At 41.9% G+C, this 135,812-nt stretch overlaps 1 protein-coding gene across 7 annotated transcripts; it reads left to right on the plus strand.

The window, feature by feature from the left end:
* Nucleotides 1–30,107: 30,107 nt before the first annotated feature.
* On the plus strand, nucleotides 30,108–120,235 carry LOC135324459 (guanine nucleotide exchange factor subunit RIC1-like). Of its 7 annotated transcripts, none has more exons than XM_064500901.1 (26): nucleotides 30,108–30,893; nucleotides 37,721–37,828; nucleotides 42,837–42,913; nucleotides 74,576–74,683; nucleotides 86,004–86,146; nucleotides 86,375–86,511; nucleotides 88,153–88,244; nucleotides 89,540–89,628; nucleotides 90,634–90,778; nucleotides 91,274–91,322; nucleotides 92,409–92,561; nucleotides 92,918–93,121; nucleotides 95,526–95,564; nucleotides 95,845–95,955; nucleotides 97,270–97,359; nucleotides 97,937–98,097; nucleotides 99,134–99,272; nucleotides 108,214–108,330; nucleotides 110,735–111,463; nucleotides 111,790–111,948; nucleotides 112,069–112,202; nucleotides 114,423–114,703; nucleotides 115,358–115,516; nucleotides 117,484–117,661; nucleotides 117,828–118,016; nucleotides 118,399–120,235. In XM_064500901.1, the coding sequence occupies exons 1-26, from the start codon at nucleotides 30,753–30,755 to the stop codon at nucleotides 118,682–118,684; spliced, it is 4,218 nt and encodes a 1,405-aa protein (XP_064356971.1). In that variant the 5' UTR covers nucleotides 30,108–30,752; the 3' UTR covers nucleotides 118,685–120,235. The 7 variants fall into 7 exon arrangements, with proteins under 7 accessions (XP_064356971.1, XP_064356972.1, XP_064356975.1 ...); XM_064500902.1 differs by having other exon boundaries at nucleotides 86,378–86,511; XM_064500905.1 differs by lacking the exon at nucleotides 117,828–118,016.
* Nucleotides 120,236–135,812: the final 15,577 nt, after the last annotated feature.

A 135,812-nucleotide genomic window follows, 5' to 3' on the forward strand; every position in this document is an offset into this window, starting at 1 on the left:
CATGGGTGCCCATTGACCTGTAGCAGGCCACCCGGGAATGCAGCTCCCCACCTCCCCCTTGTCCTTTTGCCCCCAAAGAGGCATCTCCACGCTGGTATCCTGCCAACTATGCCAAATGTGACCGCAAGGCGGGAAAGGGAGTATCGGATACCGGTGTAGAGAGACACTCAATGTTCGTGAGTGGTTAAATGGAGTAGAGTTAATGAAGGACTTAAAATCCAACCTGTGCAGGGAGTCCCGGGAACTACGCAGAGGGGCCGCTGATGGGAGGCTGCTGGATGCATGGGTCAGACGCTCAGGTGGGACTCACCTCGTTGTATCCTAAGGGCCCCTTTTATCTGCTAGAGCTATTTCCTTATCTCAACTGTGTTAAGCTTGAGTAGCTACAGGCTGTGAAGCAGCTAGACATTGTTGACAAAACAGGATATGCATGTCTGGCCTTGATGGGTTTTAGTCAGCGTGTAGAGAGCACACTCTGAGGCTGCTATCATGTACTCTGCCAGTCACCTGACTCCTCACCAGATCTTCCGCAGGTGTTCTCACTACAGTGTGTAACTACTATTTTTTTTCCCCCTCTCTTCAGCAGGAGAGAGCATCCAAAGCAAATTTCTTCCCTTGCAGGGTACAAGCATGGGACTTAGGTCCTTAAAAGTACTTAGATGTTGCCATCCTCCTCTCAGGAGTCCATCAGAAACCCTCTCTTGGAGTTAATGCCTAAGTTCTGATTTCCTGCACATAAAAATAGGTATGGGTCTTGTACATGGGTATGTCTATGAAATGAGTATATGCTCCTGAGAGTACATACCCATGAATAACCCACATGCTACTTGTTTTGGGCACTCTCTCTGGCTCAAGTCCCTACTTTGAAAAAGGTAGAATGCATTTTGAACCTGAGTTTACTGCAACCCAGGTCATTCTCAAATGGGGAACACAGAGAGTGTGTACTCATCAGTCTCACTGGATCTCTTTTGTGCAAGCTGCATTTAGATTAAGCATCATCTGAGCACACTTTGGTGACATTGGTATTTCTCTACCTTGTTTGAGAAGCCTTATTTGGAACTCAGTTTGAGCTCTCAATAGCTTATTACTTATGCAGTGGCATAATAATGTAGGCATTCTCATGCATGCCCACCAGCAGAAACTTGGGTACCTTGGCACTTAGGTACCCACAGGGTTAGGCAGCAATTTACTGGTGCTTTTAAGAACATCAGAGGTGGCTAAAAAGTGGATTCGGGTCCCTAACCCCATTAAGGAGTCTGGTCTGTATTTTTCAGTTAAACAGATCTTTCATTCTGAGGATCTCATTTGCATTTTCCTATCCTTCTTAGTAGCATATCCTTTTCTAATTGCTCAAGCCTTTTCCTGCCTGGCAAACGCATTAGACAGGCTTGCTTTCTCAGCTTTATCTTGTGTTGCCTTCTAGACACTTTCTGTTGGGGCCTTGAATAGAGGCATCAGAACTTTGAGGAGAAAACAATAGCTTGAATCAAAATCTGTTGAGAAGAGTCTAAGCCCTAGAATCCACAATGATCTAAAGGCATAAATGTGTATTATGCCCCAGGACAATATTGTTACTTAATTATCATCTTAATGTTGAAATACAGTTACACTGTCAAAGACAAAACAGTTAAAATAGGATCCTCATTCCAGATATGATTACATCAATTAACAAGTTTGAAATGTACCACGGTTGCATAATTTCTTATGTAAATGCTAGACTTACCCTTAGAAAGCAGTTGAATGCAATCTTTGCATATTTCTATAGCTGTTTGGGGACCCTAAGAAAAAGATACAATATACAGTTCTAGATCCTTCTGTACTCACACAAAGCTTCCATTAAAGATGTTTTGAATTTTGTTTGAGGGCAATTTGAATAATGATGGTACTATTTGATCCTGCTATTTCTCTGACTTAATATTCACTTAAGAAGTGAAGTAAGTGTATGAATTGACATTAGTCAATGTTTTGTAATTCACACTCCCACACAACACTCTTAAAAGACAAGTCAGCAAACAGGGATTTTTTTTTTTGTTCTGAGTAAACATTGCATTTTCAGATATAAAGTAGGAAAAAAATCAAGCAAGCAGATTTTGTTTGTAGGCTGGCAGTTTTTATAACTGTTTTACAAAGATGCTATCCTATAAATGTATATTAAAAAATTAATTACCACTTGAATTCTATTCACAATTTAAAACTTCACAAACACTGTTTTTAGTATTGTACAACCAGGTATTATAAAATGGGATATATTTGCACTGTGTTAAAATTATGCAGATTGGTGTGGGGAGAGCTGAGCTCCGTTTATTTCACTCAATGTAGATAGAAAGCTCTCTCCTGTCCCTTCCGGGCTTATAAGAACAACAGTCCCTAGTCAATTTACTGTAATGACCGGGTATTTATGTGTATTTACAAAGTGACAGGAAGTAATAAAGTATATATTTTACCATAACCAGTGGCAAACATTCAAAATAAATAAATACATGCCACTTTCCTAGACCTGAACAAGGAACTTGTTGCCTGACCTACCATAGTTCCAGATACAACTTGGCATGTCTTTAGTTAAAGTGGAATTCAGCACCCTGTGTCCAGTTCTTTGTACTGAGTGACTAAAGTATATTCTACAGCGTGAGTTAGAAAATATACAGCTATTTATATTGACCTATTATTTTATCATTTTAGGTTCTTTCTACAACATGGAAAAGACTTTGCTTTTGTATATATTTGTGTTCCACTGGCATTTCCTAAATGGTAAGAAGCTGAATGGCTTGAGTAGGTTAACTCCTAAGTTAGGTTTCTCTTAAAGTTTTAGTGTTTTTCTGTTGTTTTTTATTTATTTTTTTAATAAAAGGTCTTTGCATTCTTTTAAATTTATTATTAGGTATGTGTGCTTAAAAAGGGCTGAATTGAAAGCCCTGTCAGTGCTTCAGCTTATCCCCTAAGCCACATGGACAACGTTTAAGACAAGATGCCATTTTTGCACTATGTATATACAAGTTTTATTGGCCATGCCAAACCAAGGAATTCTATTTCATATTCTTGAGCAACAATACTGGCATCCTACATAAAAACTATTGGCAGTTATATAAACAGAACGATCTCACAATGAGTAGCAAGAATCACAGAATGGTTGAGGTTGGAAGGGACCTCTGGAGATCATCTAGTCCACCCCCCCTGCTTAAGCAGGGTCACCTAGAGCACGTTTCCAAGGATTGCATCCAGATGGCTTTTGCATATCTCCAAGGAAGGGGACGCCACAACCTCTCTGGACAACCTGTTCCAGTGCTCTGTTACCCTCACTGTAAAGATGTTTTTTTCCCCATATTCAGATGGAACTTCCTGTGTTTCAGTTTGTGCCCGTTGCCTCTTTTCCTGTCGCTGGGCACCACTGAAGAGAGTCTGGCCCCATCTTCTTGACACCCTCCCTTAAGATATTTGTATACATTGATAAGATCCTCCCCCTCAGTCTTCTCTTCCCCAGGCTAAACAGGCCCAGCTCTCTCAGCCTTTCCTCATAGGAGAGATGCTCCAGTCCCCTAATCATCTTCGTAGCCCTACGCTGGACTCTCTCCAGTAGTTCCATGTCTCTCTTGTACTGGGGAGCCCAGAATTGGACACAGTACTCCAGATGTGGCCTCACCAGGGCTGAGTAGAGGGGAAGGATCACCTCCCTTGACCTGCTGGCAACACTCTGCCTAATGCACCCCAGGATGCCATTGGCCTTCTTGGCCACAAGGGCACATTGCTGGTCCATTTTCGACTTGTTGTCCACCAGGACTCCCAGGTCCTTCTCCGCAGAGCTGCTTTACAGCAGGTCAGCCCCCAGACTGTACTGGTGCATGGGGTTATTCCTCCCTAGGTGAAGGCCTTTGTTGAACTCCACATGAGGTTCCCCTCTGCCCATCTCTCCGGCCTGTCGAGGTCCCTCTGAATGGCAGCACAGCCCTCCGGTGTATCAGCCACTCCTCCCAGTTTTGCATCATCAGCAAACTTGCTGAGGGTGCACTCTGTCCCTTCAGCCAGGCCACTGATGAATAAGTTGAACAATACTGGACCCAGGATTGACCCCTGGGGGACACCGCTAGCTACAGGCCTCCAGCTAGACTTTGCGCCACTGAGCACAACCCTCTGAGCTCTGCCATTCATCCAGTTCTCAGTCCTCCTCACTGTCCACTCATCTAGCCCGCACTTCCTGAGCTTGTCCATGAGGATGTTATGGGAGACAGTGTCGAAAGCCTTCCTGAAGTCAAGGTAGACAACATCCACTGCTCTCCCCTCATCTATCCAGCCAGTCATTCCATCATAGAAGGCTATCAGGTTGGTTAAGCATGATTTCCCTTTGGTGAATCTATGCTGACTACTCCTGATCACCTTATTGTCCTCCACATGCTTAGAGATGACAGCCAGGATGAGCTGTTCCATCACCTTCCCAGGGACCGAGGTGAGGCTGACTGGCCTGTAGTTCCCTGGGTCCTCCTTCTTGCCCTTTTTGAAGACGGGAGTGACACTGGCTTTCTTCCAGTCCTCAGGCACCTCTACATAACCCAAGGAATGGTGACTACAGGAGGGAAAGAATGGGAGTTAACATGCCAGTCAGAAAGATACCCAAAAGCTGAGGGGATATGGCAAAATGGATGATATCAGGATTTGACTGATCAGGCAAACTCAAGTTATGAAACTGGAAATGACCAGATTTCATTCAAATTGAGTCAGCCATGATTTGGGTTTTTTTCTATCTAATCTAGAAAAAGGCCAAAAAGAAATAAGGCGTAGAACAGGCATAGCCTAGTGGTTTTAATTTTAGACATAACTGAAAACAGTTTATAACAAAATGTTAAATGTTACTATTAGTGTATATTTTCACTATATTAATGTTTTCATCATATATGTGTGAATGGAGCTAGTTGTTCAAGGATAGGCATTTCACATGTTTTAAAGTTATGTGAAAACTGAGCATGAACCTGTGAACAAAAAATGTTCTATTATTTACCTGAAAAGAAAGTATAGCTTGGAGCCTAGAAATGAAACCCTCCCTTATATATCTAATATATTACCAAAAAATATTTAGGTGATCATAATTGGCAAATTATTGGCTTTTTAAATTTATCAAATTGTCTAAAGTTTCTCATAACATCTGGATCGAAGAGGGTGCATGAATGTACAAGAACAGTGCAGGCACCAACTCTGGTGGAATGAGGCAGCAGCAGAAATAAAATGTTTTAGGCTGTGGTATAACTTTCAGAGGCAGTGTTATTAGACATTTTAATCAGTCACCACCCCCACTTCTCCTTACCCCCCAACTGCTCATTCCATCTCTGACTTGCCTCTATGATATGCCGATACAAGCTTTGAACCAGATTGGAGAATTGATCTGGCTAAAAATAACCTCTCTCTTTTTTTGTCAGACTGTTAGATCAATTCCCTGGTCCAATTCACCATGCAGCTTTATAAATGCCTGTGCTGGCACACTGTAGGGGCTGCCTTGAGGGTGAAAACAGTCAGCTGGAAGGGGGAAAAGCTTGTTTAAAACAGCATTGGAACTATGCCTATAACCTGCTAATTGTCTCCTTTCAAAGAGTAGTGGTCTTTATAAGAATGTGAGATCAATTTAAATAAGAAATGCCTCTGGGATCCAAAGAGGCCTCATATGCTTTGTGTGTAGAACTTTACCATCCCAAAGGGACTCTCCATTCTCTTTCTCAAGCAATCTTTTTCTGGAATGCCTACAGAGGGAAGCCGAGCTGGAGCTAACGCTTTGTTCATTGATACTAGGCAGGACTTGTGACAGAAAACAAAGGTACTGTCTGTCATCCAGAATGCTGGAAGCAAAGATAAATATGAATATGTTTTATCTTTTTTCCCTTCACTAACTTAGTGAGATGTGGTGGTTTGAAGTGCACCATCAGCACGTGACCTTGGATAGAGTCTAGAATGTCTAAAATCCACATAGCAAAAATTATAAGATCGAAAAGAAAGCAAAAGGGAGAAGCTTAAATATCATTTAGCAATGTCTAAGGCAGGTTGAAAAAGTGCAATGTGGGGAGGTGCTACCTGGGTAAGGAGCAAAAAAAAAAAAATCTATATCTATATCTATATCTATCTCAATATCTCCATGGCTAACTAAGTTTATATTCTTTTCTTTTGATTGGGCACTCTTCAAACTTCCCTTATTATGAATATAATGGGTCTTATGGCAGTGAAAACTGTTCAGTCTTTTAAAACTAACCTTTAGCTTTGCAAAATGTTTTTCAGTATTATACAACAATCAAATAAGGTCACACTGTATTGTATTACAATTAATGTATTACATTATATTGCAATACTATAGGTTATAATGACAAAAATCTGATATTTTGAATTATTAATTATAATTTTATGCTTTTATTTTGGTCCAGATCCATGAGCTGGTTAGAAAAACAAGAACACTTGTGACTTTTTATTGTGGTTGATGTTTCTGTTATACTAGAAAATTTGAGTTACAGCCATTATTAACTGGCGACTGTCACTTGATTTCCCCTTCTGTAAGGATGAGGCGGGGGCACTGCCTGGACTCCCGGCAGGGACGGATACACAAACGCAAGGCATACGATGGTCGATACGGAGCATTTATTACCTCTGCATCTGAGCGGGGGTTCCCCTGCGTTTTCCCAGTCGAGGTAATAATGGAGCGGGGGATCCCTGGCACCGCTGAGCATCGGTCCAGGGTGAGGAACACTGGGGGGGGGCACTAGGTGAAGTTTTTATGTACTATACACATGCGCAGTAGGCATGTTGAGCTCATTGTTATTCTCGATTCCAAGCCCAGGTGCAGCGCCACCCTGGCACAGGCTCAACCACGTGACTATGGGTCAACATGCCCTGTTGATGCTCCTTTTCCCACGGAACGGTCTGGCTAGCTTCCATCGTCTATCTCCTCGACATTCTTCCACATTTTCCCATACACCTTCTAATGCTTTATTTTTTCCCCCATTTTTTTTCCTTAAAGATTCAGCAGATGATGATACGGACTAACAGCAGATGCTTGGTTGGAGTAATTATGATTGTGACTGCTCTTTGGATCAGTGTTTCTATTTATGCTCTGTATAAAAAAAGGTATTCAAGTGATTTATTTTAGCATATCTCAGTTGTCACCATTCTGTTATGTTAATTCATCTTCACAAATGTAGAATCAGATGATAAAAATTTACTTCAGATCCTTCATCCTGAAACCACCAATCTCTACCGCATCCTTTCTTTTTTCTTTTTCTGACTTTATCTCATATGCTAGCTATTAAGTTAGTACAGTGAAATAGGTTATCAGCCCCTTACAGGCCACTTGTCAGTGCATCTCCATTGATCTGCTTATAGGTGATGATGCAAAGTAGTAAGACTAGTCCTTTTTCCATATAAAGGTCAAAGAACACCTTATCCACCCAACATAAATGCAAGCTTCCAGTTCCTTGTCCTCCCTTGTGATTTGGGACCTGAATGCCATGAGCAGACATGGTATTTAGGGTTTTTTGCCACAATCTCTGACAGATTTCACTGAACTGTGAGCCCGTGTTTTTTAAAAATGACCTATCTGTTAGTTCTTTATTCTGGCTAAAATACCATAAAAATGCATATGAACACATCTCCAAGGTTTTGAGATTCAGTTGTGAAAGATTTTATCACAGGAGGTTCTCACTATAACTCAATGCCACTAGTTTGTTTCATTTCCTTGTTATATTTGAGTTTCTTCAGTTCACTTGACTGACTGAAAGTGGCCTCATACTATGTTAAAGAGCTAAAGCCTTGGCAATAATGTATTTTTATTTACTAGCTGACCAAAAAATAATTGTGGGAGAATAATTGTTTTGGGTGCCCTAACATGAAATAATATTTTTGTTTCCCCCAATTTTTTTTTAAAAAGTTTGAAATGTGTTATTCAACTGAAAATAAAATGCTATGTCATTTTCTGTTGCTCTTTCTGAGGGGGAAGTTGGGATTGTTTTTATTTATTATTTATTTTCAGGGGAGTGTTTTACTCTTCAACTTAAGAAATAGGCAAATTAGGACTCAAAACATCCATATGTTTCATTTTGAAAAAATCAAAAGGAAAGTGTTTTTACTGAACATTCTTTTTTTGGTCAAAACTGTTTCTCCAATTTGGAACACATTTCTGTATATTTTCAGCTAATCCACAGCCACTCCCCCCCCCCCCCAAATAATTTTCCTGATTTTTTTTGCCAAGCTGTATGCAGAGGACCTACCCAAAAAGTACAAAAGGCCTCAAAGCTGACAATCTATTTTTAGCATTACAACATGATAAACTCACACTACTCTGTAAAATATTACCAGAAATAGCCAATGAAGCTGAACAAGGTCATGAACTAAAGGCTCATCAGGAAATTCTCAAATTTTGTAGCGGATCTAAATATGTAGTTGGCATGAACTTCAAATGGAAATAGTACAAGGGCTATGTTGTAAGAAAGATCTTTTCAAGTGGCATCTCATAAGCCTGTACAGCAAGAGAGGTGTACTATTTCAGGCTATGTAGCAGAACTGGTTTTTGTCCCTGTCCCCCCACCCCGGCCAAGAACTAGAAACAACAATGTTTCTTGGCTGGAAATCAAATGGAAAAGGTTTCATCAGCAAAGTCTATCTTAAAATTTCATGTTCTTCTTCCATGAGATTCAAGATAGGACTACACATGGATGCTCAGTCCATTTCTTCATAATTTACTTTCCTGCATGGATGCTATGGAGACAGGTCCTGGGAGAAGTGTTTGTAATCTTTTTAACAAGCTTGCAGGTGATGTTAGGCTTCAGCGGCTGCATCTAACCCTACTTGATTAAGAATATACTTGTCATAAGAGTGTGGTAGGAACAGGAGCAGAACATGAAAGTGGAAGGAGGGACAGGAGAAATCCTTGGCTTCTCAGAAGATTCCCTTCTGGGTATTCTAGAGGAAGGCCAAAAGTTTCCTAGGCTACTTGAGTAATATTTATTTATGTAAGTACCCTGTTGTAGAGGCCCTAAATACTTTCACCAAAGGCATTAATTTATGCGGTAAACAGATATTTCATAGAATATACAAGTTGATTCAAAGGCTAAACTTGTAGTGACACTGTGTTTCCTAGCAAACCTGATAGATGATTTAAAGCTCTTCCTATGCCATACAAGGTAACAAAAGTTCTGCAACTAATCTGGTTTTAAATATACATTATCCAAGCAATGCCAAAAAACAACTTATTGGAAAGTTACACTGTTAAATCATACTCCAAACTTACTTCCCACCAAAACCACTTCAATAAGTTAATTAACTATGCAATTACTGTTGTGTAGGTGCTGATTATTCTAGGGTTCAAAGATCAAAACCTTTGGATGTGCTAACCTAATTCCACAGAATCAAAAAACTCCACCCTTTCCCATTGATAAAGTAATTTATGATGCCTATAAACAATTTTGCTAATAGAGAAGGAGAGAAAAAAACTTTAGAAAAGTGCCAAGAAGAGCAGGGTCTGAATACACTAACCAGTTGCATACAGCAAGGTCAGCTAACATCTATATTCTGGTTTATATGCTGCAAATTTAATCCCCAGTTTATCTTGGGGTTAATTGTTCATGCGCCCATACTATTAGAAGCCCAGCTTCCAATTTTAAATGTCTTTAGGTATCTAAAAGCCTACCTTATTCTAGTCTTGTTCTAAATTTACACAAAATCTTCTATGTATTACGTGTTAGATACAAATCATTCATACCACATTTTTCATTACAATGTCAAATGAAGGCTTCACTTGTGGATATGAAGAAATTTGGGGCAAATACCACCCCCACCCCAAACCGCCACAGCCTACAATTACCATTTTGTAGCCTGCAAACTGTGGAAAACAAGTTGGCTATCTCAACGACTGGGTGGAGTTGTTTTTTTTTTCTCTTAAAGGAGAAAACATCCTCAGCATAAGTCATTGCACACAGTCTCTGCGTTGACGGATCTTAAATCACTCCCTTGCCTAGATACAGAACAGAAGCAAGTAACAGAGCAGCATAGGGAAGCCTCTACTACTATAGAGGGGCCTTAAACACCATTGTGATGGATATCAAGGGATATTTGAAGGAATTTGTTTTTCGTTTTTCAGGACCTTTTCAAAAAAAAAAAATCATACCTGCCGCAGCTTATAAAATTACAAATTTGTATTTATACACTGTCACTTTTAAGCATATCACACGCAGAGATGGGAACAACGAACATCAAATTTTGTCATTTTACCGTACATATATTTTTCATGATGTTTTAATTTTTTTAAATCAAATACAGTGGTAGAATTAGACTAAATTAATTGAGGCAAGATGGCAAGACTATGTGTTTGTGTTCACTTGAGAAGAGAATCCCCAAATGTGGGCTTGTAGCCAATACTGGTACTGTTCCAAGTCTGCTCTGAACTGGAACAAAGATTTTTAAGAGATGGAACGGAGTTGCAGATTATTCTGGCACAATTTAAAAGCCAATTACTATTTTTTTTCTGTTTTTACTCTAACAAATTAAGCAGGATAGTTTAGCTTTTCATTGAGCCATTACTCTAAGAATAGACTAGCTAGCGCTAGCCAAACTTTCACAGAACCAAAAACATTTTCCTTCAATAGAGCAAGTTTCAATCCATAACATTCCTAACATATTACTATTTGACCAAAAAAAAAAAAAAAGAAAAGAAAAAAAAGAAAAAACAAGCAACTCCAGGAGAAATGTGAAAAATCTACTTTTTTTCTACGGAAAAATATTTAGAATTGATGGCACAATACTCTTAGGAGCATTAATTTTATTTTACCATATTAATTTGATCTTAGATTTTACATGTGTGATGCTAAACAGGTCAATTCCTTAATGTTTACCGTGTCTACTTTGCAGTATGTTTGGAGCATGAGGAAATGGAGTTAGAAATTTTAAAAGAATTTCCTATTCAACCATCTTAAATTTAATATAACCTAAATTTCATTAAAACTGTGCCTTTAGATGTTGGGAGAACAAACTTAAGAAGGTATTTGTGGGCTTCAGTGGCAAACTCGAAGCCCAGATAATCTTGAAAGCCCAGTACTTCCATTAAAACAATGAAATTCAGAATGGGAAGATCATTACAATAGATCAATATGAAAAGGACGAAGTCATGCCTAAGGAGCATTTTTTAAACAAGAAATCAACTTTTCTAGAATCTAATTCTGCCCATTTTTAAACAAATGACAGCATCTTTTTTCTTGCCAAGATTACCTTCCAAAAACTAGTTACTTTACATGACTAAAAGATATAGAAAAAGAGGCAGATTCTTGCACAAACATGACTATATTTTAGCCTCAATCTGTACTTAAAAATTTTCCTTTCACAGGTATGTTGATTAGGTTGGGAGGGATGAGGGTAACTCATAGCTCTAAACAACATACTATAAACAGAGATACCCTAATGCATATACAATTGCAATCAGCAAAATTGTTCCATTCTCTTCCCACTTTCTCCCTTTCATCTTAATTCTTTTGAAACACTGGTTTAAGCTACACCAGCAAAAAAACCCTCTTTTGCGGGTATAAACTGACTACACTAAACTGACTACGCTAGGACAGTTCTACTAACGATCTGAAATGCAGGCAAGCCCTCTGAAATCACTCCTAGATCTTCTGTCAAGATGGCTCAACAACTCTGTAATAACAATCCCAAACTGGCGGACTTGTACTTTTCTCAACCAATACCCATATGGATGGAAAAATCACTACTTATTCCTGCCCCCCCACTTCTCCAAACAAAGGCTAAACCATTACTTGGGCATTTCAATTATCCGGCAACTTCCAAAGCAGTATCTTGGGCTACTTCATTTTTTTTCTGATGACAGGAAGTCAGATATAAAATGACTTTGCTAAAATACAGTTTGAAAAATGCTGCTCAGGTCTCAGAAGAGGTATGTCAACACGAATATACCAAAGCTATACCACATAATTTTTAGGAATATAGACAAACTAATTGCTACAGTAAATCCCACTGCATTCCAGGGCTCTTGAGGCATTTTTAGAGGCCAAAAGATGTATTATAGCCGTAAAACACACACAATCTTCCACGCAACTGAGCAAGAAGTCATTCGGAAATCACTTAATGCTTGCCAATCAGTGTTTTTCCTACAGATACTGATAACAGAATTAATTACAAAAAGCCCAGGTTTTCATGAACGTTCAAAACATTTTTTGTGTTGATAGTGTAATATTTATGCTTTAAAGAAAAAGTTCCCCTCTTACAGGATATCATAGGTTATCCAATGCACATCAGAGGTGTTTAGCGGGGGGGCGCCATCATCACTCTGTTTTAATTTGTGACTATAAAAATACTTCATTTTAAGTTGACTAGCCTTACTATAATAGTGCAAGTACATAATTTTGCTTTATTTACATGACAACAAATTCTACCTAACATGATGCCATCTACTGCATTTCATACATAAAACATTCAAATAAGATTATAACACAACTTTGAAGAGCTAATCTTGGTATTCCTAGAACAAAGGCTGGGATCTGTGATAAATTTGGTAGTAGCTGCACTTAACGACCTGTTAGTATTAGGTTTTCCTTTTCTGAAACAAGGCCCATCAGACCTTTAAGTGCCATTTTTCAGATATGTGAAAAAACTGTAGCTTCTAGCCAATGAGAAATAAGAGTGTTCACCCATTCCAGCTTCTGTTGGCTGTTCCCTGATTGAGCTGTTTTCTGATCAGGAAAGGCCTCCACCTTTTGTTGTCAACTGACTCTTGACTAGTGAATGTCAAGTACTGCTGCTGCATAGCAGCTATATAACTGGTAATCAGGAATACAGCTAACAGAGACTTGGGCAGTTAATGGAGCAGGGGGCACAGAAACTCTGCTTGAGATAGTGTGGAACTGCTTGGGACTTTACAACAATGGTGCTGAGGTGCCACAGGGCTCCAGCACTGGCTGGAGCAAGTACCCCTGGCACGTCAGAGAGCTTGACCTAGACAGAGCCTTGGAGGGAGGATGCAGCTGCCCAGGTCTGGGGCTGCAGGGAGTGCCTGGGGCTGGGGGTGACAGTGGCCTCACCTGTGGGAGGTGTGCTCTGGCTGAGGCACTGAGTCAGCAAGTGAAGGAGCTAAGGGAGGAGGGGAGCAGGCTGGGTAGCATGGGGGACGATGAGCAGGAGACGGACAGGGTTTTCACAGAGACTCTGTAGAGGCAAGAGCCTGAGCCACATGATGCAAGGAAGGAGGGACAGCCAGAGGTTCCGCTTTTGAACGAGTGGTAGATGGAGACTCCCAAGATGGGGGAGGCTGGAAGCTTGTGACTTCTGGCAGCAGGAGAAAGGCTCCCTCTCTGCCTGCAGATCTGAATTTACAGAATTAGTACAGTGCTCTGCTAGCTAAGAAAAGGGAACAAGCTCCATTAAGGGAGGCTTCTGTCAGGAGGCAGCAAGAGTGGCTGCTCTGCAAGGAAATAGGAGCTGGGAGCTGAGGACAGCAAGGCAGGCAGGGGCAGTGCCCTCACCAACAGGGCACAGTCCCACGGTACCCAAACAAGAAGAGCAGAGCAGGTCCAGTGACAGTAACCAGGGTCAGCCACAGTCCAGTGATGGCCAGGCAAGTCTGTAGTAATGAGGCAGGTCTGAAGTAAAGCCAGGAAGTCAAATCAGCAGGTTAGGGCCAGGATCAGCAAGGTACATGGCCAGGTGCAACAATGCTTAGGCAAGGCCCAAGGGCGAGGGCCTGAGCTTAAATGCAGCCCCCGAGTGAAGGGGGGGGGGGGTCCGGTCTGATCCCAGGTTACATGGTTGCGCCATATCAGAGCTGCCCTTGAGAACAGACAGTCAAACCCCTAGGAGGAGGGGGAAGAAGTTGCAGAGGAAGATGATTATAGGCTGGTCAAGGCTCTGTGCTGCAATTCTGGTCAAAGTGGCACTACCCCGCCTGACACAAACTCTGTCATCTCCAGTGCTATAATGTGGAATTGAGACTCTTCCCCTCAAAGGGAGATGCTTTTTTCTTCTCATTGGTGAAAAAGTTTGAAAGCTTTGATGTTTTATTTATTAGTTCAGGGGGACTTTTGTTTGTTTTTTCTTTCTGGGTTCTCAGTCTTCTTCCATATTGTTGTAACTCAGGCAAAACTACAATGAAGTTAAGGAAATTATCCTGGTATAAAAAGCTCTTGGATCCACGCCTCTATGTATCTGAATACATATGGATGCATTTATTTAAATAACTACATTACTGCTTTCTCATATTTATGCACTTTCAAGGACATTTTTTTATTTTAAAATATCTGCAAATAAAAGCACTTTAGGGCTATGACCCCAATGAATTTTACAGCTAGTTCTTGAATAGCCCACTTTACAGACTATTTTTTTTTTTTTTTCTGAGCTCTGAATTCCCTGCAGAGACTCTGGCTTTCCAGCTTATGAAGAAAGTTTTCAAAACTTTGGCCCACGGAAAAGATAAGTATGAAACAAAACAGAATGCCATGCATATAGGACATTTTCTGTCCTTACTGCAGATCTACCTGCAGCTAAGCCTGAAAGATACTTTGTAACCCTCTTGATAACCATGGTTTGGGAATAATCGAATACTACTGACTGGCTGCCTAATCTCTTACTCTGAAGTTCTTTTGGTGATATAGGTGTCACTACTTGATTACTGCTGGTCACTCTTCTGGATCCACCATTTGGAGACAATGCAACTTTTTGGACCTTCAGGAAGAACAGCTCTTGATTTGAACTGCCTTTTTATTCAGGTCCCCACATTGGAAATAGAAGAAAGGGAACCTTCCCACTTCTGTGACATTAAATATATGCTCATGTGATTACTTAACAGATGCTTGAGAAACGTTTTTCTCAATTCCATTTCTTAAGCTAGTGATTGGCTACATTTTGCTAGTTCATACCTTCCCGCATTATAAATATGAAGATTAAAAGTATTTATTACAATGCTATTCACAAGTTTTTAAAATAAAATGTGATTGAGTATCTCCAACGACTGAGATCCCACAACCTCTCTGGGCTCCTGTTCCACTGTTTGACCACCTCCATAGTGATTTTTTTTTCCTAATATCTAATCAGAATTTTCCTTGTTCCAACTTGTGCTCATTGCCTCTTGTCCTTCCACTGTGCACCTCTGAGAAGAGTCTGGCTCCATCTTCTCTACACCCTCCCATTAGGTAGTTTCAGACAGCACTAAGGTCTCCCCGAGCCTTCTCTTCTTAAGGCTGAACAAACCCAGTTCTCTCGGCCTCTCCTCGTGCATCATGTGCTCCAGCCCCCTAATCATCTTGGTGGCTTTCTGTGAGAATGAGAACTGCTGAGGAGAGATGGGATCCACCTGACAAGGTGGGGCAAGAGCATCTTTGCCAACAGGCTGGACGACCCGGAGGCTGTCAGGAAGAACTTCTTAACACAGATGGTAGATAGGCCAACCAGGGGTAATGCTCTCCTGGATCTGCTACTTAGGAACAAGGGAGAAGTGGTCAGGGATGTGATAGTCAATGGCAACCTTGCCTGTACCAACCATGAAATAGTGGACTTGAAGATCCTGAGGGGAGCGAGGAAGGCAAGCAGCAGAGTACAGATACTGGACTTCAGGAGAGCAGACTTGGTTTATTCAAGGAACTGGTAGGTGGGATCCCATAGGAGGCAGTTCTGAAGGGCAAAGGAGCTCAGGAAAGCTGGCAGGTCTTTAAGAACAACTTCCTCCAAGCACAAGAACAGTTTGTCCCAATACTCCGAAAACCAGTAGATTTATCAGGAGACCGGCTTGGCTAAACAGGGAATTCCTGACTGAGCTCCAATGCAAAAAGAATGTATACAGGAGAGGGAAGTGAGGACAGGATACAAAAGACAAATATAGAAACACTGCCTGGGCAAGTAGGGATGGTGTTAGGAAAGCCAAAGCTCAACTGGAATTGACACTTGCAAGGGGTGTCAAGGGTAACAAGAAGAGCTTCTACTGCAATGTTAATAATAAAAGAATAAACAAGGAAAATGAAGGACCACTGCTAGTGACAGCGGACACAGATAAGGCTGAGGTACTCAATGCCTTCTTTGCCTCAGTCTTCACCAACAAGATCTCCCAGGCCTCTCTGCTTAGAAACAAGGTTCAAGGAGAAGAGGAACTACCAGTAGTGGAGGAGGATTCAGTCAGGCAGCTCTTGAGAAATCTCAACCCGTACAAGTCCACGGGATCAAGTGGGATGCATCTGAAGGTGCTAGGAGACCTGGATGATGTTATTATGAGGCTGCTTTCTATCATCTTTGAAAGTTTGTAGAGACTGGGGGAGGTTCCCAATGTCTGGAGAAAGGCAGATGTTACACCCGTCTTCAAAAAGGGCAAGAAGGACAATCTGGGGAGCAGCAGGTGGGTCAGCCTCCCTTCTCTCCCTGGGAAAATCATGGACCAAGTCCTCTTGGAAGCCATTTCTGGGCACATAAAGGAGAAGGTGATTGGGAAGAGACAACATGGATTTATCAAGGCTAAATCATGCTTGACCAACCTGATTGCATTCTATGATGAAATGACTAGGTACGTGGATGAGGGGAGAGCAATAGATGTCATCTACCTTGACCTCAGCAAGGCTTTTGACACAATCTCCCACAGCACCCTTCGGTGCAAGTTAAGATGTTACGGTCTGGATGGGTGAAGAACTGGCTGGATCATCAGGCTCAAAGGGTAGTGGTTAATGGTTCCTACTCTACCTGGAAGCCGGTTACAAGTGGAGTTCCTCAGGGGTCTATCCTGAGACTTATCCTATTCAGTATATAACTATACTATAGACTAACTATATAGTTTTCATCAGGACCCGCTCAAACTCCCTACTGGTTGTTCCTGCTTATGACACTGTTAGTGCTGATTGGAGCATGCTTTGACCAGGGGCAGGTGCTGCATGCTGATTTGTTCCAAGCTTTGTGCATGCATACTGTTGGGGTCGCCTAATATTGTAACCATGTAGCCCTGTAATACAGTATTGCCATTGCTAGTAACAGGCCATAAGCTTTGTACTGAGCTTGCAAGGCCTCGGAACTGAGGCTTGTCAGGCCTGCGCTGTCTGAAGTTTTCTTGACCTGCCTGCAGCTTTGTTTTACTTGGTTTAGCTGTGACAGCAATTTCTAATTGACTGGGTGTCTATGGCTCATTTGTTCTACTTTTGTTTATCTTTGTGTGGTACAACCATAGTTTTATATAAATAGCAGTGACAAGCAGTTGTTCTATGTGGAATGAGATATTTATGACACTAACACAATGACATAGTGCAGAGAAATACAGGCCTGGTACGATAGCAGAGGCCTTGAGAAGGGGAGACACAGGATGCGGCATAGAGGAGGACAGGCATGGGATGATGATAAGAGATGGGGCACAGGCTTGGCATTGGAGACCCCCGTGGCTATAAAAACTCACTAATGGTCAGTTAACAAAAATGCAGACCTGAAGCTGGACAAAACCGGCTTTAGGGGCAACAAAGAGAACAAAGAAATAGCATCTAACACACGTGAAGGGCACCATATATAGTAAACTTGGCTGTAACCTGGAGCTGCAGACTAATGAAGAAAGAGAAAGGTGTAAAAGCGTGTTAGCAAACATATAAAAATGACCCTAAGTGGGAACACCCCCACCGCCAACATCAGAGCGAAACCACCGACTTTAGGACCCAGAAGAGCAGTGGAAGGGGGAGCATAACACCTGGAAAAGGGGTAGAGACTAAGAAGTGTGTGTTACGCTTTTAATTGTATTACTACTATTATTGCTACTTTTTCTGTGTATAAGTACTCTAAATGCATTATATTTTCCTTTTCTGTAATAATTAGATCTAGACTTATGAAGATTCTTGAATTAGACTGTTAAGATTTCCATTATACTAACAATAAATTCTTGGCTTTACGTATTCACAATTCAACAAGGATGCATGCCAAGTCCTGCACCTTGCCCTGCTCCAGTCTGGGAACTGACTAGCTAGTTAACAGCTCTGCTGAAAAGGACCTGGGGGTCCTGGTGGACAGCAAACTAAGCACGAGTCAGCAGTGCATCCTGGCAGCAATGAAGGCTAACAGCATCCTGGGACATATTAACAGGAGTGTACCCAGTAGACTGAGGGAAATGGTTATTCCTCTTTACTCAGCACTCATTAGACCACACCTAGAATACTGTGTCCAGTTTTGGGCCCCCCATACTAAAAAGACGTTAATAAACTGGAGCAAGCAATGGAGGGCCACCAAGATAGTTGGGGAGCTGGAGCACGTACCCTATGAGGAGAGGCTGAGAGAGCTGGGCTTGTTCAGCCTGAAACAGAAGGCTTTGGGGGGACCTAATAGCAGCCTTCCAATACCTATGAGAAGATTATCAAGAAAACAGAACCAGGCTCCTAACTGAGGTGCATGGTGGGAGAGACAACAGTCATGAATCAAAACAGGGGAGGTTCCCACAGGATATAAGGATGAAATTTTCACCATGAGGATAGTAAAGTAATGGAACAGGAGCCCAGAGATTGTGGAATCTCTGTCCTTGGAGGTTTTCAAGACCAGACTGGATAAAGCCCTGGGAAACCTGGTCTGAATTAAGTGTAAACCCTGCTTTGAGCAGGAAAGGTTGGATTCGAGACCTCCTGAGGTCCCTTCTAACCTGAATGATTCTATGCACTGTTGCAGAGCTATGACCTTATCGGGATTATGGAGACATTATGGGATAGCTCACATAACTGGAGTGCTGCCATGGATGGATACAGGCTCTTCAGGAAAGACAGGTTGGGAGGGTGAGGAGGAGGGGTTGCGCTCCATGCAGAAGAAGGGCTCGATTGCACAAAGCCTTACCTTGGAGCAGGTGATGAGTCAGTCAAGAGCTTATGTGTAAGGATCAGAGGACAGACCAACACATGTGATATCATGCTAGGTGTCTGCTACAAACTGCCTGATCAAGAAGAGGAAGTAGACAAAGCCTTCTTTGGACAGCTGGAGGGAGCCTCACAATTGCAGGCTGTGGCACTCATGGGGGACTTCAAACACCCCGACACCTGCTGGAAGGGCAATGGGGCTGGGCACAAGCAATCCACGAAATTTCTGGAGTGTGTTGAAGACACGTTCTCGAGGCAGGTGATCAATGAGCTGACTAGGGGAGATGTTCTGTTGGACCTGTTACTCACAAACAAGGAAGACCTGGTTGGGGATGTGAAGGTCAATGGCAGCCTTGGCTGCAGTGACCATGAGAAGGTGGAGTTTAAGATCCTGAGAGAAGTGAGCAAGAGAAATAGTAGAGTCACAACCCTGGACTTCAGGAGAGCAGGTTTCGGTTTGTTCAAGGATCTGCTTGGCAGGCTCTCATGGGAGACTGCCCTGGAGGGCAAAGGGGCTGAAGAGAGTTGGTTGACCTTCAAGGACAACCTCCTCAAAGCGCAAGAACAGTCTGCTCTGGCACGGAGGAAGTCGAGCAAGTGTGGCAGAAGGCCAGCATGGATGAAGAGGGAACTTCTGACTCAAACCCAAAAAGGAGGCACGCAGAAGGTGGAAGCGGGGACAGGCTATCCAGGAAGAATATAGAAACATTGCCCAAGCATGCATGGATGGACTTAGGAAAGCCAAAGCTCAGCTGGAACTGGAACTAGCAAGGGACACGAAGGGCAACAAGAAGGGCTTCTATAGGTACATTGGCAGCAAAAGGAAGGCTAGGGAAAACAGGGGTGTTAGGGCTGCAGACAAATGACTAGGCCACTGACTAGGTCCTGGCCCGAGGTTCAGCTAACTGAACAGGATGTGGAAAACTACTGGATGTGACATGAGAAATTGCTGGATGTGACAGATAACAGAGGGAGAATCTGACAAAAGTTACAGGCAGTGTCGTGAAGGAAGGCTGGATTGCACAGACAGTTAAGGGGGAGTGATGCGAGAAAAGGCCAGACTTCACAGACACCTGATGGGGAGCACTGGGGACCTTTTGGGGAGTGGAACCTTGCAAGGTCAGCAGTGCCCAGGTAACCATATCAGTAATAGCATATAAGGCCAAGAGCGCCTAGGGAATGGTATTGGAAATACCAAATTTGGATACAGATGTAGCAAAACTGGGACTTGTGGGGAAAAAGTAATTAGGGGTGGGTTGTTTATTTGGGAGGGGACAGGGGCGGAGAAAGGGAGGGACAAGGGCAGCAAAAAGAATGGTCAAGAAAGAAACAGGAAAAGCAATAATAAGGTATGCAAATCATGTGGCTGGGGCTGTCTAGGGGTACCAGTCAGGCAGCCCTATGCTTCATCACTGTAGCCTAGATCAGGCCAATAAAGTAAACCCTTTGTTCTGACCATACCATACGTGCCACACCTGCTTTTGCAGTCAGGTGGACTTGGGGGGGGGGGGGTGCTATCCCCAGCTAACACTAACAAAGAAACACCCAGGCAGACAGATTGAGCATCTTGGTATCACCGTGTCAGTGCCCCTTCCAGGCCTGACAGCATTGGCATCCTTCTAACCAGTTTCTAACAGTGGGCCTGCTGTTCAATAGGGCAAGGGACCTAGTGACAGAGGACTTGAAAAAGGCCTTTTTGGGCCTCAGTTTTCTCTGGTAAGGTCTGCCCTCAGGCCTCCCTGAACCTGGTGTCCGAGTCTGAGAGAATGACACATTACCCACTGTAGAAGAAGATACAGTTATGGAGCACTAAAGCCAATTTGACATGCACAAGTGCATGGGACCTGATGGGATGCATCTGAGGGTGTTGAAGGAGCCAGCTGATGTCATTGCGAGGCCACTGTCTACCATCTTTGAAATGTCATGGCAATTGGAGGAAGTGCCTGATGACTGGAAAAGGGCAAACATCACACCCATCTTCAAGAAGGGCAAGGAGGAGGATCTGGGAAACTACAGGCTGGTCAGCCTCACCTCAGTCCCTGGGAAGGCGATGGAGCAAATCCTCCTGGAAGCCATGTCCAGGCACATGAAGGACAAGAAGGTGATTGGGAGCAGCCAACATGAATTTACCAAGAGCAAATCATGTCTGGCCAACCTCGTTGCTTTCAATGACAAGGTGACTGGTGCTGTGGACAAGGGGAAGGCAGTGGATGTTGTCTACCTTGACTTTAAGCAAGGCCTTTGATATACTTTCCCACAGTCTCCTTATCACCAAATTGGTGAGGTATGGGCTGGATAAGTGGACGATAAGGTGGGTGGAAAATTGGCTGGAATGTCAGGCTCAGATCAGCAGTACAAATTCCAGCTGGAGAGCAGTTATTAGTGGCGTCCCTCAGGGGTGGATACTTGGGGCAATACTGTTTGACATCTTCATTAATGACCTGGATGATGGGACAAAGTGCACTCTCAGCATGTCTGTGGACGATACCAAATTGGGGGGGGGGGGGGGAGCACTCAATATGCTGGAGGGCAGGACTGCTATTCAGAGGGACCTGGAAAGGCTGGAGAAATGGGCCAACAGGAACCTCATGAAGTTCGACAAGGACAAATGCCGTGTCTTGCATCTGGGATGGCATAACCCTGTGCACCATGGGGTACATGCTGGGGGCCACCTGGATAGAAAGCCAGCTTGGCAGAAAAGGACCTGAGGGGCGTCCTGGTGGACAACAAGTTGAACGTGAGGCAGCAGTGTGCCTTTGCAGCAAAGGCGGCCAACCGCATCCTGGGCTGTATTAGTAAGACCGTAGCCAGCAGTTACAGGGAAGTGTTCCTTCCCCACTATTTGGCACTTGTGAGACCCCATATGGAGTAGTGTCCAGTTTTGGACTCCCCAGTACAAGAAAGACATGGACGTACTGGAGCGAGTCCAGCGGAGGGCCACCAAGATGGTCAGGAGGCTGGAGCACATGACATATGAGGAGAGGCTGAGAGAGGTGGATTTATTCAGCCTTCAGGCAAGAAGGCTCAGGGAGACCTTATTACTCTCTGCAACTACCTGATTGGAGGATAAAGAGAAGACGGAGCCAGACTCTTCTCAAAGGGGCTCAGTGATAGGAGAAGAGGCAACGGACACAAGCTGGAACAAGGGAAATTCCGACTAGACATAAGGAAAAAATTTTTCACTGTGAGAGTGGCTCATTGGGCATAAACGGCAGGGTTTTGGTAGCAGGGGGCTGCAGGGGTGACCTGTGCGGGAGGAGGTCATGAACCACCCTGTACCAGTCACAGCTGGTTCCAGACGGCTCTCTAACAGATAAAAACAACCCACCGTACGCCTAAACTCCACTCGCTCAGAAGAGCATGTGGTGCCTCTGCTAAAACATATTTAAGAAAGGGCGGTAGCCGCCAGGGAGGAGACACAGGAGAAGACATGTGAGGGCACACGTGAGGACACACAAAAGGAAAGACGTGAGGAGACATGAAAAGGAGACACAGGAGGTACACCCCTGAAGGGACTGCGGCCAGTGGAGGAACCCACGCCGGAGCAGTGGAAGAAAAGAGTATGGGGCAGGGAGCAGCAAAGAGAGACCGCTTGCATACTGACCCCAACCTCTTGTGCCACCCGTCGCCTCACATGCAGCGAAACCAAGGGGAGTGGAGACTAGGAAGGGGGGAGGAGAATTATTGGACTGACTTGAGCCCAGGGAAGTGGGGGGGGGGGAGGGGGGGGGAGGAAAAGCATTTCCCTAACTGTTCATTTAATTGTTTATGTCTTCTTTGTTTCTCAATACCCGAATCAGTAATTAAAATTTATGTTAATCGGCAATAAATTAAATTAGGTGAAATTCCCCGAGTCGACTGTTTTGCCCACGACAGGTGGTCAAACACTGGAACAGGGGCCCAGAGAAGTTGTGGGATCTCCATCCTCGGAGATACTCACACCTCAGCTGGACAAGGCCCGGAGCAGCAAGCTGATCTAGTTGGATGGACCTGCTCTGAGTAAGGGGTTGGCCTAGAGATCTCCAGAGGTCCCTTCTAACCTACGTGATTCTGTGATTCTCCCAGGCAAATTTAATCTAAACAATGGCTACAGATTCTGCCTGTATAAACACTCCCTTTGAAGTCTCAATTTAAAGTCTTTAGCCTGTCCTCTGAATGCTTTGGCTTTTAATAAAATTTGGCAAAATTACCATCGCAAATATTTCTGATATGTTTCACTTGTTAAAATGTGTTCAGCTATTCCTCTCCTACCCCCCCCCTTTTTTTTAAAGGAAGTCAGTAAGACTGGGTGCCCTTCTGAAGTGCCTGTACACTAATGCACACAGCATAGAGAACAAACAGGAGGAATTAGCGGTCCATGTGCAGCTGCAGGACTACAATCTTAATGGGATTACCGAGACGTGGTGGGATAGCTCACACGAATGGAGTGCTGCTGTGGATGGATACAGGCTGGGAAGGCAAGAAGGGGGAGTTGCCCTTTATGCAAAACAGCATCTGGAATGCATGGAGCTTTGCCAAGGGATGGCTGATGAGCCAGTTGAGAGTTTAGGGGGTTAGGATTAGAGGGCAGACCAACATGGTTGATGTTGTTGTGGGTGTCTGCTACAGACAGCCTGATCAGGAAGAAGTAGATGAGGCCTTCTTCATGCTTAACGAACCTGATAACCTTCTACGATGAGATGACCGGCTTGGTGGATGAGGGGAGAGCAGTGGATGCTGTTTATCTCTACTTTAAGGCTTTTGACACTGTCTCCCATACCATCCTCATAGACAAGCTTGTGAAGTATGGACCAGATAAATGGACAGTGAGGTGGATTGAAAACTGCCTGAACTGCTGGGCTCAGAGGGTTGTGATCAGCAGCATGAAGTCTAGCTGGAGGCCAGTCACTAGTGGTGTCCCCCAGGGGTCGATCCCGGGGCCAAAACTGTTTAGCCTCTTCAGTAATGACCTGGATGATGGGACAGAGTGCGCACGCCCTCAGCAAGTTTGCAGATGATACAAAACTGGGAGGAGTGGCTGATAGACCAGATGGGTGTGCTGCCCTTCAGAGGGACCTCGACAGGCTGGAGAAATGGGCAGAGAGGGAAAGGGAAAAGCCAAATCCTGCCCCTGGGGAGAAATAACCCCGGGCACCAGTACAGGCTGGGGGGGCTGACTGGCTGGAAAGCAGCTTTGCAGAGAAGGACCTGGGGGTCCTGGTGGACAACAAGTTGAACGTGAGCCAGCAATGCACCCTTGTGGCAAAGGCGGCCAACAGCATCCTGGGCTGCATTAGGAAGGGTGTCGCCAGCAGGTCAAGGGAGGTGATCCTTCCTCTGCTCAGCACTGGTGAGACCCCATGTGGAGTCCTGTGTCGAGTTCTGGGCTCCCCAGTCTAAGAAAAATGTGGACATACTGAAGCGAGTCCAGCGAAGGGCCACGGCGATTGGAGCTTCTGACCTAGGAGGAGAGGCTGCGAGAGCTGGGATTGTTGACCCCGGAGAAGAGAAGGCTTAGGGGGGAGGGGGGGACACAGAGGAAATCTTATCAATGTGTATGAATACCTGGTGGGAAGGTGTAAAGAAGACAGAACCAGACTCTTCTCAGTGGCATCCAGTGAATGGACAAGAGGCAATGGGCACAAATTGAAATACAAGAAATTCCACTTAAACATAAGAACTTCTTACTGTGAGGGTGATCAAACACTGGAACAGGTTGCCCAGAGAGGTTGTGAAGTTCTCATACTTTGAGATATTCAAAACCCAACCGGACAGAGTCCTGAGCAACCTGCTCTAGTTGACCCTGCTTTGAGCAGGGGGGTTGCCACTGCCACTCTTACCCCTCACCATTTGATCCCGCTCCTTCTTGCCTCTTAATGTATCAATAAAAGCATTTGGGCAACCATGGAAACAAGATTGGGAAACTGGATTTGGCTTAAAAACAACCCAGCAAAAAATATGTTTCAGACAAACTGGTTCCTTGATCCAACTCATCGTGTGGCTGCCAGCACCAAACAGGAGGTTTAAGCCCATTCTTCTGTCAACAAATTGCTTGTGGAACCATGCCCTGTGTTTGAGGTTATCTCATCCACAAAACACAAATTCAATTGCCATCTCTATGTGGACAACTCACAGATCTTCCTTTCTTTCCTAAACCTTTCTCCATCACCTAAGACACCCCCCCCTATGGAGCTCTGTGTAATTAAAATAATCTATTAGTCTCTTAGATTGCATGTTGCTTGTGAAAGGACCAATTCTGTGTAAAGCTTCTAGCATGGTGGAGTACTGGCTCATGTCTAGACCTCCTAGGCACTGTAAAATACAAGTACAGAGTAATATGAAACTCCCTTTCAAGTAGATTTTGGTATGAACTAGAGAACATGCCTAATCTGAGCACTATACCCTTTATATTTGCCTATTTAAAATATTCGTTATTACTCTGTATGCATCTGGTTTTGGTGGACTTACGGGGATCCCTGTAGCATCTAACTGAATATTTGTAACAAGGCCCTCAAGCATTCATCCTTTCAGTGTTCATAATCTAAGCGGAGAATTTTGCTTAAAAGGGATGAGTGTTTTTTATCATACAGTGTTACTTCAGCGTGCTGTACCCTCTGGGTTTTCATCCACTCCTCCCCCCCCCCCCCCCCCAGTTTTGGGTTGTTGTACCTTTAAAGGGAGGGTTGTACATGCCCGAAATGCACAGCATATATGTGCTTTCTGTCTTAACTAGATTTGCTCGGTGACATCCCATCAGGGAGCCTTCCTGCCCACGGTCACAGAAAGATGGTGGGAAAATTGATCTTCTCCAGGGTTGCCTCACGGAACTGTGCTCAGGTTCAGGCATAACAGAACAGGTGCTGACCACGGAGAGGAAAGGCTCTCTTACCCGCCGGGGGTGGGCAAAGCCTGAGCACGACCTATGTATGCACAACTCCTCTCCTTCCCTTCTCTCCCTTAGCAGCAATAGGAGTAAAGGAGAAAGTTCTTGTGCACCTGCGCGCCACTTCCCTCCCCACAGACGTGTACCCCTACAGCTCTTTCTCTCCCCATCCCCCAGCTCTGGCGCACACATACTTTCACCTGGATCATTAACAGGAAGATTTTAGAGAAGGGGGAAGGAAGTTATAGCCCCCTCCAACGTCACTTCCGTGTTATCCTGCCGAGGGCACCAATCAGTGCTCCCTCCTCTGCTCCCTTTTCCTCCACCTTTCCCCCTCCTCCTTCTCCTTTGTCTTACTGTGGAGCTGCTGTCGTGTTTGTGTGTTTTTGCGGTTGTGATGTTGGGGGAGGGGGGAGATATGGCAGTGGTGGCGATGACGAAGACTGGAGCGCGAGGCAGCTGGAGGAGAAAGGAGCTGCAAGTGTCGCATAAATATTTATTATTTTTTTCCAATAGGCTTGCAATTTCTTTCCAACTTGTTTAAAGATTCTTCTAACTCAATAAAAAATGGTGGGAGGAGAGGAATCTGTAAGAGACTTTCTCCCCAATAATTCCTAATAAAATTAGTGTTTTTTGACAAGCTCAGTTCAATAAATGTTGTTGATAGTATGGAGCTAAAGAATCTAATCTGTGTACAACAAAACAGCTAGATCAACTTCTCCTCTGAATTGACTTCAACTCATAGGAATGATACTTCATATATCCATCAAATTTTAAAACACACTTTACAAGAACACTTTTATTGTTAATTTTGCTGAAGACTTGAGTACACGTAATTTTCTATATTATAGAGACACAAAAAAAGTATAAAGTTTAAGATACTTACTTGGGATACACAGGCTCATAAATATATTTTTCTCTTGATGACAGGATATCAAAAAATAAGATGTATCCATTTACAGTCTGAAAGAGAAACACTGGTAAGAGATACAACACCTAATCAATCTGTATGTGCAAAATCTATGAAAATCTGTTGTGATTGCTAGGCAAGTCTCAAACATAGTGAACACCAACACAGATGCTCATACCCATTTCAGCTATATTAAATTTGAAATTAATTCTTGATAAAATCCATACAATTCCCTTAAAAGCCACTATACAGACCAGTCAGTAAGAAGAAAACATGAAGAACATTACTGAGAGATGAATTCAGCATGAAGGGATTGGGCTCTGATTTTTATAGGTTCAAATACTTGAGATGGAAAACTGCCTGAGATTTTTCAGAAACACAAGCACTTAATTCCCACTAAAATGCAGAATTAATGTATGAAGGCATCTAGTAGAATGTAGTAGGCACTCAGAGCAAGATGTACGGGTATTTGGATGCCTAGGGACACTAAAGAGTACATAGGAGCTAAGTATGGCCTCTCAATGTCAGGCATCCAGGTAGGTTGGTTGGTTGTTTTGGCTTGTTTGTTTTGGTTTAAATCCTCTCATCACCCAGTACCTTCAGATAGCACAATATCTTTAAACATCTTGCTGTGTCTGAAAAACTTGGTAGTATAATTCAAGTGGAAGTCATCTTCTGTTATTTTGGAAGAGTGACTTCAAATTATAACACTATTTAGCTAACAAATGTAAAACATTTAGTCATCAGATCCTCTAGTCAAGACTAGAAGCTGATCCACTGCTTGCATAAATACAGGAGATGCAAATGACCAGTAAGGTTAGTTGTCCAACCATTAGGTGGTATGATATATATATATTTTTAACCATAAATTTATCATTTAGACAAATAAGCAAATGCATTCCAGCTAAACAGTGTTTTTTCCTAATCATTTTACTATGGGATGGGCATGTACCCAACATAATATGACCGAAAACAAGAAGCCATGAAATGAAAGGTTTCAAGGACTCTTTGCAGGGCTGGGTTGGTTCCTCCCCCCCTCCTTTCAATAATCAAGAGAAATACTCATTAGCTTAGTCCATCGGTGTACAGGAGGTTTTTCACTCAAACATTTTGCTTTGTAACAAATGAAATTTGTGTTTCAACTTCAAACAAAGACCAGGTACATGCTTAAGAAAAATGCAGTTGTTCTCATTCTGCAAAGCAAATATCTTTTCTTGTTCAAGAACAAAATAGGTACCATAGTGCTGATCTTGAGACAGGCTGAAAATAAGTGGAAGCTTTTCCCTATGAAGCAAAATAATTTTGAGATATTATATAGTTTAAATATACACGCACACACGCACTTATTTCTAACATCTATACAGGTTCTTTCCATTACTTATCCATCATAAGCATTTAACTCATAGGTTGTCTTATGCTGGAAGGAAAAGTAAAACAACACTGCAAAGCTTCTTTATACTGATGTTAAGATACAAAAGGCCTTCCTGAATTCCATCCAAAGTGCAAGCTGCTATTGTTACAAGTTTCACTTTTGATTAGAGCCTTAAATACCACAAGTAGTTGCTTGAATTATAAAAGCATTCTACCATAAGCTTGCTGCATGTTGATCCCCCCCCCAGTTAGTTTCCTACATTATAAGAGATGAGACTGTTTTGCAGTGAAACTTACTAAGTAACCATCACTATAATTCCCTGATCACTCTTATCAAAATGGACTGTCGTATTGACCTGAAAGGTATATCTGCCTACAGACCAAAGAGTAAACATTCAGTGCAATGCAAGGGAGAAATCATATAGATGAAGTATATGTTATGAAGTTTAATAAGGTTACATTTCATTTGTGGGAATGGGCCCAGAAGAGTAGACTATATTAGAAGACTGCCTGCAGCAGGGGAAGGACTAAAATGCCTTGCACACTTTTCTAGACTGAAGTGTCTTAATCTAGTTCACAAGTTTAATTATCAGAATTAGCAATCATAAGTGTAAATGCTAATCTAGACAAGAAACAAAATGTTTGTAGGATATCCTGAGTCAGCCTAAGTCAAGTCTGAAGTAACACTGGAAGAGTTAAAAATGCTAAAAATAAAGCAGCAACAGGATGTGAGAAGAAACTGCCACGTATCAGGAGAAAGGAAAGAGACCAGTTTAAAATATTGGCTAGGATTGGACTCTACAGACATCAACAAAAAGAAAATATGAAACGAAGACAGTCCAAAGCAAAAGATCACTTTAGAAATGCTCTAACAGTTTAGCAAGAGAAGACACTACTGCTAAAAGAAGCTAGCACTGCTAGGGGATGAATGCGATAACTACTGAAGCTTGTTTAACTGGGTAGCTTTTAAAGCAACTTGAGATTGTTTTTAAGAAGCTTTGTGTGCCAGATCAAAGTTTGCTTTCGTTATGTGTGTTTAAAAATAAAAATGACTATTATTCAGATCATAAACTGCAGAGAGAGTTCTTTTCATGGAGAAGTTTCTAAATGCTCCAACATTGAGAAAGCAATAAGAGAACACTGTAGATGGCAGTTCTACTAATGACTTGACATTAAGTCCAGACTATTCTCCTCAACTCACTTAATAAAATTGCAGTTAATTAGCCAAATGGTACATTTGCTTATTGTATATCTGCTTGCTCACCTTTTTAAACATGAAGTACACCATGGATTTATTACTACAAACTGCAACAAGCATGGAACTCTGGGGCACAGATAATGACAGATGAGAAATTGCAAGCCACCTATTTTATCTTTCAAATTAATATATTTAGTTATTGCACAGGACTTCAGCAGTTAACTTAAATAGCCTATGCTACCTGTGACATTGATTTTCTTTTATTTGTGCATCTGCTATTGCTTCATGATTTACTAGTTTTCTCCTTGCTGGAAAAGGTTACAAAGAAGGAAGAAAATATTTTCTCAAGTAATTTTTTTCTCTTATGGAGTCAACAAGTTTATCCCCTAGAACAAAAATTCACTAAACTTTTTACTTGAAGATAAAATTATCACTTTGCATTGGCAGGACTATCTTCCTTATTAAGCTCCTGAAGCGGCCTTTTCTTTCTTTCTATCCCTCCCTCCCTTCAATAAAAGAATTAACGTTCACACATCTGGCCTCAGTGGTGGACTCATTATCTGATTCAAGTAAAAATTGATCTTCTCCAGGGTTGCCTCACGGAACTGTGCTCAGGTTCAGGCATAACAGAACAGGTGCTGACCACGGAGAGGAAAGGCTCTCTTACCCGCCGGGGGTGGGCAAAGCCTGAGCACGACCTATGTATGCACAACTCCTCTCCTTCCCTTCTCTCCCTTAGCAGCAATAGGAGTAAAGGAGAAAGTTCTTGTGCACCTGCGCGCCACTTCCCTCCCCACAGACGTGTACCCCTACAGCTCTTTCTCTCCCCATCCCCTAGCTCTGGCGCACACATACTTTCACCTGGATCATTAACAGGAAGATTTTAGAGAAGGGGGAAGGAAGTTATAGCCCCCTCCAACGTCACTTCCGTGTTATCCTGCCGAGGGCACCAATCAGTGCTCCCTCCTCTGCTCCCTTTTCCTCCACCTTTCCCCCTCCTCCTTCTCCTTTGTCTTACTGTGGAGCTGCTGTCGTGTTTGTGTGTTTTTGCGGTTGTGATGTTGGGGGAGGGGGGAGATATGGCAGTGGTGGCTTCGGTGGCGATGACGAAGACTGGAGCGTGAGGCAGCTGGAGGAAAAAGGAGCTGCAAGTGTCGCAGCTCTGGCAAGCTCTCTTGGAGCAGTGACTGGACGCTTCCCCTCCTACTCTCCAGACTGTCCATCCTCGATGGCTGCGTGCTCTGCTTCCCTCTGCGAGGGCTCCGGTTAGGCTGAGCAGCCATTGGGGAGAAGGACCCATGGTCTTTGGCCACAGCTCCGATTGCAGGCGGCGGATTAAGAAGAATTGGTTCTTCTCACCAGGGCTGGTGCGAAGCAGCAGTGCTGAGCCGAGGGGTCCCCTCCCTGCGCTCGGGCAAGCCGGCAGGTGTCTCTGCTCGTGGTTATGCTTGTTCTGCCCCGAGTCGGTGGTCAGAGTCCTCCGTCCAGAGATCATCGGCTGCAGAATCAAGCGTTCCTGCTACTCTTCCTAGGTTGATGCCCCCGCTGCCCCCTGCCTAGGCTTGAGTGCGCTGAGAGCCCGTTCCCCAGGAAGAGAAGTCTCTAGCCATGTATTTTCTCAGTGGCTGGCCCAAGAGGCTGTCATGTCCTTTGGAATCCGTGGAGCAACCCCTTCACATCCAGGCAGATCCCCAAAAGGCTTTCTTCATGGTGTTATTCCCATCTCAGCTCAGCATCTGGTACAGCAGAGTGAGTATCCTACTGTCAGCCTTCAAACTCTAGCCTCCTGGCTAAAGCTCGCCTTGCTTCAACCCTTCTTCTTTAAAATATATTTATTCATTCCTGACCCAGAAAGGGTTGTAAAGACCTAGGACTAAATCTTATCAAATACTCTAATACTTGGGAATCTTTCTTGTGAATTGGATCTATTAAGTGAAGCTGTTTATTTTTTTTATATATTTGCATGATAGTATTCAGCTCTCAGTCTCCTTGGAGTGAGCACCTGTTACTACTGAAAATGAGACTTTTAAACAACTTTTTCCACTTTGACTTGAACTAGTACATCAGCATATTATAAAGGATGTTTGATAATAATCCTTCTCTTGCAAGCATATGTCACATATCTTATGGTTGCATGTTTTGTGCTCAGTGTTTTTTGCACCTAAAATTTAGAATCCAAGGGTCTAGCCAAACCGAAGTGGTTAGGTACCAAATCTTCAGTCAAGTGCATATTTGTCGTTACTTTCAAGACTCAGGCTTTATTCAAGCGTAATTGTATAACACACAAATTCCCAAGCCTCTTTTAGTTGTGAACCCATTTAACTGATCTGCAGCCCTGGGCATAAGAATTAACGTGGAATGAAATTGAATTTGTCAGGCTCTTGCTTTTGAAATTGCTGCTCTAGCAGCATCCGACATAGTAATATTTATATAACTTGTATAAATACCTTGCACTAAATGGAAACTTAACCTTTTCCCTTTGATTGACTTAGTTTAGTAACAAAAAAATGTTGCTTGTCATTTTTTTTTTGACGCAATCTTCAGAAACAACTGTGGTATTGGGTTGAACTTCTGGTACTGGCTTTATCTAAATACTATCTAAACTAGGCCCTAAATCTGTCTTTAAATAACTCTGTATTCAGTTATTTTATAGTATACATCTCAAATTACAGGAGAGAAGCAAAGAGAGCAATCTTAGATGATATTCAGAGGTACCAAATGGCAGTCATAGCCTTAAAATCTTGTTTTAAGTTATGCTGAAACGTCATCACTTTACATTGGTATGCTGTGCTTTGCACAGCGATCCATTAGTTGTGGAGTTCCTGTGGGCCCCCCCCCTCCCCATGTTTAATTATGGCATATTGCTCTCAGGCTCTATGTTGTATGAACATCATCACAGGGCCTCTGATCTTCTTTAAGTTCATGTGTGCTTAAATATACTGTGTAGACATAACCTCATATTTTATAGAATCATAGAATAATCTAGGCTGGAAGGGACCTCTGGAGGTAATCTAGTCCAATCCCCTATTCAAAGCAGGTCTCACAAGTGCCAAATAGAGGGGAATACTCTGCCTCTGGAATACTGTATCCAGTTTTGGGCTTCCCAGTACAAGTCGGACACTGACATACTGGAGCTGGTTCAGTGGAGGGCCACCAAGATGGTCAGGAGACTGGAGCACATGACATATGAGAGGCTGAAAAAATGAGTTTCTTCAGTCTTAAGAAGAGAAGGCTTGGGGGATCTTATTGCTGTTTTTCTATGCCTGATGGAGAGTGCGGAGAAGACAAAGTCAGACTCTTCTCGGAGGCATGTAGCAAAAGGATGAGGGGCAACAGAAGTTGCAGCAAGGGAAATTCTGATTAGGTATAAGGAAACACGTTTTCAGCAAGGGTGGTCAAACACTGGAAGAGGTTGCTCAGAGAGGTTGTGGAGTCTCCGTCCTTGGAGTTATTCAAACCTCTAGCTGGACAAGACCCTGAGCAGCAACCTGATCTAGTTAACCCTGCATTGTGCAGGGGGTTGGACTAGAGAGTGCCAGAGGTTCCTTTTGGCCTATATAGTTCTATGATTCTACAACTGTTTCCCTCAACCTCCAGGCTACACTCTTGCTAATAAGGCCCAGTGTGTGGTTGGCCTGCTTTGCTGCAAGGACGCATTGCTGGCTCATGTTCAACTTGTTGCCCACCAGGACCCCCAGGTCCTTTTCTGCAAAGCTGCTTTCTTGCCCCCCAACCTGTATTGGTGCATGGGGTTGTTCCATCTGGACTGTGATGGACTTTGCACTTGCATTTGTTGAATTTCATGAGGTTCCTGTTAGTCCATTTCTCCAGCCTGTCCAGGTCCCTCTGAATAGCAGCCCTGCCCTCCAGCATGTCGACTGCTCCCCCCAATTTGGTGTTGTCCACAAACTTGTACATTCTGTCCCATCATCCAAGTCGTTAATGAAGTCATTAAGTAGTATTGACCCTAGTATTGATCCCTGAGGCATGCCACTGGTAACTGGCTGCCTGTTGGACTTCATATTGATGATTACAACCTTTTGAGCCCAGCAGTCCAGTCAATTTTCCACCCACCTTATTGTACACTTAACCAAATTGATGAGACATGGGCTGGCTATAAGAATCCTATGGGATGCTGTGTCAAAGGCCTTGCTACAGTCAAGGTAAACAACATCCACTGCCCTTCCACAGAGACAGTCATCTCATTGCAGAAAGCTATCAGGTTGGTCATGCATGATTTGCCCTTGGTAAAGCCATGTTGGTTGTTCCTAATCACCTTCTTGTCCTTCATGTGCCTGGACATGGCTTCCAGGAGGATTTGCTCCCTAACCTTCCCAGGGACTGAGGTGAGGCTGACTGGCCTGTAGTTCCCCAGATCCCCCTCTTTGTCCTTCTTGAAGATAGGAGTAACACTTGCTTTCTTCCAGTCCTCAGGAACCTCCCCTGATCACCATGACTTTTCAAAGATGATAGAGCACGGCCTTGCAATGACATCGGCCAGTTCCTTCAGCATCCTCGGATGTGTCCCATCAGGTCCCATGAGCTTATGTATGTCTAATTGGCTTAAGCAATCCCTAACTTGATTTTTCTCTACTGTGGGTGCTGCTTCACTCTCACAGACTCTGCTGGTAGGCTCAGGGACCTGGGAAGCCTGAGCGCAAACCTTACCAGTAAAAACTGAAGTAAAAAGGGAAATGCCAAGTCCTGTACCTGGGGAGGAATGACTCCATGCACCAGTACAGGATGAGGGCCAGCCAGCTGGAAAGCAGCTTTGCAGAGAAAGACCTGGGGGTCCCGGTGGGCAACAAGTTGAATGTGAACCAGCAGTGCGCCCTCGTGGCGAAGAAGGCCAACAGCATCCTGGGCTGCATTAGGAAAAACGTCACCAGCAGGTTGAGGGAGGTGATTCTTCCCCTCTACTCAGCACTGGTGAGACCACATCTTGAGCACTATGTCCAGTTCTGGGCTCCCCAGTACAAGAGATGGACATACTGGAGTGAGTCCAGTGAAGGGCCATGAAGATGATTAAGAGATTGGAGCATTTGACCCGTGAGAAGAGACTGTGAGAGCTGGGATTGTTTAGCCTAGAGAAGAGAAGGCTCAGGGGGATCTTTTCAATGTGTCTAAATACTTGATGGGAGGGTATAAAGAAGATGTAGCCAACGCTCCTCTGATGCACAGTGACAGGACAGCAGGAAGAAACGGAAGCAGCATGGGGAACAAACAGGAGGAATTAGAGATCTTTGTGCAGTTGCAGGGCTATGCTCTCATTGGAATCACACACGTGTGGTGGGATAGCTCACAGAACTAGAGTGCTGCAATGGATGCAATGGGTACAGGCTCTTTAGGAAGGACAGGCCGGGAAGACGAGGAGGGGGGAGTTGCCCTTTATGTGAGAGAGCAGCTGGAATGTGTGAAGCTCTGCCTGGGGACTGCCAATGAGCTGTTTGGCGGTTTATGGGTTAGGGTTAGAGGGCAGCCCAACATGGGCGATGTTGTGGTGGGGATCTACTACAGACCACCTGATCAGGAAGAAGTAGATGAGGCCTTCTTCAGACAACTGGAAGAAGCCTCACGTTTGTAGGCCCTGGTCCTTGTGGGGGACTTGAAACACCCTGATATCTGCTGGAAGGACAACACAGCAGGGCACGAGCAATCCAGGAGGTTCCTGGAGTGCATTGATGATCCCTGCCTGACACAGATGAATGGGGGGTCATGAGAGCTGTTTGATTTTCAAGGATCACCTCCTCCAAGCTCAAGAACGGTCCCTCTTGATGTGCCGGAAGTCAAGCAAGAGTGGCAGGAAGCCTGCATGGATGCACAAGGAGCTCCTACCTAAACTCAAACATAAAAAGGAAGCCCACAAGAAGTGGGAGCAGGGACAGGTGACCTGGAAGGAATATAGAGAAACTGTCCAAGTGTGCAGGGATGGGGCTAGGAAAGCCAAAGCCCATCTGGAGCTGAATCTGGCAAGGGATGTGAAGGGCAACAGGAAGGCCTTCTTATAGGTATATCAGCAGCAAAAGGAAGACTAGGAAAAACGTGGGCCTGCTGCTGAATGGGACAGGAGATCTGGTGACAGGGGGCACAGAAGAAGCCGAAGTACTGAATACCGTCTTCACTGTGGTTTTTACTGGTAAGATTTTCCCTCAGGAATCCCAGGCCACTGAGACCAGAGGGGAAGTCTGGAGCAATGGAGACTTACCCTTGGTGGAGGAGGATCAGGTTAAGGAGAATTTAAACAAACTGGGCATACGCAAGTCCATGGGACCTCATGGGATGCATCCACAAGTGCTGAGGGAGCTGGCTGATGTTATCGCCAGGCCACTCTCAATTATCTTTGAAAGGTCAAACACTGGACCAGGTTGCCCAGAGAGGTTGTGGAGGCTCCATCCTCAGAGATGGTCAAAACCTGACTGGACGTGGTCCTGGGCAACCTGCTCTGAGCAGGTGGGGTTGGACTAGACGATCTCCAGAGGTCCCTCGGAACCTCAACTGTTTTATAATTCTATGATCTTAAACTTCAAAGAAAAAGTCACATGTTGGACAAAATTGTTATGACGGCTTGTACTCTTTAACAATAACTCCTTTAGACTTGTCCTAAAATTGCAAGGCACCAAATGAAATTGACTTGCAAAACAGTTCAATTATAACTCACTGCTACTGTATGCAAAAGTTTCTTCCAAATTCTCAGCCATAATAGCAGGTTTCGCATGAAGGAGTATCGCAAGGACTTCATAGTATAAACATTGCCTGTATGTTCTGTAAAAGTATTGATAAATAACTGCTACAGAGCACAGTAATGAGGTACTATGAAAGTGTTTGCCTGCTATTAAAACGCTTAAAGCACAAGGACAGAAAGTTGGTCTCAATCATTAGTGCAGATTACAGAGACTGAAGTAAATCTATATTTAGCAAGACACTCCCCCCCCCCCCATATATCAAAGGTAATTAAGGTAGGTTTAAGCCAAGAAATAAAAAAGATGATTGTTCTTCTGAAGTATGCATCAAAATGACTCTTTTAAGTCATTAGTTATCTATTTAGTATTAGATGACTTGATTTGCAAATAGCTGCAATAGAAGAAATTGGATTGAAAAAGCTAGTGTAGATAGTTCTTAGGTTAAAGATTAGCTTGCTTGTTATAAATTTCAGTGTAACCATTTAACTCTATTCTTGGTAACCCAGTCCTTTGTGGATGTAAAATTTAAATAGAGAACTCTTTATAGAATGCTAAGATAGCGAAGTCAAACTCTGAATTTACCAGAGCTAAGACCACCTATGCAACATTAATTCAGCTCCTTTTTCATATGTATTATGGAAGTCTGATTGCATAGTTGCATATTATTTTTCTTTTAAAATAATTTGTTTGTAACCCCTAGTGGGTGGGGTATGGTCTTGCTGTTTTTTTGTTTGTTTGTTTTGTTTGTTTGTTTTTTTAACTAATTCTACAATGTGGTGGTAATGGACACTCACATAGTGAAAGGAATGATTGCTACTCAGCTTTTTGGTTCCCTTTGAGGCTCCAAACAGGAGTGTGATCTTTTTGGTACAGAATTCTCTGCTCCAACTCTAAAGATAAATTGGCATTGGAACAGTTGAGGAGAACTATTATGATTAGGGACAGTCTCTTTTACAAGAAGAGAAGAGCTTGGCTTGTTTAACTTAATTGAAGGTTGAGGAAATACAGTTGCCATCTAACTAATATACACACACATTCCCCCTCCTTCCCCAGGGGCAGGGAGAGAATACATGTTTAAGCTAAAAGCCATCATTAGCTCAAGAACAAGTTATTACAAACTGGTCTTGAATACATGTAGGCTGGTAATTAGAAGAATGTTCCTAATCACTGGAGCAGTGAGGAATAACTTTCCACTAGGTTTTGCTATTGCAACTCCCAACTGCTTTCATGAAAGGGATTTTGTGACTTGGTGCTTATGATGGCAGTCTCTGGGCTTGATGATCCAAGAGCTCTCCTCTATTTCTAGGAGGAGAGGTGCTAGTTGATGCATCTCATAAGATCATATCTGGAATCTTTTCCTCAAAGCATAGAGGTTTTGTGGTTGCTTAATTTCTGACTACCTTTTCTTGAATAGGTACAAAGCAGATTTCTTTATTCTCACTTTCTACATTGTCCCAACAACTTAGTAGAAACAAAACAAAGATTGAACTAATTCCTCAGTATAGAAGATTTCATCCTGTTTTGACAGTACTTTCTATTATAAGAGCTTGTTTGAAATGTTTTGCTTATCTTGAGTAACAGTCACCCTGTCTAATCTGCAACTACTTGTATGCTCTATAATGACTTCATATTGGGTGACTGAAGTATTTTATTTAAATGACCTTTTTTTTAAAAGATGCATGTTGACAGTGCCACAAGTGTTATGCATAATCTCTCTTTAAAAGCACTGTGTAATTCATTGTCAAATATACACTAACAATTTCTTGAACCTGTATTTTTAAAGGGAAAATTATACTCTTGTTAAATTAACAATCTTTTGCTGTTGTATCACAAGGTAATAAAAATTCCATTCCTTTTAGACATGTCATGTAATTATCATTGTTATTCTTTCCCCAGCCCAGTGTATTAATTGTAAGCTACAAGGAACCATCAAAATCAACTTCCCAGTTCGGACCTTATAAAGGAGCAGAATGGAGGCCTGATAGTACCATGATAGCTGTTTCGGTAAGTAGGGAATTTTTTCATATTGTGATGTTAAACTAATGTGGAGAGGATTTTGTTTATCATTAACTTGCATAGAAAGACCTGCTGGCAAGATGTAACCAGTATTTACCTCATCTATATATAGCGCCCAGTTCTTTAGATAACTTAAGTAATTTTCATCAAGAAAGCTTCTAATTTTTTTCTCCAAAGAATTACAATTCTTTATTTATATTAAAATAATGTTCAGAAGCATAAGTCAGGGTCCAGCATCTCATTGCTTCAATAGTCTCATCACAAATTAAATATGATTCTTTCTGTAGGGAATTTAAAGACAAGTCGTGACAGATGACTACAATAGATGAGGAGGAGATAAGTGACATGAACGTATCTAGCTTGATAAATAGTTAAGGTTTGCAAGTGTTCCAGAAAAGGTGAGTCTTAAGAGGATAAAAAAGTGGCTTTATTGAGGTGTGAGGAGTTTTTGTGAGAGTGGCATGAAAATCAGCAGTGAAGATTTGGAAATAAAAAAATTAATTGCTATGCATTGTGAACATAGAAGTAAAGGCAGTGATTAATGTCATAGGTGATGCATAGCAATTACATTTACTTTTGTTAAGGGTTTTAAAGGAAAAGATGAAAGCTCAAATATTATTTGAGGGAGGTAAATCTTTGGGATGATGTTCAGTGGCCAATGTTGTGCTCACAGCAGTGAACTGAACTATTTCAGCATCAACATTTAAAAAATGGACATGAAGAACTTGACAGCCACGACAAAGGTGGGAGAAGAGTTTTTAGGAGTCAGTATGTGAGATGATGCCCTCGGTGACTTTTGCAATGTTCAAGGGCTAAATCTTAATTAATGTATGTTTCTCTCTCTAGCCCTTTTAATCAAGGTTGGCGTGTGTAAACTTATCTCATGAGAAGGTGCAGCAGGATGAAAGAATGAAATCATGTAAATTTCCCCCTCAAAAGTTGGGCCTGTGGAATTACAAATAGGATAATAGCTGCTGTATTTATTGGTACGGTTTCTTTCTTTCTTGCTATAAGCAATCATTTGTACCTGAAATGGTGCCTATAGTCCCTTGTAATTTTTAACCAGGCAGGCACTGTTATCTTAGTGGAAAATGCCTCAGGTGATTTTTTGAGTAGTTCGTCTCTATTATTGCCTTTATATGTAAATCAATTAAACTTCCTGTGATTCAGTTTTCTTTTGTGTAATATAGGGATAGATTCTACTCAATAGTTGGTTCATAATGTTTAACGTGCTTAAAAAGATCTGATAAAATCACTGTAGTAAAGCATTTTTATTAGTATCAGATTATATCTTCAGTTCACAGATGCTACTGCTTATTAGCAAAGGCAAAAAGGGAGCTGCTTTGCAAGATTTATCATGAATAACCAAAGGATTTTTTCAATTTCATAATACATCACATAATATAACAAGTAAACTGTCTAAGCACATTTTAATTACATTCTTATAAACTAGTTCAGAAGAGACTGAGATTATCATATTGAATTATTTAAGATATTACATCTTTTCTGTGATGTTGGGATCCATTTGCCCGAGAGACCTTATGGTTCAGTTGAGAGTCAGACTGGCTTTAATTTCCTTTCAGCTAAGTTATCATACTTTGACATATTTCTCTAGCTAAATGCTTACTGTTCTTTCTGACAAACGATGGAAATCTAAACCCTCGTGTCTTAGAATTCAGGAAACTTCAATTCTGCAAGCTAAAGTGACTTGTATTCATAATGGTCAAGACAACTGTTGAAACCCTGAGTGTCATGAGGTTCCTAATACTCTTCATGTTTCTTATATGTACATAACATCTCCTACATGTAGCTGTATATTCAAACATGTTTGTTATGTTAGTTTGAACACCCCCTTTCACTTGTTTTTGAAATATCTTTTTAAATAAGCATTTGGAATGTTTGAAGTTTTACTTGAATCAGATAATGAGTCCACCACTGAGGCCAGATGTGTGAACGTTAATTCTTTTATTGAAGGGAGGGAGGGATAGAAAGAAAGAAAAGGCCGCTTCAGGAGCTTAATAAGGAAGATAGTCCTGCCAATGCAAAGTGATAATTTTATCTTCAAGTAAAAAGTTTAGTGAATTTTTGTTCTAGGGGATAAACTTGTTGACTCCATAAGAGAAAAAAATTACTTGAGAAAATATTTTCTTCCTTCTTTGTAACCTTTTCCAGCAAGGAGAAAACTAGTAAATCATGAAGCAATAGCAGATGCACAAATAAAAGAAAATCAATGTCACAGGTAGCATAGGCTATTTAAGTTAACTGCTGAAGTCCTGTGCAATAACTAAATATATTAATTTGAAAGATAAAATAGGTGGCTTGCAATTTCTCATCTGTCATTATCTGTGCCCCAGAGTTCCATGCTTGTTGCAGTTTGTAGTAATAAATCCATGGTGTACTTCATGTTTAAAAAGGTGAGCAAGCAGATATACAATAAGCAAATGTACCATTTGGCTAATTAACTGCAATTTTATTAAGTGAGTTGAGGAGAATAGTCTGGACTTAATGTCAAGTCATTAGTAGAACTGCCATCTACAGTGTTCTCTTATTGCTTTCTCAATGTTGGAGCATTTAGAAACTTCTCCATGAAAAGAACTCTCTCTGCAGTTTATGATCTGAATAATAGTCATTTTTATTTTTAAACACACATAACGAAAGCAAACTTTGATCTGGCACACAAAGCTTCTTAAAAACAATCTCAAGTTGCTTTAAAAGCTACCCAGTTAAACAAGCTTCAGTAGTTATCGCATTCATCCCCTAGCAGTGCTAGCTTCTTTTAGCAGTAGTGTCTTCTCTTGCTAAACTGTTAGAGCATTTCTAAAGTGATCTTTTGCTTTGGACTGTCTTCGTTTCATATTTTCTTTTTGTTGATGTCTGTAGAGTCCAATCCTAGCCAATATTTTAAACTGGTCTCTTTCCTTTCTCCTGATACGTGGCAGTTTCTTCTCACATCCTGTTGCTGCTTTATTTTTAGCATTTTTAACTCTTCCAGTGTTACTTCAGACTTGACTTAGGCTGACTCAGGATATCCTACAAACATTTTGTTTCTTGTCTAGATTAGCATTTACACTTATGATTGCTAATTCTGATAATTAAACTTGTGAACTAGATTAAGACACTTCAGTCTAGAAAAGTGTGCAAGGCATTTTAGTCCTTCCCCTGCTGCAGGCAGTCTTCTAATATAGTCTACTCTTCTGGGCCCATTCCCACAAATGAAATGTAACCTTATTAAACTTCATAACATATACTTCATCTATATGATTTCTCCCTTGCATTGCACTGAATGTTTACTCTTTGGTCTGTAGGCAGATATACCTTTCAGGTCAATACGACAGTCCATTTTGATAAGAGTGATCAGGGAATTATAGTGATGGTTACTTAGTAAGTTTCACTGCAAAACAGTCTCATCTCTTATAATGTAGGAAACTAACTGGGGGGGGGATCAACATGCAGCAAGCTTATGGTAGAATGCTTTTATAATTCAAGCAACTACTTGTGGTATTTAAGGCTCTAATCAAAAGTGAAACTTGTAACAATAGCAGCTTGCACTTTGGATGGAATTCAGGAAGGCCTTTTGTATCTTAACATCAGTATAAAGAAGCTTTGCAGTGTTGTTTTACTTTTCCTTCCAGCATAAGACAACCTATGAGTTAAATGCTTATGATGGATAAGTAATGGAAAGAACCTGTATAGATGTTAGAAATAAGTGCGTGTGTGCGTGTATATTTAAACTATATAATATCTCAAAATTATTTTGCTTCATAGGGAAAAGCTTCCACTTATTTTCAGCCTGTCTCAAGATCAGCACTATGGTACCTATTTTGTTCTTGAACAAGAAAAGATATTTGCTTTGCAGAATGAGAACAACTGCATTTTTCTTAAGCATGTACCTGGTCTTTGTTTGAAGTTGAAACACAAATTTCATTTGTTACAAAGCAAAATGTTTGAGTGAAAAACCTCCTGTACACCGATGGACTAAGCTAATGAGTATTTCTCTTGATTATTGAAAGGAGGGGGGGAGGAACCAACCCAGCCCTGCAAAGAGTCCTTGAAACCTTTCATTTCATGGCTTCTTGTTTTCGGTCATATTATGTTGGGTACATGCCCATCCCATAGTAAAATGATTAGGAAAAAACACTGTTTAGCTGGAATGCATTTGCTTATTTGTCTAAATGATAAATTTATGGTTAAAAATATATATATATCATACCACCTAATGGTTGGACAACTAACCTTACTGGTCATTTGCATCTCCTGTATTTATGCAAGCAGTGGATCAGCTTCTAGTCTTGACTAGAGGATCTGATGACTAAATGTTTTACATTTGTTAGCTAAATAGTGTTATAATTTGAAGTCACTCTTCCAAAATAACAGAAGATGACTTCCACTTGAATTATACTACCAAGTTTTTCAGACACAGCAAGATGTTTAAAGATATTGTGCTATCTGAAGGTACTGGGTGATGAGAGGATTTAAACCAAAACAAACAAGCCAAAACAACCAACCAACCTACCTGGATGCCTGACATTGAGAGGCCATACTTAGCTCCTATGTACTCTTTAGTGTCCCTAGGCATCCAAATACCCGTACATCTTGCTCTGAGTGCCTACTACATTCTACTAGATGCCTTCATACATTAATTCTGCATTTTAGTGGGAATTAAGTGCTTGTGTTTCTGAAAAATCTCAGGCAGTTTTCCATCTCAAGTATTTGAACCTATAAAAATCAGAGCCCAATCCCTTCATGCTGAATTCATCTCTCAGTAATGTTCTTCATGTTTTCTTCTTACTGACTGGTCTGTATAGTGGCTTTTAAGGGAATTGTATGGATTTTATCAAGAATTAATTTCAAATTTAATATAGCTGAAATGGGTATGAGCATCTGTGTTGGTGTTCACTATGTTTGAGACTTGCCTAGCAATCACAACAGATTTTCATAGATTTTGCACATACAGATTGATTAGGTGTTGTATCTCTTACCAGTGTTTCTCTTTCAGACTGTAAATGGATACATCTTATTTTTTGATATCCTGTCATCAAGAGAAAAATATATTTATGAGCCTGTGTATCCCAAGTAAGTATCTTAAACTTTATACTTTTTTTGTGTCTCTATAATATAGAAAATTACGTGTACTCAAGTCTTCAGCAAAATTAACAATAAAAGTGTTCTTGTAAAGTGTGTTTTAAAATTTGATGGATATATGAAGTATCATTCCTATGAGTTGAAGTCAATTCAGAGGAGAAGTTGATCTAGCTGTTTTGTTGTACACAGATTAGATTCTTTAGCTCCATACTATCAACAACATTTATTGAACTGAGCTTGTCAAAAAACACTAATTTTATTAGGAATTATTGGGGAGAAAGTCTCTTACAGATTCCTCTCCTCCCACCATTTTTTATTGAGTTAGAAGAATCTTTAAACAAGTTGGAAAGAAATTGCAAGCCTATTGGAAAAAAATAATAAATATTTATGCGACACTTGCAGCTCCTTTCTCCTCCAGCTGCCTCGCGCTCCAGTCTTCGTCATCGCCACCACTGCCATATCTCCCCCCTCCCCCAACATCACAACCGCAAAAACACACAAACACGACAGCAGCTCCACAGTAAGACAAAGGAGAAGGAGGAGGGGGAAAGGTGGAGGAAAAGGGAGCAGAGGAGGGAGCACTGATTGGTGCCCTCGGCAGGATAACACGGAAGTGACGTTGGAGGGGGCTATAACTTCCTTCCCCCTTCTCTAAAATCTTCCTGTTAATGATCCAGGTGAAAGTATGTGTGCGCCAGAGCTGGGGGATGGGGAGAGAAAGAGCTGTAGGGGTACACGTCTGTGGGGAGGGAAGTGGCGCGCAGGTGCACAAGAACTTTCTCCTTTACTCCTATTGCTGCTAAGGGAGAGAAGGGAAGGAGAGGAGTTGTGCATACATAGGTCGTGCTCAGGCTTTGCCCACCCCCGGCGGGTAAGAGAGCCTTTCCTCTCCGTGGTCAGCACCTGTTCTGTTATGCCTGAACCTGAGCACAGTTCCGTGAGGCAACCCTGGAGAAGATCAATTTTCCCACCATCTTTCTGTGACCGTGGGCAGGAAGGCTCCCTGATGGGATGTCACCGAGCAAATCTAGTTAAGACAGAAAGCACATATATGCTGTGCATTTCGGGCATGTACAACCCTCCCTTTAAAGGTACAACAACCCAAAACTGGGGGGGGGGGGGGGGGAGGAGTGGATGAAAACCCAGAGGGTACAGCACGCTGAAGTAACACTGTATGATAAAAAACACTCATCCCTTTTAAGCAAAATTCTCCGCTTAGATTATGAACACTGAAAGGATGAATGCTTGAGGGCCTTGTTACAAATATTCAGTTAGATGCTACAGGGATCCCCGTAAGTCCACCAAAACCAGATGCATACAGAGTAATAACGAATATTTTAAATAGGCAAATATAAAGGGTATAGTGCTCAGATTAGGCATGTTCTCTAGTTCATACCAAAATCTACTTGAAAGGGAGTTTCATATTACTCTGTACTTGTATTTTACAGTGCCTAGGAGGTCTAGACATGAGCCAGTACTCCACCATGCTAGAAGCTTTACACAGAATTGGTCCTTTCACAAGCAACATGCAATCTAAGAGACTAATAGATTATTTTAATTACACAGAGCTCCATAGGGGGGGGTGTCTTAGGTGATGGAGAAAGGTTTAGGAAAGAAAGGAAGATCTGTGAGTTGTCCACATAGAGATGGCAATTGAATTTGTGTTTTGTGGATGAGATAACCTCAAACACAGGGCATGGTTCCACAAGCAATTTGTTGACAGAAGAATGGGCTTAAACCTCCTGTTTGGTGCTGGCAGCCACACGATGAGTTGGATCAAGGAACCAGTTTGTCTGAAACATATTTTTTGCTGGGTTGTTTTTAAGCCAAATCCAGTTTCCCAATCTTGTTTCCATGGTTGCCCAAATGCTTTTATTGATACATTAAGAGGCAAGAAGGAGCGGGATCAAATGGTGAGGGGTAAGAGTGGCAGTGGCAACCCCCCTGCTCAAAGCAGGGTCAACTAGAGCAGGTTGCTCAGGACTCTGTCCGGTTGGGTTTTGAATATCTCAAAGTATGAGAACTTCACAACCTCTCTGGGCAACCTGTTCCAGTGTTTGATCACCCTCACAGTAAGAAGTTCTTATGTTTAAGTGGAATTTCTTGTATTTCAATTTGTGCCCATTGCCTCTTGTCCATTCACTGGATGCCACTGAGAAGAGTCTGGTTCTGTCTTCTTTACACCTTCCCACCAGGTATTCATACACATTGATAAGATTTCCTCTGTGTCCCCCCCTCCCCCCTAAGCCTTCTCTTCTCCGGGGTCAACAATCCCAGCTCTCGCAGCCTCTCCTCCTAGGTCAGAAGCTCCAATCGCCGTGGCCCTTCGCTGGACTCGCTTCAGTATGTCCACATTTTTCTTAGACTGGGGAGCCCAGAACTCGACACAGGACTCCACATGGGGTCTCACCAGTGCTGAGCAGAGGAAGGATCACCTCCCTTGACCTGCTGGCGACACCCTTCCTAATGCAGCCCAGGATGCTGTTGGCCGCCTTTGCCACAAGGGTGCATTGCTGGCTCACGTTCAACTTGTTGTCCACCAGGACCCCCAGGTCCTTCTCTGCAAAGCTGCTTTCCAGCCAGTCAGCCCCCCCAGCCTGTACTGGTGCCCGGGGTTATTTCTCCCCAGGGGCAGGATTTGGCTTTTCCCTTTCCCTCTCTGCCCATTTCTCCAGCCTGTCGAGGTCCCTCTGAAGGGCAGCACACCCATCTGGTCTATCAGCCACTCCTCCCAGTTTTGTATCATCTGCAAACTTGCTGAGGGCGTGCGCACTCTGTCCCATCATCCAGGTCATTACTGAAGAGGCTAAACAGTTTTGGCCCCGGGATCGACCCCTGGGGGACACCACTAGTGACTGGCCTCCAGCTAGACTTCATGCTGCTGATCACAACCCTCTGAGCCCAGCAGTTCAGGCAGTTTTCAATCCACCTCACTGTCCATTTATCTGGTCCATACTTCACAAGCTTGTCTATGAGGATGGTATGGGAGACAGTGTCAAAAGCCTTAAAGTAGAGATAAACAGCATCCACTGCTCTCCCCTCATCCACCAAGCCGGTCATCTCATCGTAGAAGGTTATCAGGTTCGTTAAGCATGAAGAAGGCCTCATCTACTTCTTCCTGATCAGGCTGTCTGTAGCAGACACCCACAACAACATCAACCATGTTGGTCTGCCCTCTAATCCTAACCCCCTAAACTCTCAACTGGCTCATCAGCCATCCCTTGGCAAAGCTCCATGCATTCCAGATGCTGTTTTGCATAAAGGGCAACTCCCCCTTCTTGCCTTCCCAGCCTGTATCCATCCACAGCAGCACTCCATTCGTGTGAGCTATCCCACCACGTCTCGGTAATCCCATTAAGATTGTAGTCCTGCAGCTGCACATGGACCGCTAATTCCTCCTGTTTGTTCTCTATGCTGTGTGCATTAGTGTACAGGCACTTCAGAAGGGCACCCAGTCTTACTGACTTCCTTTAAAAAAAAGGGGGGGGGGTAGGAGAGGAATAGCTGAACACATTTTAACAAGTGAAACATATCAGAAATATTTGCGATGGTAATTTTGCCAAATTTTATTAAAAGCCAAAGCATTCAGAGGACAGGCTAAAGACTTTAAATTGAGACTTCAAAGGGAGTGTTTATACAGGCAGAATCTGTAGCCATTGTTTAGATTAAATTTGCCTGGGAGAATCACAGAATCACGTAGGTTAGAAGGGACCTCTGGAGATCTCTAGGCCAACCCCTTACTCAGAGCAGGTCCATCCAACTAGATCAGCTTGCTGCTCCGGGCCTTGTCCAGCTGAGGTGTGAGTATCTCCGAGGATGGAGATCCCACAACTTCTCTGGGCCCCTGTTCCAGTGTTTGACCACCTGTCGTGGGCAAAACAGTCGACTCGGGGAATTTCACCTAATTTAATTTATTGCCGATTAACATAAATTTTAATTACTGATTCGGGTATTGAGAAACAAAGAAGACATAAACAATTAAATGAACAGTTAGGGAAATGCTTTTCCTCCCCCCCCCTCCCCCCCCCCCACTTCCCTGGGCTCAAGTCAGTCCAATAATTCTCCTCCTCCCTTCCTAGTCTCCACTCCCCTTGGTTTCGCTGCATGTGAGGCGACGGGTGGCACAAGAGGTTGGGGTCAGTATGCAAGCGGTCTCTCTTTGCTGCTCCCTGCCCCATACTCTTTTCTTCCGCTGCTCCGGCGTGGGTTCCTCCACTGGCCGCAGTCCCTTCAGGGGTGTACCTCCTGTGTCTCCTTTTCATGTCTCCTCACGTCTTTCCTTTTGTGTGTCCTCACGTGTGCCCTCACATGTCTTCTCCTGTGTCTCCTCCCTGGCGGCTACCGCCCTTTCTTAAATATGTTTTAGCAGAGGCACCACATGCTCTTCTGAGCGAGTGGAGTTTAGGCGTACGGTGGGTTGTTTTTATCTGTTAGAGAGCCGTCTGGAACCAGCTGTGACTGGTACAGGGTGGTTCATGACCTCCTCCCGCACAGGTCACCCCTGCAGCCCCCTGCTACCAAAACCCTGCCGTTTATGCCCAATGAGCCACTCTCACAGTGAAAAATTTTTTCCTTATGTCTAGTCGGAATTTCCCTTGTTCCAGCTTGTGTCCGTTGCCTCTTCTCCTATCACTGAGCCCCTTTGAGAAGAGTCTGGCTCCGTCTTCTCTTTATCCTCCAATCAGGTAGTTGCAGAGAGTAATAAGGTCTCCCTGAGCCTTCTTGCCTGAAGGCTGAATAAATCCACCTCTCTCAGCCTCTCCTCATATGTCATGTGCTCCAGCCTCCTGACCATCTTGGTGGCCCTCCGCTGGACTCGCTCCAGTACGTCCATGTCTTTCTTGTACTGGGGAGTCCAAAACTGGACACTACTCCATATGGGGTCTCACAAGTGCCAAATAGTGGGGAAGGAACACTTCCCTGTAACCGCTGGCTACGGTCTTACTAATACAGCCCAGGATGCGGTTGGCCGCCTTTGCTGCAAAGGCACACTGCTGCCTCACGTTCAACTTGTTGTCCACCAGGACGCCCCCCAGGTCCTTTTCTGCCAAGCTGGCTTTCTATCCAGGTGGCCCCCAGCATGTACCCCATGGTGCACAGGGTTATGCCATCCCAGATGCAAGACACGGCATTTGTCCTTGTCGAACTTCATGAGGTTCCTGTTGGCCCATTTCTCCAGCCTTTCCAGGTCCCTCTGAATAGCAGTCCTGCCCTCCAGCATATTGAGTGCTCCCCCCCCCCCCCAATTTGGTATCGTCCACAGACATGCTGAGAGTGCACTTTGTCCCATCATCCAGGTCATTAATGAAGATGTCAAACAGTATTGCCCCAAGTATCCACCCCTGAGGGACGCCACTAATAACTGCTCTCCAGCTGGAATTTGTACTGCTGATCTGAGCCTGACATTCCAGCCAATTTTCCACCCACCTTATCGTCCACTTATCCAGCCCATACCTCACCAATTTGGTGATAAGGAGACTGTGGGAAAGTATATCAAAGGCCTTGCTTAAAGTCAAGGTAGACAACATCCACTGCCTTCCCCTTGTCCACAGCACCAGTCACCTTGTCATTGAAAGCAACGAGGTTGGCCAGACATGATTTGCTCTTGGTAAATTCATGTTGGCTGCTCCCAATCACCTTCTTGTCCTTCATGTGCCTGGACATGGCTTCCAGGAGGATTTGCTCCATCGCCTTCCCAGGGACTGAGGTGAGGCTGACCAGCCTGTAGTTTCCCAGATCCTCCTCCTTGCCCTTCTTGAAGATGGGTGTGATGTTTGCCCTTTTCCAGTCATCAGGCACTTCCTCCAATTGCCATGACATTTCAAAGATGGTAGACAGTGGCCTCGCAATGACATCAGCTGGCTCCTTCAACACCCTCAGATGCATCCCATCAGGTCCCATGCACTTGTGCATGTCAAATTGGCTTTAGTGCTCCATAACTGTATCTTCTTCTACAGTGGGTAATGTGTCATTCTCTCAGACTCGGACACCAGGTTCAGGGAGGCCTGAGGGCAGACCTTACCAGAGAAAACTGAGGCCCAAAAAGGCCTTTTTCAAGTCCTCTGTCACTAGGTCCCTTGCCCTATTGAACAGCAGGCCCACTGTTAGAAACTGGTTAGAAGGATGCCAATGCTGTCAGGCCTGGAAGGGGCACTGACACGGTGATACCAAGATGCTCAATCTGTCTGCCTGGGTGTTTCTTTGTTAGTGTTAGCTGGGGATAGCACCCCCCCCCCCCCAAGTCCACCTGACTGCAAAAGCAGGTGTGGCACGTATGGTATGGTCAGAACAAAGGGTTTACTTTATTGGCCTGATCTAGGCTACAGTGATGAAGCATAGGGCTGCCTGACTGGTACCCCTAGACAGCCCCAGCCACATGATTTGCATACCTTATTATTGCTTTTCCTGTTTCTTTCTTGACCATTCTTTTTGCTGCCCTTGTCCCTCCCTTTCTCCGCCCCTGTCCCCTCCCAAATAAACAACCCACCCCTAATTACTTTTTCCCCACAAGTCCCAGTTTTGCTACATCTGTATCCAAATTTGGTATTTCCAATACCATTCCCTAGGCGCTCTTGGCCTTATATGCTATTACTGATATGGTTACCTGGGCACTGCTGACCTTGCAAGGTTCCACTCCCCAAAAGGTCCCCAGTGCTCCCCATCAGGTGTCTGTGAAGTCTGGCCTTTTCTCGCATCACTCCCCCTTAACTGTCTGTGCAATCCAGCCTTCCTTCACGACACTGCCTGTAACTTTTGTCAGATTCTCCCTCTGTTATCTGTCACATCCAGCAATTTCTCATGTCACATCCAGTAGTTTTCCACATCCTGTTCAGTTAGCTGAACCTCGGGCCAGGACCTAGTCAGTGGCCTAGTCATTTGTCTGCAGCCCTAACACCCCTGTTTTCCCTAGCCTTCCTTTTGCTGCCAATGTACCTATAGAAGCCCTTCTTGTTGCCCTTCGTGTCCCTTGCTAGTTCCAGTTCCAGCTGAGCTTTGGCTTTCCTAAGTCCATCCATGCATGCTTGGGCAATGTTTCTATATTCTTCCTGGATAGCCTGTCCCCGCTTCCACCTTCTGCGTGCCTCCTTTTTGGGTTTGAGTCAGAAGTTCCCTCTTCATCCATGCTGGCCTTCTGCCACACTTGCTCGACTTCCTCCGTGCCAGAGCAGACTGTTCTTGCGCTTTGAGGAGGTTGTCCTTGAAGGTCAACCAACTCTCTTCAGCCCCTTTGCCCTCCAGGGCAGTCTCCCATGAGAGCCTGCCAAGCAGATCCTTGAACAAACCGAAACCTGCTCTCCTGAAGTCCAGGGTTGTGACTCTACTATTTCTCTTGCTCACTTCTCTCAGGATCTTAAACTCCACCTTCTCATGGTCACTGCAGCCAAGGCTGCCATTGACCTTCACATCCCCAACCAGGTCTTCCTTGTTTGTGAGTAACAGGTCCAACAGAACATCTCCCCTAGTCAGCTCATTGATCACCTGCCTCGAGAACGTGTCTTCAACACACTCCAGAAATTTCGTGGATTGCTTGTGCCCAGCCCCATTGCCCTTCCAGCAGGTGTCGGGGTGTTTGAAGTCCCCCATGAGTGCCACAGCCTGCAATTGTGAGGCTCCCTCCAGCTGTCCAAAGAAGGCTTTGTCTACTTCCTCTTCTTGATCAGGCAGTTTGTAGCAGACACCTAGCATGATATCACATGTGTTGGTCTGTCCTCTGATCCTTACACATAAGCTCTTGACTGACTCATCACCTGCTCCAAGGTAAGGCTTTGTGCAATCGAGCCCTTCTTCTGCATGGAGCGCAACCCCTCCTCCTCACCCTCCCAACCTGTCTTTCCTGAAGAGCCTGTATCCATCCATGGCAGCACTCCAGTTATGTGAGCTATCCCATAATGTCTCCATAATCCCGATAAGGTCATAGCTCTGCAACAGTGCATAGAATCATTCAGGTTAGAAGGGACCTCAGGAGGTCTCGAATCCAACCTTTCCTGCTCAAAGCAGGGTTTACACTTAATTCAGACCAGGTTTCCCAGGGCTTTATCCAGTCTGGTCTTGAAAACCTCCAAGGACAGAGATTCCACAATCTCTGGGCTCCTGTTCCATTACTTTACTATCCTCATGGTGAAAATTTCATCCTTATATCCTGTGGGAACCTCCCCTGTTTTGATTCATGACTGTTGTCTCTCCCACCATGCACCTCAGTTAGGAGCCTGGTTCTGTTTTCTTGATAATCTTCTCATAGGTATTGGAAGGCTGCTATTAGGTCCCCCCAAAGCCTTCTGTTTCAGGCTGAACAAGCCCAGCTCTCTCAGCCTCTCCTCATAGGGTACGTGCTCCAGCTCCCCAACTATCTTGGTGGCCCTCCATTGCTTGCTCCAGTTTATTAACGTCTTTTTAGTATGGGGGGCCCAAAACTGGACACAGTATTCTAGGTGTGGTCTAATGAGTGCTGAGTAAAGAGGAATAACCATTTCCCTCAGTCTACTGGGTACACTCCTGTTAATATGTCCCAGGATGCTGTTAGCCTTCATTGCTGCCAGGATGCACTGCTGACTCGTGCTTAGTTTGCTGTCCACCAGGACCCCCAGGTCCTTTTCAGCAGAGCTGTTAACTAGCTAGTCAGTTCCCAGACTGGAGCAGGGCAAGGTGCAGGACTTGGCATGCATCCTTGTTGAATTGTGAATACGTAAAGCCAAGAATTTATTGTTAGTATAATGGAAATCTTAACAGTCTAATTCAAGAATCTTCATAAGTCTAGATCTAATTATTACAGAAAAGGAAAATATAATGCATTTAGAGTACTTATACACAGAAAAAGTAGCAATAATAGTAGTAATACAATTAAAAGCGTAACACACACTTCTTAGTCTCTACCCCTTTTCCAGGTGTTATGCTCCCCCTTCCACTGCTCTTCTGGGTCCTAAAGTCGGTGGTTTCGCTCTGATGTTGGCGGTGGGGGTGTTCCCACTTAGGGTCATTTTTATATGTTTGCTAACACGCTTTTACACCTTTCTCTTTCTTCATTAGTCTGCAGCTCCAGGTTACAGCCAAGTTTACTATATATGGTGCCCTTCACGTGTGTTAGATGCTATTTCTTTGTTCTCTTTGTTGCCCCTAAAGCCGGTTTTGTCCAGCTTCAGGTCTGCATTTTTGTTAACTGACCATTAGTGAGTTTTTATAGCCACGGGGGTCTCCAATGCCAAGCCTGTGCCCCATCTCTTATCATCATCCCATGCCTGTCCTCCTCTATGCCGCATCCTGTGTCTCCCCTTCTCAAGGCCTCTGCTATCGTACCAGGCCTGTATTTCTCTGCACTATGTCATTGTGTTAGTGTCATAAATATCTCATTCCACATAGAACAACTGCTTGTCACTGCTATTTATATAAAACTATGGTTGTACCACACAAAGATAAACAAAAGTAGAACAAATGAGCCATAGACACCCAGTCAATTAGAAATTGCTGTCACAGCTAAACCAAGTAAAACAAAGCTGCAGGCAGGTCAAGAAAACTTCAGACAGCGCAGGCCTGACAAGCCTCAGTTCCGAGGCCTTGCAAGCTCAGTACAAAGCTTATGGCCTGTTACTAGCAATGGCAATACTGTATTACAGGGCTACATGGTTACAATATTAGGCGACCCCAACAGTATGCATGCACAAAGCTTGGAACAAATCAGCATGCAGCACCTGCCCCTGGTCAAAGCATGCTCCAATCAGCACTAACAGTGTCATAAGCAGGAACAACCAGTAGGGAGTTTGAGCGGGTCCTGATGAAAACTATATAGTTAGTCTATAGTATAGTTATATACTGAATAGGATAAGTCTCAGGATAGACCCCTGAGGAACTCCACTTGTAACCGGCTTCCAGGTAGAGTAGGAACCATTAACCACTACCCTTTGAGCCTGATGATCCAGCCAGTTCTTCACCCATCCAGACCGTAACATCTTAACTTGCACCGAAGGGTGCTGTGGGAGATTGTGTCAAAAGCCTTGCTGAGGTCAAGGTAGATGACATCTATTGCTCTCCCCTCATCCACGTACCTAGTCATTTCATCATAGAATGCAATCAGGTTGGTCAAGCATGATTTAGCCTTGATAAATCCATGTTGTCTCTTCCCAATCACCTTCTCCTTTATGTGCCCAGAAATGGCTTCCAAGAGGACTTGGTCCATGATTTTCCCAGGGAGAGAAGGGAGGCTGACCCACCTGCTGCTCCCCAGATTGTCCTTCTTGCCCTTTTTGAAGACGGGTGTAACATCTGCCTTTCTCCAGACATTGGGAACCTCCCCCAGTCTCTACAAACTTTCAAAGATGATAGAAAGCAGCCTCATAATAACATCATCCAGGTCTCCTAGCACCTTCAGATGCATCCCACTTGATCCCGTGGACTTGTACGGGTTGAGATTTCTCAAGAGCTGCCTGACTGAATCCTCCTCCACTACTGGTAGTTCCTCTTCTCCTTGAACCTTGTTTCTAAGCAGAGAGGCCTGGGAGATCTTGTTGGTGAAGACTGAGGCAAAGAAGGCATTGAGTACCTCAGCCTTATCTGTGTCCGCTGTCACTAGCAGTGGTCCTTCATTTTCCTTGTTTATTCTTTTATTATTAACATTGCAGTAGAAGCTCTTCTTGTTACCCTTGACACCCCTTGCAAGTGTCAATTCCAGTTGAGCTTTGGCTTTCCTAACACCATCCCTACTTGCCCAGGCAGTGTTTCTATATTTGTCTTTTGTATCCTGTCCTCACTTCCCTCTCCTGTATACATTCTTTTTGCATTGGAGCTCAGTCAGGAATTCCCTGTTTAGCCAAGCCGGTCTCCTGATAAATCTACTGGTTTTCGGAGTATTGGGACAAACTGTTCTTGTGCTTGGAGGAAGTTGTTCTTAAAGACCTGCCAGCTTTCCTGAGCTCCTTTGCCCTTCAGAACTGCCTCCTATGGGATCCCACCTACCAGTTCCTTGAATAAACCAAGTCTGCTCTCCTGAAGTCCAGTATCTGTACTCTGCTGCTTGCCTTCCTCGCTCCCCTCAGGATCTTCAAGTCCACTATTTCATGGTTGGTACAGGCAAGGTTGCCATTGACTATCACATCCCTGACCACTTCTCCCTTGTTCCTAAGTAGCAGATCCAGGAGAGCATTACCCCTGGTTGGCCTATCTACCATCTGTGTTAAGAAGTTCTTCCTGACAGCCTCCGGGTCGTCCAGCCTGTTGGCAAAGATGCTCTTGCCCCACCTTGTCAGGTGGATCCCATCTCTCCTCAGCAGTTCTCATTCTCACAGAAAGCCACCAAGATGATTAGGGGGCTGGAGCACATGATGCACGAGGAGAGGCCGAGAGAACTGGGTTTGTTCAGCCTTAAGAAGAGAAGGCTCGGGGAGACCTTAGTGCTGTCTGAAACTACCTAATGGGAGGGTGTAGAGAAGATGGAGCCAGACTCTTCTCAGAGGTGCACAGTGGAAGGACAAGAGGCAATGAGCACAAGTTGGAACAAGGAAAATTCTGATTAGATATTAGGAAAAAAAAATCACTATGGAGGTGGTCAAACAGTGGAACAGGAGCCCAGAGAGGTTGTGGGATCTCAGTCGTTGGAGATACTCAATCACATTTTATTTTAAAAACTTGTGAATAGCATTGTAATAAATACTTTTAATCTTCATATTTATAATGCGGGAAGGTATGAACTAGCAAAATGTAGCCAATCACTAGCTTAAGAAATGGAATTGAGAAAAACGTTTCTCAAGCATCTGTTAAGTAATCACATGAGCATATATTTAATGTCACAGAAGTGGGAAGGTTCCCTTTCTTCTATTTCCAATGTGGGGACCTGAATAAAAAGGCAGTTCAAATCAAGAGCTGTTCTTCCTGAAGGTCCAAAAAGTTGCATTGTCTCCAAATGGTGGATCCAGAAGAGTGACCAGCAGTAATCAAGTAGTGACACCTATATCACCAAAAGAACTTCAGAGTAAGAGATTAGGCAGCCAGTCAGTAGTATTCGATTATTCCCAAACCATGGTTATCAAGAGGGTTACAAAGTATCTTTCAGGCTTAGCTGCAGGTAGATCTGCAGTAAGGACAGAAAATGTCCTATATGCATGGCATTCTGTTTTGTTTCATACTTATCTTTTCCGTGGGCCAAAGTTTTGAAAACTTTCTTCATAAGCTGGAAAGCCAGAGTCTCTGCAGGGAATTCAGAGCTCAGAAAAAAAAAAAAAAAATAGTCTGTAAAGTGGGCTATTCAAGAACTAGCTGTAAAATTCATTGGGGTCATAGCCCTAAAGTGCTTTTATTTGCAGATATTTTAAAATAAAAAAATGTCCTTGAAAGTGCATAAATATGAGAAAGCAGTAATGTAGTTATTTAAATAAATGCATCCATATGTATTCAGATACATAGAGGCGTGGATCCAAGAGCTTTTTATACCAGGATAATTTCCTTAACTTCATTGTAGTTTCGCCTGAGTTACAACAATATGGAAGAAGACTGAGAACCCAGAAAGAAAAAACAAACAAAAGTCCCCCTGAACTAATAAATAAAACATCAAAGCTTTCAAACTTTTTCACCAATGAGAAGAAAAAAGCATCTCCCTTTGAGGGGAAGAGTCTCAATTCCACATTATAGCACTGGAGATGACAGAGTTTGTGTCAGGCGGGGTAGTGCCACTTTGACCAGAATTGCAGCACAGAGCCTTGACCAGCCTATAATCATCTTCCTCTGCAACTTCTTCCCCCTCCTCCTAGGGGTTTGACTGTCTGTTCTCAAGGGCAGCTCTGATATGGCGCAACCATGTAACCTGGGATCAGACCGGACCCCCCCCCCCTTCACTCGGGGGCTGCATTTAAGCTCAGGCCCTCGCCCTTGGGCCTTGCCTAAGCATTGTTGCACCTGGCCATGTACCTTGCTGATCCTGGCCCTAACCTGCTGATTTGACTTCCTGGCTTTACTTCAGACCTGCCTCATTACTACAGACTTGCCTGGCCATCACTGGACTGTGGCTGACCCTGGTTACTGTCACTGGACCTGCTCTGCTCTTCTTGTTTGGGTACCGTGGGACTGTGCCCTGTTGGTGAGGGCACTGCCCCTGCCTGCCTTGCTGTCCTCAGCTCCCAGCTCCTATTTCCTTGCAGAGCAGCCACTCTTGCTGCCTCCTGACAGAAGCCTCCCTTAATGGAGCTTGTTCCCTTTTCTTAGCTAGCAGAGCACTGTACTAATTCTGTAAATTCAGATCTGCAGGCAGAGAGGGAGCCTTTCTCCTGCTGCCAGAAGTCACAAGCTTCCAGCCTCCCCCATCTTGGGAGTCTCCATCTACCACTCGTTCAAAAGCGGAACCTCTGGCTGTCCCTCCTTCCTTGCATCATGTGGCTCAGGCTCTTGCCTCTACAGAGTCTCTGTGAAAACCCTGTCCGTCTCCTGCTCATCGTCCCCCATGCTACCCAGCCTGCTCCCCTCCTCCCTTAGCTCCTTCACTTGCTGACTCAGTGCCTCAGCCAGAGCACACCTCCCACAGGTGAGGCCACTGTCACCCCCAGCCCCAGGCACTCCCTGCAGCCCCAGACCTGGGCAGCTGCATCCTCCCTCCAAGGCTCTGTCTAGGTCAAGCTCTCTGACGTGCCAGGGGTACTTGCTCCAGCCAGTGCTGGAGCCCTGTGGCACCTCAGCACCATTGTTGTAAAGTCCCAAGCAGTTCCACACTATCTCAAGCAGAGTTTCTGTGCCCCCTGCTCCATTAACTGCCCAAGTCTCTGTTAGCTGTATTCCTGATTACCAGTTATATAGCTGCTATGCAGCAGCAGTACTTGACATTCACTAGTCAAGAGTCAGTTGACAACAAAAGGTGGAGGCCTTTCCTGATCAGAAAACAGCTCAATCAGGGAACAGCCAACAGAAGCTGGAATGGGTGAACACTCTTATTTCTCATTGGCTAGAAGCTACAGTTTTTTCACATATCTGAAAAATGGCACTTAAAGGTCTGATGGGCCTTGTTTCAGAAAAGGAAAACCTAATACTAACAGGTCGTTAAGTGCAGCTACTACCAAATTTATCACAGATCCCAGCCTTTGTTCTAGGAATACCAAGATTAGCTCTTCAAAGTTGTGTTATAATCTTATTTGAATGTTTTATGTATGAAATGCAGTAGATGGCATCATGTTAGGTAGAATTTGTTGTCATGTAAATAAAGCAAAATTATGTACTTGCACTATTATAGTAAGGCTAGTCAACTTAAAATGAAGTATTTTTATAGTCACAAATTAAAACAGAGTGATGATGGCGCCCCCCCGCTAAACACCTCTGATGTGCATTGGATAACCTATGATATCCTGTAAGAGGGGAACTTTTTCTTTAAAGCATAAATATTACACTATCAACACAAAAAATGTTTTGAACGTTCATGAAAACCTGGGCTTTTTGTAATTAATTCTGTTATCAGTATCTGTAGGAAAAACACTGATTGGCAAGCATTAAGTGATTTCCGAATGACTTCTTGCTCAGTTGCGTGGAAGATTGTGTGTGTTTTACGGCTATAATACATCTTTTGGCCTCTAAAAATGCCTCAAGAGCCCTGGAATGCAGTGGGATTTACTGTAGCAATTAGTTTGTCTATATTCCTAAAAATTATGTGGTATAGCTTTGGTATATTCGTGTTGACATACCTCTTCTGAGACCTGAGCAGCATTTTTCAAACTGTATTTTAGCAAAGTCATTTTATATCTGACTTCCTGTCATCAGAAAAAAAATGAAGTAGCCCAAGATACTGCTTTGGAAGTTGCCGGATAATTGAAATGCCCAAGTAATGGTTTAGCCTTTGTTTGGAGAAGTGGGGGGGCAGGAATAAGTAGTGATTTTTCCATCCATATGGGTATTGGTTGAGAAAAGTACAAGTCCGCCAGTTTGGGATTGTTATTACAGAGTTGTTGAGCCATCTTGACAGAAGATCTAGGAGTGATTTCAGAGGGCTTGCCTGCATTTCAGATCGTTAGTAGAACTGTCCTAGCGTAGTCAGTTTAGTGTAGTCAGTTTATACCCGCAAAAGAGGGTTTTTTTGCTGGTGTAGCTTAAACCAGTGTTTCAAAAGAATTAAGATGAAAGGGAGAAAGTGGGAAGAGAATGGAACAATTTTGCTGATTGCAATTGTATATGCATTAGGGTATCTCTGTTTATAGTATGTTGTTTAGAGCTATGAGTTACCCTCATCCCTCCCAACCTAATCAACATACCTGTGAAAGGAAAATTTTTAAGTACAGATTGAGGCTAAAATATAGTCATGTTTGTGCAAGAATCTGCCTCTTTTTCTATATCTTTTAGTCATGTAAAGTAACTAGTTTTTGGAAGGTAATCTTGGCAAGAAAAAAGATGCTGTCATTTGTTTAAAAATGGGCAGAATTAGATTCTAGAAAAGTTGATTTCTTGTTTAAAAAATGCTCCTTAGGCATGACTTCGTCCTTTTCATATTGATCTATTGTAATGATCTTCCCATTCTGAATTTCATTGTTTTAATGGAAGTACTGGGCTTTCAAGATTATCTGGGCTTCGAGTTTGCCACTGAAGCCCACAAATACCTTCTTAAGTTTGTTCTCCCAACATCTAAAGGCACAGTTTTAATGAAATTTAGGTTATATTAAATTTAAGATGGTTGAATAGGAAATTCTTTTAAAATTTCTAACTCCATTTCCTCATGCTCCAAACATACTGCAAAGTAGACACGGTAAACATTAAGGAATTGACCTGTTTAGCATCACACATGTAAAATCTAAGATCAAATTAATATGGTAAAATAAAATTAATGCTCCTAAGAGTATTGTGCCATCAATTCTAAATATTTTTCCGTAGAAAAAAAGTAGATTTTTCACATTTCTCCTGGAGTTGCTTGTTTTTTCTTTTTTTTCTTTTCTTTTTTTTTTTTTTTGGTCAAATAGTAATATGTTAGGAATGTTATGGATTGAAACTTGCTCTATTGAAGGAAAATGTTTTTGGTTCTGTGAAAGTTTGGCTAGCGCTAGCTAGTCTATTCTTAGAGTAATGGCTCAATGAAAAGCTAAACTATCCTGCTTAATTTGTTAGAGTAAAAACAGAAAAAAAATAGTAATTGGCTTTTAAATTGTGCCAGAATAATCTGCAACTCCGTTCCATCTCTTAAAAATCTTTGTTCCAGTTCAGAGCAGACTTGGAACAGTACCAGTATTGGCTACAAGCCCACATTTGGGGATTCTCTTCTCAAGTGAACACAAACACATAGTCTTGCCATCTTGCCTCAATTAATTTAGTCTAATTCTACCACTGTATTTGATTTAAAAAAATTAAAACATCATGAAAAATATATGTACGGTAAAATGACAAAATTTGATGTTCGTTGTTCCCATCTCTGCGTGTGATATGCTTAAAAGTGACAGTGTATAAATACAAATTTGTAATTTTATAAGCTGCGGCAGGTATGATTTTTTTTTTTTGAAAAGGTCCTGAAAAACGAAAAACAAATTCCTTCAAATATCCCTTGATATCCATCACAATGGTGTTTAAGGCCCCTCTATAGTAGTAGAGGCTTCCCTATGCTGCTCTGTTACTTGCTTCTGTTCTGTATCTAGGCAAGGGAGTGATTTAAGATCCGTCAACGCAGAGACTGTGTGCAATGACTTATGCTGAGGATGTTTTCTCCTTTAAGAGAAAAAAAAAACAACTCCACCCAGTCGTTGAGATAGCCAACTTGTTTTCCACAGTTTGCAGGCTACAAAATGGTAATTGTAGGCTGTGGCGGTTTGGGGTGGGGGTGGTATTTGCCCCAAATTTCTTCATATCCACAAGTGAAGCCTTCATTTGACATTGTAATGAAAAATGTGGTATGAATGATTTGTATCTAACACGTAATACATAGAAGATTTTGTGTAAATTTAGAACAAGACTAGAATAAGGTAGGCTTTTAGATACCTAAAGACATTTAAAATTGGAAGCTGGGCTTCTAATAGTATGGGCGCATGAACAATTAACCCCAAGATAAACTGGGGATTAAATTTGCAGCATATAAACCAGAATATAGATGTTAGCTGACCTTGCTGTATGCAACTGGTTAGTGTATTCAGACCCTGCTCTTCTTGGCACTTTTCTAAAGTTTTTTTCTCTCCTTCTCTATTAGCAAAATTGTTTATAGGCATCATAAATTACTTTATCAATGGGAAAGGGTGGAGTTTTTTGATTCTGTGGAATTAGGTTAGCACATCCAAAGGTTTTGATCTTTGAACCCTAGAATAATCAGCACCTACACAACAGTAATTGCATAGTTAATTAACTTATTGAAGTGGTTTTGGTGGGAAGTAAGTTTGGAGTATGATTTAACAGTGTAACTTTCCAATAAGTTGTTTTTTGGCATTGCTTGGATAATGTATATTTAAAACCAGATTAGTTGCAGAACTTTTGTTACCTTGTATGGCATAGGAAGAGCTTTAAATCATCTATCAGGTTTGCTAGGAAACACAGTGTCACTACAAGTTTAGCCTTTGAATCAACTTGTATATTCTATGAAATATCTGTTTACCGCATAAATTAATGCCTTTGGTGAAAGTATTTAGGGCCTCTACAACAGGGTACTTACATAAATAAATATTACTCAAGTAGCCTAGGAAACTTTTGGCCTTCCTCTAGAATACCCAGAAGGGAATCTTCTGAGAAGCCAAGGATTTCTCCTGTCCCTCCTTCCACTTTCATGTTCTGCTCCTGTTCCTACCACACTCTTATGACAAGTATATTCTTAATCAAGTAGGGTTAGATGCAGCCGCTGAAGCCTAACATCACCTGCAAGCTTGTTAAAAAGATTACAAACACTTCTCCCAGGACCTGTCTCCATAGCATCCATGCAGGAAAGTAAATTATGAAGAAATGGACTGAGCATCCATGTGTAGTCCTATCTTGAATCTCATGGAAGAAGAACATGAAATTTTAAGATAGACTTTGCTGATGAAACCTTTTCCATTTGATTTCCAGCCAAGAAACATTGTTGTTTCTAGTTCTTGGCCGGGGTGGGGGGACAGGGACAAAAACCAGTTCTGCTACATAGCCTGAAATAGTACACCTCTCTTGCTGTACAGGCTTATGAGATGCCACTTGAAAAGATCTTTCTTACAACATAGCCCTTGTACTATTTCCATTTGAAGTTCATGCCAACTACATATTTAGATCCGCTACAAAATTTGAGAATTTCCTGATGAGCCTTTAGTTCATGACCTTGTTCAGCTTCATTGGCTATTTCTGGTAATATTTTACAGAGTAGTGTGAGTTTATCATGTTGTAATGCTAAAAATAGATTGTCAGCTTTGAGGCCTTTTGTACTTTTTGGGTAGGTCCTCTGCATACAGCTTGGCAAAAAAAATCAGGAAAATTATTTGGGGGGGGGGGAGTGGCTGTGGATTAGCTGAAAATATACAGAAATGTGTTCCAAATTGGAGAAACAGTTTTGACCAAAAAAAGAATGTTCAGTAAAAACACTTTCCTTTTGATTTTTTCAAAATGAAACATATGGATGTTTTGAGTCCTAATTTGCCTATTTCTTAAGTTGAAGAGTAAAACACTCCCCTGAAAATAAATAATAAATAAAAACAATCCCAACTTCCCCCTCAGAAAGAGCAACAGAAAATGACATAGCATTTTATTTTCAGTTGAATAACACATTTCAAACTTTTTAAAAAAAAATTGGGGGAAACAAAAATATTATTTCATGTTAGGGCACCCAAAACAATTATTCTCCCACAATTATTTTTTGGTCAGCTAGTAAATAAAAATACATTATTGCCAAGGCTTTAGCTCTTTAACATAGTATGAGGCCACTTTCAGTCAGTCAAGTGAACTGAAGAAACTCAAATATAACAAGGAAATGAAACAAACTAGTGGCATTGAGTTATAGTGAGAACCTCCTGTGATAAAATCTTTCACAACTGAATCTCAAAACCTTGGAGATGTGTTCATATGCATTTTTATGGTATTTTAGCCAGAATAAAGAACTAACAGATAGGTCATTTTTAAAAAACACGGGCTCACAGTTCAGTGAAATCTGTCAGAGATTGTGGCAAAAAACCCTAAATACCATGTCTGCTCATGGCATTCAGGTCCCAAATCACAAGGGAGGACAAGGAACTGGAAGCTTGCATTTATGTTGGGTGGATAAGGTGTTCTTTGACCTTTATATGGAAAAAGGACTAGTCTTACTACTTTGCATCATCACCTATAAGCAGATCAATGGAGATGCACTGACAAGTGGCCTGTAAGGGGCTGATAACCTATTTCACTGTACTAACTTAATAGCTAGCATATGAGATAAAGTCAGAAAAAGAAAAAAGAAAGGATGCGGTAGAGATTGGTGGTTTCAGGATGAAGGATCTGAAGTAAATTTTTATCATCTGATTCTACATTTGTGAAGATGAATTAACATAACAGAATGGTGACAACTGAGATATGCTAAAATAAATCACTTGAATACCTTTTTTTATACAGAGCATAAATAGAAACACTGATCCAAAGAGCAGTCACAATCATAATTACTCCAACCAAGCATCTGCTGTTAGTCCGTATCATCATCTGCTGAATCTTTAAGGAAAAAAAATGGGGGAAAAAATAAAGCATTAGAAGGTGTATGGGAAAATGTGGAAGAATGTCGAGGAGATAGACGATGGAAGCTAGCCAGACCGTTCCGTGGGAAAAGGAGCATCAACAGGGCATGTTGACCCATAGTCACGTGGTTGAGCCTGTGCCAGGGTGGCGCTGCACCTGGGCTTGGAATCGAGAATAACAATGAGCTCAACATGCCTACTGCGCATGTGTATAGTACATAAAAACTTCACCTAGTGCCCCCCCCCAGTGTTCCTCACCCTGGACCGATGCTCAGCGGTGCCAGGGATCCCCCGCTCCATTATTACCTCGACTGGGAAAACGCAGGGGAACCCCCGCTCAGATGCAGAGGTAATAAATGCTCCGTATCGACCATCGTATGCCTTGCGTTTGTGTATCCGTCCCTGCCGGGAGTCCAGGCAGTGCCCCCGCCTCATCCTTACAGAAGGGGAAATCAAGTGACAGTCGCCAGTTAATAATGGCTGTAACTCAAATTTTCTAGTATAACAGAAACATCAACCACAATAAAAAGTCACAAGTGTTCTTGTTTTTCTAACCAGCTCATGGATCTGGACCAAAATAAAAGCATAAAATTATAATTAATAATTCAAAATATCAGATTTTTGTCATTATAACCTATAGTATTGCAATATAATGTAATACATTAATTGTAATACAATACAGTGTGACCTTATTTGATTGTTGTATAATACTGAAAAACATTTTGCAAAGCTAAAGGTTAGTTTTAAAAGACTGAACAGTTTTCACTGCCATAAGACCCATTATATTCATAATAAGGGAAGTTTGAAGAGTGCCCAATCAAAAGAAAAGAATATAAACTTAGTTAGCCATGGAGATATTGAGATAGATATAGATATAGATATAGATTTTTTTTTTTTTGCTCCTTACCCAGGTAGCACCTCCCCACATTGCACTTTTTCAACCTGCCTTAGACATTGCTAAATGATATTTAAGCTTCTCCCTTTTGCTTTCTTTTCGATCTTATAATTTTTGCTATGTGGATTTTAGACATTCTAGACTCTATCCAAGGTCACGTGCTGATGGTGCACTTCAAACCACCACATCTCACTAAGTTAGTGAAGGGAAAAAAGATAAAACATATTCATATTTATCTTTGCTTCCAGCATTCTGGATGACAGACAGTACCTTTGTTTTCTGTCACAAGTCCTGCCTAGTATCAATGAACAAAGCGTTAGCTCCAGCTCGGCTTCCCTCTGTAGGCATTCCAGGAAAAGATTGCTTGAGAAAGAGAATGGAGAGTCCCTTTGGGATGGTAAAGTTCTACACACAAAGCATATGAGGCCTCTTTGGATCCCAGAGGCATTTCTTATTTAAATTGATCTCACATTCTTATAAAGACCACTACTCTTTGAAAGGAGACAATTAGCAGGTTATAGGCATAGTTCCAATGCTGTTTTAAACAAGCTTTTCCCCCTTCCAGCTGACTGTTTTCACCCTCAAGGCAGCCCCTACAGTGTGCCAGCACAGGCATTTATAAAGCTGCATGGTGAATTGGACCAGGGAATTGATCTAACAGTCTGACAAAAAAAGAGAGAGGTTATTTTTAGCCAGATCAATTCTCCAATCTGGTTCAAAGCTTGTATCGGCATATCATAGAGGCAAGTCAGAGATGGAATGAGCAGTTGGGGGGTAAGGAGAAGTGGGGGTGGTGACTGATTAAAATGTCTAATAACACTGCCTCTGAAAGTTATACCACAGCCTAAAACATTTTATTTCTGCTGCTGCCTCATTCCACCAGAGTTGGTGCCTGCACTGTTCTTGTACATTCATGCACCCTCTTCGATCCAGATGTTATGAGAAACTTTAGACAATTTGATAAATTTAAAAAGCCAATAATTTGCCAATTATGATCACCTAAATATTTTTTGGTAATATATTAGATATATAAGGGAGGGTTTCATTTCTAGGCTCCAAGCTATACTTTCTTTTCAGGTAAATAATAGAACATTTTTTGTTCACAGGTTCATGCTCAGTTTTCACATAACTTTAAAACATGTGAAATGCCTATCCTTGAACAACTAGCTCCATTCACACATATATGATGAAAACATTAATATAGTGAAAATATACACTAATAGTAACATTTAACATTTTGTTATAAACTGTTTTCAGTTATGTCTAAAATTAAAACCACTAGGCTATGCCTGTTCTACGCCTTATTTCTTTTTGGCCTTTTTCTAGATTAGATAGAAAAAAACCCAAATCATGGCTGACTCAATTTGGATGAAATCTGGTCATTTCCAGTTTCATAACTTGAGTTTGCCTGATCAGTCAAATCCTGATATCATCCATTTTGCCATATCCCCTCAGCTTTTGGGTATCTTTCTGACTGGCATGTTAACTCCCATTCTTTCCCTCCTGTAGTCACCATTCCTTGGGTTATGTAGAGGTGCCTGAGGACTGGAAGAAAGCCAGTGTCACTCCCGTCTTCAAAAAGGGCAAGAAGGAGGACCCAGGGAACTACAGGCCAGTCAGCCTCACCTCGGTCCCTGGGAAGGTGATGGAACAGCTCATCCTGGCTGTCATCTCTAAGCATGTGGAGGACAATAAGGTGATCAGGAGTAGTCAGCATAGATTCACCAAAGGGAAATCATGCTTAACCAACCTGATAGCCTTCTATGATGGAATGACTGGCTGGATAGATGAGGGGAGAGCAGTGGATGTTGTCTACCTTGACTTCAGGAAGGCTTTCGACACTGTCTCCCATAACATCCTCATGGACAAGCTCAGGAAGTGCGGGCTAGATGAGTGGACAGTGAGGAGGACTGAGAACTGGATGAATGGCAGAGCTCAGAGGGTTGTGCTCAGTGGCGCAAAGTCTAGCTGGAGGCCTGTAGCTAGCGGTGTCCCCCAGGGGTCAATCCTGGGTCCAGTATTGTTCAACTTATTCATCAGTGGCCTGGCTGAAGGGACAGAGTGCACCCTCAGCAAGTTTGCTGATGATGCAAAACTGGGAGGAGTGGCTGATACACCGGAGGGCTGTGCTGCCATTCAGAGGGACCTCGACAGGCCGGAGAGATGGGCAGAGGGGAACCTCATGTGGAGTTCAACAAAGGCCTTCACCTAGGGAGGAATAACCCCATGCACCAGTACAGTCTGGGGGCTGACCTGCTGTAAAGCAGCTCTGCGGAGAAGGACCTGGGAGTCCTGGTGGACAACAAGTCGAAAATGGACCAGCAATGTGCCCTTGTGGCCAAGAAGGCCAATGGCATCCTGGGGTGCATTAGGCAGAGTGTTGCCAGCAGGTCAAGGGAGGTGATCCTTCCCCTCTACTCAGCCCTGGTGAGGCCACATCTGGAGTACTGTGTCCAATTCTGGGCTCCCCAGTACAAGAGAGACATGGAACTACTGGAGAGAGTCCAGCGTAGGGCTACGAAGATGATTAGGGGACTGGAGCATCTCTCCTATGAGGAAAGGCTGAGAGAGCTGGGCCTGTTTAGCCTGGGGAAGAGAAGACTGAGGGGGAGGATCTTATCAATGTATACAAATATCTTAAGGGAGGGTGTCAAGAAGATGGGGCCAGACTCTCTTCAGTGGTGCCCAGCGACAGGAAAAGAGGCAACGGGCACAAACTGAAACACAGGAAGTTCCATCTGAATATGGGGAAAAAAACGTCTTTACAGTGAGGGTAACAGAGCACTGGAACAGGTTGCCCAGAGAGGTTGTGGCGTCCCCTTCCTTGGAGATATGCAAAAGCCATCTGGATGCAATCCTTGGAAACGTGCTCTAGGTGACCCTGCTTAAGCAGGGGGGGTGGACTAGATGATCTCCAGAGGTCCCTTCCAACCTCAACCATTCTGTGATTCTTGCTACTCATTGTGAGATCGTTCTGTTTATATAACTGCCAATAGTTTTTATGTAGGATGCCAGTATTGTTGCTCAAGAATATGAAATAGAATTCCTTGGTTTGGCATGGCCAATAAAACTTGTATATACATAGTGCAAAAATGGCATCTTGTCTTAAACGTTGTCCATGTGGCTTAGGGGATAAGCTGAAGCACTGACAGGGCTTTCAATTCAGCCCTTTTTAAGCACACATACCTAATAATAAATTTAAAAGAATGCAAAGACCTTTTATTAAAAAAATAAATAAAAAACAACAGAAAAACACTAAAACTTTAAGAGAAACCTAACTTAGGAGTTAACCTACTCAAGCCATTCAGCTTCTTACCATTTAGGAAATGCCAGTGGAACACAAATATATACAAAAGCAAAGTCTTTTCCATGTTGTAGAAAGAACCTAAAATGATAAAATAATAGGTCAATATAAATAGCTGTATATTTTCTAACTCACGCTGTAGAATATACTTTAGTCACTCAGTACAAAGAACTGGACACAGGGTGCTGAATTCCACTTTAACTAAAGACATGCCAAGTTGTATCTGGAACTATGGTAGGTCAGGCAACAAGTTCCTTGTTCAGGTCTAGGAAAGTGGCATGTATTTATTTATTTTGAATGTTTGCCACTGGTTATGGTAAAATATATACTTTATTACTTCCTGTCACTTTGTAAATACACATAAATACCCGGTCATTACAGTAAATTGACTAGGGACTGTTGTTCTTATAAGCCCGGAAGGGACAGGAGAGAGCTTTCTATCTACATTGAGTGAAATAAACGGAGCTCAGCTCTCCCCACACCAATCTGCATAATTTTAACACAGTGCAAATATATCCCATTTTATAATACCTGGTTGTACAATACTAAAAACAGTGTTTGTGAAGTTTTAAATTGTGAATAGAATTCAAGTGGTAATTAATTTTTTAATATACATTTATAGGATAGCATCTTTGTAAAACAGTTATAAAAACTGCCAGCCTACAAACAAAATCTGCTTGCTTGATTTTTTTCCTACTTTATATCTGAAAATGCAATGTTTACTCAGAACAAAAAAAAAAATCCCTGTTTGCTGACTTGTCTTTTAAGAGTGTTGTGTGGGAGTGTGAATTACAAAACATTGACTAATGTCAATTCATACACTTACTTCACTTCTTAAGTGAATATTAAGTCAGAGAAATAGCAGGATCAAATAGTACCATCATTATTCAAATTGCCCTCAAACAAAATTCAAAACATCTTTAATGGAAGCTTTGTGTGAGTACAGAAGGATCTAGAACTGTATATTGTATCTTTTTCTTAGGGTCCCCAAACAGCTATAGAAATATGCAAAGATTGCATTCAACTGCTTTCTAAGGGTAAGTCTAGCATTTACATAAGAAATTATGCAACCGTGGTACATTTCAAACTTGTTAATTGATGTAATCATATCTGGAATGAGGATCCTATTTTAACTGTTTTGTCTTTGACAGTGTAACTGTATTTCAACATTAAGATGATAATTAAGTAACAATATTGTCCTGGGGCATAATACACATTTATGCCTTTAGATCATTGTGGATTCTAGGGCTTAGACTCTTCTCAACAGATTTTGATTCAAGCTATTGTTTTCTCCTCAAAGTTCTGATGCCTCTATTCAAGGCCCCAACAGAAAGTGTCTAGAAGGCAACACAAGATAAAGCTGAGAAAGCAAGCCTGTCTAATGCGTTTGCCAGGCAGGAAAAGGCTTGAGCAATTAGAAAAGGATATGCTACTAAGAAGGATAGGAAAATGCAAATGAGATCCTCAGAATGAAAGATCTGTTTAACTGAAAAATACAGACCAGACTCCTTAATGGGGTTAGGGACCCGAATCCACTTTTTAGCCACCTCTGATGTTCTTAAAAGCACCAGTAAATTGCTGCCTAACCCTGTGGGTACCTAAGTGCCAAGGTACCCAAGTTTCTGCTGGTGGGCATGCATGAGAATGCCTACATTATTATGCCACTGCATAAGTAATAAGCTATTGAGAGCTCAAACTGAGTTCCAAATAAGGCTTCTCAAACAAGGTAGAGAAATACCAATGTCACCAAAGTGTGCTCAGATGATGCTTAATCTAAATGCAGCTTGCACAAAAGAGATCCAGTGAGACTGATGAGTACACACTCTCTGTGTTCCCCATTTGAGAATGACCTGGGTTGCAGTAAACTCAGGTTCAAAATGCATTCTACCTTTTTCAAAGTAGGGACTTGAGCCAGAGAGAGTGCCCAAAACAAGTAGCATGTGGGTTATTCATGGGTATGTACTCTCAGGAGCATATACTCATTTCATAGACATACCCATGTACAAGACCCATACCTATTTTTATGTGCAGGAAATCAGAACTTAGGCATTAACTCCAAGAGAGGGTTTCTGATGGACTCCTGAGAGGAGGATGGCAACATCTAAGTACTTTTAAGGACCTAAGTCCCATGCTTGTACCCTGCAAGGGAAGAAATTTGCTTTGGATGCTCTCTCCTGCTGAAGAGAGGGGGAAAAAAAATAGTAGTTACACACTGTAGTGAGAACACCTGCGGAAGATCTGGTGAGGAGTCAGGTGACTGGCAGAGTACATGATAGCAGCCTCAGAGTGTGCTCTCTACACGCTGACTAAAACCCATCAAGGCCAGACATGCATATCCTGTTTTGTCAACAATGTCTAGCTGCTTCACAGCCTGTAGCTACTCAAGCTTAACACAGTTGAGATAAGGAAATAGCTCTAGCAGATAAAAGGGGCCCTTAGGATACAACGAGGTGAGTCCCACCTGAGCGTCTGACCCATGCATCCAGCAGCCTCCCATCAGCGGCCCCTCTGCGTAGTTCCCGGGACTCCCTGCACAGGTTGGATTTTAAGTCCTTCATTAACTCTACTCCATTTAACCACTCACGAACATTGAGTGTCTCTCTACACCGGTATCCGATACTCCCTTTCCCGCCTTGCGGTCACATTTGGCATAGTTGGCAGGATACCAGCGTGGAGATGCCTCTTTGGGGGCAAAAGGACAAGGGGGAGGTGGGGAGCTGCATTCCCGGGTGGCCTGCTACAGGTCAATGGGCACCCATGGCTCGCAAGCTGGCGGGGTGGGTCACCCCCGCAGCATGGCCAGAGCTAGAAAGTGAGCCAGGGGGGTCCCCAGAGAGGCTAGTGGAGCTGGTTTCCAAGCTCTGGCTGGAAAAAGCAGGGCTGGCAGTGTGAAAGGCAGCAGGGGATCTGGGGTGGATCTTACTGACTGCGCTCTGCGCCCTAGACGAGGCGTTGCTGAGGCAGCGCCAGCTAAATGGGCAGTTGGAAAGTGATCTCAAAGCAACTAAGGAGGCTCGCCAGCTGACCCAAGGGGTTGCAATTGCAACTGCAGATCAAGCCGAGAAGCTGGAGCACCGATGTGCCATTTTGGCTGCCTGTATTGCAAATTGCCGGCAGTGACAAGAAGAAAGGCAAGATGTAAGCATAAATTTTTGACTCTGTTTTTGCCTGTTTAGAGAAACAAACTCTTCTCTTAGAGTGAAAACCCTAATGACTGTATTTATGTAGGAAGAATGGGATAAGAAATTTAGAGAGAGTATGAAGTTTCTAATGTGTATGATGCACATTATATGCCTCATCTTAATAGAAAAGGTGCCATGTGTTGGTGGCTGCATATTGATGTATTATTTAAAGTATTTTATGCATGTTATGCTGAAGGGTGCTCCAGGGACCTGTTTATAAATGTCTTAGGCATTAACAAATTGAAAGAAAGGGTGAGATGCTCTTTCTGCTTCTGCTGGAATTAACCTCCTTTCTAAATATTTCTTAACTGCTTATCCTAGCAGTAAGTCTGGTAATGACACTTCTGAGTAAGTTTTATCTTTGCTAAATGATACATTATGATCCAAGTATTTAAATGGTGGAAGACTTAAAAATGTTTAGTCATCCACTTGAACCACAGACTAATCAGTACCATATTGCTAGACCACTCAGCATGCTTGCATACTGCTTCCTTCCTGCAAAAAAGGCCCACCCCAACAACAAAAAGCAAAAAACCCTCCTTTTCTCCTTCCCCCCCCCCCCCCCCACCAGGGAAGGCTAACTGAATGTGTTTTGCTCAGTGCCACCCCTTTTGATTACAGTTAAGAATACTTATGTTTTAAAGACATGTGGTTCTCCATTTTTTCATCCTTCTGTTTTGCATCCTACTTTGACCTAAGTTCTTTCTTTTAACAGAATCAAATAATTCATTTGATCTTTTTCTTATATGGGGAAGAATCAGTTCTGTAATTAATGCAACAAATTATGACAATGCTGGCAACTTAACTCACTTATAGACCCTTTCACTTTGAGGAAATAGGGTCAAAACTAAACAGCAAGAAAGGGTCAAGGTGGGAAAGCTTAGAGGATCAGAGTTTTGGAGAGGAGGGCAGCACTTAAGACGGAATTATATTTACCATTCCTCTTTGTTCTCATTTAAAAGATGATGCATGTGATTCAGTTATTTAAGCTTTCAAAATCTGGAAGGCTTTTCTAGTAAATAACCATATAGTACTTTGTTTATTGTGAATAGGCATGTCATCTATGATGCATGCAATAGGGAATTTATAAAACATCTGAACCCTTTCCCATAAAAAGCTTGTATTTTACAACATTAAAAGAGTGTCTTCCTCAGGTTTTTTTTTTTTTGCATCCCACATGTAATGGGATTTTTTCCTCAATTCTAAGTGTAAAGAGTTATTCCAACTTTTAATTATGTTAATGGATAAGAACAAAAATCTTTAAAATCAATTAAGTTATCTTAAAGTTGAGTTTTGCTGCTGACAGGCCTTCAATTATATAAGGTAGTTAAGGCTTAAAATCAGAAAGTAAAGTACAAACAAAGGCTCTTTGAATCTTTGACTTATATAATCCCCCTCCCAGCACAAAGTCACTCACTTCATGAAAGTATTTATACATGTATATAGCAATGCAAATATAATTGAAAAAAAAATATTTGTTTCAGATGCATATTTTTTCTGTCATTGTGGGATGTAGTCATTCCTCTCAGTTGCTGTGCATAATTGAGTTACTTAAAATTTGAATAGAAATGTAGATGATCACTGCTGACACATGAGCAAACATTCTTTCCTGCTTTTGTGGGCAGTACACCTTGGCTTAAGGTTCAAAGCAACTTAATTAATAAAACTGACTGACAAAAATGCATACCACTCATGAACACAGTAAACTTTTTGATTGCACCTCCTGTAGTAAATTTTTTTGAATAGGTGAATTTGATATAGAGTAACTAAGAAATGAATCAAACCAAACATATGAAAATAATACTTTTTTAATACTTTTGAATTTCAATCATGACAATAATACCTCTGTGAAAAAGATACCCCACAATTTAATTAGCTGAAATTAGCATATACAGTTGAAAATGATTCTTATGATCCTATTTTATCAAAAGTATTTAAAAAAAACCTGTCCCCAGAAATGAAGATTTGCTGTTCCTCTTTCAATAAGTAGCATTGCCTTTTAATCTGTACTGTTCCTGTTCTGCCCTTACAGTTTATGTTCTGCAGAAACATTGCATTTATACTTGGTGACAGATAATGGCATTGAAACTGTCACAGGACAACCAACTATCTTTACAGTCCCAGACCATGAGAGTTTCATGTGGCATGAGGGAGGGGAGGAAGAGATTTACTGCATGACTCCACAACTTATTTTCAAGATCTAAATTTACTACACAAGTTGCAACAGTACAAAGCAACAATTCTTATCCACAGAAACTTAGTTCAACTAGAATACTTATTTTCCAATGCTAATTGATGTTACCCACGCATTGCCTGAGCAGCCAATGTACACTCAATCCCAGGGAAGTAACTGCGGGAGGGCATCCGCATCCGCATCCGCATCCCCATCCCCATCCCCATCCCCATCCCCATCCCCATCCCCATCCCCATCCCCATCCCCATCCCCATCCCCATCCCCAAGTTGGCAGACCCACTGTCACCCACAAAGAGCAAAAGACAGCCTCCGGGGCCAACCTATTTATACCCTTCAGGGGAAGGGGGAGGGGGAGTTGCTAGGCCAGTTGCAGTTCTCTTCCGCGCAGTCGCAGTCCCTAGCTCCTGGCTGTTGCAGGGTTCAACTTGCCTCTGTCCTTGTTATGACAATCGCAACCACAGTCATGGGGTGGGGGTGGCCGAACACCCCCAAGGGCAGGCTAGCTGCCTTAAGCACTCTTCAGCACTGCAGAAAGGAGTTTGAGTGACTGCAAATGACTGCTTTACTCTTGCAGGGGTGGTCCCAAGGAGAGATCCCATAGCTTGGGTAAGAAGGAGTTAATTCCAGTCCCCAATGATTAACACTGCCCCAGCAGTGAAAGCAGGTGTTATCTCTCATGGTCCTGAGGAGGAGGAGATAGTCCAGACCACCCTAATTAACACTGCCCCAGCAGTGAGAGGAGGCTTTGTTTCCCAGGGTCCTGGTGCCCAAGCAGGCCTTATCTCAAAGCCTTGACATCCTCCCTTTGGGAGTGTGAAGCACAGGAATGCAGACTGCTTGTAACTGGCACCAGATTGGGGGGGTGGGGGGGAAGCTGGGAGCATCCCCCCACAGAAACCTTGTAACTTTTGAAGGAATTAATCTTTTATGGCATTTCTTTTGGTTCTGTAGGAAGTCTTTGGCTTGAAAAGGTGCCAGGACCAATCGGGTGGTTTTGGCTTCATTGACTTAAATTGTAAAGGAGACTGCATTTCTTTAACAAAAAACAAACAAAGAAATAAACAAATCCTAGTGTTAACTAGCCAGTCTTTTTTAATTTCAGGTCTTCTGTCACTCCCTGACAGCTAGCCTCCAGAAAGAGCTATCCTTTTCCCAACTCCCTAGTCAGCTGTATTTTGTAGTTTTCTTTTGAAGTGCAAATTAAACATTTTAATCAGGTGTACAATCTGTGAGTAATGCATTACTTATCTTTATAGTAGTTGTTCTAATTTTTCCTAAAATCCTTCATAGCCACCATGGTTTTGTTCTGGAAAGATCTTATTAGTTCCTTCTGCTAAATCTAACATATCAAAGGTCATTTTGATTTTTGGTCTTAACTATGTCTTAAGCAGTTGCATTGGCTGCTCTGCTGTAAAAACAAAGAAATGTTTTGGCAGTTAGAGTCCAGATAAAAATGACTTTGTGTATGTTGTTTCCCAGTAGTGAGGTTAGGCTTAGCTTTTAACTCAAATTGTCTGTCAAATTGTCTGCTTTTGCTTTGTTTATTAATATATTGTTGTATTCAGCACCAGATTATGTGATTTTGCAATGCTGGTGATCATAGGTCCCTTTTCTACAAAAGTATTGTCATTAACCAAAATAATGACACCTCTAGTTGCCAAGGAACCTAGGGAATATTTTAATGATGCTGTACTGAAGTTTAAAATAATTGCATTTTATAAAGATATGTGAAATTTCAAATGAGAAAAAGTTAAATTGGAAGCTTGCTGCATCTTAAAGATGCTAAATGTGATGGTCTGTTTAGAGGAAGAGGATCTGTGATCAGTTCTGTTTTTTTTACTAATTCTTGTTTTATTCTTATTTTGCTATGGGAAATCTATTCTTTTACTACTTTTATGAATTACTGTAATGCACACCTATCTCTTGGGATATGTGGTGCATAATTAATAGTATAAACATTGATCCTACAAAAAGCACTGAAGAAACATAATCATCTTTCTACCTAAAATATCTATAATGTGGTTCAGCAAAGAATGGAGAGGCTCTGTGTTTCGTTATCTGCTTGAGAAATGGAATATTCACATTTTTAAGATTGTCTAAGTATGTGTTGAACTTGTAATTAATGGAACCGTTCATATACTATTTCATTGAATATGCTTTTCATTACTTTAGCATACATATCCTAAAATAAAAATATTGCAAAACACACTGACAGTTATTATAATGCTGTTCATTATCTTATTTTGCTTACATGTTTTTTATAAGCATATATGATATGCGTATACATATATATATGTTATAGTTTTAGGATCATATGACTAAACCTGTTATGAATGTACTAAAATTGTATTCCAGATGGTTAGTTTTACTTGTGGCAATTTTTAGGTGAATGTCTGGTGTACGTACAAAACAAAACTGAGTAAGAAATGTGAATCTGAATAACTGTTATGTCTTTGAGGCACAGCTTGTTTCAATTTAATATTTGACTTTTCTTATAGAGAAAGCTCACATGTGAAGAGGACCCTGCATTATAAGGAAGAACAATGTGTTCCTTCATTAAATATACAAATGAAGAAAGTGCTGGACTTACAAGCATCTATATCAAGGTATGATCAGTGATCATATGAAGAATTTTTCTCTATTACAGCTTGTTGTTAAAACAAAAAGGAAAGGGAAAAACTAAATAAAAAAAATTCTAGTAAGTCTTAGAAGGTAAAAATGTAAATTGTTATTTAGGAATTTGGATATGGGAAGCAGACACTTAATCCTTTAGATTGGAGACTTGAGATGTAACTGATCAAGATGGTTGTGATGTTTATTGATTAAGCAACACCTTTAAGAAACTAATAATACTTTAATAAACATACTACTGTTGTTAGCATTATTAATTCACAATTATATCACTGCAAGTAATACAGTTACAATTCTATTGCTTTTTATTAATATTAGTATTGATACACAATTATATTACTATAAAGAAATCTTATCAATCACACACATGAGCACTATTAAGTTGCAATTCTATTGCCTTTCCTCCTGCACTTAGTATTAAGGTAAAAGTGTATCCCTCCTTACAAGTTTATCCCTTCTTACTCCACCCTCCCACACCAAGTGTTTCAGACATGGACCTGATGGAGACTCTGGCGGGTTGTCCAAGGGAGTTCCCTTCAGTGTCCTGGGGGCTTGGGTCTGCAGGTCAGCTCCACCGCCATCTGTAGGTGTCCATGCTCCTACCAGCGCAAGATCCCCCAGTTCTTTCTTTTCCACCTTATTTTATGCCTTATTCCCCATTTTTTTTTCTTTTCCTGAACCCACCTTTTCACCACCCCTGCACCTCCTTTTCTCCACCCAAACTCCTCCCAAATAAACAACCCACCCTGTAAGGGTGAGGCAGGGGCACCGCCTGGACTCCTGGCAGGGACGGATACACAAACACAAGGCATACGATGGTCGATACGGAGCATTTATTACCTCTGCGTCTGAACGGGGGTTCCCCAGCGTTTTCCCGATCGAGGCAATAATGGAGCGGGGGATCCCTGGCACCGCTGAGCGTCAGTCCAGGGTGAGGAACCCCGGGGGGGGGCACTAGATGAAGTTTTTATGTACTATACACATGCACAGTAAGCATGTTGAGCTCATTGTTATTCTCAATTCAAAGCCCAGGTGCAGCGCCACCCTGGCACAGGCTCAACTATGTGACTATGGGTCAACATGCCCTGTTGATGCTCCTTTTCCCACGGAACGGTCTGGCTAGCTTCCATCGCCTATCTCCTCAACATTCTTCCGCACTTTCCCATACACTCCACCCCCGCGGTGGAAAGCTAGTTACAGGCCATCCCAATCCTCAGAAGGGCATGGGGTATGATGGCAAGGGAGTTTACAAAGTAATGAAATCAAAACATAACATAATACAAAGCAAGAGATAGACAAGAGTCCTCCTTGTATGAGGTGGCTGATATTCTCAAGAGATGCCGATTCATCGGAGATGTTGAAACAGCACATCTTGGTGAAGTCATGATGTCTGTGGTTATCTCGCAGTAGGAGGCAGTTGATCCCTAGGTGGTTTTGCAGTGTTCCTTGCTACACTGCTCCCAACTCCCTATTTGAAGAGGCAATGGCTCTAGATGTCCAATTTAAGCTTTGAGCCAAAGCACAGGTAACATGCTCTAGCTGTTTACAATTATGTGCCACCACCCCCGGGATCCCAGCTAGGCTCAACAATAGGCCTAGAGCTTCTGCATGAGAAAATAAACTTATATGGCAGTTACAAGCAGCGTCTTAGGATATGCTACAGGGTCCTCCGCCGCTCTGTCATAAAGGGAGGAATGCTTAAAGTAGCACAACCGACAATGCGTAGGCCACCTGTGGTGTTGGCCAGCACATATGTATATGCTGTAGGGCCACACAGAAGGAACCACCCTAATGGTAGGATAAGGTGAGCAGATGCATAGGTAATATCCATAGTGTCATTACAAATTAACTGCATATCAGTTACATTCTGCAGAACAGAGGCAGCATTTACAAAGCGAAAGCAAGTATCTGCTTTAGATATGTTAGCTATATGAAAAGACTAAGCCCAAGGTGTCAGCTTTTGGGAAACTACTCAAATCATATACAAAAAATTGATATTTCTGTTACTCCCATGAATTTATAACTCCGCAATACCACGAGTGGAGCCAGTACACCTATGTAACATGTAGTTAAGACATCATCCACTGATCGTCCTCCTGCAATACAGAAAGCAGAGAGGTTAGCTGATCTTTGTGCGAGCCAAATCCATGTATTTACATGGGAAGCTGGATGGTCTTGTAGATCAAGGGCATCTGTTGTGGTCACAAGAGGCAACATTCCAACAGCAACTTCCAGATGCTGGCGTGATAACCTGTTGATGGGAAGATAGAAAGGCATGGTATCGCCATCAGGAAGGACTAGAGCAGTGGCTCCTGGACCATCTGCTAAAACAGTGCCAGGCTGTTTTTTCTTTTGAGGCGTCAGTATCCACACGCTGGCTAAAGAGTGCACTGAGGGTGTTTGCTGAACTTGAGGCACTCCGGCACTGTGGGTCAGAATTCCTCGCAGTATTGGTGCTCCCTGTGAGACATTCACTGGCGTGGATGTGGATACCTGGAAAGATCAATCTTGAGAAGAGGTCAATAAGAGTGGGGCTATTTTAACAGGTATCAAAGGTGTAATCAGCCATACACACTGTGAAGGGCAGTCCAGTCTTAAATGTAAGCTTATAACTCTTCGTTCAGTAATCATAAGTTGCTCACATGTATAGAATTCTACCTGCCCAGAGGCGAGTATGTGGGGGGGCAATCCCCCCCTTCCATTACAGATATCCGAGCAGGGATTGCTAGGGTCGGTTTGGCTTGTACTTGCTCAGGAGATAACCTCCCAAAAGGAGGGGCCTCTTGGACAGGCAATGGCTCTATTGGGGGAGCGAGGGGCGGGGGCAGCCCCTCTGGCTCAGACAATGGAGGCATTTGCTCAAAACGTACTTCCCCTAACAAGGTTGCACGTGGGGTATAAAGGCCCGCCAGAACCCCAAAAGGCCCCAAAAAGCTTGTAGTTGTTTTACAGCAGGGGCAACAGGGTATTGCTGAATAGTATTGTGCACTTTCTCAGGGATAGCTTTTGTCTGCTGCCTCCAGACTATCCCTAAGAATTGCACACTGATGTCCGGCCCCTATACCTTCTCAGGGTTTACAGCACTATGCAACACTGTAACCTCTGCTCCTGTATCTACTAAAGCAAGCACAGCTACTTCCCCTCTCGAGCACCACCTAATTTGCAGGGGTACATGTGGGCGTCGGTCCCCCGGATGATACGCTGCAACCCACGCTTGGATTTTGGGGGACCCGCCTCCCCTTCATTGTTTCTTAGCAGGCAGCTTCCAGGGAGCACTGGGTGCAGGTGGGGTGGTAGGCTGTGTCTGATATTGCTGATTAGCAGGTAACTGCTGCTTAAAGAAGTCAGCAGTAGAAAGACCATTTATCTCATCATGTAATACCCCTGCCTGCAGCAAATCAGTCCACATCTGTCACCTCATTAGCTTTCCACTCAATTTAGTAGTCCCTGCCAATCTTCTCACCTTGGAATTCCGAACTGTTCTCACTTGCTTAGTATCCGGTTGACCAACAAGTGCAAAATTCCTTATATTGTTTACCAAAGCCCCCACTGTAGCGGCTAACTCACCAGTGGACGGGTAAGCACCCACCACAGCAGCACACAACCATTGATACAGCGAAGGAGCAACTACAGGGTTACCGGAGCTATCTTGCGCAGATGTAAGCTGGGAGAGATAATACTGCACTTGAGTGTCTGTGGACAACAGGCGCATTAAATTCGGCTCCTCTCTTAACAACGTTAATGATCCAGCCCCATTATCCCAGGCTCTCACCATCCACACTAGTAATAACTCCCCCGGTTGCTGCTGGAATGTGGTCAAAAACTCACATAACTCCTTTGGTGTATAAGTCCTTGTCTGCTCTACAGTATCCCTATCTATCTGTCTCTCCCCCCGCATCTGAATAAGCGGCCGCACCTGAGCGTTAGCAGGTTCTTGCTCGATATCAAACTCAATTTCTGAGTCAGATGAGGTACTCCAAATATTGCCATCCCACTCCTCTGGGTACCAGGAGGGTCGAGTTATAATCGCCTGCACCTGAGAAACAGTAGTGGGCACCTTCCCATAACACCCACAGTGCCTATTAGCCATCCGCAAAGCTAATCACTCTACCCTATGGGTTAATTCCTGACTGTTTTCAGTTTGGGTCATAATCAACTCCTGTGCTACCGCCCTCGCATCACGTAAATCTCCACTCTCCTTCTCCAGATCCTTTACTCGTTGCTGCAAAGACAATACCTTGTTATCTAAGGCTCGAATGCCTGTCAACAGTGCCCACCCTAATCGTCCGGCCAGCTTCCGAGCTGCTTCTGATGCGGCACGGAAGGGCATAACCTGTAAAGCGGATTCAACCGCCTTTGGGGTAACATTTTCCCCCTGTGCCAACTCTGGCCAGTCCTCGGGGACTGCCAGTGTGGCAAGCAATGCAGCTACTGGCCCCCATGGCTCAGTCTGGGGCCATCCTGGCAGCCGCAGGCGAGCAGTCCCTTCTTGACTCTCGCCCTCCCCCTTCGCTCTCCTCGGCCACGGCATTGTCATTTGTGTATCCTGCCGACTACGCCAAGTGTAAGGGTGAGGCGGGGGCACTGCCTGGACTCCCGGCAGGGACGGATACACAAAGACAAGGCATACGATGGTCGATACGGAGCATTTATTACCTCTGCGTCTGAACAGGGGTTCCCCAGCGTTTTCCCGATCGAGGCAATAATGGAGCGGGAGAGCCCTGGCACCGCTGAGCGTCGGTCCAGGGTGAGGAACACCAGGGGCAGGGGCACTAGATGAAGGTTTTATGTACTATATACATGCGCAGTAGGCATGTTGAGCTCATTGCTATTCTCGACTCAAAGCCCAGGTGCAGCACCACCCTGGCACAGGCTCAAGCACGTGACTATGGGTCAACATGCCCTGTTGATGCTCCTTTTCCCATGGAACAGTCTGGCTAGCTTCCATCGTCTATCTCCTCAACATTCTTCCACACTTTCCCATACACGCCCCTAATTACTTTTTCCTCATTGGTCCCAATTCTGTTACATTCATACCTAAATTCAATGTTTCCAATACTGTTACCTAGGCAATTTTGGCCCAATATGATATTACTGATACAGTTATCTAGATAAGGGTGGCCTTGCATTCCAAGACTCCCTTCTGACCCTACAGTTCATGCTGGTTATATTTCATTTACATGATATGCTTTTTGGACAGAATTATCTTACTTTAGCCTTGAATCCCCTACCTAATTAAGCACAAGCACATTTTATGCACAGACAGCTTGCATACCAGAGAAAAAAATATAACCCATTTTTTGCTCACACTGTTTCTCTGCCCTTGAATAGTTTTCATCACACTCCTGGTTCCCATCAGAGGCCTTAGCTAGTTTTGAGGCCTAGTGTTCCAGCAGAACCTCTTGCTCACAGCTACACTCCTACTAGTACGGCCCAGGATGCTGGTGGCCTCCTTGGCTGCAAGGCCACAGTGCTGTCACACATACAACTTGTTATCCACCAGGACCCCCAGGTCCTTTACTGTAGAGCTGCTTCCTAGACAGTCAGCCCCCAGCCTGTGCTGGTGCATGGAGTTATTCCATCCCAGATGCAAGACCGTGCACATACTTTTGTTGAATATCATGAGGTTACGGTCAGTCCATTTCTCCAGTCTGTCCAGGTCCCTCTGAATAGAAGTCCTGCCCTCCATCGTATTGACATGCCCCCTCCCCTGGCAGTTTGTTGTCATCTGCAAACTTGCTGAGAGTGCATTCCATGTTTAATGAAGACATTAAACAGTATTGGTCCCAGTAGTGGTCCCTGAGAGACACCACTAGTTCCTGGCCAACAGCTAGACTTTGTACCACTGATCACAACTCTTTGAGCCCAGCAGCCCTGCCAATTTTCCACCCACCTTATCATCCACCTATCTAGCCCATATCTCACCAATGTGGTGATGATGAGACTATGGGAATCTATATCAAAGACCTTGCTAAAATCAAGGTATACAATATCCACTGCCCTCCCCTTGTCCACAGCACCAGTCACCTCATCACAGAAAGCAGTGAGGTTGGTCAGGAATGATTTGCCTTTGGCAAATCCATGTTGGCTGCTCCCAATCACCTTCTTGTCCTTCATGTGCCTGGACATGGCTTCCAGGAGGATTTTCTCCCTAACCTTCCCAGGGACTGAGGTGAGGTTGACTGGCCTGTACTTCCTCAGTTATTCCTTCTTGCCCTCCTTGAAGATGGGTGTGACATCTGCCTTCTTCTAGTCATCAGGCCATCTCACAGAATGGTTGAGGTTGGAAGGGACCTCTGGAGCTCATCTAGTCCAACCCCTCTGTTCAAGCAGGATCACCTAGAGCAGGCTGTCCAGGATCATGTCCAGATGGCTTTTGAATATCTCCAGAGAAGGAGACTCCACAACCTCTCTGGGCAACCTGTTCCTGTGCTCTGTCACCCTCACAGTAAAGAAGTTTTTCCCCATATTCAGATGGAACTTCCTGTGTTTCAGTTTGTGCCTGTTGCCTCTCGTCCTGTCGCTAGGCACCACTGAAAAGAGTCTGGCCCCATCCTCTCTACACCCTCCCTTCAGATACTTATACACATTGATAAGATCCCCCCTCAGTCTTCTCTTCTCCAGGCTGAACAGGCCCAGCTCTCTCAGCCTTTCCTCATAGGAGAGATGCTCCGGTCCCTTAATCATCTCAGTGGCCCTTTGCTGGACTCTCTCCAGTAGCTCCATGTCTCTCTGGTATTGGGGAGCCCAGAACTGGACCCAGCACTCCAAGTGTGGCCTCACCAGGGCTGAGTAGAAGGGGAGGATTAAATCCCTTGACCTGATGGCAACACTCTGCCTAATGCAGCCCAGGATGCCATTGGCCTTCTTGGCCACAAGGGCACATATCCTGGCTCATGGTCAACTTGTTGTCCACCAGGACCCCCTGGTCCTTCTCTGCAGAGCTGGTTGTCCCCCCCTGGCATGTACTGGTGCATGAGGTTATTCCTGCCCAGGTGCAAGATTCTGCACTTCCCTTTATTGAGCTTCATGAGGTTCCCCTCTGCCCATCTCTCCAGTCTGTCGAGGTGTCTCTGAATGGCAGCACAGCCCTTTAGTGTCTCAGCCACTCCTCCCAGTTTTGTATCATCAGCAAACTTGCTGAGGGTGCACTCTGTCCCATCATCCAGGCCACTGATGAATAAGTTGAACAGGATTGAACCCAGTATTGACCCCTGGGGTACATCGCTAGTTACTGGCTTCCAACTAGACTTTGCGTCACTGATCACAAACCCTTGAGCCCAGCAGTTCAGCCAGTTTTCAATCCACCTCACAGTCCATTTTTCTGGTCTGTACTTCCTCAGCTTGCCTATGAGGATGTTATGGGAGACAGTGTCAAAAGCCTTCCTGAAGTCAAGGTAGACAACATCCACTGCTCTCCCCTCATCTACCCAGCCAGTCATTCCATCATAGAAGGCTATCAGGTTGGTTAAGCATGGCTTCCCCTTTGTGAATCTATGCTGACTACTCCTGATCACCTTCTTGTCCTTCATGTGCTTGGAAATGGTATCCAGGATTAGCTGCTCCATCACCTTCCCAGGGATTGAGGTGAGGCTGACCAGCCTCCTGCCCCCTTTGCTCAACTTCTTGCTCATTGGGATGCACTGTTCTTGAGCTTGGAGGAGGTGATCCTTGAATATTAACCAGCTCTCTTGGACCCCTCTTCCTTCTAGGGCCCTATCCCATAGGATTCTTCCAAGCAGGTCCCTGGAGAGGCCAAAATCTGCTCTCCTGAATGCCAGGGTTGTGATCATACTTTTTGCCCTGCTTCCTCCTTGCAGGATCCTGAACTCCACCATCTCATGGTCACTGCAGCTAAGGTTACCCCCAACCTTCACATCTCCAACCAGCCCTTCCTTGTTTGTAAGTACAAGGTCCAGCAGCGCACCTCTCCTCGTTGGCTCCTCTATCACCTGTATCAGGAAGTTGTCATCAATGCGCTCCAGGAACCTCCTGGATTACTTGTGTCCTGCTGTGTTGTCCCTCCAGCAGATGTCCGGGTGCTTCAAGTCCCCCATGAGGACCAGGGCCTGCGAACGCAAGGCTTCTTCCAATTGTCTGAAGAAGGCCTCATCTACTTCTTCTTCCTGATCAGGTGGCCTGTAGCAAACACCCACAACAGTGTCACCCATATTAGTCTGCCCCTTAATTTTTATCCATAAGCTTTCAGTCAACCCATCATCCACCCCTAGGCAGAGCTCCATGCATTCCAACTGCTCTCTCACATAAAGGGTGACTCCCCCTCCTCACCTTCCTGGCCTGTCCTTCCTAAAGAGCCTGTATCCATCCACGGCAGCATTCCAGCCATGCGAGCTATCCCACCATGTCTCTGTAATCGCAATGAGACCATAGCCCTGCAACTGCACACAGAGCTCTAATTCCTCCTGTTTATTCAACACCCTTGGATGCATCCTATCTGGTCCCATGGACTTGTATATGTCCAAGTGGGTTAAGTGAACCCTAACTCTTTCTTCCTCTACTGTGGGTATTGCTTCGCTCTCACAGACTCTGCTAGGAGGCTCAAGGACCTGGGAGGCCTTTAGGGCAGACCTTACCAGTGAAAACTGAGGCAAAGGCGGCACTGAGTACTTCAGCCTTTTCCCTGTTGCTTGTCACTAGGTCCTCTGCCCCACTGAGCAATGAGCTCACACTCTCCTTAACCCTCTTTTTGCTACCAATGTACTTGGATAAACCTTTCTTGCTGCCCTTCACCTTCCTTGCTAGGTTTAACTCCAGCTGAGCTTTGGTTTTCCTGACTACTTGCATGCACAATGTCTTTGTATCCCTCCAAAGTAGCCTGTCCCTGCTTCCACCTTTTGTGTACTTACTTTTTGTGTTGAGTGCAGTCAGGAGCTCCCTGTTCATCCATGCTGGCCTTCTGCCACGCTTGCTCAACTTCCTGTACATTGCAATGGACCGTTCTTGTGCTCTGAGGAGGACAGCTCCTACAAGGATAACTTCTTGAAGATTAGACAGCTCTCCTGGGCACCCTTGCCCTCCAGGGCAGTTTCTCATGGGATCTTGCCAAGCTGGTCCCTGAACAGGCCAAAATATGCTCTTCTGAAGGCCAGGATTGTAATTCTGCTGTTTGTCTTGCTCACCCCTCTCAGGATCTTAAACTCCACAAGTCTAATTGGGCAGCCTTGGCAGTGACTTAACCTTTACATCATCCAACAGTTCTTCCTTGTTTGTGAATAGCAGGTCCAACAGAGCATCTCCCCTAGTTGTTTCATCAGTCATTTGCATCAAGAAATTGTCTTCTATACATTCCAGAAATCTCCTGGATTGCTTGTGCCTAGCCCTACTGCCCTTCCAGCAGATATTGGAGTGGTTCAAGTACTCCATGAGTACCAGGGCCTGTGACTGTGAGGCTTTCTCCAGCTGTCCAAAGGTGGCTTCATCTACCTCCTCCGCTTGATCAGGTGGTCTGTAGCAGACACCTACTACAACACCACCTGTGCTGGTCTGCCCTCTAATCCTTACCTCAATTGCTTCATCACCTGCCCCAAAGCAAAGCTCCATGCTTTCAAGCCACTCCTTTGCATAGAGCACAACCCCTCCTCCTCCTCGCCTGCCCACCCTATCTTTCCCATAGAGCCTGTATCCCTCCATTGCAGCACTCCAATCAGGGGAGCTATCCCACTGTGTCTCCACAATGAACATAGATGTGCTATACTACTGTAAAAATGTTTGATCTGGGTCTCTACATGTGGGTTAGGGGGTTTGCAGATATGTAGGTGCATCGGGGAAAAATTTTAGACAGAATTTCAGTGCCTCACTTCCCATCTGTAGTGGGTGGCCAGTTTGTTTTAGAGTGGCTTTCTTTTGTTCAAATTTTTTTGTGGCTAGCTCAGTCCCTATAAATAGACATTTAACATGTGTGGTAAGTATGAGCGAAAAGTTGGGAAAACTATACAGGACTGAGGTGGGGGATAGGAAGAGGACAAAGTGCAGTTTGGGAACAGGCTACATGAGAGAAAAAAGATGTTGGAAGAAATGAGGTAAGTACTGAAAATAGAAATTTTAGAGAGCTTTTGCAAGGACTTTAGGAGAAATCTAATTTTCTGACCTGTGATCTAAGATCAAGCTGAGATGTCGTGAATTATTTAGAAAGTCTAGACAGTATTGGTCATCTGCTATGACTGATGAATGGCAGATTGTTGGCAGCAATGCATTCTGTTTAGTCAAAGTAATGCATATGGGCCTTCAGCAGTTTACATATGAGTTAAGCAATTAATAGGGGCTGTATTGTTACAATAATAAACTCTAAATTCCTGGAGAAAGAACAGAAACATATACTGTTAGGGAGTTGCTGAAGCCAGCAGCCCATTAGAGATGGGGCTACCGTAGCTCCATGTCCCCATGTCCAACCAGTAGCGAAGTTGAACATGTGTCCCCAGTGGGCACACAAAGACATGTATACAATACACATATACACACAGCCGGCAGCACAGATCAACACAGTCAGTCACACTGAGCACTCACATAAACACAAACAGCACCAACGGCCTCATCCTGTTCCCCTCTCTGGCTGAACAGCATGAAGGTCCTTTAGTAGGAAATATATACATATACAATGTGGATCCCCCCAGTAGCTGGGCTTAGACACTCAGTCTATCTAGTAGCTGGCCCTGGCTCCTCGTTCTCCTCAGTTGCCTCCCAGAGAGAGAGAGAGAGAGAGAGAGCTGTCCCACGCTTGTTCCTCCCCAATCCACCTTGATCCATCTTTCCCTGCCTTTGGTTCCTCCTCTAAACATCCCATAATAAGTCTTGTGCAATCCCAAAATGCTCTTCCCCTGCATCCCATGATGAGCCCCATACCCCCTAGGTAGTAACCCCTCATAATCTGTGAGGTTATCTGGAGAACCTCTCCCACTGATTCATCATGATGGGTGTCACCCTTGAACAATTGACAATGGGGCTGACGCCCTCCTGTGACAGCTCTGGGAGGAGTTGGGGCAGGGTGTCCCTTTCAGGACAGGGTATTATTCAGGTTCCCCCACCTGCCATTGTTCCTCTGTGCTCCTTTGTGTGTGTGGAGACAAGCTTTTTATCACATAACCTAACATATACCATATTTTAGCAGCTTGGTACCTTTACTTTTTAGAGGGCTTATGCAGTAAATTTATAACTAATTTAACGTAATTTCCTTGAACACTTGCTTACTCAAAGTGTGGCGGTTGTTACATTAATTGATTTTTCTGTGATGTTGGCTTAGGCTGCAGATTTTTAAAGAATAACAAATGCATTTATTAGTTTGCAGTGTATGGTAGAGGATCTACTTGTTGCTACTGCTGATGGATATCTCCATCTTATTCACTGGGATGGCATGACCAATGGGAGGAAGGTCATCAACCTATGTACAGTACCATTTTCAGTAGACCTGCAGTCTTCTAGAGGTAATTTTACTTGTGATAGTTAAATAATGGAGAAATACCGTCTAAAATAAAAACACAATGTTTTCTGCTCTCAACCAGAGGCGTGAAAAATCCCTGTTTTGTAAACATGGACAAAATAGCCTGTTGACATGAGTTATTATTGCTGTGAGATAATAAGCAAAGAATTGTATACTCTGTCTAGCAGTATCACTGCATTGACATCTTTTAAAATTGCTCACGTTTTCTCAGCAGGTTCATTTTTGGGCTTCAAAGATGCTCGCATCAGAGATATGGAATATTGTGCCACGCTTAATGGGTTTGCTGTTGTTTTTAATGATGGCAGGATTGGTTTCCTTACATCAGTCTCAAGTAGATTCACTGCTGAGGTATAACTTATTTAATACTTCTAGGACATGTTACTTTGTCTTTGTATTAGTTGTAGAAAATAACTGAATGTTTTTCTTTCCCTGCCCCCCATATTTCAGGTAACTTGTAGCTTTCACTTCAATTCACCTACAAATTAAAAAAATACAAGCTATTTAAGAGGCAACTTGAGAACAGTACTATGTTTCATACCATAGATTGAAACTAAACTAATAAGGTGACTTTATGGGAGAGCATATAGTAGAAAGAGCTTTAGGCCAAATCTTGAGCTATTGTGTACTGTCACAGTTGGTTTGAAGTAGAGTTGATCTTTGACCTTTCATCACTCCAGAATCTGTTTACAGTTCTGAGGTCTTATTCCTGTGTCTGCAATAGGCTTCTTGTTACTAATTATAAGTGGGGTGTTAAGAGATGGTTTCTCCAGCTCTAAACTATCTCACACTATCTCACTATTCCTAGCTCTGTCTTAGCTGTAAGTCTAACTGTTCTAACAGTGATAGGCATGTTTCAGAATTTATTTTAAAGGAATCTTTTCTAAGCCACAAGTTCTCACCTAAAACTTGATCTACAAACTATAGTGATTTTTCTCATTTGATATTATTGCTTTATTTTAATTACAAAAAATCCAGAAAGCTATGTGTTGTTAGTCCCAAACTCCTAATTTGATAAAAGGATTTTGAACCCTTCTCCCTCCTCCCCCACACTTTAATATTTATAGATTCAGCAGTTGCAGAAGTGTATTTTTCCTGTTTTGTGTTCTGACTCCATCCTTCACACCTTCAATTTATTTTATGTGTTGTTAGTAGTATTATGTGCCTTACAGCTGTTGTCTTACCTTGGTTATTCAGTGCTCTAATAAACAAAAGCTGATGCCTATATAACTAACTTTGTTACTCATGATGATGTCAGTTTGTAGGTAGACTATTCATCTGAATTATATCAGTTAATCTTGAAATCTGCAATAGAAATAAACTTTTCAAATAGAAATACAATATACTTTATTATTGAAAAAATATGTAAAATTTGATTTGAGATTACTGTATTAATATGCTTTGCTATTTAAACATCTCTGTAATGTTGTAAATATCAGGAAAATTGTGTTGTGAAAGCATTATATACATTGGGTTTTGGTATTTAAAAAACAGACGTACTTAAATTCCTAGGATAGATAGATATATTGAAAAGAAAAACATCTAGATGATGTAGGTCAGCTGGCAGACCCAGAGAATGAGATTATTGCTAATTGCCTTTGTAACTGTAGCTGAACATCTCCAGCGCATGCACAGGCTTGTATAATGAGTTACTACCACATTCATGGGAGGAAAAGTTTGCTGTCATGGTTATATACTGTTTTTGATTGTTTTCCTCAAATAGGCAGCTGGACTACAACGTAGACATGTTAGGTCACTCTGCAAACACTTCTCTTTTTTAACTACATTGGTCTAATTGGGGGGGAAGGGAGGGGGGGCACAGGTTTTAATTTCTCTGTGCTTGATACTGTAAAGCTCCACTTCCAAAACAACTGTGAACTTTAGTTGAGTGATTATTGAATTATATGGAAAACATGTGTAGAAGCTGATTGAGTATCATGAATAAAAGTATTGTTTAACCAAAATCTTTTATGACTTTTTTTTTCTTTACAGCAGCTCTATGGTGTTTGCTTACAAGATGTGGTTGATGGAACTTGTGTGGCAGTAAATAACAAATACAGACTAATGGCATTTGGATGTGTCAAGTAAGTTTTGTAAGACTATTCTGACAAGTTGATTGGAAAAGATTTGGAGGTTTCTTATGAAGGACAAGTATTAGTTTATTTCTTACAAAGTTATGTTGTAAAAGCTTTAAAGGTGTAAGTTATCAGTCCTATTAAAGGTGGAATTACCTGCTTTGTCAAGAAGGTAGAAGACGGGAAGGGAATAATTTCGGGTGAATGAGTCAAATGCCATTTAGTTTTCAGACTGGAAGAATAAAAGTAACTAGAGCAGTAGTGAGGCTTGGAAACCTGCCACTGCTCCAGTTAATCTCAAAGCAGGATTGTTTTGAAATGAGGTTAATGTCAAATAGTTAATATTGCTAATATTAGGCTAGAAATGTTGACCTTTTTGCACCTGACTGACAAAACTCTCTGCTCTGTAGAGTCTAGATTTGGTAGGGAAAAATATTGCCTATTTGCTGAGTAACTGGGAATGTCTTTTAAGTGAAAGGTGCTCTTACTTCTGTTGTTTGCTTTGTTCCTTTGAAGATGATTCCTTTTATATAATCTTGTTTTGTAAAGCCTATAGTGTAGCCTTTTTCAGAGCCAGCTTCATAAGAACTTAGTCATCTGTGTGGTTTAGTCTTCAACTGCCTTCTTTAGGAATTGTATTCCCAGTTGTAGTAACATCGTTGTATTTTAGTTCCAGTCACTTTGGGTTATAGTTTGGGGTTTTTTTTTTTGTTTTGTTTTTAGCAATCTTAATATGCACTAGTGCACTTCAAATGAAACTTTAGCACCCAGTAAATATCGCATCTAACTTAAAAGTATTTATAGGGATTGCTATGGAGTTGGGATCCATGTAAAAACTTGAACTGTAGAAATATGTTTTCATAGAGCCAAATAGTACTCACTGCATTGATAGTTTTATAAGCCTGTTCTGTTGGGTTCTCTACTGCATTCTGGAAAGCTTCTCGTAAACATGTTACTTGACACAATACATCTGTTCTAGACTAATAATGTCTGCTACTATCTAGATACACCTTACTATTAAAAGTTTAGTTTTGTGTTTTCCATTTTTAGAAGTGAAAGTAGATAGTTATAAAAGTATCTTAATGTTTGGCTTTGATCAGAACGTAGCCCAAAAGTTATATAATATGGGCAGGTTTTCTTTTTAAACTACTTTTAATAAATAAATTCCTGTGTGTGAACTGTAAGTGGAGTATTTCTGAGAATGGGAAATCATTTTTAAACAATATATTAACAGCTTATTCTTAACCAGTTAAGCTTAGAACTCTAAGTGCTCTATAGGCTACAGTATTTGTAATCTCTTCCAGCGGCTCTGTGCAGGTTTATACAATGGATATCACTACTGGAGCCATGCAACTTTCTCATAAATTGGAGTTGATGCCAAAACAATATCCTGGTGAGTTCTGCAATGTTAATTTTATTGCTAGAATTTTCCAGCTGTTCTTGTGAAGTACAATACAAAGTTGAGCATTAAAGTCTCATGGGTTGAAATTAAGTATTTCACTATCTCTTTCAGGTATTAAAGAATATTTTTTTATCCCTGGTTAATAAAGTACTGTTCACTGTTTGCATTATTACTAGTGATGTGATTCATATGTGAATCTTCGCTGTTTTGGATAAAAATTTGAATTCTTCATCTGAGAAATTGACAGGGAGAATTAGTAATGAATATGTTAGTGGTAGGAATTTGTGCAGTGAACTTGAAACAATTGTCATGTTTTCTATAGGATTATTTAAAAATAAATAAGTCCTGTAGGGTCCCACCAATTTCAATAAAAATTGTGTTGGGAATTCAACGATCCCCTTTAGCCCAAACTGCAATGTTACTTGAACACAAGCATAATGGATATGTGTTTTTTTTGTTTGTGTTTTTTCTCCTCGCATGGTAGTGATAATAAGTGTTGTGAGTTTGAGTAAAAGGCGTATGAAGAGGTAAAAATATGCATCCCTCATATCAAGCAGGTTTGTACCTAATATGAATGTTTCAATAATGAGTCATCTCTGTGAATACCAGAAATATTGCAGAGGTCAGTGGAGTCTAAAGGCGATTTGCTTGAATAAGTGCTGATCACACAAACTGGAGAGGCTTCAAGGGTAGCTATAAAATCTTTTTCCAAAGATCATCTTACCAGAGTTGCAGTTTTATGGTTGTGTCATAGCAGTATATTTTCTGAACTGTCTTCATGTATTCTTAATTTCCTATAAAGCTGAACATATCTTTTGAAGAAAATATGAATTATTTATTTGCTGTTCACTTATTTTGAGGTGGTGATATTAAATGCAGCAAAGACATTAACTGGAAAATCAAATTTATATGTATTTTTTTTCTTCCTTATGACAAAAGCAGTTGAAAAGTAACTGACATTTTTCACATATTATCTTACTATCTGTTTTAAAACAGATATTTGGAATAAAACAGGACCAGTTAAACTGATCAGGTGGTCTCCTGATGGTTGTGCTGTTATGGTGACCTGGAAATGTGGAGGCATGTCCTTATGGAGTGTTTTTGGTGCCCAGCTTATTTGTACTCTAGGAGGAGATTTTGTGTGAGTATCTTTCACTATGAAAACCATAAAACTTATTAGAAAATACTTTTAATTAACTGAATTACAGATTTGGTTGTTTGATGTCATTTCAATTTTATTTCTGTAACATCACAATCACTGAATGACTAAACAGGAGAGGATCATGTGAAAATAAATAATCCTATGCATTTTTTTGTAATGATCTTTCTCCAGCAAAGCAAATGACTACTAAGCCTTCCTTCAGAATCAAATAGTATTAAAATTCTCTTACATTTTCAGAACATATGCTATTAGTAGTATTAGCATTGATGGCATCCAGAAAGGATGATTTAGAATGTTTACATTATGTTACAGACAATATGAAGTTGTTTTGCCTTTAAGTAGTAGTGTGCCTCAAACAGGCCTTATAGCTTGAGCAGAGGATAAAACCAAAATGCTATGACAATACTGTAATAGAAAGATATTTTCTTATTTTGATACGGTTATTCCATACTTAAATTTGTTCTGTTTTTTAAGGTATCGTTCTGATGGTATTAAAAAGGACCCTTTAAAGATCCATTCTATGGTAAATATGATTGTAAAAAATACTATAATGGGATGGCTGTTTGATTTCCACCCTCCCCCCCCAAAAATCTGTTCTATTACAAATATTAAAAAAAATTGGCTTTCTTCAACAGTATTGTATTTAATAAACAAGATACCTTAACTATACTTTCCAACATAAGTAGCTGTACTGAGGGGAGAGGGAGAAGGGGAGAGTTGATTGTTCTTTTTCATTTATATTCCTGATCATGATGTATGTGTACCAAGCCTTTTCTTGTCTTTGCTTTTTTTTAGGAATGAATTTTTTTTTAGCTTGACTTCTTTAATAGTCTCCTTTATTATTTTATATATTTCAGAGTATCACGAGACAAGAAATTTATTTTTTTTTTTCCTAAAATTATTAACTAACTTAAACTACTTCAACAGAGAAGGCTAAGTCACAATATGGACTCATGAAACAAATTAGTGTGAAATCCTGCTAGTCTGTCAAATAAGGAGATGTTGGTAAATATAAAACATTATCTTACAGGTCCATTCCACAAACCATGGTATATATTGTACAATTATTCTCAAGTTTTGAATTTTATTTGCATATAGTCATATCACTATCAAGATTCACATGCCTTTAAACATGCATAACAAGTGGGAATATATACTTGTATGGATAATACAACATACCTGCTTTTTTTTGTTTGCTTTTTGTGAGGATGTGTGTGGGTTCTTAAGTGAGGTTGAAATTTTGATACCACTGATGTTAATGAGCAACAACCATTGACTTTATTGGGATGAAGAATTTTATGCCTCTTTTTATTTTTGTGGCTTTTTGGTTAGACTCTTTAGCTTGCAGGCTTAAGCTACTATCTGCATAACTTATGTGGAGTTTGTATGTTTAACCAACTCTTTATATAAAAAGGAAAGAACTTATGCTTAATGTTCCCTGTGGGTTTTACTGCCAGAGGTTCCTATGTGATGCCTACTGTTTTCAGAACAGCAAACTGGTGGTTTTCTGCTAGTCATGTGTTTAGCCTAAGATCAATCACAGTACATTCCTGTAAGTCTTACTGAGAGTCTAAAGTAATATTTACTTTTATTTTTTGCATATGTTCAGAGTTGGGGTTCAGAAGGATATCACCTGTGGGTGATTGATGGGAATTGTTCTCAAAATACAAAGTGTAAAAGAGATGCAAAGAAGGAAGCTCCCCAATTTAGTATTTTGCAATTTCAATTCATCAAGAGTGCACTCGCTGTTAACCCTTGTATGGTAAGTATTTATTGATAAGTATCCTTACTTTAGAGTATGCTCCCAGTTTTCAGATGACTTTTGAGTTATTCCCTTATCAGGCTTTCAGTCTGTTTTCCAACCATTCAATTAGCCTGTTTCTCTTTAAAAAGCACATCTCTTTATTATAATAGCCTTTAAAATGGCACTTGGAAAATATTGCTGTGTATTGCTATAACAAACCCCATAATTTAATGCATCAATACATGGTGATGCAAAAGTTGAAAACTGTGTTAATTCCCATTTTCTGTGAGTTGTTTGTTAATAAAGCGAATTTGTGTTTTACTTATTTTCTATGCATAGAGTTAAAGGGGTTGGTCGATTGGTTTGTTTTGTAGAGTAACCAGGAACAAGTCCTTCTTCAAGGAGAAGATTGTTTGTACTTGAACTGTGGAGATGCCAAACAGGTCCAGAGTCCCAGAAATACTTTGCTGCACCCTGAACATAAGCCTGCCAGGGGCAGAGGCCCATTTTCAGATGGTGGTTTAGATTCTCAGAGTTTAAGCACTTTATTAGGACACAGACATTGGCATGTTGTACAGGTAATTCTCGTTGGTCATTCATGTAAGTATTCTATGCTTGCTAGCATTCATAGGGTTGGGAAATGAACCTGTTCTTACTATCACTCTTTAATGTACCCTTTTTGTATGGGATGTTTGCTTTCTTATTTTCTCTTGCCTTCCAGTTGTGGATTTAAATCCTAGCCAATAAAACAATTAATGCCTTTTCTTATGCTCAGAATCTTCACAGGCGAAGAGGAAGCACACTTCATATACGTAAAGCCAAGAATTTAGTATAACAGAACTCTTAACAGTCTAAATCAATAATCATTATTAGCCTAGATCTATTTATTACAGGAAAAAGAAAGAATAATGCAGTTATTGTGACTTTTTCCAGTATATAAGTACTCTAATAACAATACAACTTTATTTGTAACACACGCTTCTTAGTTTCTGTCCTGTCTCTTGAAGTCACGCTCACTCTTCCATTGCTCCTCTGGTTCTTAAAGTCAGTAGCTTCAGACTGTTGGAGAGGATAACAAAATAAGTCGTCAGCCTCTGGAGTCCTTCTCCATGAGGAATGTGATGTTGAGGTTGCTGGTTTCTTCTTTCTCACTCTAGGATCCCACTTAGGGTCATTTTTATGTTTGCTAACACGCTTTTACACCTTTCTCTTTCTTCATTAGTCTGCAGCTCCAGGTTACAGCCAAGTTTACTATATATGGTGCCCTTCATGTGTGTTAGATGCTATTTCTTTCTCTTTGTTGCCCCTAAAGCCGGTTTTGTCCAGCTTCAGGTCTGCATTTTTGTTAACTGACCATTAGTGAGTTTTTATAGCCACGGGGGTCTCCAATGCCAAGCCTGTGCCCCATCTCTTATCATCATCCCATGCCTGTCCTCCTCTATGCCGCATCCTGTGTCTCCCCTTCTCAAGGCCTCTGCTATCGTACCAGGCCTGTATTTCTCTGCACTATGTCATTGTGTTAGTGTCATAAATATCTCATTCCACATAGAACAACTGCTTGTCACTGCTATTTATATAAAACTATGGTTGTACCACACAAAGATAAACAAAAGTAGAACAAATGAGCCATAGACACCCAGTCAATTAGAAATTGCTGTCACAGCTAAACCAAGTAAAACAAAGCTGCAGGCAGGTCAAGAAAACTTCAGACAGTGCAGGCCTGACAAGCCTCAGTTCCGAGGCCTTGCAAGCTCAGTACAAAGCTTATGGCCTGTTACTAGCAATGGCAATACAGGACTACATGGTTACACTTTCTGATCTTAGGAAAAATAAGTTAAATTCCATTACCATGCTTTGAAGGGGAGGATAGGTACAAGAAATACTCTAGGGATTAGGTTTATTATGTTTATACACATTGCTTTAAGCACTTTCAACTGCTGAAATACAGCTTTAGGTTTTTTCTTGTATTTTCAAGCACTCTGAAATGGCATGTTTTTAAAAATAAATGATTGAAACTTTAAAATATCAAGCTTGGGGGGAAAAAAGCTATTTCTAAGAGCAGGTTCTGGTTTTCCAGCAGTATGAAGAACAAATTAAATAACTTTTAATCCATAAACCTAGACTGTCTTCTACTTCCATGCTGTGTTTAAAAAAAAAAAAAAAAAAAAAAATCGTGGTTTAAAAAAAATTGTTAAAACCTTTCAGAAAACACCATGGTTTAGATTTTTCACATGAATCAATACTGTTGTGTTGCATTTGACACTAGGCATTTGTATCAAGTTCTGAATGCTGTCCAGTCTCTACTCTAACTGACCTGATGGTTTTCTTGCCCCCTGAAATGGGGGGGGGGGGGGGGGATTTTCAGTCTATGTAGGGACAAAACAAATGCAATTGAATCTTATGTGAGAGAAAAAACATACCCAACAAAAGAGCTAATGGTTTGGTGATGAGGGTGCTCACCCAAATTATATCAGATTGAAGACTGGATCTTGATCCTGGATTTTGTATTATCTCAAGTGACATGGTAAATCTAGGCTCAAGATTTAATCCAATACATAATAGGCAAGTGCCTTTACCACAAGGCTGTTGTCCATCCTGGTGTGTGTTTCTGCTTAGAGAAATTCTATCCTAACTGAAAAATCCTTTCCAAGTGCAGTGTTTGGTCAGAACTGGTACATTCCCATGAAAAGTTCCACTTTTGATGGATCAGAAGTTTCTGTGCCAGAGAAAAGCATGTACAAATTTGACTATTAATCCATAGGGTAGCATTAGCTATTATATGTTATTAATGCATTGCTACATTCCTTGTATACAAAACCAGCCAAACATTTATGGTTCTATAGTGTTCTTGAAAAGAGTAATTGTGTTTAAAATAAATCACAAAACTAGAAACCAAAATGCTTTAGAAAAACTTGATGCCATATAAGTTCCTCTTGAACATTATAATTTATCATAACTTTAAATTTAATTTTTATTTTTTAGATTCATAGTACATATCTAGAGAGCAACTGGCCTATAAAGGTGAGTTATTTCATTAATATTTTGTTGTTCAATAAAAGTATTAGGTTCCTATAGCTGTCTGTTAGAGCTCATCTAATGCTAGCAGGTGAGATAATTGTATTAAATTATTTCTAAAAGAAAAATATGTTGGAGAGAATAGTAGAAAACATTACAACTATAAAGTTTCAACTCTATTGCTTGTAGTAACCTACTTGGACAGAATATATAATTTATTTATTATATTGAGTTCTATAGGAGTTCTGACATTCTCTTCCCCCCCCCCCCCCTTCTCTTCCTTCAGTTTTCAGCCATTGACAAGCTGGGGCAGAATGTAGCTGTGGTTGGCAAGTTTGGTTTTGCACATTATTCTTTAATCACAAAAAAGTGGAAGCTGTTTGGAAATGTTGCCCAGGTATACTGGGGAGATTATATTTGTTGGAACATGTGACTTCAGAAGAAAACAAAGTATCTTTCAAATGAACTGCTTGAAGACAGACTAGGGGATTGTGGATGCTGGGTTTTCAATGTCTTGTCATAAAACACTTGAAATATATCTTTTGTCTTTGGCTCAATAATTCTACCTGATTATTAACAGTTTCCAAATCTGAGTACCTATGGTCAGACTCCTACTCCCTTATGTCTTATTTAAGAAACTACATACACAACCTGGCTTTAGATACCCAAGCTTGCAAATTCTGGACAGTAGCAGAAAAAATGGAGGCAGATTAGGGCAGTGATGCCTGTAGATTGATGAACAGAATCACAGAATGGCTGAGGTTGGAAGGGATCTCTGGAGATCATCTAGTCCAACCCCCTTGCTCAAAGCAGGTCAGCTAGAACTGGCTGCCCAGGACCCTGTCCAGATGGCTTTTGAATATCTCCAAGGATGGAGACTGCACAACCTCTTTGGGCAACCTGTTCCAATGCTCAGCCACCCTCACAGTAAAAAAACCTTTTCTTATGTTTGAATGGACCTTCTTGTATTTCAATTTGTGCACATTGCCTCTCATGCTGTCACTGGGCACCACTGAAAAGAGTATGGCCCTGTTGTCTTTACTCCTCCCCATCAGGTATTTGTATACACTGATAAGATCCCCCCCGAGCCTTCTCTTCTCCAGGCTAAACAGTCCCAGCTCTCACAGCCTCTCCTTATATGAGAGATGCTCCTGTCCCTTCATCATCTTCGTGGCCCTGTTGGCTGCCTTTGCCACAAGGGCACGTTGCTGGCCCATGTCTGACTTGTCCACCAGGACTCCCAGGTCCTTCTCTGCAGAGCTGCTTTCCATCTGGTCGGCCCCCAGCCTGTACTGGTGCATGGGGTTATTCCTCCCCAGGTGAAGGGCTTTGCACTCCCCTTTGAACTGCAAGTTCCTGTCTGCCCATTTCTCCAGTCTGTTGAGGTTCCTCTGAACTGTAGAGTTATGGTAGGGTTTTTGTCTGTGTGGTTTTTTTTTTTTTTTTTTTTGGTTTGGCTGATTTTTATTTGTTTGCTTTGATGGAGTTTGTTCTTCACCTAGTATTCTGCAACACTTTGTCATTTTTAAGTAATAACAACTGAATATTAAGTGGCAAAACAACCTAATCTAGGTATGTGAAATCTTATATAGCTCATGTCTGACTGTCGGTAATTACTTACTAAATGCATATATGTATATATAGTTTGAGTGATTTGTGGAAACCTAGAAGCTTGCTAATTTGCCTTTCTTTCCTTTCTTTTTATTTTAAGGAGCAAAATATGATGGTAACAGGTGGCTTAGCCTGGTGGAATGATTTCATTGTTCTTGCATGTTATAATTTAAATGACCATCAGGAAGAGGTGAGGTATTTTTCCTCAGAGTAAGTGGGTCATAATGTTAATCAGATGTGTTCTAAAATAATATTAAATGTGAAAAACTCAATGAATATATAATTATTGGTCACCTGCAAATTTTTTTTCCGCTATGTAACTAATCCTTTGGAGAAAAGGTCATTATTGATATTAAAAGCTATTTTATGCTGGCTACCATAAATCTCCTCATTGTTCTTAACCTGTGATATTTTTCTGAATGCTAGCACAGAGGTTACTTTGAGGTTTCCAGTTAGAGTATTTTGAGAGAATTTTATAAGGTTTTTCAAATAAGGTAGGCATAAGAACTTTTATTTATATATATATTTTTTAAGCTAAGGAATAAAACTCTTTCCCTTTCTTTGATTGTCATTCTAAAACTTCAGAATTGGCTGTACTACCTTTTAACCACTTTGGATGCAAGTAGCATAGTATTATGGTTAAAGCATTTGTTAATCAAGAACTTACTGATGTATCTTGCTAGAAATCCTTGACAGCCATTTCACAAATGTGGAATCAAGAATCAGTCAAAAGAAACCTATATTAAAACTATTTATTTTTCTTGCAGCTGAGAACTTACCCACAAACATCTAATCTTGATAATACATTTGCATCCGTCGCTAAAGTACAAGCAGACACATTACTGCTCAGTGTCTTCCGGGACATCGTAATATTGTTCAGAGCAGATTGTTCTATTTGCCTTTACAGTATTGAGAGAAGACCTGATAGGTGAGTACCAGTGAACCAGGTTACTACAAAAGTGTTAAAAATAACTGTATAAATGTACTCTCTCTTCAATCTCAATACATTCTTTTGATAACATCAGATTCTTTGATAACCTCTTGGGTCAAACTTTTAAAATATGGTATCAGTGAGTAGGAAATGTCACCTGTATGTACTAGTGACATTTCTTGAGTGTTGCCACCTACATATGTGCATACATGCATGCAAGTATAGAGGTAATGACTGAGAAATTCACATTCCAAACTGTATTTGTGCAAGTTGAGTCAGAATTGAGGTGCTTTAGAAAACTTGGCTCATCCTAGCTGATAGGAACTTGAAGACTTGCATCATACTGAATGTAGGCTGAAAGAAAAAGGCATTGAAAGATACCTGTATATTTGGATATTGTTTAGAAAAGGAGTGTTGCCAAGATTAAAAGTAGGAAATGTTAGGAGGAAAAAAAAGAAAAGACGAAGTGATTAAAAAGGGAGAGGCATGCTGTCTTGAGACAAAAGAAATACCATCACAAAAAACAGCCAGGTATAGACTTAAAGCCACTGATGTTAGGAAGGAGATGAAGATTCCTGTATAGTTTTTGAGGTTCTTAAGCAGATAAAGTTTTCCTCAGTATTGTAGCTTGACTTCAACAAGAAGGAACCTTCTTTAGCAGAATGAAACCTGTTGATTAACTTGGGAGGAAAATATTTCCAACACCTTTTAAAAATACCCTTCAATAAGGACAATTTTAGTTTGTGACTCTAGAGATGTTCTTGAATATCTTGTGTTCTCTTCTATCCACTCATAATTATTCTCTTAAATTATTAAGGTACAGTAACTCAGAGTAATTTTATTCAATAATTGTATGTAGCATAGATATGTGGGCCTGTGTGATTTCTGGTTAAAAGGAAGTCATTTCGATGTTTGGTGTGAGTTGTTTGCTAAAATTAAGTTGATTATTGTCATTACATTCACTTTCAGAAAATAACTTTCTGTGAAATACTATTAAACAATTGCTAAACATAATTATATTTTTCTCTTGCAGTCTTAACCCTACTGCCAGTGTCCAAGTTCTTCAAGAAGTATCTATGTCTCGATACATTCCTCATCCTTTTCTTGTAGTGTCTGTTACTTTGACATCAGTGAGGACAGAGACTGGCATCGGCCTAAAAATGTCTCAGCAGGTACAAGCTCTAAAATGTTCAAAATGTTAGTCCTGGATTTGGCAACTCTAATTCTCAAAGGCTGTGTGACTGATGCTATAAAGTAGTGGTGGTTCTATGTGGTAGCATGCAGAAGATGTTTTCTCTAGTAATTATTAAATAGATATTTTATATATGAGCTAAAGTGTGTGTGGGGGGGGCAAACGATGATGACAACTTATTTCTGTAAGTTTAACCACTTGAATAGTTGCTTAAAGCCCATAGTCTTCAAACATTGCCAGTCTTGCAACTTACTGCTTCCTTGTTAGGTAGATGTAGCAAGTGCTTGTTCAGTCTGGGTGGATCCACATGCTAAACTTAGTGCTTGATTTATCTTTTACCTGTTGCCTGATAAGTCCTGGTAAGACCAAAGCTTCATCTCATAGAACAGTCAAGTGTTATCAGACTTAGAAGATTCAGGCTCCCTAATAGCAATGTTGGTCAAGCCAGTATTTACAGCACACACTTAAGCAAGTGATACCTGAGACTTGTGCTAAGAAGTTGGTACTAATCGAAACAGGAGCACTGATGTCAGCATTGATTCTGACACTGCACTGGAACCACTGAAAGCACTGGATGCATCAAGGCTTTGGACAATTAAGATGATGTGCCCAACTTAAAGCAGAATGTCTCAACATTTTCAATGTTGTAACCCATTAGCAAACTTCCTCTATTATCATTTTACAGATGGGGAACTGAGACTTCTTGATCCGTCTAAACAATCTTTTCTCTGAGTTGTTTGACATACTATTTTTTTTTTCCCCTCTCCAAAGAGTTGTCACTTGCCTGAGAAAATAACAGGTATAACTGATGCAGTAGATACTCTGTATTACTGGTTCACTTGCTAGATCGTTCTTAATTGCCTCTTGCATTGTATCATTGTATACATGCTGATGTTGCAGGAGATGCTTGCTGTTCTTAATAGTAAAGGAATAATAATAATAAGGAAAAGAGCCAATAAGCTGTTTTCAGTCCCTGATGCTGAGAACTTACTGTACAGGCCATCTAGCCTTACCTGTTAAAATTGAACTTCATGCACATTATAGTATTAACTTGGGTAGCTTGGTTTAAATTTAACAGTAAACACTTCTAAAATAGAGGGTTTTTTGGTTTAAGCTATATGTGCTTGCTTGATATTCCCAGGTAAAAGGATTTTTCTCTAACTGCAGCTTCTAAAAGCTCAAAATACTGTGTGAAAGTGTAGCTAAGTGTGGCGGTCTGATTCACAGACTCCGATGTGCTGGATCAGAATCAACTTTATTCAAGCAAGCCCTTTATATAAGCTCTAGCCTGGATAGGTACTTTCCCACAGTGATTTACGGTACTTTCTATTCTCCTTGCAAGCGCCACGTTATACCTTCCCAAAGGTCATGTTCCCATCATCACTCCCTCATTCTGTGCGGTTACTCCCTATGTTCCCATACTGCTATCTATTCAGCCCATGGCCTTCGGCTCCTTAACTCTATCTTGTCCGATCCCTCGCTGTCTGCCCCTACATCTCCCCCTTTTTTGTTTTGCTGAACCATTAACACTGTGCTTACCGACTGTTGTACCATCCGCTGAGTGCATTGCAGAATGCAAGGAACACAGACTAGGATGCATAAAAAGATCAACAAACCTTCTGCTACCCATTTCATTAATTGCTTCACCCAACCTCCCAAACCTCAATTATTCGGCAAATTGCCAAACCATCCCCACTCATCATCTTCCCGAAATTGAGCCACCTCATCCCATAATTTCTGAATGCTTGCATGAATGGACTCAGAGTGATCTGAGAGCTTCATGCAACACATACCTTCAAAATCCTGACACCCGTGGCCGCTTGCAAGTAACAGAAAATCTATGGCTGCGCGATTTTGCAAAGTGGCATGTCTGACAGAGTCGACATCCATCAGTAAGCTAGACAAGGCTGCAGATGTAGCATTGCTTTGCTTAGCGAGCCAGCACCCTAATTTATTCAACGTGTTAAGAGCTTTAGCAGCTGCAACCCCTGGTGCAAGCATAGAGGCCAGAATGCGTCCACTGGTGCTCCGAAATTCAACCTCACTATTGCAACTTTGGTCAAAGGCGTGAGTCGTCCGTCGTGAGCGACGGTGGTATTTTGTGTAATTCATGATTGTTGTTAAATTTGGGGTCAGCAGTGTAAGCCGTCCCAAAATTGCATGGCCCTCCCCTTATGTGTGAGGGGATCCCTCCCCAGGCTCGGTCTCCACAGATAAAGACGACCCCCGGGGGAAGCTGTGTGGGCTTATTTGTGGATACAGACACATTAAGGCAAGTATAGTTGCACCAGATTGTCGCATTCTTATAGATTGCCAGCGAGGAGTTAACATTTTGTGCAAAGGATTGATTTCGGCCGCTGTAATTGAAAAATAATGGTTGAGCCCAAGAGTTCGATCTCCTGCGATTCGTTCGCAAGGAGGGGGGCAGGTACCCGGCCCATCCATCCCAGCTGTCAACCAGTTTGGGACCGCAACTGCCGTTGCTGCCGGTGCCTGTGGGTCCCGCGCAGATGAATCTGGTTTGGGTTGTGCTCGGCCATCCGTTCGTCGGGACTCCCACCAGGCACGTACTAAAGGGGTTTCCTGGCGTGGACATCGAGAGGCACAGAGTGTCCTGACCTGCTTTGTTTGCCAGGGTTACCCATATGTTCTGTTTAGGCGCAGGTGGGATCCAAAATCCACTCACCGCCGTTACTCCCACTAGGATGGCAATGATGGTCATAGTGATGGACGGACCCACCTTGCTGGTACCCATCTTGGTCCCGTACCTGTGGAGACACAAGCATACCCTCGACCCCAGGTTATTAACGGGTATGGTCCCTCCCACTGATTAATTGCTAAGTTCTTAACCAAAACCTGTGCCTTCTCCTGCTGAGGCATGGGGCGTAAGCCTTCTGAGAGGGAGTTAGTGTTTCAACATTGCTGGTTCCCCTTCTGTCCATCGATTCAAGAAGTTGAGCACGTATAGTGCCTTTGCTAATCGCTCTGAGGGGGTACCGAGGGCCATTCCCCCTTTTTGTTTTTGTAGCATTTCCTTAAGGGTTCTATGCGCACGCTCGACAATAGCTTGGCCAGTAGGTGAGTGGGGAATACCTGTAACATGAGAGATTCCCCACGCACTAAGGAATTGTGCAGTTTTGCGAGCGGTATAGCCTGGCCCATTATCAGTCTTAACCCCCCGGGGGACGCCCAACCCCGAAAAGGCAGCTATAAAGCGTCGAATGACATCTCTGGCCTTTTCGCCCGTATGGCAGGAGGCAAAAATGCACGCTGAGAAAGTGTCCACGGATACGTGCACATGTTTCAGCCTGCCAAACTCCGGTACGTGAGTGACATCTGTTTGCCACAGCTCCAGTGCCGTTAGACCCCTAGGGTTGACACCTACAGGAGGGGCTGGCATGAGCTGCTGGCAATCCGGGCATGAGGCAATGATGCTTTGTGCCTGCTCTCTGGACAGAGAGAACTGCCGAGCCAGTGCTCTGGCATTCTGGTGAAAGAACCCATGTGATAGGCGGGCTTGCTCAAATTTGTTCAGGACTACCACAGGGCCAGCCACCATATCTGCTTGGTTGTTGCCCTCCGTTATCGGGCCTGGGATGTTTGTATGCGAGCGCACATGCATGACAAAGTACTTGCCTGATTGCCCGTTCAACAGGAACAACAATTCCTTCATAAGTGCAAATAACTGAGGGTTGGAGACTTCTTTCAGGTATGCGGACTCCAAGCGACTAACGAGCCCTGCCACGTAGGCAGAGTCTGTGACTATATTGAGATCGGCCGTCCATCGGCGAAAGGCGCAGACGACTGCCGCTAATTCTATAATTTGGGGAGACCCCTGGAACACCTGGACATCTTGCTGCCAGGGGCCGTTAACCTCTGATCGCCAAACAGTGACAGATCTCCCCGTGCAGCCAGAGCCGTCTGTGAAGACTGTCAGTGCCTGCAGAGGGCTGGGGCTTAGTTTCGAGCCTTTAAATACAGAAAGACTCGGTAGCATTTGAAAAAGCGGGTGCTTCGGTAGATGGATCCTAAATTGACCTGCGAAACCCTCTGTGGCTATTTGGAATGACAACGAATGTTTCAAAAGCCACTCTAGCTGTTTGAGGTCCATGGGTAGATAAATGTCTCTAGGATCCTGGCCATCCAAGAGCATCATTCTATCCCTGCCTTTTTGAATCAGCGTACTGACCAACTCGGGTTGCGAAGTGACCGTTTTTGAGAATTGATGCGGTAAAAACAGCCATTCAGTGATCACTAAGGGATCTTGCTGACTCGGATCCCACTGGGCCAGGAGTGCAAAAGGTTGGTATGTAGAATTAAAACTGATCAGACCAAACGGAACACCTTCCAGCCTCCGGTGGACTTTCCGAGCAGCAAGACGCTCCGCAACAGTCTGTAGTGCCCTTTCGGCATCGGTGGAGAGAGTTCTTTTGGAAGTTAAAGCGGGATCCCCCTTTAGCAAAGTGAGAAGTGGGTGAAGCTCCTCGTTGGTCAGGCCTATCACAGGACGAAGCCAATTGAGGGATCCTAGTAGCTGTTGCAAATCGTGCAAGTTCTATCTATCAATCTATCTTAACGCACAATTTTAGCTCTTGTGGCATAATAGTCTGCTCAGTGATGCGCCACCCTAAATACCTCCAAGGCGGCATCTCTTGCACCTTTTCCGGTGCTACAAGTCCAGCCAGTGTCACTTGATGCATGACGGCTTCCGATACCACCTTCATAGAGTCTATTGTGGGGGCTGCCACAAGGATGTCATCCATATAGTGATATATGATCGCCTGCGGATGCTGCTGCCGGACGGGCGCCAGTGCTTTTGCCACGAAAGCTTGGCAGATAGTAGGGCTATTTTTCATTCCCTGCGGCAACACAGTCCAATGGTATCGGCGATGAGGCTCTGCGACATTAAGAGAGGGAACCGAGAAAGCAAACCTGGGAGCATCCTGCGGATGCAAGGGGATCGTAAAAAAACAGTCTTTGAGGTCTATTACTGTTAAGGCCCAGTTTTGTGGGATCGTTGTAGGGGACGGGAGTCCTGGTTGTAGGAACCCCATATCTTCGATTACTGCGTTTATTCGGCGCAAGTCATGCAACAGGCGCCATTTCCCGCTCCTTTTCCGAATGACAAAAACAGGTGAGTTCCACGGACTAGTGGAGGGGACAACAAGGCCTGCAGCTACCTGGTCATTCACTAGGCTCTGTAAATGATGCAGCTTTTCCCTAGATAGGGGCCACTGATCAACCCAAACCGGGTCGTGAGTCAGCCAGGTAAGGGTCAGGGGAAGCTGCGCGTCAGCAGCCCCTATGTGAAATCCGAGTGTAGTTGGAGGCCCCACTGCGCTAGGCAGTCCCTGCCCCAGAGAGTGACTGGGCTAGGAAGGGTAAAAGGCTTTACCGTCGCCACCTGGCCCTCTGGTCCCGTGAGCAAGAGATTATGTTGGCTCTGCGCCGGGAAAGTGTCCCCTCCGATGCCCGTGACCGCGGCCGCCATTTTGGTCGTCGGCCATGAGGGGGGCCAGACGGTCACCAAAATAACGGTAACATCAGCGCCGGTGTCCATGATTCCCTCCAGCTGCATTTCCTGCTGCAAGGTGGAGTGTTTGAGGGTACAACGATAACAGGGGCGTCTCGCAGAGACCCTCTGGGACCACAGGACCTGGGCTGGCCCGGTAGCACCAAAGCTGCCGTCACCTCGCGTTTTCTCCAGATGATGGGGCAGATAGTCCAGACTCCCCCCTAATTAACACTGTTTCAGCAGTGAGAGGAGGCTTTGCTTCCCAGGGTCCTGGCGCCCAAGCAGGCTTTATTTCAAAGCCTTGACATCTTCCCTTTGGGAGTGTGAAGTGCAGGAATGCAAGCTGCTTGTAACTCCCTTATCTTTCCAGCCTCCACCAGCTCCGGGGTCCTTTCTCACTGAACTAGGAGTGCAGCCTAAGGCTCCAGCAGTTTCAGCTACACATGCTAAGCAAGTTTTATAGAAGTTGTGCTAAGCAGCTACCTCTAGACAGCTGCAGTTCAATAATTTACAGCCCAAGTCCCAAAGTCTCCGCGAGTCGTTGCCACTGACTAGTCCATATCATGAATTGAGTGGCCGTTAGCAGTATTTGCGTGAGGGTTTTACAGTCTTGCAGTGCGCCTTACGCTGATCAGGCTGCGCACTCCCCATTCCGGCCGGACCGAGCTGGGACTTAAAGCCCACTCAAACCCTGGGGATGGGACTCGCACCCATCCCCTGGTACCCCTTACAGTGGCCAGCCCGCGTACCCCTTACAGTGCACTGTTACCAGACCAGAATTTAGAATTTAGGCGGGAATTTAAGACTCACCTTTTCGGTGCCTCTTGTTGCCAAAGATCCCAGGTGAACTCACCCGATGGCGCCAGATGATCGTTTGGAGACGAGAGGCCCCGACAGAGGTCGCCTAGGGTCCCATCAATCTTACGCCAGTTTTCCAAAATTTCAGCTAAGGGCATCCCCTTTTCTATGCCGAAATTATTCCCCATATTGAGTTTCTGAAAAGTGCGTCTTAAGCAAGTCAGGCAGCGCACTTCCTTACCAGTAACACCAGCCCCTGTGGCTGGTGTGATCACACACTCTCTTTCTCTCACTCTCTGGGAACCGCACTCACACCACCCAAGTCTTTGACTGCTAGGACTGCTGCCCCTTCACAGCGGGCGGCTTCCTCAGCCGACGGGCGCTCCGGCTGGTTCCCAGGCTATACGCACTCACACACACAGTACTGTTCACACTCACATCAGTCACAGTGACTCTAGACATGGCCCTGGGTCAAATGGATTGTCTGGGTCGTTTCCTGGGGAGTCCCGTCCACCCACCACCCCCACCACCGTGTCGCTTGACGGAGGTGCTGTGGGGGCTGTGGGTGCCTCCGGTCCCTGTGTTTTCTTCTTGCTATGCTCTTTCAGGGTCTCAAGCATGGTACGCCACGGGGCTAAAAGTCCTGCCGCCGTCTTATCGTTTCTTGTTGCCGCGTCCCAGAGCTTAACTCCGATTGAGTCCCACGTACCGAGGCTATAAATTGCACTGGAATTCATCTCAGGACAGTTCGAGCATGCCCACACTAATAGCATTTTGAGATCTTGGGAGGGCATCTCTCTGCTGTGCTGTTTCAAAGTCTTTTGCATTATGTTTAGCACAGACCTATCTTGCAGGGAGATTCCGTTTCCCATGGCTCCCACGCGTTCCCGGCCGCTTACCTCCGTCCAGCGGTAGGTAACCTGTTGCGCGCAATGCTGCTTCCTTTCAGCGGCTCCCCTTCTGCTTTCTTTCAGCAGCTTCTTTTGTTCAGCTGGGCTCCGCCACCGGTTCAGCTAACCGCTGCCTCTACAGCCCTGTTCGAAGTCAGTCTTCGGTCCCTGTTTGGGCGCCATTTGTGGCGGTCTGATTCACGGGCTCCGATGTGCTGGATCAGCATCAACTTTATTCAAGCAAGCAAGCCCTATATATAAGCTCTAGCCCGGCTCGGTACTTTCCCACAGTGATTTATGGTACTTTCTATTCTCCTTGCAAGTGCCACGTTATACCTTCCCAAAGGTCATGTTCCCATCATCACTCCCTCATTCTGTGCGGTTACTCCCTATGTTCCCATACTGCTATCTATTCAGCCCATGGCCTTCGGCTCCTTAACTCTATCTTGTCCGATCCCTTGCTGTCTGCCCCTACAGCTAAGCTCTTTTTTTGGCTCTTGTATCAGTGCTAGTCTCTGCAACCAGGTATTAGCATTTTTATAATGATGATATCTGTGCTAATGCAGACCTTTAACTTCTGAAAATATTGGTGGCTTGCTAATGCCAGCAGAAGTGAGGGAAAAACTTTTTTTTTTAATAATTAAAAGAAAATAGGTAAATATGTGGTATGAGTCTAGCTATACTATTCTTATAATTGCTTTGTGCTAGAACTATATAAATGCATCCATCTATAGATATTTAGTTCTACTGTTTCTTTCGAGTCCTGCACTAAATTGTTTTCTAAGAGGCTTCTCTATATGGATTGGAAAGATAGTGAATTCACATTAGCAGAAAGACTATTCAAACAAAAGAATAAAAGAATACTACTTTGAAAGGATGTCTATATACAGATATGCTTTAAGATGCAGGAATAAAATAAAGGAATGAAAATATTAAAAATTAAAAACACCTGATTTAAGGTTTGTGGTAACTTCTCTGCTCTTATTCCATACTCAAAGACACTTAAGCTTTTTGGAGCATATTCAGCAGTTACAGATGATGTAGTAACGATTGTAAATCCAGTCTCTCAACTGATGACTGTGTAGAGGCCAGTAGGAATCTTTTTTTTTTTTTTTTTGTATGTATATAATCAGCTGTTTCAAGTTTATATAAATCACTTCTAAAACCATGGCATTATCCAATTCAGGTTTAGGACTGTTTGGGAAAGCATATATCAATGAAATATCTGTTACAATTGAATGTCTACATATATGAAAAAAGCTTGAAGCTACACTGCATTTACAAGGAGGTGGATGTTGGCTTTTAAAGTAGTTACTGTTGAGTAGCTAATGTGTTGCAAGGTCACAGTGCAGCTTATCTTACTGTAACTTTGTCAGCTCTTCCTGTAAAACAATGAAGGAAGACAAGGCCTGGAGTTATTGCAGATGTGCTCTGTTTATGCATACTACTATTGCCAAATAAAGCTGTTAGGTATCCCATTGGGTAATTCCTTGTCTGAGAAGCAGAAGTGGAGTGCTCTGTATTGGTCCCCCTTGTAAACAGAATCTGTCTTGGAAGATAAGTAAATAGACAGTAGCTTCTAAATTTTGGATACCAATTATGAACCTTCTGTACAGAGGCAGTGCAGTGAATTTATTCTGGGTTTGTATTATACTTAAGGGTATAATGATGCATTCAAAAAGCTTAAATAACACTGTTCTGCTTTGTTTTATCCTTAGGCCTGTGAGGCTGAAAGCATTATGTTAAACTTAGCAGGACAACTCATCATGTTGCAAAGGGATCGATCTGGCCCCCAGATACGAGAGAAGGATAATAATCCTAACCAAAGGAAGCTTGTGAGTAAATATATCTGGGATATTGTATAAGGCTTCAAAGATGTCAGAGGACTAGGCAAGTTGTGGAAAGGAGTGGTCCAAGCATAAGAGAGGCCTATGTTTTCCTGCAATGTCTGCACTAATAGGCTGAATTGTTAGTTGGAAGTAAGTTATCCCTTCTATGATTCTCAGAAGTTGCTCCTTAATTGTGCAAGTGTCTAACAAAAGAATTATTTGGTACTCGCATTGCAGTGAAAGCTAGGATTTTAAATATCAATGTCCTGCTGTGTAAAACTTATGCATGGTTTAGGTAGAAAAATCTTCAGCCTATTGCTTATTTCTTAAATTGTTTTATATGTTTGTGGAATATTATCTGTTAAGGGATGTTAGAAAGCTGCCACCTCTGACACCCGGGGATTCCTTCTTCCTGGCTGCTGGAGCCCAGTCCACGGCACTCTGAGACCCAGAGGTGTCTCTGTCCTAGGCTGATAGATGCAGCTGCTGCTTTCCTGTTTGCAGGTTCAGCCAGTAGCAAGGCTGAGCATGTATGCCAGAGAGGTGCATGCATGCGCAGAAGACACTAACACAGCCAGCCATGTAGAGCACTGCCTTTAGCAGCACTCACATATAACACTACCAGAACTGACGTAAAACATAAGTATAAATAGCCAAGTTGTGTTCCTCCTCTCTGGCTGATTGGGATTGAAGTTCACTAGTGAAAACACATGTGCCCTCACTCTCCAGATTCACAAGCATACTCACATTCATGGATCCCTTGAATATTATCACAGGCCCTCAGCCCATCTAATATCCATGCCTGGATCTTGGGCCCTCTTACACAGTTGGCAGGTCTCCTCCTATTCACTGGCTAGTCCAGCTTGATGCTCACTAGCAAACAGATGCATGCACTCACATGCTCATCTCACAAGCACCCCCACATTTGGGGATCCCTCAAATATCAGCACAGGCTCTCAGCTTGCCTAATATCTGTGCCCGGACCCTGGGCTTTCTTACCCATCTCTGGCTCAGATTTTGAGTCTTTCCAGATACAAGTTTTCCTCCTACTCTCTGGCTAGTCCAGCTTGAAATTTGCTACTGAATTACACACGCATACCCACACACATCAGGTTAAATTAATTAGGGGAAGCATGCTGAGGTCCCTCCAGTTGCTGCTGGCCCCCAGACCTCTCTTGCACCCCGGTCCCTCCAGTTGCTGGCACCCCAGATGCATGGACCGTATGACCTGTGGTCTGACTCCAGTGGCTGGCACTTGATTTACTCAGTCTGGTCTCTCCAGTTCCTGGCACATGGACCTTGTAGCACCCACAGGTGGGACAGAGTGAAATTACACAGAAAGATAGTTAAGAAAGGATTTAAGAAGATAGGATAGACTGCACTGATCGGGTGCAGGGCTCAGTCAGACAAGCATACTGACCAGCCCCTGCTTACATGCGATGGGCCCCTTTATCCCCCTTCCTCTATTTTCCCACGCTTGTTCCTCTCCAATCCACCCTGATTCCCCCCCTCTTTCCTCTGCCTTTAGCCCTTCCCCTAAGCATCTCATAATACACTTTGCACAGTCCCACAAGCCCCTTCTGGTATCCCATATTAAGTTTTCCACAACCTCACAGGCCCCTCGAATATCCCATAATACTCATGTTAGTTTTGTTTTCCCCCTTCTTATCAGTTACAAAGTTCAGGTTGACCCTCTTCAAAGCTATGTCTGAGTAGTTTCTTAATGGCCCATCAATCAGTGGCTGAAGAGTTCTAGTCTCCATTATTGTCTCCATTATGGCCTGCTCCTCAGGTTTGTGCATCTGTGTGTTTAATTTATAACTTTCCTTGTTACTTGTTATTTAAAAGGTTCTTAACCTGATAACTTCAATGAACCAGATGCTCTCATATTCCACATACCCTTACATTATCATCTTCGCACAATATACTTGCAGACTTCCTAAAAAGAGCAATCAAAATTAAGAACATGATAACTTTTTCTATGCTAATGAGAAACATAACTCCTGCTGTATGAAAACAAGCAATACCACATGTTTGAGAGAATGAAATTGAGCAAGAATAACTGTTCTTCAGTCTAATTGGGATTCAAGCAAATATTAACAAATATGGGGGGGTTATAGTATTTTCATCAGCTCTAGGTTGAACTCCTGTGCAAAATGGAAAAGTGGAGGTGTGCTTTTTTTTAATTTTTATTATTATTATTATTATCTATATTATCCTCAACCCCTCTGGCTTCCTGACTAGTATCAAGTGAAAAATAAAAGAAATATATTTTCAGTTAATATTGGTAATTAGGGGTGTTTTTCCTGGTGCAGAGAAAGGATATTCTTCTCTCAGCTGATGGAAGCATTCTTGTGAAGGAAAACTTAAAGTTCTCTCTCTCTCTCTCTCTCTCTCTCCACTTCCATAGCTGCCTTTTTGTGCTCCAGTTGTAGTAGCCCAGTCTGTTGAAAATGTCTGGACTACTTGCAGGCTTGAGAAACAGAAACACCACTTACTGGAGGCTCTCTGGCTCAGCTGTGGTGGGGCAGGTATGAAAGTCTGGCTTCCTCTATTTCCCAGAGATCATCGAAAACCACATTCCTTTCTGTCAAGGCGGATCATGCTGCCTTTCCACATCAACATATACCCATTGGCTGTCTTGTTTGAAGATGCCTTGGTTCTTGGTGCTGTTAATGACACTGTGCTCTATGACTGTTTATACACTCAAACCAGTGCTAGAGAACACTCAGAGGTCCTCTTTCCTTTCTGCATTGTTGAGAGAACCTCTCAGATCTACCTCCATCACGTTTTACGCCAGCTTTTGGTTAGGAACCTCGGTGAGCAAGCCTTGCTTTTGGCCCACTCCTGTGCCACGTTACCATACTTTCCTCACGTACTAGAACTGATGCTTCATGAAGTGCTGGAAGAAGAAGCTACCTCACAGGAACCCATTCCTGACCCTCTGCTTCCCACTGTGGTGAAGTTCATTACAGAATTCCCCCTTTTCCTGCAGACAGTTGTTCATTGTGCTAGGAAGACAGAATACGCCCTGTGGAATTACCTTTTTGCTGCTGTCGGAAACCCAAAGGACTTATTTGAGGAGTGTTTAATGGCCCAGGATTTAGACACAGCTGCCTCTTATCTTATTATCTTACAGGTAATGGTATCCTGAATCTTGCAAAAGGGAGGTGGTATTTACCATTAATAGTGGTAATGTTAACAATATTGTATTGTTTAAAAATGATTGTCATACTAAACTTATGTTTTAGTTTTTGTTGAAATTATGCCCAGCTGTGGAAGGGGAGGTATAGAACAGTATGGATAGCTTCCTATAATAAAATGGAAAAATAACAGCATGAAATCTGACTTTACAGATATCTGGTATTGTTGAGCCTACCATGAAGGGGCTTAACTTTATAAAGATATTTTTGTTGCTGGATGCAGAAACCAAATGACTTCAGATTTATGCTTTGTTATTTGCAGAATATGGAAGCTCCAGGAGTTAGTAGACAGCATGCTACTCTCCTATTTAACACTGCCTTAGAGCAGGAAAAGTGGGACCTTTGTCGTCATATGATTAGATTTCTTAAAGCCATTGGCTCTGGAGAATTGGAGACGCCTCCAGCTACACCAACACTTCAGGTTTGCAAAGAAAGTAGTAAATACTGTGCATCAGCCCTTGTGCTATTTATCTTGCCTATAACCACTATGTAGCATATTTACTTCAGTTAATCATATGCTTGGGGGGGGGTTTGGTTTTAGGAACCCAGTTCAAGTGGTGGCTTTGAGTTCTTCAGACACGGCAGCATTAGTTTATCCCAATCAGCAGAGCATTTCCATAGCAAATTCAACCTACAGAAAACACTGAGTATGCCCTCTGGTCCATCTGGAAAAAGGTAATTGATAGTAATGTCCTCTCCTTCCCCCCACTGTTAGTTACTGTACTGGCTCTCCCAATTATAGAAAAATATTATATAATTTATGTCGCAGTCACTATTGGCTTGTAACTAGAGCCTCCTCTTCTCCTGAAATGAAGAATATCTTAAGTTCAAGCCGCAATAGAATTTTTTTGGTGTTTAGAAGGTAACTGTCCTTGGACATGCACTTTCCCCTTCCTCCCCCCATCCTGTCCCTGTTGCATTTGTTACAGAATCTTGTAATGTCCATGTGTATCTTTTTTTATATTCTTGAGAGTAGGCATGTGGATATTGATGGTATATACATTACCCTAATGGGTATTGTTGACCAAAAGTCTCTATTCTGAATCCACTGAATACATGCATAGTAACTTAAATAGCTAGTTGGACCACGATATGCCTCATATCTGAAGATTCTGGCTTACTGAATGGCTGGTTGTCCTGAAAGACTCATGATATTGCAGCATCATAACATATATTGTGCTATGATACTGCACACACATTGATATATCAAACCACTATAAATATGGCCATTTATGTCTTTGGGTGGACCCCTCTGTTGCGGGATGACCGACTACCTTACAGTCCTGGACCATGTGGGTTTCATGTGGTGCGAGGGAGGGGAAGGAAGAGATTTACTGCATGACTCCACAACTTGTTTCAAAAATCAACATTTACTACACAAGTTGCAACAGTACAAAGCAACAATTGTTATTAACAGAAACTTAGCTCAACTAGAATACTTATTTTCTGCATACACTAAAAGCTATGCTAACAGTAACTACTTAGTAAACAGACAAAGCTAGCTAACTTAGACTAACTGTAATGACCCAAATGAATGAACTAGGCAAACCAATTCCAGTTGATCTCACCTACGCATTGCCTGAGCAGCCAATGTACTCTCAATCCCAGGGAAGTAACTGCGGGAGGGCATCCCCGTCCCAAGGGGACCCACAAGTTGGCAGACCCACTGTCATCCACGAAGAGCCAAAGACAGCCTCTGAGGCCAACCTATTTATACCCTTCAGGGGAAGGGGGAGGTGGAGGGGGAGTCGTGAGGCCAGTTGCAAGTCTCTTTGCACAGTCGCAGTCCCTAGCTCTTGGCTGCTGCAGGGTTCAACTCTCCTCTGTCCTTATTATGACAATCGCACCCACAGTCATGGGGTGGGGGGGATAGCCGAACACCCCCAAGGGCAGGCTAGCTGCCTTGAGCACTCTTCAGCACTGCAGAAAGGAGTTTGAGTGACTGTGAATGACTGCTTTACTCTTGCAGGGGTGGTCCCAAGGAGAGATCCCATAGCTCGGGTGAGAAGGAGTTAATTCCAGTCCCCAATGATTAACACTGCCCCAGCAGTGAAAGCAGGTGTTATCTCCCAAGGTCCTGAGGAGGAGGAGATAGTCCAGACCACCCTAATTAACACTGTCCTAGCAGTGAGAGGAGGCTTTGTTTCCCAGGGCCCTGGTGCCCAAGCAGGCCTTATCTCAAAGCCTTGACATCCTCCCTTTGGGAGTGTGAAGCACAGGAATGCAGACTGCTTGTAACTGGCACTGGATTGGGGGGGGTGGAGCTGGGAGCATCCCCCCCCACACCCTCTCTGACTGCTGAATACTGGATTAACATTGTCCACATCTGAGCATTAATATTGATCAATGAGGTAGGAATTTAGAAATTTGATAGTGTTTTGGTTTGCTTTTTTCCCCATATATTATTTTCAAAATAATCTTAGCACACATTAAATGCTTTTCTTCAGTGATTTCCCATTTAGAATATATTTTGGTAACTTTAAAAGAAAGTCTCAGATTAATGCTTGTCTTATTCTCTAAACTTTTCCAATTTCTCAGAGATCTTTGCAGTGGGTGCTTTTTTTTTTCCTTCTTTTTCTTTTTTTTTCCTATTTTTCTTCTGCCCTCATTGCTGATATATATATATATATATATATATATATATATATATATATATTAAATACTCTACAGATAGTGTTGCCTACATAGCTTCTTTCCTTTGTTTCACTTGCCCATTGTGGCACTGGAGACTTTTAGAGAAAGTAAGTACCAAATAACACTGAAGCTGGATTCTGTTGGTATAGATGTGGCTTTCATTATTACTCTGGCAGCTTTGCATGCCATGTTTGTGGCCAACAGTCCTTACTACTCAGTCTTATCAATCTTAATGTTACTTTTTTTCTGGTTTGTCCATAGGTGGATTAAAGACTGTGACGAGAACATGTACATTGATATGATGCTTTGGCGACATGCTCGGCATCTGCTAGAAGAAATCAAACTCAAAGACCTTGGTTGCTTTGCTGCACAGTTAAGCTTTGAGCTGATTGGCTGGCTGCGTAAGGAGCGAACCAGAGCTGCATGTGTGGAGGATTTTGTGACTGCTTTGAAAAAACTACATGAGGATTTCCTCTGGCCATTTCCAGTCATACCAGCTTCCTCTATTAATTCACCCTTCAAGACTGGAAAGTACAGGGCAGGTGCTGTAACATCTGAGTTGATTTGGACTAGGTTTCTCTTCTGCAAGCCTGCACCTATCAGTTTGAATCTCTCCTTCCTCCGTTCAGCCAAGCAAAGAACAGGCTGAGGCTTATCACCTTCATAGCCTTCTTATGTTGGGTGTGTTTTCTGAAAGGCTTCTGTTTGGCATAGACTTCAGGTGTATTAAGTTGGATACCACTCATATGCAGACATCTAATTGAATGTGGATATTGCTCTTCAATATAAATTCGGCTACAGAAAATGACCAAAATCAACATTATTATATATATTATATGTAGAAATGGATTTGATAACTTTAATATTCAAAGATGATTTTTTCATGTTTAAAACTTGCTAACTATGTGATAATGAGGATGGAAGAGAGCATAGTTAACACTAGCTGCTTCCCCCCCCCCCCCCCTTTTGGTGGTGGTGGTGGTAGTAGTAGTAGTACCTTCATTTGGGTGTAGTGATGCTGGAAGTTTATTAGACAAATGTTTCTTTTATGCCAGCTGATCAAAATTCTTGAAATGGCTATACTTGCTTTTGGTGGTTTCTCAGCAAGTAAATTATTTGAATGTTAATTCAGGGTGTTTTTATTGGGGGGGGGGGTAAAGGTGTAGGGAAGCATCTCCTAAAATCTCATTCTGCAGGCACCTTTCTAAATGTGGAAATGGACACAGGGGTTCCAAACATACCTCGGAGTCATAGCTGGCTTGGCACTATTAGCTCCTCTCAGAGAGAGGTTGACACAGTTTCATCCCATGGACCCCCCATGCAAGATACATTCCTTTCCCCTTTGTTAAATAAAGGTTGGTCACTTTTCTTTCTTGCTATAATTACTTTAAAGGTAAAAGATAAAATTCATATTTTCTTAAATTCTTCATCGGTGTTGGTAACTTGAAACTTAATATTTTCTCAGTTAAACTTGGAAAATAGAACTCTTAAGCTTATCTTTGTATATTGCAAGGAAAATGAACTATGCATTTCACTCCTATTCTGTAACTCACCATTGCAAACAGCGTAAAGGAATTCTCTTTAGCCTTTACTTGTGTGTGTACTTTCACTAAGCTGCATGGACACTTTCCCTTTTCTTGTGATTGATCTGTGGGGTAAACTGTCTAGTTACTATAGTACAGTAAGAGGTGAAGAAACAATTTTTTAGGTTAATTTTTAAGTAAGTGTTACTTGTGTTTATAACAGAAGTATTAGGCACTAAGTACAAAGCTGATCAGATAAAAACTGTAGCTGTTACCATCTGTCTTCAACAGTGTTTTAATGCATAAACTCTGTTCTTGGAATCCTTTACAAAGGAACCCCCCCCTCATTCCATGACCTTTTCTAATTGTGTTTTTTTTTTTAAAAAAAAAACACTAATATATGACCAGCTTACAGAAGATACAGAGAGAAATCTTATCTTATTCTCTGTGTTTCTCCTCCGGCTACAGTCAGAGACAGAATACAGAGTAGACAAATTTTTTAATCTGCCCACTTTTTTTTTTTTCCCCCCTGCTGTCCTCAAGTCTTATTATTTGGGGAAAAGAAAACCCCGAAGGAAGAGTCAGGTTCTGTCTTTCTGTTCAAGCACTGCCTTCCTGTATTTTTTTCACTCCTATTTCTTTTGTTTATTACCTATTGAGACTGCAAGAATGCAAGAAGGGTTTAAATACCTTTGTTATACAGTCCTTCAAAGAGCAGTTTATAGATCTGAAAAGAATATCTTTTCATTTCTCTGTCCTGTACTACAAGTTGCTGTTACTGAAGTTTCTGCAGATGGGTATCTGATTTTTTTCTAAATAGAGTTAAGGCCTTTGAGTTTAATGACACTTTAATATACATTCTGAACTAATTTATTATGAAAATTTAAATAAATAGATTTATTATAGTCTTTAAAACAGTGCTGGCTGAATTCTAATAATTCTATAAGCAACAAACCTAGTAGTGACATTTGAGCAAGAAACTATGATATAGCTTGCTGACTTCCTAAACCTTTTCAGAGAAGATGCATCTATGCTAATAAGTAGACTTCTGGAAGGAGTATTTTAATGACTCATCACCATAATGGTTGTAGATTGGCTGCTACTGTTATTGCAAAAATTGTCCAGCTACATCCGTTCCATATATTTTTATTTCTTCTCTTACCTACTCCTTTGCTTTATTAGCACAGGTAAATTTTTACACTATAGATGATTAGGAGTCTTCAGGGTTTTTCTATGAAGAAAAAAAAGCTTGCTCTTTTACCCTAGTTTTTAAACAAAGTGATTTAATGTTAAGGAAGAGTACCTTTAAAAGGGTTGCAGCCCTTCCTACAGACTTAACTGTAGGATTATAGCAGATGGGAGGCTCACTGTAGTCTCTTACAAGAATTATTTTTACCAACACAGTTTTAGGAGGCATCTGTCACAACTGATCAGGAGTCCAAAAGCACTTCACTGTAGTCAGAGTGTTTCTTAATAGCACCTGCAAATACCAGTTGATAAATGAAGATTGTCCACTTTATTCTGCAAAATTATTTTTATTTGATGCAAGAACTGTTATGGTCCTGGAAGTGACAATATCAGTAACTGCTTGCATAAAAGATACAGAATGCTGAATTGGGATGGACAATATGCCCAAAGTAACTCTTTAGTGATAACTGTGATATACAGCAAGGTATTACTGGGTAGTTTGTCAGTTTCTATAGGAAGCAACACAAAAAGATAAGGTTTTATTAAAATAAGGTGGGTTGGGTTTTTCCCCCCCCCCCCCCCCTCCTTATACTTCTGAATGTTTTTGATAGGTGATGAATGCAGCATTGGTTCAGCAACAGACCTGACTGAAGCCAGTTCTATGGTGGATGGTGACTGGACCATGGTGGATGAAAATTCCTCTAGTCTTAGTTTAACTCAGTCAGAGCTTGAGCATCTCTCTCTGGAACTGGCTTGTAAAGGGCCCCATAAGTCACAGGTCCAACTACAGTAAGTTACATTATCTTTACATTTGAGATTTAAAATGATTGATACCCACTCTTAGGATGAAACATTGGGGGGGGGGGGGGGAAGAAATCATTGTCTATGGTAATTGAGCATTGGGATTTTGTCCTTTGAGTGGAAAAAGTGAACTAAGTAGACTTTTTCCATACAGGTATTTACTACATATCTTCATGGAAGCAGGGTGTCTAGATTGGTGTATTATCATAGGCTTTATTCTCAGAGAATCTTCAGTAATTAACCAGATTTTTAGTATAATGCAATCTTCTGATATTGATGGAGAAATCTGTCAGAATATCAAGACTGGCCTATGTGCTATTGATGAATGGGCTTCCACAGATTGGTAAGTGTTATTTTGGATGGTTCATTTTCCATTCTAGTCATAGTTACTTAACAAATAATACAAGCTGAAGTTACCTTAGCCGTAATTAAAACTAGTCTTAAAAAAAAAAAACACCACACACACACAAACCACACACACACACCTACCTCTAAAGTTTCAGGGCAGTCATTTAGAGTATGGCTGTATTAACTAAAGAAAAAAATACAGTTATACAGAATTTCCTTAGTTAAAATATTGACTCTGTTTTTATACAGGAGAGATGGTAGCCTTAGAAGACATTCCTTTATAGTAGATACTTTCCAAGCAATATTCTACTTCAGGCTTGTGACAAAAGTACTATTTCTAACTCTCTAAAAGTGTTCTATACCCCTTATTTTCTTAGCCCTGGGTACAAGCCATTTATAAACATCATCAAACCACAGATCCAGAAACTAAATGAGATAACAGACGAGCAAGTGCAGCCTGAAGCTTTTCAGCCAGTGAATCCTTCTAATGTCACAAAACAAGCAAGCCCTGGAGTTGAGGAAAGCATGACTTCGTCTAGCCATTGCACTAATCCTCAGAGTGATGCTGCTAATAGCAGTGTAATCAGACATGAAGAGGACAAGTCTACAACAGAGGAAAAGGATTCTTTCCAAGATGACAGTTATGACTGCACTATGTCTTAATTGGAAGATGACAACTCTCTAAGAATTAGGTGTGGAAAGAAGTAAATCAGCTTTTAGAAATGCTTCCACATTTGGAATTAAATTATGTAAAAAAAAAAAATTAATCTTTATAGAGAAGTATAGTACAACTGAAACTGTTTCATCTAATACAGTTGCAAAAGAAGGCAAGACTTGTAAAGCTGCAAGATTTCAGCATAAAAAACACTTTGGTACTTGATCATGTTGAGGGACCATGAATGCAGCTGTAGACAGGTGCGACTAGTATTTAATCAGTTCTTTGCATTAAATGTGTTCTGGAGAACCTTCTTTCTTAGTATCTCCTGTTCAAGTATAAAAGAGAGGAGATGAAAATTGTTATCTTTCCCAGCTTGCTATTTTTTCTTATGAATTACAAAGTACATAGAAGCTAAGCATTCAGCTGCTTGATTGCCTAAAAGATGCTTTGTATCAAAGAACTGTAAAATACTGTGTGGTTTTGTGAATGCTCTTCTACAAATATTCAAGGTCGTACCATATTTGAAGATACTGATATGTACTGTATGTTTCTAGATAACTAGTGAAATTTAAGTGGAATTGTGCATCCTTCTGGATGAGGCATATTGTTACTAACTTATTAGTGGTGCTAGGTAGCTTAACATTTTTTAAACCAGCTACTCAGTTCCTACAGTTGGTTTAGGGTGATTGGTGAAGGTTATTTCACTTTTAAAAAAAAAATTCAGAAAAGAATTTACATGTAAATATTCACTTATGTACTCTTGCTACTAAAGTTTACTTAAACAGCTCATACTTAAACATTATAATGGACATACTTATAACTAAATAAGACTAACTTTCATACAATGTTGCAGACTCTGAAAAGTCTATTGCTTTTACGATACTTCTCTTCCAAGCTGCTGTCCTTATGTAATAACTGCCCGTAATGGTATTAACTTAAGTATCATCTTGTTTGTACTGTACCATCTGAGAGCAAAAATGCAGCATTGTTTATTTTATATGAAACAGTTCATTTCTTATAACATCACCTGATTACTCATATGGACTAAATGTGTTGTCATATAGTAGCTACACCACCTATCAGTTTCCCAGAGCATTTAAATCCCAAAACTTAAAAACACTATTAAGTTGAAAAAAATTTTGTTTACTTGTATAGTTCATTTACAGATAGCATTAAGTGCTTTAAAGCATATGAATATTAAACTATTGCTTTACAGTAGCTTTTTATGCCCAATAAAACCAGTGCAAATGTAATAATGGATGAGTGCATTCCAACTCCTCAACTGGAAACTCAAATGGAACTCCAAAAAATCAGAGTTGCAGTAACTGATGCAAAGCAATCCTATTTGAGTCCCAACTTCGTTTAGTTGACATTTTAGATACAGGTTTCAGATAATGTCTATCGTACTGCTAAAAGAAATGGTTCATTCCAAATTAGAACTTATTAGCCTAGTGTGAGCTGACTTTAAAATCCATTACTATAAGCAGGGTTTTTTTCAGAAAAATAGTTTTCTAAGTTTCCATGTTCAATCAAATAAAAGCTGTTCTTCAAGTTAACATTTTCCTGTGATTGTGGTAATGCTCTGTACCTACAGGCAAAAGCCACCTTTGGTCATTTTTCTGCTGTTCAGTTAGTGGATCTCCACGAGAAGTAAACACGTGCATTTGTTTAACTGTTACCTTGTGTTAACATATTTAATATGTCACTATAATGCTACTGTTCTTTGGAAGAGCTGTTTAATGTTAAATATTTAATCACGGAATTTTAGAAGTCATTCATAGGGCTTTGGAGAGGGATCTCTACTACTCAAAGCAAGTGTCACGTGCTAAACTTCTGGTTCAATTCCAGTGCTGTTACATGCATAATTTAAGTGTTCAACTGTACTTGAAGTTACTCCTATGGAGAACACCTGCTGCTGACCTCCAGACATTGATAGGAAGTTATAAGAGTTCAGGACCCTGGCTTAGAGACACTAAGCTTTCACAGGACCAGATGAGAGTTTTACACAATTATGACACAACAAATTAAACAAGTATCACAGAATGAAAATCTCTCTCTCAAATCTAAAGTCACCCTATTAGTGTTTCTTTGAAATAACCAAGTCCATTAAATGTTTCAAAAAGGAGTTTAAGTATCTATAGTTAAGATCTCTTCTTAGCTCAATCTAAAGGCAAAATTCACGTTCAGTGGCAATGTAAAAGAAAGAGCTTGAATGTTAACATTGTCTATGGAATTCCATAACTCATTCTCATCTCCACAATTCACTTACCCCACTAAAGTTAAATTGGCTGCCTTAATTATTCCTAGTAAGGCCGACTAAGACGGTTTAATATTTAATAGTACGTGAAGACCACTGTCACTTAATCCCAATTTGTTACCAGATGTGCCTTCTTGGATTCTTGTCTTGTACCCAGTTAACTATCTCTAAAGCCAAACAGTAACACTGATTGGGTTTTTGCTGTTCATCTCAAAAGCCCTCTCACACAAGGTATACTTGCAACAAGGATTGTGTCAAGACAGTTTTTGATAAAGGCGATGGTGAGAACGTGCATCAGCTAAGGTTAGTTGTTTCTTATCAAAATGTGTAGTGTAAAATCATTTTTCAGTCTTTAGGCAAAGAAGTCCCAAACAGCAACTTTTATAGTGATTGTGTTTTTTAAGCCTCCTTAGGAATCGTATCTCATGGCTTGAGATAGGGCACTAGCTCTCAGTATAGCTGTAAACAAAATATTGAAATGGATATTTGATGCAGCTTCTGTCCTTGCTCAATCTTTTCCTCATGCTAAATTGGAAAATCCTTGTCTACAGATAAAATGGGATAACAAAGGAAAAATAAAGGTTATACTTGGTAAGCTGGGTACAACCAAAGGTAAGGAGGAGCCCCCAAAGAAAATAAAGGCTGTAGGCCATGTTTACTATCCCAGAATAGTTTCTTCTATCCCATAGCTGAAGCCATTTGGAGGAGTCTAGTGAGTAAGCAGATAAATACTGTTCGTGGAGAGTGGCAAGCATAATCACAGTACCTGAACACAGAAAAGGGATAAAACAGCCAGCATTTACCTTCTGGTTTTGTGCTGGTTTATGTGTGGTAATATTATCTACATCTCCAGAAGTGAGACTGAAAATTGCAGAAGATTCTAAAGAAGGGTTGCAAAAACAAGGAAAGGATGCCAGTGCCTCTCCTCCATTAATAGCCGGCAAGTCTTGATCATCCAAAGTGAAGGTTATGCAGGTAACTTGATCATAATGCAATTGTCATGTGAAAATAAAATTTGAGCAGAGGCATGAAGAACTAGGAAATACTTTTCTCTATGAACACATCAAATCAAGAGGGGATGTTAAAGCTAGAAAGCAAAGTTGAACACATTCTCAGAATAAAAGCTGTGAAGGGCAACTCAACCCCAGCATTGGCAACAGGCTAGTTAATGAAGCCAGGATCCTGGAGAAAAGCATGTTGAGGTTTTTAATTCACCCCACTGAGAGAGGTGTGGACAAAAGTGACAGATTAAGGCCTGTAGTAAACAAACTAGTTCTAGTCCCCAGGACAGAGATTGTAAATCCACTTATTTACCTTTAACAAAGTAATTCTCTTTTCAAACAGCTTTCCTGTACCACTGTGTACATTAAATTAAGCTACAGACTTATGAAAGGAAAACATGACTCATTCAAGAAGTCCTGCTGAGTTGCCTACCAAATCAGTAGCTTCAAACTGTTTATCAAAGGACCTTGATGTATGGCATTAAAAAAGCTGTACAAAAGCTCTTACCTTTCAGGTCTGATCCTTGTAAATTTTTAAAACCGTTATCATGATTTCTTCAAAACTGGTTTAGCAGCAGCCACCTCGGCATCTACAACAGATCAATGAATCCCCCTACAATACCTCTGAGGAGCTAGGCAAGGGTGATATGCTCATGAAGCTCAAGGAAGAATGTAGGGCATGACTGACTACAGCTGTTGCAAAGAAAGCTGAACTTATCTTATCACAAGCCTCTGCTTTGGATAAATGGAGATATCAGCTGAGTGAATCAACTGGATATATCAGCTGAATGAATCAAATGGCTGTGTAACTTGTGGGGGGGATGCTTCCAGCTTACCCCCCCCCCCCCAACCATCTGGTGCAAGTTACAAGCAGTCTGCAGTCCTGTGCTGATGTCAAGACTTTGAGATAAGGCCTGCTTGGGCACCAGGACCCTGGGAAACAAAGCCTCCTCTCACTGCTGGGGCAGTGTTAATTATTGTGATGTGGAATTATCTCCTCCTCCTCAGGACCATGAGAGATAACACCTGCTTTCACTGCTGGGGCAGTGTTAATCATTGGGGACTGGAATTAACACCTTCTTACCCAAGCTATGGGAATCTCTCCTTGGGATCACCCCTGCAAGAGTAAAGCAGTCATTCACAGTCACTCAAACTCCTTTCTGCAGTGCTGAAGAGTGTGCAAGGCAGCTAGCCTGCCCTTGGGGGTGTTCAGCTATCTCCCCCCACCCCATGACTGTGGGGGCAATTGTCATAACAACGATGGAGGAGGAGAGATGAACCCTGCAGCAGCCAAGAGCTAGGGACTGCAACTGCGCAGAGACCTGCAACTGGCCTCACAACTCCACCTTCCCCTGAAGGGGATAAATAGGTTGGCCCCAGAGGCTGTCTTTGGCTCTTTGTGGGTGATGATGGGTCTGCCAACTTGTGGATCCCCTTGGGATGGGGGATGCCCTCCCGCAGTTACTTCCCTGGGATTGAGTGTATGTTGGCTGCTCAGGCAACCCGTGGGTAAGATCGATTAGCATTGGACAATAAGTATTCTAGTTGAACTAAGTTTCTGTGGATAAGAATTGTTGCTTTGTACTGTTGTAACTTGTGTAGTAAATTTAGATCTTTAAGATTAGTAAGTTGTGGAGTCATGCAGTAAATCTCCTTCTCCCTTTCCTCCCCTCTCTTGCACCACGTGAAATCCTCACGGTCTGGGACTGTAAAGATAGTCGGTTGTCCCGCGACACAACCATTGGTCCCTGAGTTAATCAAAAGAATACAAACATATGTCTTCCTGAATTAACCAGTCCAGCATGGGGGGGTGGTGGTGGTGCATACATGGCTCAGCCCAACATAGAGTATGAAAATCGAACAACTGGCAAAAAGAACTTTGAAGAGAGCAACAGGCTTGAGCTGATTTCAACCCATATATTCCTTCTTAAAGCTATTGAAGGCCCTTATAATGCAGCTACAAAAAAATTACTATTTCAGTTGCTAAGAATTGGACAGATTAGGGCCATTCATACAAAAATAATACCCCTATACTAACTGGCTGTCATTCCTAAAGTCTTTAAAGAGAATATGTGGGTACCTACAGTGGCAGGAGATCGTTTGCATTGTAATACTAATGACATGAAATTAATAAACATTGCACCTACTGGCTATCCAGCCAGAGGTGGACCTGTCTTACCATGCCTAGAGCTCCATAATTATGCAGCATGAAACACTTGTCTGGTACCTGCATCTGGCAATGTATCTATGGTAATGAGACATGAGTATATGACAATGGTTGTGGATGTGTGTGTGTATATCCACCTTCAATACTATTCACTTTGAAGACAATGTAAATTTTGGACTTGGTAACATGTGCCATTGTAATGGCATATGTTTTTGAACAAATCACCAATCAAACTTCTCATATGACTGAACAGAAGATGTCTTATTTTGCACCATTTAATACATCAGTAGTGCTTGGAGTAACCTTCCATCAACTAGCCAACTTTCTCAAACAAAATGCTGAGGTTACTCAACATCTGTCCAAAATTGGAAAGCGCCTAGAGGAAAGAGAAATAAAAATTATATAGGATAATAATGAACTGATTCAGTTAGCAAAAGTGGAAACCACCCTTACTGAGCATCATTGGTAGCCAACCTTTAAAGATATACCAATGTACTGTGGCTGATGTTACATCCTATGCTTATACTGTTAATAATCATCATACTGTTATTTGTTGTAACCTTGATATTGATCTATTATCTTAAAAAATCAAATGGTAGATATGAATGAAATATTAATTCAAGTTAAATCATATACTAAACTATTGTAAGTTTCTGATTCTCCAATATATTATGTGCTTACCCTCACTGTGCACAGACAAGAGGGCTGGTCATTCATACAATGAATGTACTAAGTTCACAGTGCAATGCCAGTAATCGTTAAACGTTGGTCTGAGCCAAGGAGCGGAATGTGACCACCCAATAAACCCCTACAGTGGAAGAAGCCTCTGAAGAGCTAGGCAAGGGCAATCTGCTCATGAAACTCATGGAAGAAAGTAGGGGGTGACTGACCACAGCTGTTGCAAAGAAAGCTGAACTTAACAGAAAGGGGCCCAGAGAATAGACATTGTTCACTCATCAGTTGAGCAAATCAACTGGATATATCAGCTGAATGAATCAAAGGGTTATGTAACTGTTCGTCCCTGAGTTAATCAAAAGAATGCAAATATGTGGCTTCCTTAGCTAGTCATACGAGCATGGTGGGGTGTATACGTGGCTCAGCCCAACATATAGTATAAAAACTGAACAACTAACAAAATGACCTTTGAAAAGATTAATGGACTTGAACAGGTTTCAACCCGCTTATTCCTTCTTGGTAATTGGGGACGCCCAGCATCCTGACGGTGAGCATATTAAACAGACCAGTAATGAGAATCATGTTTGTATTGTGATTCGACTGTGTATTGCAATTTCTGTACTCTGTTAAGTTTAATTTGTACTTGTATTGTGATTTAAGTACATTACTGTATCACTCTGCTAAAGCAAAATCCCATGTAATGTCAAATAACTTCAAATAAGTAGATTTGGTATTAGACATTAAACCCTCCACATGTGGAATATCTAAAAGAACCTGGTCAGAGTATTGGACTCTGACAGTATCACATGAACTTTCTTGATGCTCAGCTTGGACTTGATTGCCAGTAATAATTGTTTGCTACAAAGTTGACTTGCATTTGCTGCTTGAATTTCAGCCTTCTCCTTGGAATGTTCTCAAACCGTTGAGCATTCTGGTGCTTAGATTGACTTGGTATCCTTCTTAGCATTTGTTTCTTGATCTGGTGCTCTCTCTGAGCACTGCTGCCATTGTTTTTGTAAGCTAAATATCTGATAGACGGGAAGCTTACTATTAGCTTTACTTTGTCATGCACCTTTATCAGACAGAAACATAAAGTGTTTAGCACAATGGAACTTTCTCTAATGTAAAAGTATGAAGCTAGTCCATAGATGATGGATTTTTCAAATTCTTCTCTGAGACTGGAACAGACTTTAATGAAGACTGACTCAACAGCCTCTGGTCACACTTAAGCAACTTTACTTTTTCTAGCTCCACAGCAGTGTGTCAATTTAAATGAGCCACTTAAACCCACCATTCTTCCTTCAAGAGACTGTCTAGTCATAGATCATTGCCACCAATTAACCCCAAGTTCTCCTGTCATCATTGTTGCCTATAATATTCTATGTTCTGCCTCCTCATATGAGTAGTTCCAAGTGCTTAAGATAAATCAGCAATAAAGCTGCTCTTTAGAATTAACAAGAGCTCAAGCAATGCCTAGAGCATCATCGATAGAACAGTGATTTTTTTTTTAAGAATTCTCATTTTCCTCAGATTTTGCAGTACCTGTTTTTGATCTCGAACTGATTTCCACTTTTTTTCACCTTCTCTATGCCACTTGTGATTTTTTACAGATCTTTATCATAGTTTCCCTTCCCTCCCCATCATCTCTTTTTCAGGATAAAAACTCCTAGACTGTTTAGTCATTCCTCATGCAAATGCAGTTATATACATTTTATTTTTATTTTTTTTTTTTTGAGACATGGGAAAATCAGAAGCACACACAGCATTCAAGATGCTGATACACGACATATTTGTAATGGTATATTTTCTATTTGCTCTTTATTTCATCTTTTCTAATAATTACTAATGTTCTAAGTTGCTTTGACTGGTAATAGTTATTGAGCTGCCATTCTCACAGAACTATTATAACCCAAGATCTCATTCCTGCTAGTGGTAATAATCACTTTGGAGGCTATCCCTGCATCCCCCCCCCCCCCCCCCAGCAGATTATTTTGCATTTATATGAAGTCTTAGGGTAACTTCATCTAGAAAGCTGTGTAGAGTACAGGTTATCCTGTCTAGAAGAGGTCACTACAGAACCAGAGAACCAGTAATTCTGATTAGAGCAAGAAAAGCCCTCATACAGTCTGTAAAGACTAGGCTTATTTGCTCTATGAGATGAATAAAAATGGCATAAAGGATATAAATAAATGCATAAAGCAGATAGGAAGAACAGGAATTCCCAGTTTCATTATATAAAACATAAGCAATACATTAAATAAGCAAGATAAGAACATTAAAATATATACTAGGAAATACTGTACCAAAATAAGTGATTAAGCTGAGGCAAGCTATTATGCAAAGTCACCTGAAGGCAAGAATTTGGTAAGATTCAAAGAACAGCTGGATAGTTATGTAAGTTACAATAACCACTCTGGATATTCTTTAAGTAATAGCAAGAACCTTGGAAGAGATTAAAACAAACCCTCAAGATTTAAATGTCTCCAATGATCAGAGATCAAAGTAAAAACTGAAGTGGTGGCAGGAAGGGAGGATGCAGGGAGAGGAAGAGAGATTGTCCTATATCAGTCTATGAGGGTTTTATATTTTCTTCTGAAGCAATTGCTACAGGTTATTAGCAAAGATAAGAGCCTAGGTTAGAGGGATGTTGATTCTGATTTAGTAAAGCAATTCCCTTGCTTAAATGGAGCGATTCCCACAAGAGTCTTTTTAAATACCTCTTGGATCAATACACAAATCTTCATGCATCTTTTGAATCAATTCATAAGTTAGGCTTCCAAGGATTCAACATTAAAACCATCTTCAACATCAATAACAATCTCATGCTTACCTTATAGCAGAACTTCCTGGCTAGCATGTGCACAAGAATTAGTTTAGCCACAGCTGCTGTGCCATACAGAAAAACAGAGACAAAGAAATGGGTATACCAAGAAAGAGACCATCCAACAAGATGAATACTGCCACAGTGTGGCGAACCATTTTAACAGTGTTAAGCCAAACACAGTAAAGACTTTCTTCAGGTTATTAATAGTGAAGGAGAATGGAGGGGGAGGAGTTATTCAACAGCCACGTTACTAGCTGTAGTCTGTTACCCACTGCAGGAATAATCCCCAGGATGCATGTTTCCCAGATGATAAAACTTTATCTAGGGAAACAGTGAAACCAACCTTACTACTTAGAAAGCTTAAAAAAAGATGTTTTTCAGAGCTGTTTTGCTCTGTAATATTATTTCCTGCCCCCTAAAAATGTTTCTCTTTTTTTTTTTTTTTTTAAGCTATGTTCATTTGATTCATAACTAAGAAGTTTAATTACAGGATTTAAATTGTTATGGGCCTTTTATTGTGTTTTATGACCTTTCCTCCCCTTTTATTGTTCTATTATTTGTTGCTGTATATGGATAGGTCTTAAAGAAATACATGTTTTTGTACCTCTATCCATGTTATTAGAACTAAGAGTTAATCTGGATGTTAACCACATCTAAGAAGGTTTTTTTAATCTTTTAAAGATTTAATTTAAATCTTCATGAAAACAAATGAGCTACAAAGCATTCATATGATCCAAAAAGGCTAAAAAATATTTAGACCTAGTATAGTCTTCCTTTATCATAATTAGTCATAGTTGAGAGATTTAACACAAAGCAATTTCTATGTCATGCTAAGTACCTAAAACTCATTTTAAAATTTTAATCTACACAGGTAATTTCATAATCTACTGACCATTTCTTGTTCTATTAACTGCTATCAGTTTAAGAGCAATGGGGAGGGGGGTAAACTAGACTTACCTCTGTTTCTGGGCTGCAATATTTTTTTGCCTGGATAAAGAAGAGCAATTGCTGCCATTATAATTCATTACAGTTCCAAACATGAGCAGGATAAGCCGTGACAAACAGACCAAGCACATCAAAGATGACATTTCCATGTCAATACTCAAAAGATTTGGCCAACATATCAGATGTTGCAAGGTATTTTAGCACAGCTAAAATATTGTCACCTATTTAAAAGGGACACACAACATATCGGGGTTGAAACATGCAACATTCTTTTATGCATATAAGAAAAATGAAACAATAGAAAAATATTATATCTTTAAATATCCTGTTCAAGAAGGAAGTGAAAATACAAATGAAAGTTCTGAATGTATACTTGGCTCTGCACACTGCATCATCTTCTCATAATGGACACTATAAAGTTGTCCTTAAGAAGCTTGGAAAGCTTCAAGTACTGAAACATTACTATTAAGAGTGTCAAAACAGGGAGAGTAGCCAAGTTTTTGAACCCACAGACCCTTCAGGTCTGATATTAAAGTAGCTGACTTCAAAGCTAAATAAGTAGAGTTTAATTTCCCATAAATCCTCCCCTTCCCCACCAATCTCTCCCTGTTTCACAGACTATGAAATATCTGCCTTTCTTTTCCTTAGCTTCCTTATTCCCCTTCCCTTACAATCTCCTAACATCCTTTGTATTTCTCAAGTACCAACCACCTTTTCTGTCATGTGGTCCAACTGAAACACATGTAATTAAACTGAGAGCAAGTGTTTTCGACTTTTATTTTGCTCTGAAGCCTGCTGATTCTATCTCAGACCTGCAGAAGGGCTTATGGGCTAAAAGCTTGTCTAATTTTTCCAGCTATGATAGGCTTAGTAAGAGATAGTATACTTGACCACCAGAAAAAAATCAGCATTCCAACAAGAATTAAGGAAGACAACATTGTCTTGCAATTATATTACTGTAAAAATGCATTTAAAACTATTCTTTGTAATAGGATTTTCACTCCCAAAACTCTGACGCTAGAAAAGCTGAAAAACAATTATCTATGCAATTTCTGCATAGAGAGGACAGCCAGCTGTCAAAATTCTGCAGGCGCCTAGCATTATTTTAGATTTTCTGGGAAACCACAACACTTATTGTGCAATCTTCTCTTATTCTACCAATAGACTGTGCTTATAAGAGAATTTCAAAGATCTAGAGGATGAATCCTGTTTATCCATAGTATAGAAATATTGCAAGGAAAATGCATCTGCTTGATTTTTATAACCCACTCATTGTTCTCAAAGATGGACTGAACAGTCTGCTTTGTAAAATGAAGATTGTTTACAGATTTCTTTTCTATTTTTTTGGATATGCTTAAAAACATTTACAAACATTGTCCCTCTAGCTGTTGATTTGCATGATATTTGTACGCAAAGTGATCTCTATTGGAGAAATGCATGCAAAATTCAGTGCTCAGTCATCTCAGCTTCAGAAAAGAGCATGAGATGTACCACCTTCAGATGTACTGGAGGACTATTATGCATAAGCCAAATGCTCATTTCCATATGTGGTACTTTCCCAAAATTTGCTATTAAAATATCAGTGTAAATCTACTCCAAAAAGCAATTAAAAACAATATTGTAGAGATATGCTACTTGATTTTTAGACCAAAAAATGTACTTTGGAACAGATCAGAATGAGTCACTATATTTTGTTCTAAGATTCACTTCAGAAAAAACACTATTCTTGAAAGCAACTACAATGACAATCCATGCTAGATGGCAATGATTTTACAGGAATTTACATTCCTTTGGAATGTGCTTATTCAGATGCCATTTTGTATTTCACTTCATTTCAACTGCTCACTCTCTGCTTAAGTAACAAGGCAGAATGGATAACAAGCTGTAAACCAACATGCAAAAGATCTACTTTCCTGGCTGTTCTGGGCTTGGTTATAACAAAAAAAAAAAGGCAATGGAAATGCATCTATTACTAAATCACTAACTTAAAAGATATACTTTTTTTGTTTATTCCTTAGATACAGTTATTTCTTTTAACTTCTATGAGCATGTTATTTATTAGCATTATTACTGAAGTGTTTCAACAATGCACTGCTAAATATTTCTAAAAGTGTTTCCCTGTATTTTAGGAATTTTTTTAGGATTTTTTATTTTTCTACCATGTAGTCTCTCTCTCTGGAACATGCAGGTCTCCAAGCACATGCACACAACTTACATGACACACCAAAACTTGAAGCATCTTGCCTTCAAAAAAACATAGAAAAATTTCCTCCCAGACTGAGGAAGAAAGCAAATCAAGTTTGAAAGGGAACAAATCTACAAAGCCTTATGCACACAACCACCTACGGAACTGTCTCCTCATTATAAACTTAGATAAATTGTTACATAATGCCCATTGACGCACTTTCTGATAACATGGAACATTGCCAAAGTCTCTGTAGATACAGAAGTCTATCTGCTGGGCTAATACCACTCTGAAATACTTCCTCTGCCACCACAGAGGAAAAAGGATGTTTAGCTGCCAAGACATATGCTTTCATCAACCACGAATTTTCAGGTACTGCCAAAAGAGGCAAAAGTTCACAGGAATATCACTTAAAATTTCAATTAAGATATATTTCTTTAATGAGTTTCTCTGCAATAGCTTTTCGTTACCACAGAGTTTTAATACTTCTGCTCCAGAAGCTATACTGAGTTTATTTGTACTGTTTGAAGGGCTCACACATTTGGAAGAAAGCATCAGCTGCACTGGGAAAAAGACTGACCCTTTGAGTGTTCAGTTACAAAGTAGATAAACATATCCCAAAGAAGAATCCAACACTAGCATGGAGGCAACAGCCTTCTATACAGTTCCCCTTTTATCATTCATGCACCATGCATTCATATCAAAATCACGGTTTGGGGAAGAAAAAAAAAAAAGCCTCTCCACTGAAGCATACAATGCAAATAAAAAAATAAAGTAGCTGCAGCAGTGAAAAGAAGGCCACGGTCCAACCAGTACAGAGCAGAAATTAACATTGGCATACTGGGTGGGGACGGGTGCTTTCTGGACAGCAGATGACATTCTACTGCCGCTCTCGCGCTCTCTCTCTCTCTGCAAAGATGTTGAAAGAACTAGACTATCATTCCAAAATAAAACAAAGCGCACACAGTTTCACCCTAGGGCATATGAAAAGATATCCAAAGCTATTTTCTCCTAACTACTTTGACATAAAATAGAACTACAGCTCCTATAATACTATTTTACGCAGGACCTGTCTGTGAGGTGTTTAGATGTGAAGTATCAAAGTCCAAAACAGTTTGAGGATTTTTCATATACAAATAATAAATAGTGACAGCTCAACTAGTCTCTCTCTCTTTCATGCTTCAGGCTTTATGTAACTAAAAATGTAGAGGAGCTTTTTCTACATTTTTCTATCCAGTTTCTCTTTGCATCCCATGTCACACAGCCTTGCCAGTAACATCAGCCTTGATGCCTGTTTATTTCTTCCATAATAATTTCCTTTTTCCCATGCTAACACTGCTTATGCAGTCTTAAGACAATTTATATTCAGGCTATCTGTGATGTGTCAGTAATCATACATACTGAAAACAAAGTACTTCTGATTCAGTCATTTTGATAAATATTCCTTTAAATTAAAAATTTGTGTGACCTTGCAATACTTTATCCTGACTTACTATTTGTTTTATAACACTCCCAGAAAGTTTCTGGTCAGCAATAAAGACAGCGTGTGATGACAGCCAGCAGTTCCAGGAGAGGGGAAGAATGACCACGGGTAAGTCCACAATAAAGGGTTGCAGAATGCAGGAGGCATGTTTCCATGGGCTTTCCTACCTTCCAGATAAAAAACACAGATGACTGTTAGGAGAGTTTGCAGACTATGTGTGTATTTGTGGCAGGATGACCTTTTAGGGTTGTGCAGATTATTATTTAAATAAGACCTACATTTCAGAGACTCATTTTGCACATCTCTTGTGTATTCAGTGATAACACATAGCCAATAGAAATACTATATCTTATATATAAGCAGCCTTGTTCCAATGGGGAAATTATTGAAGAAATTCTCTACTGGTGAAAGTGGATGAAATATCTTTGAACTCAATGGAGTGGCAACCATTTACACCAGCAGAGAATATGGCCACTAATTACATTTTCCAGATGGGTAAATCAAAGGCATTTCCAAAAGCAGGGCATGTATGGCCAGTCTATGTTTAAGCTATTGCCAATTTTGTCCTACAAGCCTAACAGTAAAAGCCAAAACATCAGCTAACCCCTGAACGGTTAAATAATTCTTTAGGACACCATAGGACAGAACTTAAAAAGCATTAACTGCCTCATCATAAATACTCTATTCTCTGAAGCACTGATGTTCCAGGCAGGGTCCCCTTTCACGTTTCACGTCATGCAAAATATTTTATATAACTACACACTTTGTGCTCACTCAAACAAGCACTTAAAGTGAAAGCTAAACCTTGGTCTTAGTGAAAGCTGAGCTGACAAACTAGATTTGAACAGAGATGATTTTTCTTGCAGCCCAGAGGAAAGTGTTTTCTTCAACTTACAAATGGAAACCCCAAAAGCCTCTTCATAAAGGCTAAAACTCTTAAATTCTAAAAAGGAAAAAAATGTAAGTATAATTTATAACAGTGCAAACAGCCTACAGGTATTCCTTACCTTCTTGAAGAGAAATGAGCAGCTCAGATTTAATTTTGAACTGTAAAATGGGAAGAGCAACAATAGATGATCAAGGAGAAATACTTCACAAAGCTGCAGGTGTCATAAAAGCCCTTTCCGTGTGAGTTTGTGTGAATGGGCTTTATAGATACCAATAGAGAGGTAGTTACCAGAAAACAGCAGGCTGAAGAGAGGAAAAGTACATGCTGAGAGATAGCATGTGAAAGTCTCCCAAGAACAGAAAGCTCTGAAGACTGGGAGTCCTGCTGAATCTGCAAGAACTGATAAACTCAGGGCACTAAGAGGCTGCCAAATCTGTCCAAGGCCATCAGCACAAATTGGCATCAGTAACAGGTTGTGCAACTGGGACCACATCCAAGAAGGTGGTGGCTGCTACATTCAGACAAAGACTACAGGATTATATCTGCAGAACTCAAGTCATTCTAAAATCCTTCCAGATGTCATGATGTTTATTTGGTCTCTGAACGCTTTGTTTTCCCTGTTTCTGCATTCAATTCTGAATGAGTTCATTCAACTCAATGAGTGTAATTAGCTTGTTCAGCTAGACTGCATGTAAGATGATCTGGTGGTTTGCAGCACAGTTCAAAAGCTTATATACAACTATTAGGTAAAGGAAGAGTTGCATATCCTACACAAACCTGGCTTATCTTATTAAGGTAATTTATTTGTTATACTTCATTTTTGTTATTTCAAACAGGCTGCTGAGAGCATTCAGCCATTCTCTTCCTTCTTGATAAAGATATGTAAATTGTTTTACAGACCATGATCATTTAGACTGAATCTTGCTGAAATGATGCTAATGAAGTAAGAAAGGAAGATTTTTGTTAAATAAGCTAACCTTTTTGAATTTGTGACCTGAGAGCAGCAATTAGCACAGCTATGTTGTCCTTGAAGCTGGGGAGGCATGTGAGTGTAATGAAGGCCACTTTGCAACGTAAGATGAAGAAAAGAAAATATCTGAATTGAATGACTACAGTAAGTGCCTGGCCCCTGGCTCCCCTCAGGAGTCTCCATTGATTAGAAGGCACATGTACAAAGGAGGTTTAGCCATAAATTACCATTTATTTCCTCATTTCCTTCTGTCTCTCTTTTAATCCAAAAACAATCTGGGTAAATCTGTTGTCAAACTTGTTGTCTTGCCCCAGTGTCAGCCTTTAGGTGAAAGCAAATGCATGAAGAGGTTTTACTTTTGTATACATCAGCAAGTGTTTCCTTTCTTTTAATCACAGAATCATTGGGGTTGGAAGGGACCTCTGGAGATCATCTAGGCCAATTCCCCTGCTCACAGCAGGGTCAGCTAGAGCAGGTTGCTCAGGGCCATGTCCAGTTGGGTTTTGACTATCTCCAAGGACAGAGACACCACAACTTCTCTGGGCAACCTGTTCCGGTGTTTGACCACCCTCACAGTAAAAAAGCTTTTTTCTTATATATAAATGGAATTTCCTGAATTTCAATTTGCACCCATTGCCTCTTGTCCTGCCACTCACTACCACTGCAAAGAGTCTGGCTCCATCTTCTTTACCCCACCCCCACCACCAGGTATTTATACACATTGATAAGATTCCCCCCCTCAGCCTTCTCTTCTCCAGGCTGAAATATCACAGCTCTCAGCCTCTCCTCCTATGTCAGATACTCCAACCTCTTAATCATCTTTGTGGCCCTTCGCTGGACCCGCAAAGGGGGAGCCCAGAACTGGACACAGGACTCCAGATGTGGCCTCACCAGGGCTGAGTAGAGGGGAAGCCTGGAGAAGAGAAGACTCAGAGGATCTTATCAATGTGTATAAATATCTGAAGGGAGGGTGCAAAGAGGACAGGGCCAGACTCTTTTCAGTGGTGCCCAGTGATAGGACGAGAGGCAACGGGCACAAACTGAAACACAGGAAGTTCCATCTGAATATGGGGAAAAAAATTCTTTACTGCGAGGGCGACAGAGCACTGGAACAGGTTGCCCAGAGAGGTTGTGGAGTCTCCTTCTCTGGAGATATTCAAAAGCCATCTGGATGCAATCCTGGGCAACATGCTCTAGGTGACCCTGCTTGAGCAGAGGGGTTGGACTAGATGATCTCCAGAGGTCCCTTCCAACCTCAACTGTTCTGTGATTCTGTGAATCGCCTCCCATGACCTACTGGCAATGCTCTTCCTAATGCATCCTAGGATGCTCTTGAACTTCATTGCCGCAAGGGCACACCACTGGCTCATGTTCAACTTGTTGTCCACAAGAACAGCTAGGTCTTGTTCTGCAAAGCTGCTTTCCAGCCAGTCAGCCCCCAGCCTGTACTGGTGCATGGGGTTATTTCTCCCTAAGGGCAGGACTTGGCTTTTCCCTTCGTTGAATTGCATGAGGTTCCTCTCTGCCCATTTCTCCAGCCTGTTGCGGTCCCTCTGAAGGGCAGCGCAACCCTCTGGTGTATCAGCCACTCCTCCCAGTTTTGTATCATCTGCAAACTTGCTGAGGGTGCACTCTGTCCCATCAGCCAGGTCATTAATGAAGAGGTTAAACAGTTTTGGCCTCAGGATCAACCCCTGGGGGGACACCACTAGTGACTGGCCTCCAGCTGGACTTTGT

Source organism: Dromaius novaehollandiae, chromosome W (assembly GCF_036370855.1).
Source record: "Dromaius novaehollandiae isolate bDroNov1 chromosome W, bDroNov1.hap1, whole genome shotgun sequence".
In the NCBI taxonomy this organism is placed as follows: domain Eukaryota; kingdom Metazoa; phylum Chordata; class Aves; order Casuariiformes; family Dromaiidae; genus Dromaius; species Dromaius novaehollandiae.

Coding starts and splice junctions, on each gene's coding strand:
- LOC135324459 (XM_064500901.1), top strand. CDS start 30,753: ATGTATTTTCTCAGTGGCTGGCCCAAGAGGCTGTCATGTCCTTTGGAA. Junction 37,829..42,836: donor GTACCATGATAGCTGTTTCG/GTAAGTAGGGAA, acceptor TTTCTCTTTCAG/ACTGTAAATGGATACATCTT. Junction 98,098..99,133: donor ATTGAGAGAAGACCTGATAG/GTGAGTACCAGT, acceptor TTTCTCTTGCAG/TCTTAACCCTACTGCCAGTG.